Source organism: Lissotriton vulgaris, chromosome 11, assembly GCF_964263255.1.
Source record: "Lissotriton vulgaris chromosome 11, aLisVul1.2, whole genome shotgun sequence".
Lineage (NCBI taxonomy): Eukaryota > Metazoa > Chordata > Amphibia > Caudata > Salamandridae > Lissotriton > Lissotriton vulgaris.
The window spans coordinates 527,495,244-527,639,422 of NC_141699.1; positions in this window are offsets into that span (position 1 = coordinate 527,495,244).

Here is a 144,179-nt window from a genome sequence, read left to right on the forward strand (position 1 = left end):
TGCGGGCCCCGGGACCAGGCCATGACAGTCAGATCAATTTTACCTAGTAGGTGGAGTCCTGGTGCAGAGTGGTTCTGGGTGTCCTTTGTGCTTGTTTTTCGTAACATTCACAATTTTACCAGTTCTAGAACATCTAACTTAAATTTTCACTTATTCAAATGATTTCCCAAACATTTGCTTGAATTTCAACAGTCAGTTTTAACGTCGTTAATCGGAATGTTTGTGTAAGTGGAGATGTGATACTTTTGCCTAATGCAAGTCACTGCTACGCTGGTTGACTTTTCTCATTGATGACCAAACAGAGACTGTTTGAAAGTGGCGCACTATACACAAGCCCCCGTGGGGTGCTACGTAAACCACACTTAAATGTGACACCACATTTCAATATTGGAAAAGTAAATCAAAGTTTAAACAACCATTTCTGAGATATTGTCCATGCCCCTTCGTATTGGGGTCAAAAATCAAAACAATTCAATAGGAAAACTTTGTAGTTTAATGCCAGTTTTCTTCTTTGTATTCTGTCTTCATCAAAATACATTACATCATGTACTTGTTCCTTTTAACATCATTTGCTTGTCAGTCCCAATGCATTTCGGTATGGGATACCTTCATCAGGGGATTACTAAAAATAAAGCCAACACAATAACGATAATCAAAATTTAAACTGCGGGAGCCTAGATCTCCACCTCGTGTACATGCAAAACCTAGTGCCCGTTTGTCATAACGAGTCCCATTGTTATCTTTACCATGGTGTCTATATATGTTAATCTACTAAACCATAAAGTGACCATATACACATAAGCTAAAAATACTTCAAGTCAGCCTACCTGACTGCTAGCAAATATGATTGACAACTCAAAAGGATGAGCTTATCACCTTCCTGAAAAAATAAATGAGAATCTCATGACTCTCTGTGAACCACACTCGTTAATTTCTATCAAAAACTGTGTAGTTGAAATGTCGCCTACCTCTCTTGTCTGGCGTGTATCCAATATGAATGGATTCCCTATAATGGAGCTCGATGTTGAAATCGTCACCCGTGTTCTGAACTGCACAAAAAGTAATATTATTACAATCTCTCCCTTGCGTTTGGAAAAACCTTTACTACCCTTGCCCCAGAACAGCATCGCCTACCTCTATAGCTTCGGTGGGTCCCTTGCAGTTTGGTTGCCCTTGGAGATGCTCCGTATAAATTCTCCGCTGATTTGTATTCTATGGAGAATTGCAAAACGTTACAACCCGCTTACTCGTGTGCCTCCCCTATCTCGCCCCTGAACTTCCGCTTACCTAACGCGGTTTGGTGTAGCCCTTCTCTCGTCGTCTTGCGCGGTCGCCAGAGGTGGTATGGAATCTTATGAGCTACCGCCTCCTGACTACTAGATATCGAAAACGGACTCACTATGTAGAAACGGGCACCATCTTAGAATGGTGTTTAAAGGCGATTAACGCAATATGTGACAATCAATACTAATATAGTGCCTACTGAGAAAAATATGATGCCTAATGAAAAAAACTGTAAGAATATGGTGCCTTATGAGAGATGAGTGTAAAGGTGGATGTAAACAGTGTGATAGATAACATTAGTCATTTTTGGATCCTTGTTATGACAAAGTGGCATTACATGCTATGTGAAATTTGTTACATAATGACAGTGATAATAAATATACATTACAGAAAACACGTAAATTCAATTTTATCATTGAGCCCACAAGGTTCAAGCCTGTTCAAGCTACGGATCCAGTGTGTTTCTCTCTGTGACAATAGGCGATTGGTGTCAGCATGTGACTGTTCATCTATGCTTTCTAACACTGTGAATCGCAGTTGAGGGATAGTGTGCTGTCTGTCTTTCCAGTGCATGGCTAAATTAGACTTCAAGTTACTGGTTCTAATCATGCTTTTATGTTCCGTAATGTGGACTTTTACTCTTCTGGTGGTTTTCCCCACATATACCAGCCCGCAAGGGCATTTGATAGCATACACTACCATGCTGGTGTTGCAGTCTGATGTGTGCCTTAGCTGTATGTGTCTCCCTGTATGTGGGTGTTGGAAAGTGTCCCCCACCATAACATTGCCGCAGTGGCCACAATTGTGGCATTTCACCATACCTCTGTGTCTGACATTTCCTGTTCTGACCTGTGTCTGTTTCAAGATTTCTTTTATGTTTTTTGATCTAGTGTGGGCAAACAGTGTTTTGCCCACAAAGACCGTCTTAAAGTCTGTCTCTTGTTCAATCACCTCCCATCTGTTTAGGATACTTTTCTTGATGGACCTGCACATTGTTGAATATATAATGACAAACACCTCCCTCTGGAGTGACGACTTGACAGTTTTGTCTAGTAGTTCCTGTCTGTTTTTAAGACTAGCTTTAGATTTAGCCTGTTGCAACACCTCTTCCGGGTACCCTCTTTCTTTATATGCCTGAGCCATAATCTCCATTTCTTGGAGGCCCTGTGCTTCTTGTGAACAGATTCTACGGGCCCTTAGAAACTGCAAGAATAGTAAATGATTTTTTAAAGATGAGGTATGGAAACTACTGTAATGTAATGCGCTGTTGCGGTCAGTGGACTTCTTGTAAAGCCTTGTGTGTAATTCAACTCCCTTCTTCTCTATGAGTATGTCCAGATAGTTAATTGTTTCAGCATCTAATGAGTGTGTTATCTTAATTTGATCATGACAACTGTTCAACTCAATCAACATATTTTCTAGAATTTCTGGTGTACCTTCCCACACCATCAAAATATCGTCGATGTACCTGACGTAAAGCTGAAGGTGTTGTGTCCATTGTGGGTTTTGTAGAATGTTTTCATCTTCGTACTTTGCCATAAATATATTTGCTAAAGTCGGTGCCCCTGTAAAACCCATGCTGGTTCCAGTTCTTTGAAGATAAAAACAATCTTGCCATTTGAAATATCCATTATATAAACAAAAATGTAACAGTTCTAGAAGAAACACATTAATACCTTCGTCATAATCATGTCGTAACAACATCCATTAAACTGCCTCTATTCCCTCCTGATGGGGGATAGAGGTGTACAAGGCCGTTATATCAACAGTACATAACAGAATGTTTTCTTCTGGTGTTATTGTAACCTCACTTATCCTCTTCAAACAGTCAGTGGTGTCCTGTATGTACGTGTTCCATTGTTGTACTAAAGGTTGCAAGTAGTGATCTAGAAACTTGCCTAGAGGTTCATGCAGTGACCCACACCCCGCCACAATTGGCCTGAATGGTGGGTCCACTGCATTTTTGTGCATTTTGGGCACCATATATATGTGAGGTCTCTTCGGGTGTTGGACAGTTAGGAATTTACTTGTTTGTTCGTCTATCCACCCCATTTCTAGTGCTTTGTCAAGAATGGTTTTCAAAGTAGTTTGGAAACGGACCGTGGGGTCCGTGTCTAGTTTAATGTAAACTTTTCTCATTATCATCATCTATCCAAAGGACACAGGAGGTTAAGGGGACATGGAATGGCGTAGAAAAATGTGGATGTGGGGGAAAGAGAGAAGTCAAGTTGCATGCTGTCATGTGAGATCACTTCCATGGTCGGGGATCATTGAAAGAACAACGGAAACAAAAATATTAAGTGGGTAGAATTTTGAGCCAAAAATATCGAGGACCAAATTATCAAAAGGTAAAGTCAAATTGGTAAGTATAGATTTTCTATTCCTAACACCACATCTATGTACCTTGGTGAGATCAAGGTCCAAGGTGGGACCGAAACGCGTCGTGACGCTTGAGCAGCGAAAATAAAACTTAAGCACTGAACTGAGAACCGTGTCCGCATCCTTCTTACCACTGGGATTGTGGTTTTGTGTCTTTTGATACGGAAACTGCGCAATATATATATATATATATATATATATATATATATATATATATATATATGTACACAGATACCCCCGAAGCAACCTCCAATTCCTACGATCGGCGAGGCATAGAAAGGAGATGAAGCACAGGATCTGGCCTCAGTTGTTCTTTAATGGCACAGGTAAAACAGCAGCAGCAAGAGGCGTTTCGGGCTCGTGGGTCCTTGAAGGCAAGTTGTTACTTAATTTACAATTATTATATATGCTGTGAGTACAAAAGACACACCCCTATGAGTAAAATGGCATCAGAAATCACATTTCATAGACATAGTAAAGAAACTGGTAGTTCTTTATAATTTGCCATATATAAAGTGCATAAATGCAAAAACAGTAGAGGAAATAAAGGTGGCAAGATAAACAATTCAAGATTTTAAATTGTGTAAGCTTTCACATAACGGCTTAAATGCTTACTGCTGAGTATATATCAACAGCAAACTGGTAAGCCCAGAAACTTCCAGGATAAATCCTTTGCGTGCTCACCCATCTATGGTTAACAATAAACTTTAACCATCGTCTTTATTTCAAAAAACCAAATTTAGTGATTCAGGGGAAATGTAATAAAGTGCAAAAAAACATTTTTTTAGTTTATAAAAATATGCAATCTAATGTAAACATCACATACATTTTTTTATATATATAGTTAGAAGTAACCCCATAACCAATTTTGCAAAAATAGCTGTGCAAATACGAAAGTGCAAAAAAGTTTCAGTATAAAGTGCCACATATAGGATGATGGGATATAGAAACTGTGTTAAAAATGTTGATAACAATTTAAAATCCAGGATAAAACCTAAATTTATTGTTAAAATCTCATATAAAATCACAATTCTAAAAACACCCTATTACATCCAATATATAAAAAGTGTGAACACCATATAAAATCAGGAAGAGAGAGCAGAATTTCATTATATTTAAAACAAGATGATGAAGCTATTTAGTGGGGCAACAGGGAACCTGACTTCCCCACAGCATTTTTTTAATCAGTAACTAGAATATCAAGTGCACCAAGGCCGGAATTTCAGATAGTACCATATTTGGTGCCAGGGAACCTAAACACCAGTAATATTCCGCCTGGGCCAAACTCAGAAAGCAGGGCATACAGTATCCAGACACCACTTAGTAGCCACAAGAACAGAACAGCATGCACAAAACACAGATAGACTCCTAAAGGAAAGTATACATGTCCTCAGCATTATTCAAACCATTTGGCCATTTACTATCAAATTCTAATATATATAAATATATATACATATATATTCACTGACAAAACCTTAGGTTTCACACCAGTTATAGTTAGGAATTAGCATTTAAAAAACCTATTAAATTCACTGAAAAAACCATAGGTTTCATACCAGTTATAGTTACCTGGAAATTTTACTGACATAAAACCATTGAAATTCCCACGTTATAGTTAGTTGGACTCACTATAACTTGCGCGTGCAATGCACTGCTGATGACGTCACATATTACATCGCTCATGACATGGTCAGTGACATCACTCAGGAAGTGTTGACCGCCATTTTGTCACTACGAGTAAATATATTGTTAAAAATAATTGTTATAAATTAATCCGTATTGATAAACATTGTCTGCGCCATCTTGCCTTTTTTCCAATGCCACACTTTTGTCGTGCACTGCAGCTATTTTAGATGCCTTGACCAGACCCACTCTCTGCACGCCGCCGATCCTCAGCATGGCTCCCCACCCTCGCAAGCATCTCCCCCACGCACTGGTCACCCCCGCTCTCTCTCTCATGCATGGGCCATAAACCTCCCCCCATCTGCGCTGCTCTTCCCTGAGAATCACACCCTGTGCCCGCCCGACACCTCCCTTTCACCCTATTCACTACCGCACCCTCTGACACTCCTCTTCCTCTGTGTCTGATTGTCCAGGCTGGTGCCAGGCTATCACCTAGCCCTGTGGATGTCGTTTATGGCCCCAACTGTAAAGAATCACCCCTCTTCAAAGGAGTTGCAGTAGATCAAGGCCCCCACCCCATGAGATCCGTCACACCACACGCGTTCCTACTATCTGATAACGATCCTGTATTGTGATTGAGGAGGGGATTCTCACTGTAAGGGTGTGTGGGACCGAGCCTGAAGCGGAAGATTCCAGGGATGCCTTTTTGTACATCAAAGTCTTCACAATTATGTGTCACATTAAAAATATATAGCACTCCAACAAAGTAGTAGGATTATAACACTTTAATAACTTATAAATATATACAACGCTCCAACAAAGTAAACACGTTAAAAAAACATTTTAAACAACGATTTACATGGCAGCCTGCTACAACATCCATCTCAAAGCAACAATGGGCTGCTTTGGTCTGTCTTTTAGTCAGCAAAATCCGTCGGCCTGTGAGGTGGCGTCAGTAGCGGTCCGTTGTGCGAATAGGCTGAAGGCAGCACAACGCGCCGAGATCCGGACGGCACCGAGGTGGTGTCCAGTAAGTTGCCGCACTGGTCTGGCCATCCTACAATGCTGCGCCGAAAAACGGCGTGGGGCGCCCCGGGGGGGGGGGGGGGGGAGGCGGCGCGAACGGGCCTCCCCCGCCTCCCCAAGTGGAGGCTCCTCTGCTGCAATGGGGCGCCCTTTAGCGTTTCACTCGCCGTCAAGCTGAGTTCCGCCCGCTTTTGCGGCACTGTGCCTCATCCGCCATTCAGCTGAGTTGCGCCCAGTCTTGCGGTGCAGCGATAGGCGGCTGCCACAAGACTCTCAAAATGGCGGCCGGCTCTTCGGATTTGGGCCTGGTCCACTAAAATGGCCCTGGGACACATTTGAACTCTTACATTTTCCTGCTAGGGCTTGGGCCCCATTCTCGAAAGCGTCCCCTCAGCCTTGAAGATTCTACAAAAGTCATCGGGGGCCCCGACTCTCGCAGGCTTCCGGTGGGGAGCGGCTGCCATGATTGCTTGCGGAATGGCCACGACGGAACTACGAGATGGTGGTGCTCTCATGCTGACGCCAGCTTCAGTCTGAAACATCCAGAAACACTGTAGACTATCAATTCGATTACTTCCGGTGGAGCCCCAACGTGACCCGGTAGGGAAGAACTTGCCCTCCCTTCTTTTGACTGATGGTTCTTGTTGCCTGTCCCGATGATGCAGTATCTTTAACCAGTTCTAATACAAGGAAAACCAGTGGAGAAGGAAAAAAGAAGACAATCACATGTGTGATCAGAGAATTGCAATAAAACTGCATTGTAGAAGTAAATAAATGGTGGAAGACGGCCACATTGGAGAAGTTTATTGCATTCAAGAGAGTACCAAGAGGACTACGAAAACGAATAATGCCTACTGTGAACGGCTTGGATGTGGACCTAATAAAAAAATTTCAATCTGACACTAATGAATGCTCCTTTAAACTGATAAGAACCCTAATCATACATGCAGAAAGGAAACTGGAGAAAATAACTGCTTAAATTAAAGAATTGAAGGAAGAATTGGAAAAATACTCCAATACTGAGGAAAACAAAAAATCTATTGAAACAATGGAAAAGAGAGTAAAGAAACATGAAGCAGATGTTGAAAAAAGGAAAGCTCATAAATTCAACAGAGATAGACTAGACAATGCAAGTTGGCAGATATACACTTTTGCTAGGAAGTATGACATGTACAGGAACAGAGCAGTGATGGACAAATGTGCAGGCTACGAGACAACAGGAACTGTGAACCGTTCTGATATAAGTTCAGCAGTTGAGGAACCAAATGCAACAAATCTGGATTTTTTCGGGGAAATGCGATTAGTCCAGATGATAGCGCAACAAATAGGAAGAGAAAGAAGAACAACATGGGGAAGAGGACAGACCAAAGTACAACCGGAAAAAGCAGGAAATAAAGTTAAAAAAAAATAAGGAAGAGGAAACAAAAAGCAAAGTTAAGGAAACACCTAAACACGGACTTAGTGATTAACATCCCCAATACAATTCTGAGCCCAGATCAAACATAACTTCAGAATAAAGGACTCACCTTTTGCCCCAACAAAGACATTGACATTCAAAATTATCTACGGAGGTCCCCGTCGTAGTATCTAGAAGAGGGGGAGACCAATGGAATGGGTTCAATTGTCTGTCCCAATAACAAGCCTGATGCCTGATGCCAAACAACACACTCCTCACTCCTACCTTCTGTTCTTTTCTTTCCTTCGAATTCAGTGATAGCTATCACCCTTTATTCATGGACGACCCCGTGGGTCCCGTGTATCTGCCCAGGGAGAGAATGGTAGGTAACTGTACCTCATTTTCTCAGTTCATATCTAATCATATGGCCCGTGAAGCTTAAAAGGTACCTGTGCTTCGAGCTTGGTAGCTTAAGTTCTCGGCTGGGGCGGGGTCCGCTTGTTATTTATTTACGCGGTCCGCTTCAGTGGCGTTGGTTCTCGTAGTTTAAGGCGGGGGTCCGCTGGGTGTTTGCGAGACTACATATCCCAGAATTCCAAGAAGCCTGTGATACACCGAAACCCATTCCATTGGTCTCCCCCTCTTCTAGATACTATGACGGGGACCTCCGTAGATAATTTTGAACCCCACCCACCGGTGGCGATTTTTGTAAGGTATGCATTCACCAAGTTAGTGCAGACATTAGAGCTACGTAATGAGGCTATCTAACACCAAAAAAAAGGAACTGACGTTACTCTTCCTTTTTATTCATATTTTGCACACCCTCTGCAGGAAAAAGTCATAAAGCCCTGACGAGAACACGCAAAGTAAAATAGCGAGTTCGAAACGCGTCGGCCAAATGGAGACAAGTATCTGACGACAGCTAGCAATGAGTTGCTCCTTGTTTGACTGAGATTGAGATTTAGTCCTTCAGTCTTTCTTGTATTGCTTTGAACATTTACCGTTCTCTCCATCTGATTTCTTCTTTATTTGAGTGCTAACACACTTCTTTTTCAAGGAAGATAGTGTAAATATTGAATATTTATGGTGATGCACAAATATTTGTGCAAATGTATATATGAAATGTTCAGATTGATGTTCTGTTGTTTACATTCAATGTCTTTTTGTATATGTTTTTTTGAATAAGTGTATGTTAAATGTATATGGTATGTCTTTTTCGGACAAATGAATTTCTAAATTTAAAAAACAAAAAGTAAAAGGGTATAAAATAAATAATACCAGACAAATTCTGAAATTGTCTCTATTTGTCACTCCAAAGAAAGAGATCACTTTTTTGTATGGTCAGCACTTGCTTTTTTCAAAATTATTTTAGCAATTGGCACTGAGAACCCACATGGTCATGGGGCCGGATGTATGACTGAAACTTTTAGTGAGTTGCAGTGCAAAACTGTGACTCGCAAATTCCGTCTCGCTAAATTGAATGTACCTACACATCATACATGTAAATAGCGACTTGCAAGTGACTCCCATGGCGACCTTTGACCCTGTCCTCAGGTAGGTCACTCCCCGGCCGCCACGCGGTCCTCCTGTGATGCCTGCCCCCGCTGACTGTGCCGCCTCGCTCTCGCCGCTGCCTGGGACTTGTGCGTGAGTCCTTTGCCCCTCTGATTTCTTCCTGACCGCACCTGTTTACCCGATTCTTGTGTACTGTTTACCCCACTGTTGTGCCCTCTGTGACCCCCGCCCCAGTTTCGCTTTCCGTGTCCCTTACCGTTGCACTTGTTTGCCTATTTCTTTTGTACTGTTTACCCCCACTGTTGTGCCCTCTGTGCCCCCCTGCCCCCGTTTTGCTTTCTCTGTCCCTTCCCGCTGCTGCAATCATGCGGCGCGTCTTCCGCTGTCCCATTCGCCCGCCCCGCTCCAGCCTCCCAGCTGCTCCTCCCTCCCACAGCCCCTCATATGGAGGCCGCGAGTAGCGGCCATGCCACTGGCGTGCCGAAGGTCCGCCAAAGGCAAGCCTGTCTGCGCCCGTCTGCGCCCGTCCGCTCCTGGTCCAAGGCCAGCACCAGAAACCCTGGCCCCCGCCGAAACCAGGACATCGAACTGAGATACGACACCGCCGCCCTCAACGCACTCAACACCGGACGACCACCAGCCTGCTACCGAGCCACCCCAAAGTGAACCCACGGACCGTTCACCTGCCAAGCCTGCAAATTTACCTGCCTCCCAACCTACACCCCGCCCATCAAACCCAGCAACAACAACAACAACCTCAAATGCATCCTCCTCAATACCCGCTCCATCCACAAGCACGCCATCGAAATCTGGGACCTCCTCGACACAACAGCACCGGATGTCGCCTTCTTCATGGAAACCTGGATGAACGCCTCCTCGGCCCCCGACATCGCCACAGCCATCCCGGACGGCTACAAGATCACCCGGAAGTACTGTGTCAACCAAACCATAGGAGGAATCGCCATTGTCTACAGGAACACCATCAGCGTCACAACCAACGCCGAACACACACTCTCCACCGCTGAACGCCTACACTTCCAGATCCGCACCGACCCCAAAACCACACTCAGAGGGACCCTCATCTACAGACCCCCGGGCCCGCGCACACAATTCAGCGAAACCATCGCCGACTTCGTCAGCCCGCACGCATTAACCTCACCAGAATACATCCTCCTAGAGGACCTGAACTTCCACTTGGAGAACAACAACGACAGCAACACTACCACCCTGCTCGACAACCTCGCCAACCTGGGACTCAAGCAACTGGTGAACACCCCCACCCACGACGCCGGCCACACGCTGGACCCCATCTTCTCCACCAGCAACCACGTCTCCTTCAGCCACTCCACCGGACTATACTGGACCGACCACAGCTGCATCCATTTCACCTACAAGAAGACTACAAACCACCACCGCATGCTACAGATCCCCTACAGATGCTGGAGCAAAGTCCCCACAGACCAACTTAACACATCTCCGAGCAGAACCCACCAGCCGACACCTCAGACACCAATGACGCATCTCACAATCTCGCACAGTGGATCACCCACTGCGCCGACAACCTCGCTCCGCTGAAGAACCCTCCAGACAAGACCAGCAACAGAAAAACTACATGGTTCACCGACGCCCTCAGACTCAAAGAAATCATGCTGCACGCTCGAAAAAACCTGGCTCCACGAACGGACGACGAAAACACCACAGCCCTCAAGAACGCCACTCGCGAACACCACCAGCTGATCCGCACCACCAAAAGGACATCGTTCCAAGAGCGACTGGACAACAACACCCACAACAGCAAGGAGCTCTTCAGCATTGTGAAAGAGCTCTCCAACACCAGCAACAACGACATCACACCATCACAAGACCGCTGCAACTCCCTCGCCACGTTCTTCTACCGCAAGATCGCAGAAATACACAACAGCTTTGACGCCCATACGCCACCTCCAGTCACCAAACCAATGACCCCCACCACCACCTTAAGCGACTGGACCCCCATCAGCACAGAAGACACACCCATGTCATGAACACCATCCACTCCGGCTCTCCCTCTGACCCATGCCCCACCACATCTACAACAAAGCAGACGCCATCATCGCACCCCACCTCCGGATCGTCATAAACAACTCCTTCGCTTCAGCCACCTTCCCAGAGAGCTGGAAGCACGCAGAGATCAACGCCCTTCTGAAAAAACCCACAGCAGACCCTAAAGACTTCAAGAACTTCCGCCCCATCTCTTCTTCCCTTCCCGGCTAATGTCATCGAGAAGACCGTTAATAAACAGTTGAATGCATTCCTCGAGGCAAACAACTCGCTCGACCCATCCCAATCGGGATTTCCAGCCAACCACAGAACCAAGACAGCCCTCATCGCAGCCACCGATGACATCTGGACCCTGATGGACAATGGGGAAACAACCGCCCTCATCCTCCTAGACCTCTCAGCTGCCTTTGATACCGTCTGCCACTACACCCTAATAACCCGCCTCTACAACACTGGGATCCAAGGAAAAGCACTGGACTGGATCACCTCGTTCCTTTCCAACAGAACCCAGAGAGTCCGCCTCCGGCCGTTCCGCTCCACGGCCAACAAGATCATCTGCGGCGTACCCCAAGGCTCCTCGCTCAGCCCAACCCTCTTCAATATCTACATGAGCCCCCTCACCGCCATCGCACGCAATAACAACCTCAACATCATCTCCTACGCCAACGACACCCAGCTGATACTCTCCCTCACCAAAGACCCAACCACCGCCAAAACCAACCTCCAGGAAGGAATGAAGGACGTCGCGGAATGGATGAAGCTCAGTCGTCTGAAACTGAACTAAGACAAAACGGAGGTCCTCATCCTCGGACAATCCCCATCCGCCTGGGATGACTCCTGGTGGCCCACAGCGCTGGGCACTGCACGTCACCCACGGACCACGCAAGCAACCTGGGATTCATCCTGGACTCCTCGTTCAAGATGCCCAAGCAAGTCAACGTCATCTCATCCTCCTGCTTCAAACACCCTGCGCATGCTCCGAAAGATCTTCCGGTGGATCCCCACAGAAACCAGAAAGACGGTCATGCAGGCCCTCGTCACCAGCCGACTGGACTACGGGAACACCCTTTACGCAGGAACCACAGCCAAACTTCAGAAACGACTTCAGCACATACAGAAAGCCTCCGCACGACTCTTCCTCAACATCCCTCGCCACAGCCACATATCGGCCCACCTGAGAAACCTGCATTGGCTCCCTGTCAGCAAGAGGATCACGTTCAGGCTCCTCATCCACGCACACAAAGCACTCCACGACATGGGCCCCGAATACCTCAACAACCGCCTTTCGTTCTACTCTCCTACCCGCCAGCTCCGCTCCGCCATCCTCGCCCTCGCAACCGTCCCACAGATCCGCAGAGCCACCACCAGAGGAAGGCCATTCTCCTACCTGGCCGCCAAGACATGGAACTCCCTCCCCGCACACCTACAACTAGACCCAGGACCACCTCACCTTCAGGAAACACCTTAAGGCCTGGCTATTCGAGCAGTAGCGGCCCCCCCTCTTCTCTTCAACGCCTTGAGACACTCGCGGGTGAGTAGCGTACTCTATAAATGTTTATGATTGATTGATTGAATGCAAAATTGCCATTCGCAAATTGCGATACGCTAAACATGCACAATTAGCCTACACGGTAGAAAGCTTGCATTTTGCGTGCGCAAATAGCGACTTTTAATATAAATAGAGAAAAAAATACCCTTCCTAGTTAATCTGAAGGGCCCCAAGCCAGGAAGGAGTGTCCATGGAGATTCCTGAAAAGAATTACCAGCACATGGCAAGGTGCAGCAGCTCAGTTGAACACTGCAAAACAGAGATAACAGCACAGCAAGATGGTCAGCCAGACATCTGAGAAAGATGGCAAGAAGAAGATACGCAAACTTAAATTTTTTGAAAAAGAAATAGATTTCATCATCAAGGAGTGCTGCAACAAACAAGAGCAGCTGATCGGTCAGACTTCACACACAGTGCCAGAGTCTGACAAGTGTGAGATATGGCAGGACATGCAGCTGCCTGTGAATGCCCTTGGTGCAGTGGGCAGGTCTATAGATTACATCAAACAGAGGTGGTATTTCCTCCATTCCAGGGCAAAGGAGAGGGTGTCAGAACAGCTGTGTGCTGCACAACAAACAGGAGGTAGACCATCCAGCCTCCCAAGAGCCTTCACATTTGGAGGCAATGGTGAAAGCCACCCTAGAGCCAGAGTTAGTCATGGGAATAGGAGGCTTCGACACATCCCAACCTCCACCACCCACAGGTAAGTGTGAATTGAAAGCCATTGTATGTCACACTCATGCCAGACCCCACATGCATGCACCACACACAGGACAAACTGCATCTACATACTCTGTCTACACAATCACAAAGTCACAGTTGGTGCATCATGAGAAATGTAGTACGTGACACAAACATTGCTCTTAGGGACTGACATGAGTTGTGAACCTAGTACGACCACAGAGATAGTGACTCAAAACATTTCCTTTATTTCTCCTTTTCCAACATAGATACATCCTTGGGAGAAGAAGAAAGGGAGGAAGACACTGACTCAGAGCAGGAGCATGGGTAGATGGACCAAAGGCAGGATGGCCCCAGTACTGCATTCTCATTGGGGAGTACACAAGGGCTTGATACAACAGACCCACAGCAGCAGCCAACCACACATCACACTCTGCGCACAAGGGGCAGGGTACCCTTTCTGATCAGGCAATCCTGGAGGCTGCTCAGAAGCCATAGGCATGCTCCTGCCAACACCATGGCAGTAAATGCATCTACATCTGCTGGCCTGGAGGAATCCATGCTCAAAATTCAGCACCTGCAACAAAAGCAAATGAGGCTAATTAACATTAAGTTGAGCAGGGGGTTTGACAGAATCACCAAATAAATACCTGATAATCAGGGCCGTATGGTGTGCAAAATGGATGCCATGACTGATGAGATTGTGCAGCTGTGCACAGAGCACAGGGCAAGTAACAGTAGGATTGAGCGCAGCAGGTCAAATGACATGCGCTCCATGGCAAGGGCAACTGTTCGTCTGGCAAATGAGACAAGCCTGCACAGCAGACGCAACCTAGCACTGCAGGTAGAAATGGGCCACTCCAGTGGTGATGTGGCAAGAGTACTACAACAGATCACAGCTGCTGTGGAACCAAAGCAAACTAGCCTGGTAGCTACAGGAGGAGGCACATACACTACTGACAGTGAAGGGTCCAGCTCCAGCAGTGTTTCCACTGCTGATGCCCCAACCCAGCAGCGAAGTAGCAGTAGGCCCTCCATGAACCAAAGTGCAAGATCAAAATATGCAGGACAGAGGGGCAAAAGATAATTAACTGCTTTAAATGTTGTCTTTTCACTTTTTGCTGTGGTGAAGTAACCACTTTACATATCTAACATGTGCAGTAACAGTTATCTGAGATAGACACATTCTCCCATTGACTCAGTCACTCTGGCCTTGAAGTAAAGGCATATTGCAAAACACAGTTAGACTCTCTCTTGAGTAGTTGCTTGTGCATATTTGTTAATGATTATGACATACCTTGAAAGATAATGTCTGGCTATGTGGTCCCTGCACCTTCTCCCCTCTGCTGTTGCGCCTCCCTCACTTGGTCGGTGGGTTGATGGTCAAGGCTCTTTGTCATCCCAGTATGTATCTGACAACTTTATGGGCAGGCCATGCCTGCATGCAATGTTGTGGAGCATTGCACAGCTTACAGCAATTTAGCAGGCTGTCTCAGGGATGTACTGCAAGGCAAGGCCGCTCTTGTGGAGACACCTGAATCTTGATTTTAATATGCCAAAAGTGTGCTTGATGACTGACCTGGTGTGTCTCTATGCCCTGTTAAATAGCCTTTCATGTGCGTTGGAAGGAGACTGGTACAGTGTGAGGATCCAGGGTCGCAGGGCATACGCATTATCAGCTGCAAGGGAATGTAAGAATTAGACAGACATTTATGAGTAAATACATCTCACTGTGGGTGTGGGGATTCATTACCTAGTAGGTATTCTTCATAAAAATCCTCTCGTTCCAATCTCTGGTATATGCCACTGTATGCTTCCTGGAAATTTAGCAACAATGTCTGTGATTATATTGTTTGCGTCACTGACAACATGGATGTTCAATGAATGTGTGCTTTTCCTATTGCGGAACATGTATTCGATGCGTGATGGTGGACATATGGGCACATGTGTCCCATCTATGCCACCTATGACCTGTGGGAATCTTGCTATTCTATAGAATTGCATCTTGGTATTGTCATGTTCCTGATCATTCCTTGGCAGATAGATCTGTTCATGTATGTTGTGTAGCAAGGCATCTAGGAATTTGCAGAAGAAACACGAAAGCACACTCTGTGACACACCTCCAGCCACTGCAATTAGATCCTGAAAGCTACCAGTGGCCAATAGGTGGAGGGAGCACAACACCTGCACATATGTTGGGATTGCATTGCTGCTCTGGGTTTTGCTTTTCTAATGTGCCTTCAGGGTGTTTAGAGGGCTAGGATGAGTCTGATACTCAGCCTGCACTGTTCATATATCTCTTCCTTAGTCTTCTCAAACGGTACACAGTCAAAATATCGAGTAGGAAATATCGACCTACCATAATATCGAGTGTGAAATATCGAAGGAGCATAATATCGAAGGCAAGAATATTGTAGGACAGAATATCGACCCAAGGTAAGTAATATCGAAATACTTAATATCGATGTAAGTAATATCGAAGTTAGTAATATCGATAGCATATATATCGATGTTACTAATTTCGATGACACTAATATCGATATTTGTATTATTTTATAGTATTTTATTATGTATGTGTTATATGTTTAATTTAAGTATTTAAAATAATTACTATTATATGTGTATAAATTTTATATAATAATATATAAATGTATAAGTAAATTTTATGTTTTAGTACCGGAGCGGGTTGTGGGTTTATAGGGGAATAGGGTGGGAAGTAATTTAATTATGGTAAGTTTATTAATAATTAGTAGAATTAATTAATTAATTATAATTATTTGCTAATTAATAATCATTAATTGGGAAAAAAACTTAATTGATTAATTGATATATATTTTCTGTAGCGGGATGTGGGTCTATAGGGGAATAGGATGGGTAGTAATTTAATAATAATTAATTAATTAATATATGTTTTTAAATATTTATAATTAATTAATTGGCAAATAATTAATATTAATTCGTTAATTAATTAATATAAATTTGTACATATTTTAAATTAGTAATTAATTGGTAATTAAATAATATTAATTAGTTAATTACATTAATTAGAGTGATTTATTTATATATATAATTTTTAGTTACTGTTAATTAATTAATTGGGGAAAAATGATATTAATTATTACATTATATTAATTACAGCTAATGTGCTAATATATTTACTTTATTGTTATTGTTAATTAATAATTAATTGCTAATTAAATAATAATAATTAAGTTTGGGTAAAGGAGTATTTTTAGGGTTCAGGGTCAGTTTTGGGTTTTTGGGTAAAGGGTTATTTTTAGTGTTCAGGGTCAGTTTGGGGTTTTTGGGTAAAGGGTTTTTTTTAGGGTTCAGGGTCAGTTTTCAGTTTTTGGGTAAAGGGGTATTTTTAGGGTTCAGGGTCAGTTTTCAGTTTTTGGGTAAAGGGGTATTTTTAGGGTTCAGGGTCAGTTTTCAGTTCATGGGTAAAGGTTTTTTTTAGGGTTCAGGGTCAGTTTTCAGTTCATGGGTAAAGTGGTATTTTTAGGGTTCAGGGTCAGTTTTCAGTTTTTGGGTAAAGGGGTATTTTTAGGGTTCAGGGTCAGTTTTCAGTTTTTGGGTAAAGGGGTATTTTTAGGGTTCAGGGTCAGTTTTCAGTTCATGGGTAAAGGGTTTTTTTTAGGGTTCAGGGTCAGTTTTCAGTTTTTGGGTAAAGGGGTATTTTTAGAGTTCAGGGTCAGTTTTCAGTTTATGGGTAAAGGGGTATTTTTTGGGTTCAGGGTCAGTTTTCAGTTTTTGGGTAAAGGGGTATTTTTAGGGTTCAGGGTCAGTTTTCAGTTTTTGGGTAAAGGGGTATTTTTAGGGTTCAGGGTCAGTTTTCAGTTTTTGGGTAAAGGGGTATTTTTAGGGTTCAGGGTCAGTTTTCAGTTTTTGGGTAAAGGGGTATTTTTAGGGTTCAGGGTCAGTTTTCAGTTTTTGGGTAAAGGGGTATTTTTTGGGTTCAGGGTCAGTTTTCAGTTTTTGGGTAAAGGGGTGTTTTTTGGGTTCAGGGTCAGTTTTCCCTACTGTTCCACTCTCTGGAGTAGGAATAGTAATTTTTACCCTTACGCTATCCAATGTTTTATATAATTAATTGTTAAAATATCAAATGTTTATTTTATTTTTTATATTACTTACATTTTATTTATGTTATTGTTTTATGTTTGTAAATGTATTAGTAAATTAGAATATATTTCATTAAGTTACAAATTAGTAAAATAATTATTAATACTTATTGTTCAGTACATATATATTATATATTTACTGTATATATTTAATTAATGTTTTATTAATATATATGTATTATTTATTAATTTTAAACATTATTAGATACTTTTAAATATGTATATTTTATTTATTAGTGTTATATACTTAATTTTACATTTATATATTAAAAGAAAAAAAATCGATATTTTTAACATCAATATTTTTTACATCTATATTATTTTTTCGATATTTTTGTACTTACCATGTTGTAGATAGGATGTCGATATTTTTGCCCTCGATATTGTTGACTCGATATTCTTGTAGGTCGATATTTCTGAGGTCGAAATTCTGTCAGTGATCCTTCTCAAACAATGTCAGCCTGACTCTGAAAATCCTCTTCTATCTCCGCCTCCTCTGTAGAGCTGCTCGTATACGCGTCCTCCTCGCTATCATGTACAGGACAGACATTTTAGAAGGCTTATAGTGCATTCTGGGCCTGTTTTTAGTTTGGGACTGGTTACCTCCTGTTTCAGGTTAGTGGTAAATTGCATGCGCAAATGGCCTGTTTTGCACATAACAATAAATAAATAAATAAATACAATTAAATAAATAAATCAAATCAACAGGAGAGAAAGGGAATATTTTATGGAGCCAATCTTCTTCCCCTAGTAACATATAAATTAACAATCAACAAAAGAGTGATTCCCAACTAAGAGCGTTGGCACACGGAGTCACGTCTGTTTTTAAGAAGATCCCTCACTCACCAACCTAGCTGGTGGCATGCTTCATCATAGGGATCCCACCCGAGGGGCCCGATGCCTCTCGGGTGTGCTAAAGAGCATGAGCAGGTTTTTTCGTTGTGTAGTCAGTGAAAGTGGAAGTTTAAAATTGTCTTTACTTATTCCAACTGAACTTTATTGGTGGAGAAGTAAGGCAAGGTTAAAAAGTAGTGAATAATTCAGTTGGGGTAAGTAAAGGCAAACCTGCTCCGCTGTAATCTGGTGTTGTAGCACACCTGAGAGGCATTTGGCCCCTTGAGGGGGAGCCACTTTACCAACTTGCAATTTCTCCAGCACTTTTAAGTTCAGAAATTAATTAAGCAACATTGTGGTATACACGATGTATCATGTGGAACAACGTTATTCTCAACATGTGAATACACATTTCACACTTTGTGGGGAACACAGGTATAATGATGAAACATACATTCATTGGATCCAAATAAAAATGTACTTTACATTGATTGGAATTATATCTCTTCTCCAAAGTATATGTTGGACTAGTCACTTTATTCAACTGTGAGTCTCCATAATGCTTTATGTGTAGACATGTTGTAGAGAACAGAATGTCTTGTTGGAATTAAAGCAGCATTGAGGGGACTATGCATGCTATACTTCATGAGAGAGACCTTGAAGAGAATAATGATCCCATTGCAAGAATTTGTATGAATTAATTCTGGTTTGAATAAGAAAAATTATGCACTTGCACTTTTTGTCTTTAAAAAGTAAAAAACTTTACTTTACAATTGAAATGTTAAAATGGCGGATGAAAATTATAACTGTTTACATATGAGGATCAGCAGTCTAGTCATTGAATAGCAGTAAAAAGTAATGATGGATTTAGTACTTGAGCACTTTAAGAGATGTTCTAGACAAGAGGGCACTATGGTCCATTAGAAGGCTGGGAGCCGAAACAAGTCGAACATCTTCTATTATTAGAACTTGCACAATGGTGTGGCAAATAAATACTTTTTATAGAGTACCTTCTGTTGTTGTGCCATGAACTCTCTCACTGTGGAAAGGAGCAAAAGAATTTTGGACTTATATATATCGCAATCCGCAAAATCCACGAATTTGTGCGACTTTGCGGATTTTGGTTTTTTTGCGTGTTCGCGGGTTTTTTTGCGTGTTCGTGGGTTTTTTTGCGTGTTTGCGGGGCTTTTTGCGTGTTCGCGGGCCGCTTGCATGGCGAAGTTACCCATGCGGTTGTGTATGGTCACAGCACTCTCTAGTTCACCACTGCCACCCTCTGGTTCACCCCTGCCACCCTCTGGTTCACCACTGCCACCCTCTGATACAGCACTTTCACCCTCTGGTTCACCACTGCCACACTCTGGTTCACGACTGCCACCCTCAGGTTCATCACAGCACCTCTGGTTCACCCCTGCCACCCTCTGGTACAGCACTGTCACCCTCTGGTTCACCACTGCCACCCTCTAGTTCACGACTGCCACTCTCTGGTTCATCACAGCACATCTGGTTCACCACTGCCACCCTCTGGTTAAACACTGTAACCTCCCCTTACAGCCAGACGGACGCTGGAAGTATCGACGGACAGAGCGGTGCTTCAATTACCTGAGCTGTGAGCCAGGTGAGGTGAGGCAGTACTCTCCTGCACAATATGCTGGGAGAATGATCCTTCATTAATACCCAGGTGAAAGATTTCCTTTTCTTACTAATTTTATAATACACTACTAGCAGTAGCGATACAGGTCCTGATGAATGCAGTTGATACCTATGTGATCTAAAGTCTGCTGAAACATGTCATGTCGACCAACCTGTTGGTAGCTATTAGGTGAAACTACCAATTTCGCACGTTTTAAAATCTTAGAAACACTGAGGTCTCTAATAAATAATTTTTCCTCAGGGTTATCTAATTTTAATGTCACTACCCTGCACTTTTTTGCACGTCAAAACACACACACCCCCCCGCACTGCTTTTCAGAAGCTCCCTGTGACCCGGTTATATCATCACTGGTTCTCATGCTGTTCCAATTGACCATACCAAAATACTATCCTTCTTGGTTGGAAGGAACCCATATGATGAAAAGGGCGCCAAGGATGAGCTACTGATGGGTATTTTTTCAATAACCATGAATGATGTACCCAGATCAGTGGACTATTGCCACTGATGTATCCAGATTAGTGGACTATTGCCACTGACTCTTACACATAGTCGTCTGTTCAGAGAAAATCCAAATCTTGACCCTCCACTATTATTTGTATTTTGCTTAGTTACTTTCGGGGAATATAGTGCTGAGTGGTCATAAAAAATTATCCCTGTGACCCTAACAACCTCTGTTCGATTAAACACTGTAACCCTCTGGTTCAGTACTGCCACCCTCTGGTTCACCACTGCCACCCTCTGGTTCACCCCTGCCACCCTCTGGTTCACCTCTGCCACCCTCTGGTTCACCACTGCCACCCTCTGGTTCATCATAGCACCCTCTGGTTCACCCCTGCCACCCTCTGGTACAGCACTGTCACCCTCCGGTTCACCACTGCCACCCTCTGGTTCACAACTGCCACCCTCTGGTTCATCACAGCACCTCTGGTTCACCACTGCCACCCTCTGGTTAACTACTGTCACCCTCTGGTTCAGCACTGCCACCCTCTGGTTCACCACTGTGACTCTCTGGTTCACCACTGCCACCCTCTGGTTCACCCATGCCACCCTCTGGTGCACCACTGCCACCCTCTGGTTCACCCCTGCCACCATCTGGTTCATCACTGCCACCCTCTGGTTCACTTCTGCCACCCTCTGGTTCAGCACTGCCACCCTCTGGTTCAGCACTGTCCCCCTCTGGTTCACCCCTGCCACCCTCTGGTTCATCACTGTCACCCTCTGGTTCACCACTCCTACCCTCTACCGAGACCTTTTGTGACGTAGCAGCAGCAAAAAAGATGCACCATGGTGCTGGGTATTAACAAGGTGATGCATCTGAGAGATGCGTCACGTTGTAAAGCTCTGCGCCATCAGGAGGCGTTCTGGCACAGGGGAGGGCGTTCATGCGCAGGAACACCTCCTAAAAGTGATTGAGTGAAACCTACAAGAATTCACTCAGTCACTTTTAGGCCAATGCTGCGTCACAACCCTGCGCCTGCTTGAAGCAGGCGCAAGGCTTGATGCAGCATTGGGGAGATAGGGCCCCCCAGAGCATTGCAGGAGCTGCGTCACAAGCTTGACGCAGCAGCAGCAATGCGCTGCTTTTACGGCATAGATGCGTGACGCATCTGTCCAGTTTTTGCCACATGGTGCGCCGCATTGTAAATGCGGCGCACCTTGGGTGGCGGAGCTGCGGCGCACAATAACTGGCGCATCCCTGGGGATGCCCCAGTTATTGTAAATCTGCCCCTATATATTTATCCAACGAGGGAGCACTTACTGATTAGACAGTAGAAAGTACTCCAGTTGAGTAGAGGTATTGCACAACAAGTTGGCATCTTCATGGACAAACACGCAGGGTGGGATTCATTCTGCCCCCTGTTAGACTCTTTTTTGTGCCCTTCTGCCTTCTGTTAGACTCGTTTTCTGCCCTTCTGCCCTCTGTTAGACTTGTTTTTCCCTTGTTTTTCTGCCCTTCTGCCCCCTGTTAGACTCGTTTTCTGTGCCCTTCTGCCCTCTGTTAGACTCATTTTTCCCTTGTTTTTCTGCCCTTCTACCCTCTGTTAGACTCGTTTTTTGTGCCCTTCTGCCCTCTGTTATTCCCTTGTTTTTGTGCCCTTCTGCCCTCTGTTAGACTCATTTTTTGTACCCTGCTGCCCTCTGTTAGACTCGTTTTTGTGCCTTTCTGCCCCGTTAGACTAGTTTTGTGTGCCCTTCTTCCCTCTGTTAGACTAATTTTTCCCTTGTTTTTCTGCCCTTCTGCCCCCTGTTACACTCGTTTTTTGTGCCCTTCTGCCCTCTGTTAGACTCATTGTTCCCTTGTTTTTCTGCACTTCTGCCCTCTGTTAGACTCGTTTGTTGTGCCCTTCTGCCCTCTGGTATTCCTTTGTTTTTTGTGCCCTTCTGCCCTCTGTTATTCCCTTGTTTTTGTGCCCTTATGCCCTCTGTTAGACTCATTTTTTGTACCCTGCTGCCCTCTGTTAGACTCGTTTTTGTGCCTTTCTGCCCCGTTAGACTAGTTTTTTGTGCCCTTCTTCCCTCTGTTAGACTAATTTTTCCCTTGTTTTTTCTGCCCTTCTGCCCCCTGTTACACTCGTATTTTGTGCCCTTCTGCCCTCTGTTAGACTCATTGTTCCTTTGTTTTTCTGCACTTCTGCCCTCTGTTAGACTCGTTTTTTGTGCCCTTCTGCCCTCTGTTATTCCTTTGTTTTTTTGCCCTTCTGCCCTCTGTTAGACTCATTTTTTGTGCCCTTCTGCCCTCTGTTAGACTCATTTTTGTGCCTTTCTGCCCCGTTAGACTAGTTTTTTGTGCCCTTCTGCCCTCTGTTAGACTCGTTTTTCCCTTGTTTTTCTGTCCTTCTGTCCTCTGTTAGACTGTTTTTTGTGCCCTTCTGCCCTCTGTTAGACTCATTTTGTCCCTTGTTTTTCTGCCCTTCTGCCCTTTGTTAGACTGCTTTTTGTGCCTTTCTGCCCTCTGCATCACCACATCATCACTCAGCGCTACCACAGCATCACTCAGCACCACCACATTATCACTCAGCACCACCACAGCACCACTCAGCGCCACCACAGCATCACTCAGCGCCACCACAGCATCACTCAGTGCCACCACATTATAACTCAGCACCACCACAGCACCACTCAGCACCACCACAGCATCACTCAGCACCACCACCACATCAATCAGCACCACAACAGCACTACTCAGAGCCACCACAGCATCACTCAGCACCACCACAGCATCACTCAGCACCACCACATTATCACTCAGCACCACCACAGCACCACTCAGCACCACCACAGCATCACTCCGCACCACTCAGCACCACCACAGCACCACTCAGCACCACCCCAGCATCAATCAGAACCATTCCAGTATCACTCAGCACCACCACAGCACCACTCAGCACCGCCAAAGCACCACTCAGCGCCACCCCATCATCAATCTGCGCAACCATTTAACAACAACTGGTTGAAATATGTTCTCTCAATGTTTCAAACTTTATTACAAATGTCACAAAAAGATGTTAATATTTCACTTCTGTTCTTGGATTTTCATCACAATAAAATACACTGAACATAATCTTCACAAAAGGTATTTACAAAAGTTTAAGCTATTGCCATTATAAATTAAAATCACTTTTATTTAAGTATTAATTATTTAAAAAAGCCATTGTAATTTGTAATATCAATACATCTAAGTCACATAAATACAAACTATGTTGCATTACAAATGCTATAGGTGTCACATTTGCGAAAGTTATAACTATTGGCATTGTAAATGACAAAGCTATTAATTTTTAGCTATTTTCAAAACCAACACATAAACAAAAAAATTGTCATTTACAAGACCAATAGCTCAAACTTTCCTAATGCAAGACCTATTGTATTGCAAATGCTTGTTTTTATATCTGTCAGTGCTTCCTGTTGAGGTTTAATTTTCGTGACAGGCGCCTCATTTCCTACTTGTAACTATTCTCTGACCCTGCTTCAAGGGTCAGAGCAGGGTCAGAAAATAGTTGCAAGTAGGAAACGAGGCTCCAGGAAGCACTTACAGGCTTACAGCAGCAGGTGCCCAAGTTTAAGTTAATTTCTTTGTAACCCTTTTGTAAAAGGTTGCAAAAAATTTGCTTCAACTTTTGCACCTGCTGCTGCAACCCTGTAAGTGCTTGGCTGAAAATTCGTCCCGCTGATTCGCGGATTTTACGAGATTCGCGGATCGCGAAATCGCAGAAAATCCGCAAATTCCGCAAGCAGAACAGATTTTCAGCCCATGCTTAATATATATTTACATATATATATATATATATATATATATATATATATATATATATATATATATATTCACAGAAAAAACCATAGGTTATACTCCATATATAGTTAGGAATTTGCATTTACAAAACCTTGAAAATTCAATGAAAAAACCACTGGTTTTAGGCCATATATAGTTAGGGATTTGCATTTAGAAAACCTTATTTTACTCGCATAAAACCATTGAAATTCCATATATAGTTATAAGCGCTAACTATATATCGCGCACCCGCAATCCACTGCTGATGATGTCACATATTACATCATTCATGACATGGTTAGTGACATCACTGATGACATCACTGATGACATCTCAAATGACATCACTGATGACATCACTGATGACAACATCCAGTGACTGTATGTTTCTGTAAAGTTAAAACATGTTTTACATATTGAAGAATGAGTGCATGTATAAGTGTCTGGATGAAGGATTTACTAGGTGCATGACTGACTGATTGAGTGAGTGATTAAATGTGTCTCACTGAGTGCATGGGTTAGTGACTAAACTGTTTTAATGTGTGCATCATTATATCTGTTGTTCTACAAACTGCTGCATATGTTGATCAGTAGCTATATGAGTAACTGTATGGGTTATTGATTGGTTGTCCAAGTATTTGTATGGGAAACTGAGTGTGTGTGTATGGGTGGCTGGGAGGTGTGTGACTCTGTACATAGATGTGTGAGTAGTTGATTCACTATAGGTATAGATTCAAAACTGCATGTGGAAACAGCTGTATGGGCGGTTGACTGTGCATGAGTGTATTAGTGAGTGAATGGATAGCTCAGTGCTACATGTCAAATTAAGTACATATGTAAAACACAGTACATGTGAGAGTTGACATCTATAAATAACTGTGCATAAGAGCTAGTGAATGTGTGAGTGGCTGTATGGATCATTGTGAACATGTATCAGAGATTGTATAAGAGAGTAAAGTAAATATGTGTTAGTATATGTTTGAATAAGTAAGGTGTGTATAACTGTATAGTTGAGAAAATGGAGGTGTGATTGATTTTTGGCATAACTGACTAGGTGTGTGAGTAACTCCATGGATGAGTGACTGTCTGTTTACACTGATTGTATCTAAGGTTATATTAGAGTCTGAAGAGGTTCATGGTATTATCACATGAATGATATCATCAGTGATGTGATCAGTCATGTCAAATGAGATGTTATCAGTGATGTCATCAGTGATGTCATTTGAGATGTCATCAGTGATGTCATCAGTGATGTCACTAACCATGTCATGAATGATGTAATATGTGACATCATCAGCAGTGGATTGCGGGTGCGCGATATATAGTTAGCGCTTATAACTATATATGGAATTTCAATGGTTTTATGCGAGTAAAATAAGGTTTTCTAAATGCAAATCCCTAACTATATATGGCCTAAAACCAATGGTTTTTTCATTGAATTTTCAAGGTTTTGTAAATGCAAATTCCTAACTATATATGGAGTATAACCTATGGTTTTTTCTGTGAATTTCAATGGTTTTTTAATAGCAAATATCAAAAGCTGTCAAATGTCAAGTACGTGATAGGTAAAAACGTTTTCGTGTTTATGCACGCTGATGTGCTTTGAACGCTGCCCCCCCCACTCCCCTCTTTTCTCTTAGTAGTACTCTCTCTTTGCAGATAATGAACGGTAGTTAACTCAGACCTTTACCCCTGTTGTAATCCGTCGTACCTGCTTGTCTCTCCATTTGATTAATTATTATCCAAGCATTTACTGTTTTACAATTGGTTCTCTTTGGATCATTCTCTATTTACAAACAAGCACAAAGTCGCAATACTCTGTTTAGTCTTTGCAGATAGTGAAAAATCGTGTAAAAAAATAAAAGTAATCGAGCAAAATCAGTAGACCACTAATTCGATCTCTTTTTAACCTCGGTAAAATACAAACATTAGGAATAACCCTTCATGAGAAATACGAAAATAGTGAAATGAACTGAGCTCCACACCATGAGGGCTGCAAAACAGCTCGACTCCGCCACCCACACCGCCCAAAATAACGGCAAACCCTATGCAAATATTATAAATATACACAACACACCACCAAAGAAACAGAGTAAAACATTTTATTAAATAACTATTTACATAACTATTTTATACTTTTTATTGCCCGATCCGGCTAGCTCAATCGATCGAGCATGAAAGTCATGCACTGATAACAAGCGTTGAGAGTTTGTAGAATGATGGCTTCAGATTTTCCACATACGGTGTAGTGGCGCGAACTGGCAGGGGGCGTTTGGATTCTACCCCTTCTCCAAATAAGATTTTCATACGTGAATGTTCGTTCATGCTTTTTGTCCCTGAGTTGCTTCCATGTCACTGCCTTACATAAATGGCATAAGTCCTGGTTGTTGAGTGCCATACTTCAGAGTTATAAGCAGCTCTTGTAACACTGTTTAAACCTTATTTGCACCTGCTGCAGCTTCACTATTCAAAGTAAGTGGGGTCCATTTGTGGACCTGACTGCATTGGAAAACAATGTGATACGGTGCCTCCCTAAACCGCTTGACGGAGGCCCCCGAGGGGCGGTGAGATGGCGCGGACTGAGAGGGGGCGCTTGGCTCCTGCCCCCTCCCCAAGTCGTGTTGCCCTGGTGAGGCCTGAGATCGCCCCCGGCATAGGCGGCCGGCTCCCGGGGTCCGGCGGAATTTTTTCCCTTGTGAAGAATCTTTCATTCTGGACCTTGTCCCACAATCCGTTTCACCTGAAGACACGCTGTCGTAGGGCGCCCCTTTACCGTTTTAGTTGCCATTCCGCCCGCTTTTGGTACTCTGTGCCTCTTCCGCCATTCAGCTGTTTACCGCTCGCTCTTGCGACTACAACGTCTCGCTCACCATGTAGTTGAGTTGCTCCCGCTCTTAAGATTTGACCGAACTTTTTGGACTGCTGAAAGCGGTGGAATTCCGACCGCTGGTTGGTGGAGACATTTTGACTATATTCTGCACCTGCATTGTCGCGTAATGCGTCATATGACGCGACGCGTTAGCGCACCCGGAAGTGCTCCGGTGCGCAAGGCGCAGCTTCCCGGAAACGATCCAGAGCGTGCCGCGCAGCGCGTAACGTAAGCATAACAGGTCATGTGACTTGTTAATAAAACTTTTCATTGGTTCATTTTACTTTTCTTTTCCTAATTATGTAAGACTAGGTCATGTGACCTAAAAATAACACTTTTCATTGGATTAAAACATTTTTTTTCCCCAAACGATGAAAGCCCCACCTTGTTTCTGGATGTTTCAGACTGAAGCTGGCGTCACCATGAGAGCACCACCATCTCGTAGCTCCGTCGTGGCCACTCCGCAAGCAATCATGGCAGCTGCTCCCCACCGGAAGCCTGCGGGAGTCGAGGGCCCCCAAGACTTTTGTACAATCTTCAAGGCTGAGGGGACGCTTTCGAGAATGGAACCCAAGCCCTGGCAGACAAGCGTCCGAGTTCCAAGGTGTCCCAGGGCCATTTTACTGGACCAGGCCCAAATCCGAAGAGCCGGCCGCCATTTTAAGAGTCCTGTGGCAGCCGCCTATCGCTGCACCGCAAGAGTGGGAGCAACTCAACTACATGGTGAGCAAGACGCTGTAGCCGTAAGAGCGGGCGCTAAACAGCTGAATGGCGGAAAAGGCACAGTGTAGCAAAAGCGGGCGGAATGGCGACTGAAACGATAAAGGGGCGCCCCACTACAGCAGACAAGCCTCCGCCATGTGCTTCAAAACTGCATATGTATCTCGTGATATCAAGGTTGGGCAACCAGTACAGAACAAGCAGTTACGAGTCCCATTTACACCGGCGCCATTTTGGGCGCGGCCGGGCAGGTCCAGGATCTACTGAAACATAAAAAATGAGGCTGACGTCTCTGAAGCAGTTGACGAACAGCAGGACATAGCAAATAAACATGAACTCTCTAAAGCTGTTAACTCACTGCAGGACAAAACAAGTGAACCTGAAACCTCTGGAATAATTGTCGCTCAAAAGAACAACACACAAAACTCTGTAGAGCCTGAAGAAAAAAAAACAGAAGGGCACTGTAGTTTCAGACACACTTAACACTAATGACTAAACAAAGATATCGTCTGTTTATAAAGCAGTTATCATCTTGACAGAATTGACAAAGAAGTGTACAGACACCAATGCATCAGCATTCTCGGAGATAACATCTTAAGGAACAAAGAAAGACCTGTTCACTCTTGACACCCCAGGTGCTGTGTATATTGCACTATAGTGCTGCATCGAGAAAACGGGCAACCCTATTGATGTGGATTTTTCATTATTGATTATTGTAAAGAAATGGCGACTCCCCCCTTTAGCAGATTAGCTAAATGTTTGCGTAATTTAGGCATAAAAGTTATATTATTGTTGTTGTTGTTGTTATCGTTATAGTTCTGGTTAATTTCAAAAAATGGTTAAATATATTTACAGTTTTTGTTGCGTTCGTTATATTTAAATATTAATAAAGTTTTAAAATGTAACTGTCTTGGAGTACTATATTTTTTTAAAAAATCGGGTGAATGGGGCCTTGAATCGGGTTATTGTCATGTGTGGGCTTTGCAAGTGTACTGCTACAAGATCGGACATTTCAAACTCAAATGCACGTTCTTTTTCTTACCTTTCCGAAGCATGGAGCGCAATAGCAAGCAGAGAAAGGGTGATGCACGTGTTGAACACTGCCTGGCCTGCAAATTGCTGGCAGTGCCCCCCCGCCCGCTCCTGAAAGAGGGCACACACACACCGCCGCCCCGAGTACTTCACAAATCTTTAAAAGACCATGCGCTTGTTCAATGGGAAGTGGATAACATGGCTAAGAGCATTTGCTGACTAATGCATGAATATCGCTGACTTTTCAACGATATTCATGCATTGCGGCCGTTTTTTATCGCATTTGCGATAAACCTTGCTAATAGCAAGGTTTATGTGCGATAAAATTCGCCGAAGTGCGGCGATAATTATTGTCTCTAAACAAGTTAGAGACAAAAATTACCGCTAGTTGTTGGTAATATTGCAGGAATCGGGAAGCGAAAGATTAGCACTGAAATCAGTAGTCTCACACCTGAATCGGGAGGGTTGGCATGTCTGGAAACTCTACAGCTGGGGCCATAAACTACATCCGCAGGGCTAGGTGATAGCCTAGGTCCGGCCTGGACAATCGGACACAGAGGAAGAGGAGTGTCAGAGGGTGCGGTAGTGAATAGGGTAGGGTGAAAGGGAGGTGTCGAGCGGGCACAGGGTGTGATTCTCAGAGAAGAGCAGCGCAGATGGGAGAAGTATATGGCCCATGCATGAGAGAGAGAGCGGGGGTGACCATTGCGTGGGGGAGATGCGTGCGAGGGTGGGGAGCCATGCTGAGAATCGGCGGCGTGCAGAGAGTGGCCCTGGTCAAGGCATCTAAAATGGCTGCCGTGCACGACAAAATTGTGGCATTGGACAAAAACGCAAGATGGCGCAGACAATGTTTATCAATAAGGATTCATTTATAACAAAATATTTACTCGCAGTGACAAAATGGTGTTCAACACTTCCTGATTTCCATCGAATCGAACGTTAACAAACGTCACGCAGCAAAAAAAAAAAAAAAAAAAAAGCTCACGCACAGAGCAGTTTTTAGCCATGTTATCCAATGGAAGGTGGATTTCATGGCTAAGAGCATTTGCTGGATAATGCATGAATATCGCTGACTTTTCAACGATATTCATGCATTGTGGCCGATGTGCGGCGATAATTTTTGTCTCTAAACAATTAAAACGAAGCACAAAATGGCGAATTCCCGTTTCGCTACCAGTTTGCGGCCCAGTTCGCGGCCCGGGAAACGCTTCTACCGTGAAAAATATTTTTTTTTTATTTTCCCCACGGGACCCTTTAATAACCCCAACAACAATCCTAGGGGGTCAAGAGGGGTATACCTTGCACCCTTTCAATAAATTCCCCCTTCGTTTTTCACCTCTTCTCTCTCGATCCTACCGAGAGATAAGATGGCGGCCGCTCCGGACTGTTTAGAATGTTGACAGACACCGGATAGCCAATCAGCTTTCTGCGCGCAAAGTTCCGTTTCGCGAAAAGTAAGCGGACCGGATCGCTGCCCGGAGCGCTGTTTCAGATATATATCTTGTTTTGAACGTTAATTTCTCAGAAACTACTGGAGCACATATATTGAGACCTAGCAAAGGCATATCGGGCTAACAGTCCCTACAATTTTGCCAAGTTTCGTGCAAATCCATTCAGCCGTTCGAGCTAAAAGTGAGTCCAACCGCCCTATGGAAAAATGAATGGGAAAAACGCGTTTTGGGACCCCCCTTTTTTCTCAGCCCCCCCTTGACGAAACTCCACCAAATTTTCAGGGGCTGCTCAGAAACAAAATGTGCCATTTTCCTGAAAATTTCAGCCGATTCCGTCCTCAAACGCCAAAGTTATTAGACATAGAATTTTCAAAAATCCCATAGGGAATTAATCCTAACTATATATACCTACTGGCGATAGCCAGTAGGTAATATATATATACATATATTCAACTGACTTCTTCCGTAGACAGTTGAAAACCCTCCATTTCCAGTCAGCATTCGAGTAATCCCCTCTCCATGACCTCTGCTATTTGTCAAGAGCGCCAAGAAACCGTTGGTGTATGTGCGCGGTACAAATATTTTTAATGTTAATAATGATATATATATATATATATATATATATATTACCTACTGGCGGTCGCCAGTAGGTAGTTATAGTTAGGATTGTTTTCCATAGGAAATCCTCAACATTCTATTTGGAATAACTTTGGCCCTGGTGGATGAGTCTTTTCGAATTTCTCAAAGAAGATGGCTAGGTTCGCTGCACTCCTTCCCTGAAAGTTTGGGGGGGATTGGTCAAGTGGGGGCTGAGATATAAGGGGGGTCCCAAAACGTGTTTTCTCCATGTTATTTTCCATAGGACCTTTAGACTCGGCTACAGTTCGAACGGGTGAATGAATTTTTAAGAAATTTACCAAAACTGTAGAGTCTTGTTCGCAGATTACGTTTTTTTTGGAATGGTGTAAATCCGTTCAGTAGTTGTTGAGAAAATTAAAGTTAAAGTCAATTATATATCTATAGGCGCGCACACGTGCGCGCACCCAAGCGGCTGCGCGTGAGCGGTATTTTTTTTGGCTGCGTGACGTCTGTTAACGTACGATTCGAAGGAAATCAGGAAGTTTTGTCCGCCATTTTGTCACTGCGAGTAAATATATTGTTAATTTCAAAGCGTTGAAACATGGAAAGGGGAGAAGGTAGAGATTGTCTTCCTGCGTAGGTTTTCTCAGGGTGTGCAGTAAGGCCCTTAAACGCGAAAAGATATAATTTTTCTCCGAAAAAAATACGGGGTGCGCGCACCCGGTCGCGCAGACCTATTTACAAGAGTGTGAAAATGGAGATAAATCAGAAGTTTGAGTGCTTAGATATAAGGTGGCTCTGAAAAGAGCCCTTGTGTTAATTGAGTGTTTTCTGCATTTATAAGTAAGTACCGATGCAGAGCCTGATGTTGCAGAGGAAGATTCTGTTTCCCTCATGCGTGAAATGAACACCGTCTCTCCTATAGACGTCTTGCATGTGGTAGCGCAAGTTGTTGTGGTAAATAGAACCCATGCTATAATCTCTGAGGAACGCAGAAACAGATTTATTTACATGTCTCCTTGCTTTCTCAAATTGTGCACAATGGTGATTGGACCAATTCCATTTCTGTCTTTGGCATATATTGGAATATACCAAGGCAGATCGAGGAAAAAGTGTCATCAATTGTCGAAAGGTGTCTTTTAGAAGCATTTCCAGACCTACCCCAGTGATTGTGCCTAGATCGTTCCCACCACAGTGCACAATTATAAGGTCTGGTTCTGGGAGATGCATAAAAGTTTTCACCAATGGAATTAATTGGTGACATTTCAATCCTCTTTTGGAAATCCATGTTATGTGTACATTTGGTAAACTGAGGTTGCAAATTCATCTGCTTACTGCATATTTTTCACTCCAGTGAATATAACTGTGTCCTATTAGCCAGACCTTCATTTTCAAGGGATTTGTAGTCGTCCTCCGATCGGTTCTGGAAGTGGAATGGTAGTTAGAAGTTGAAATTTTAAATAAAGAAAAAGGAAGAGGCTGGGTGTGGTTAAAAAAATAAAAATGATTGGTTGATTGTAACAAGTGGAGAGTGAACAGGTCAATGTTTATGTTAAACGAAAAGTACTATTGGGTGTGAAAAAAAAGACATGTAACAGAGCTGTGGATTGGCAGGTATTTCTGGAGGGAAAACAGTCTTCTTAGTTTGCTGTAGAACGTTGAGACATGAACTTTTGACCTGTGCCTTCAGCAAGGTGCAGAATGAGCTGTAACCATGGAAACAGCCAGAGATGGCAGTTGGTGATGGGTTCACTCTTTGGTGCCTCTGCATCTGAGTCTGTTCTCTGGTGGCTGGCGGACAACTGTTTGTTATTGTGGAGATGAAAGGGTGATAAGGAGAGAAATATGACATAGCGTCTGGCCTGTAGAAGCGTGGGAGCAGTGATTAACTCTGAGTGAAGCGGAACTGTGTCGGTGCTTAGTAACAGTAAAAAAAAAATGTTAACAGTGGTATAACTGTCTTTACGGTGCGCGACCTACTAAGAAAGAGTTCACGGGCCATAATTGGCTTGCAGGTTCTAGTATCAGTAAGTGAGGTCGAGAAAAGAAAACATTCAGGACTTTATTTATGAAGGCCTTGCGCCACCGGTGCGTTACTTTTTCCCATTTTAAAAAATGAGGCACTGGCGGCGGAAGGTCTTCATAAATAAGGTCCTCAGTGACTACAGTTAAGGTTATGTGGAACCCATGAATAGTTTTTCAATATGAAATCATTTCAGTTGAGATTATGGATTAAAAGAGAAACCATGAATATTTGAAATGTTTATTTAGAAATGTACTGTTTTAAAGGCAAATCATTATGTAATATGAGTACAGAAATTGCAAAAAACACAGTAATTGGTATTGTCAGTAGTTCATGGAATACAAACGCTATAGTTGAAGAAAAATGAATATAGTTGGAAAAAAACATTGTACACTCTTATAAGGAAGTATATTATATTTTAATAAATGGAAGAAGGTCTCTGGCCTTTCAGTTTAGGAACGATATATGAAAATGCAAGTGGTTATACATCATTACTTTATGAATCAGCTGTCAAACAACACGAAATCATAATGTCCATTGTTAGTAAAGCAAATAGGTTTTTTCTTCAAAAGAAAATATGGAAAAGAACGTGAACGTATAGAAAACCAAAAGGAAATGAGGACGTCAATGGCTTGTTTGAGAGTTATTGAAGCATTGTTTAGGCAAAATAGGTAGCTTCTGCTTGTAACAGGAAATCAGTTTTATCATTTGAAAGTATGTCAGCTATCCAATGGAAAAGAGTAAAGCAGTACTGATGATCTGTTATAATCGGAGCCTCTTTTACCATCAGAGGGCAGCTCGGTGGGTTTTCGATGTAGCTCGCTGTTAGGAAAGAGTTAACCGTCCATTGTGTAGGCAAAGTATGCAGCAAGTGCCTCTAACATGAAATCACTGTTATCATCTGAGAACATGTCAGCCATCCAATTGAGAAGATGAAAGGAGCATTCATGATCTGTCATTATTGGAGCGTCTTTTACCATCATAGGGCAGCTCGGTGGGTTTTCGATGTAGCTCTCTGTTAGGAAATCTTGCGCCGCTGCGAATATATTCCAATGACCCAGAACTCCTTGTATCGCTGCAAAGGCCATAAACCCTCCGTTGTAACAAAGCTGTTCATGATCAAGTAACTGATTCATGAGGTGATTGTAATTCGGTTCAGGAGGTACCAAATTGCAGAGACATAAATCCAGGGCCCACGTGAAATCACAGCTCAGGCAATGAAATACAGGCTGCACACAGGTGAAATACGAATATCAAAATGATAATCGATATGATGCATTCAAAGTCGAGAGTGGTAAGATGCTGTAGTAGTCAAGCATCCTCTGGCGAAATAGTTCTAAGTGGCCCGGCTCATTTGCGAAGGCAGGAGGGACATCCATTTTGAATTTCCCAAGATGGTACAGGAAACGGCGCAGCACCGCTGGTTGTATAGCAACTCCACAGAATTAGGTCGCCGGCTATGCAGTGAAGAGGAGCAGAATGACTTGATACATTTTCTAGGAGTCTAGTCACTTATATATTGCTTAGTGGTTATTAAAAAAGTAGCTTTATTTGAACTGGAGGATGCGTTAAAAAATAAGGGAGTGATTTGAGGGAGTTATAAAGCAAGGTCAATTTTTTTTACATCAATGCTGTTTTCTGTGAATGTTAGCTTAGTGAAAGATATGTGTGTGAGCAGATGCAACGTTCAGTTTTAAATGTGACAATGGCGGTCTTGTTCATGTCTTCCGATTCAAGGTCGGTATTCGCTGCCAAATACAAAGATTAAGAAACGCATGCGTGGGGTACATAGTGTGCATTCTTAAGGGAAAGTAAATGAAGGGTTATTTTTACCGCGTTAGCATTGTCGTTTAAAAAGTTATAGTGATTTCTATTATATGTGAAGAAAGTGTCACTAATGAAGACTGAAAATAAATCCTTATAAATGATACGGACTGGTGTATTTTAGAAAAGGTTTGTAACATTACATGAATTGTGGAAAAAAAATAATGTAATTGAAAGTGTATGGTTTGAAAATGAAAAGTAGAGGTTTATAGTTCATGTTTTGAAAGCAGTTCTAGAGGGTCAGAAGAAAGTGTATGGTTTGAAAATGAAAAGTAGAGGTTTATAGTTCACGTTTTGAAAGCAGTTCTAGAGGGTCAGATGCATGATAGATTTATTAAAAATAGAACATGTTTTTAAATAGTATTTTGGAAAAAATATGTGCCTTTATGTACTATTTACATTATGTGCCTGTTGCGTATTCTTTGAGTTTTAGTAATCCTGTGTCTTATAAGTTTTCTAGGGGCGGTTTGAGGTTCATGGTGGGTTTGGGCAGGGAGGGTAGGCTGGGGGTTTGTAATAGGGGGTTCGGCTGGGGTGGAGTGCGGAGTTTAGTGAAAAGTGAGGGGGGCGGGGAGTTACGGTGTTTGGTAATGGAGCAGAGTCAGAGGACGCCACATTTGTGTTATGGGCTGCCACGGAAATATGTATTTATTCTCAGAGGTTTATTATATTAAGGATATATATTAGCATGGTGGCTCTTGTCGTTTTGTTGTTCTGTGTATGTTTATAATGCTGGCTCTGTAGTTTTTGTTTATGGACCTTATTGCGACACACAGGGGATCTACGTTGCACAGTTGGAGATCAGAGACTTAGGAAATAAAACGTTATAATTGTAAGGGCTGTAAGCGATAGAAATCGCCCGTTCTCGGTGTAAAAAATATCACCGCTATTGGTGGTATTTTCTACGGTGTTAGTACTCGAAGGAGACTAGTAACATATATGTGAAATAAAATTATGTAATAGGCTCAGCATTTTACATTATCTTGGATAACAAAAGTTGATTTTACATAGCAATAAGTCTCTTATAATTAAGGGACGGAGTGTATATAGTGCTATTTAGTACTCTGCTATGTGATTGATGTCGAATATTTCATAAGATGAGGCTTTAAAAGATTTACGATAAACTCGTTTTCTAGGGAAGTGGGTGGAGTGTTCCGTGTAAATTGCAGAATAGAAACTAGTAAGAACCAATTGGAAGTGTTGTTTTAAAGTCACATGACTGCACATGCGTGTCTCAACGCGATAGTTGGGTGCGCGCACCCGGTCGCGCACTATAAGAAAGCGGCGAGAAAAAATCAGCTAATATGCTCTTCAAGCTTGTTTTGGTACAAAGAGTTAGTTCTGAAAAGAACTTTTTTTTGTTTTTTTTTTGGGAAACAAGTGTTATGATGCTTTTGATTTCTTAAAGTTGCGACGACATTTTTCAGTATGTCATACTATCCAAATAAAGTGAAGAAATTTAACTTTTCTTGGAGCATTTATGACTCTCAAATATTTGTTTAATTAGAGTAAAGCTTTGCTTTCCGTATACAAGAAGTTCTCCACAGTTCGTGCATTTCATGTGCACGTTCGCCAGATATGGTCTCAAGTCCATCTCAGCACTCGATGGAGATACAGGTCGTCCACCGGAAGATGTGTTGATTACTTCTGATGGTAATAGCGTGGCCTCCGTTTTTCTTGTCAAAGGTGGTCGCTCATTTTCATCAGATTCGGAAGATGAATGCGAAACGGTAGCCATTGTACCGAAGTCTTCGGGAAGATGTTCGACGTTGTTGTCTCTTGAGAGTAGAAAAGAAAGTGACTGTAGTGGGTGGAGTGCTGCGTGTAAATTGCAGAATAGAAACTACCAAGAACCAATTAGAAGTGTTGTTTAGAAGTCACATGACTTCACATGGGAGTGTCAGGTCCTGTACGCGATAGGAGGGTGCGCGCACCCGGTCTCGCACTAAAATAAAGCGGCGAAAAAATATCTCATAATATGCTCTTGGAGCCCGTTTTGGTAGAAAGAGTTAGTTCTGAAAAGAACTTTTTTTTTTTTTTGGGGGGGGGGAAGAAGTGTTATAATGCTTTCGATTTCTTAAAGTTGCTACTACATTTTTCAGTATGTAATAGTTTGAAAATGAAGTGAAGAAATTTATCTTTTCTTGGGGCATTTGTGACTGTCAATTTTGAGTTTAATAAGAACGAGGCTCTGCTCTCCATACAAAAGAATTTCTCCACACTTGTTGCATTTCATATGCACCTTCGCAAGATATGGTCTCAAGTCCATCTCAGCACTCGATGGAGATACAGGTCGTACACCAGAAGATGTGCTGGCCACCTCTGATGGTAATAGCGTGGCCAGGGCTCTTGTCGATGCTTTTGCATAATGCTCAGGATGCCTTTGTTTAACATGCCGCTGCATGGTGTGTGCAGAAAAGGAATATTTTTTATTTGGATTTCCCCTTGAGAGCTCCAAATTGCATATCGTGCAGGTTACTTTTGGCGCATTCACTTTCTTTTGATCTTCAGGATAAGTGAAAAATTGCCAAATGAAAGATTCCTTTTTTCTTCTTAACTGTGGTCGCTCATTTCCTTCAGATTTGGAAGATGAATCTGGTAGGGAAGCCATTTCAGCAAAGTCTTCCGGAAGATGCTCGACGTTGTTGTCTATTTTCCAATATGTGTTTTAAGGGTTACATTACACTTAAAGGAGGTCTGTCATCAGTGATGTCATGAGTGATGTCACTGACCATGTCATGAGTGATGTAATATGTAATGTCATCAGCAGTGCATTACACGCGCAAGTTATTGTGAGTCCAACTAACTATAACGTGGAATTTCATTGGTTTTATGTCAGTAAAATTTCCAGCTAACTATAACTGGTGTCAAACCTATGGTTTTTTCAGTGAATTTCATAGGTTTTTCAAATGCTACTTCCTAACTATAACGTGTGTAAAACCTATGTTTTTTTCAGTGAATATATATATATATATATATATATATATATAATATATATATATATATTCACAGAAAAAACCATAGGTTATAGTCGATATATAGTTAGGAATTTGCATTTACAAAACCTTGAAAATTCAATGAAAAAACCATTGGTTTTAGGCCATATATAGTTAGGGATTTGCATTTAGAAAACCTTATTTTACTCGCATAAAACCATTGAAATTCCATATATAGTTAGATGCGCTAACTATATATCGCGCACCCGCAATCCACTGCTGATGATGTCACATATTACATCATTCATGACATGGTTAGTGACATCACTGATGACATCACTGATGACAACATCCAGTGACTGTATGTTTCTGTAAAGTTAAAATATGTCTTACATATTGAAGAATGAGTGGATGTATAAGTGTCTGGATGAAGGATTTAGTAGGTGCATGACTGACTGTATGAGTGAGTGATTAAATGTGTCTCACTGAGTGCATGGGTTAGTGACTAAACTGTTTTAATTTGTGCATCATTATATCTGTTGTTCTACAAACTGCTGCATATGTTGATCAGTAGCTATATGAGTAACTGTATGGGTTATTCATTGGTTGTCCAAGTATTTGTATGGGAAACTGAGTGTGTGTGTATGGGTGGCTGGGAGGTGTGTGACTCTGTACATAGATGTGTGAGTAGTTGATTCACTATATGTATGGGTTCAAAAGTGCATGTGGAAACAGCTGTATGGGCGGTTGACTGTGCATGAGTGTATTAGTGAGTGAATGGATATCTCAGTGCTACATGTCAAAGTAAGTACATATGTAAAACACAGTACATGTGAGAGTTGACATATATAAATAACTGTGCATAAGAGCCAGTGAATGTGTGAGTGGCTGTATGGATCATTGTGAACATGTATCAGGGATTGTATAAGAAAGTAAAGTAAATATGTGTTAGTATATGTTTGAATAAGTAAGGTGTGTATAACTGTATAGTTGAGAAAATGGAGGTGTGATTGATTTTTTGCATAACTGACTAGGTGTGTGAGTAACTCCATGGATGAGTGACAGTCTGTGACTGTCTGTTTACACTGATTGTATCTAAGGTTATATTAGAGTCTGAAGAGGTTCATGGTATTATCACATGAATGATATCATCAGTGATGTGATCAGTCATGTCAAATGAGATGTTATCAGTGATTTTATCAGTGATGTCATTTGAGATGTCATCAGTGATGTCATCAGTGATGTCACTAACCATGTCATGAATGATGTAATATGTGACATCATCAGCAGTGGATTGCGGGTGCGTGATATATAGTTAGCGCATCTAACTATATATGGAATTTCAATGGTTTTATGCGAGTAAAATAAGGTTTTCTAAATGCAAATCCCTAACTATATATGGCCTAAAACCAATGGTTTTTTCATTGAATTTTCAAGGTTTTGTAAATGCAAATTCCTAACTATATATCGACTATAACCTACGTTTTTTTCTGTGAATTTCAATGGTTTTTTAATAGCAAATATCAAAAGCTGTCAAATGTCAAGTACGTGATAGGTAAAAACGTTTCGTATTTATGCACGCTAATGTGCTTTGAACGCTGCCCCCCCCCCACTCCCCTCTTTTCTCTTAGTAGTACTCTCTCTTTGCAGATAGTGAACGGTAGTTAACGCAGACCTTTACCCCTGTTGTAATGCGTTGTACCTGCTTGTCTCTCCATTTGATTGATTATTATCCAAGCATTTACTGTTTTACAATTGGTTCTCTTTGGATCATTCTCTATTTACAAACAAGCACAAAGTCGCAATACTCTGTTTAGTCTTTGCAGATAGTGAAAAATTGTGTAAAAAAATAAAAGTAATCGAGCAAAATCAGTAGACCACTAATTCGATCTCTTTTTGACCTCGGTAAAATACAAACATTAGGAACAACCCTTCATGAGAAATACGAAAATAGTGAAATGAACTGAGCTCCACACCATGAGGGCTGCAAGACAGCTCGACTCCGCCACCCACACCGCCCAAAATAACGACAAACCCTATGCAAATATTACAAATATACACAACACACCAGCAAAGAAACAGAGTAAAACATTTTATTAAATAACTATTTACATAACTATTTTATACTTTTTATTGCCCGATCCGGCTAGCTCAATCGATCGAGCATGAAACTCATGCACTGATAGCAAGCGTTGAGAGTTTGTAGAACGATGGCTTCAGATTTTCCACATACGGTGTAGTGGCGCAAACTGGCAGGGGGCGTTTGGATTCTACCCCTTCCCCAAATAAGATTTTCATACGTGAATGTTCGTTCATGCTTTTTGTCCCTGAGTTGCTTCCATGTCACTGCCTTACACAAATGGCATAAGTCCTGGTTGTTGAGTGCCATACTTCAGAGTTCTAAGCAGCTCTTGTAACACTGTTTAAACCTTATTTGCACCTGCTGCAGCTTCACTATTCAAAGTAAGTGGGGTCCATTTGTGGACCTGACTGCATTGGAAAACAATGTGATACGGTGCCTCCCTAAACCGCTTGACGGAGGCCCCCGAGGGGCGGTGAGATGGCGCGGACTCAGAGGGGGGGCTTGGCTCCTGCCCCCTCCCCAAGTCGTGTTGCCCTGGTGAGGCCTGAGATCGCCCCCGGCATAGGCGGCCGGCTCCCGGGGTCCGGCGGAATTTTTTCCCTTTTGAAGAATCTTCCATTCTGGACCTTGTCCCACAATCCGTTTGACCTGAAGACACGCTGTCGTGGGGCGCCCCTTTACCGTTTTAGTTGCCATTCCGCCCGCTTTTGGTACTCTGTGCCTCTTCCGCCATTCAGCTGTTTACCGCCCGCTCTTGCGACTACAACGTCTCGCTCACCATGTAGTTGAGTTGCTCCCGCTCTTAAGATTTAACCGAACTTTTTGGACTGCTGAAAGCGGTTGTATTCCGACCGCTGGTTGGTGGAGACATTTTGACTATATTCTGGACCTGCATTGTCGCGTAATGCGTCATATGACGCGACGCGTTAGCGCACCCGGAAGTGCTCCGGTGCGCAAGGCGCAGCTTCCCGGAAACGATCCAGAGCGCGCCGCGCAGCGCGTAACGTAAGCATAACAGGTCATGTGACTTGTTAATAAAACTTTTCATTGGTTCATTTTACTTTTCTTTTCCTAATGATGTAAGACTAGGTCATGTGACCTAAAAATAACACTTTTCATTGGATTAAAACATTTTTTTTCCCAAACGATGAAAGCCCCACCTTGTTTCTGGATGTTTCAGACTGAAGCTGGCGTCACCATGAGAGCACCACCATCTCGTAGCTCCGTCGTGGCCATTCCGCAAGCAATCATGGCAGCCGCTCCCCACCGGAAGCCTGCGGGAGTCGACGGCCCCCAAGACTTTTGTACAATCTTCAAGGCTGAGGGGACGCTTTCGAGAATGGAACCCAAGCCCTGGCAGACAAGCGTCCGTGTTCCAAGGTGTCCCAGGGCCATTTTACTGGACCAGGCCCAAATCCGAAGAGCCGGCCGCCATTTTAAGAGTCCTGTGGAAGCCGCCTATCGCTGCACCGCAAGAGTGGGAGCAACTCAACTACATGGTGAGCATGACGCTGTAGCCGTAAGAGCGGGCGCTAAACAACTGAATGGCGGAAAAGGCACAGTGTAGCAAAAGCGGGCGGAATGGCGACTGAAACGATAAAGGGGCGCCCCACTACAGCAGACAAGCCTCCGCCATGTGCTTCAAAACTGCATATGTATCTCGTGATATCAAGGTTGGACAACCAGTACACAACAAGCAGTTACGAGTCCCATTTACACCGGCGCCATTTTGGGCGCAGCCGGGCAGGTCCAGGATCTACTGAAACATAACAAATGAGGCTGACGTCTCTGAAGCAGTTGACGAACAGCAGGACATAGCAAATAAACATGAACTCTCTAAAGCTGTTAACTCACTGCAGGACAAAACAAGTAAACCTGAAACCTCTGGAATAATTGTCGCTCAAAAGAACAACACACAAAACTCTGTAGAGCCTGAAGAAAAAAAAACAGAAGGGCACGGTAGTTTCAGACACACTTAACACTAATGACTAAACAAAGATATCGTCTGTTTATGAAGCAGTTATCATCTTCACAGAATTGACAAAGAAGTGTACAGACACCAATGCTATTAAGAAACACAAGGAAATCCTAACGCATCAGCATTCTCGGAAGAGGTTGACACAGATAACATCTTAAGGAACAAAGAAAGACCTGTTCACTCTTGACACCCCAGGTGCTGTGTATGTTGCACTATAGTGCTGCATCGAGAAAACGGACAACCCTATTGATGTGGATTTTTCATTATTGATTATTGTAAAGAAATGGCGACTCCCCCCTTTAGCAGATTAGCTAAATGTTTGCGTAATTTAGGCATAAAAGTTATATTATTGTTGTTGTTGTTGTTATCGTTATAGTTCTGGTTAATTTAAAAAAAATGGTTAAATATATTTACAGTTTTTGTTGCGTTCCTTATATTTAAAAGTCAATAAAGTTTTAAAATCTAACTTTGTTGGAGTGCTATATATGTTTAAAAAATCGGGTGAATGGGGCCTTGAATCGGGTTATTGTCATGTGTGGGCTTTGCAAGTGTACTGCTACAAGATCGGACATTTCAAACTCAAATGCACGTTCTTTTTCTTACCTTTCCGAAGCATGGAGCGCAATAGCAGGCAGAGAAAGGGTGATGCACGTGTTGAACACTGCCTGGCCTGGCAAGTTGCTGGCAGTGCCCCCCCGCCCGCTCCTGAAAGAGGGCACACACACACCGCCGCCCCGAGTACTTCACAAATCTTTAAAAGACCATGCACTTGTTCATGAGGCTTAAATGGTTTATCACCCCTTCTAGAACCCCTGCATCGACCCTCTGACGTTTCCTGGAAGAATTAGCACGTAACACAATACCAAGCCCTGTCAGCTGAAACCCCCGAGAAATCATGGGGCATATTATCAAGGGGGTTTATTTCCGCTTTTTTGGCTTTAAAAGCCAAAAAAAAAAGAGATAAAATTATCTCCCTATTACCAAGCTGTCGCTAACACCAGTTAGTGACAGCTAAAAGGAGATAGCGACCATCTTGGGCCCCGCTTTGCATATCAGTGATATTTATCACTAATGACATGCAAAGTGGGCGTGCCAAGATTTTAGCGACTGGAAACAGTCCCTAACCATCGCAATCTCCTATTACCAACTTTTGGAGATATTCGCGCTAAGCGCGAATATCTCCAAAACCTAACACCTGCCCTGAGCAGTTTTAGCCATGTTATCCAATGGGAAGTGGATAACATGGCTAAGAGCATTTGCTGGATAATGCATGAATATCGCTGACTTTTCAACGATATTCATGCATTGCGGCCGTTTTTTATCGCATTTGCGATAAACCTTGCTAATAGCAAGGTTTATGTGCGATAAAATTCGCCGATGTGCGGCGATAATTTTTGTCTGTAAACAAGTTAGAGACAAAAATTATCGCTAGTTGTTGGTAATATGCCCCCGGGTTTTTCCTTGCAGGAATCGGGAAGCGAAAGACTAGCACTGAAATCAGTAGTCTCACGCCTGAATCGGGAGGGTTGGCATGTCTGGATACTCTACAGCTGGGGCCATAAACTACATCCGCAGGGCTAGGTGATAGCCGAGGTCCGGCCTGGACAATCGGACACAGAGGAAGAGGAGTGTCAGAGGGTGCGGTAGTGAATAGGGTGAAAGGGAGGTGTCGGGCGGGCACAGGGTGTGATTCTCGGAGAAGAGCAGCGCAGATGGGGGGAAGTATATGGCCCATGCATGAGAGAGAGAGCGGGGGGGAGATGCTTGCGAGGGTGGGGAGCCATGCTGAGGATCGGCGGCGTGCAGAGACTGGCCCTGTTCAAGGCATCTAAAATGGCTGCCGTGCACGACAAAATTGTGGCATTGGACAAAAACGCAAGATGGCGCAGACAATGTTTATCAATAAGGATTCATTTATAACAAAATATTTACTCGCAGTGACAAAATGGTGGTCAACACTTCCTGATTTCCATCGAATCGAACGTTAACAAACGTCACGCAGCAAAAAAAAAAAAAAAAGCTCACGCACAGAGCAGTTTTTAGCCATGTTATCCAATGGAAGGTGGATAACATGGCTAAGAGCATTTGCTGGATAATGCATGAATATCGCTGACTTTTCAGCGATATTCATGCATTGTGGCCGATGTGCGGTGATAATTTTTGTCTCTAAACAATTAAAACGAAGCACAAAATGGCGAATTCCCGTTTCGCTACGGCTGGGGCCATAAACTACATCCGCAGGGCTAGGTGATAGCCGAGGTCCGGCCTGGACAATCGGACACAGAGGAAGAGGAGTGTCAGAGGGTGCGGTAGTGAATAGGGTGAAAGGGAGGTGTCGGGCAGGCACAGGGTGTGATTCTCAGAGAAGAGCAGCGCAGATGGGGGGAAGTATATGGCCCATGCATGAGAGAGAGAGCGGGGGTGACCAGTGCGTGGGGGAGATGCTTGCGAGGGTGGGGAGCCATGCTGAGGATCGGCGGCGTGCAGAGAGTGTCCCTGGTCAAGGCATCTAAAATGGCTGCCGTGCACGACAAAATTGTGGCATTGGACAAAAACGCAAGATGGCGCAGACAATGTTTATCAATAAGGATTCATTTATAACAAAATATTTACTCGCAGTGACAAAATGGTGGTCAACACTTCCTGATTTCCATCGAATCGAACGTTAACAAACGTCACGCAGCAAAAAAAAAAAAAAAAGCTCACGCACAGAGCAGTTTTTAGCCATGTTATCCAATGGAAGGTGGATAACATGGCTAAGAGCATTTGCTGGATAATGCATGAATATCGCTGACTTTTCAGCGATATTCATGCATTGTGGCCGATGTGCGGCGATAATTTTTGTCTCTAAACAATTAAAACGAAGCACAAAATGGCGAATTCCCGTTTCGCTACCAGTTTGCGGCCCAGTTCGCGGCCCGTGAAGCGCTTCTACCGTGAAAAATCATTTTTTTTTTATTTTCCCCACGGGACCCTTTAATAACCCCAACAACATTCCTAGGGGCTCAAGAGGGGTATACCTTGCCCCCTTTCAATAAATTCCCCCTTCGTTTTTCACCTCTTCTTCTCTCTCGATCCTACCGAGAGATAAGATGGCGGCCGCTACGGACTGTTTAGAATGTTGACAGACACCGGAGAGCCAATCAGCTTTCTGCGCGCAAAGTTCCGTTTCGCGAAAAGTAAGCGGACCGGAGCGCAGCCCGGAGCGCTGTTACAGATATATATCTTGTTTTGCACGTTAATTTCTCAAAAACTACTGGAGCACATATATTGAGACCTAGCAAAGGCACATCGGGCTAACAGTCCCTACAATTTTGCCAAGTTTCGTGCAAATCCATTCAGCCGTTCGAGCTAAAAGTGAGTCCAACCGCCCTATGGAAAAATGAATGGGAAAAACGCGTTTTGGGACCCCCCTTTTTTCTCAGCCCCCCCTTGACGAAACCCCACCAAATTTTCAGGGGCTGCTCAGAAACAAAATGTGCCATTTTCCTGAAAATTTCAGCTGATTCCGTCCACAAACGCCAAAGTTATTAGACATAGCATTTTCAAAAATCCCATAGGGAATTAATCCTAACTATATATACCTACTGGCGATAGCCAGTAGGTAATATATATATATATATATATATATGTATATATATATATATATATACATATATATATATTCACACACACATATATATATATATATATATATATATATATATATATATATATATATATATATATATATATATATATATTACCTACTGGCGGTTGCCAGTAGGTATATATAGTTAGGATTTTTTCCCTATGGGATTTCTGAAAATTCTATGTCTAATAACTTTGGCGTTTGTGGACGGAATCGGCTGAAATTTTCAGGAAAATGGCACATTTTGTTTCTGAGCAGCTCCTGGAAATTTGGGGGGGGGTTCGTCAAGGGGGGGCCGAGAAAAAAGGGGGGTCCCAAAACGCGTTTTTCCCATGTTAATTTCCATAGGGCGGTTGGACTCACTTTTAGCCCGAACGGCTGAATGGATTTCCACGAAACTTGGCAAAATTGTAGGGACTGTTAGCCCGATGTGCCTTTGCTAGGTCTCAATATATGTGCTTTAGTGGATTTTGAGAAATTAACGTTTAAATCAAGATATATATCTGTAACAGCGCTCCGGGCAGCGATCCGGTTAGCGAACTTTTCGCGTATCGGAACTTTGCGAAGCGAAGCTGATTGGCTCTCCGGTGTCTGTCAACATTCTAAACAGTCCGGAGCGGCCGCCATCTTGTCTCTCGGTAGGATCGAGAGACAAGAGGAGACCAAAACAAAGGAGGAAATGAAGGAAAGGGGGCAAGGTAGACCCCTTCTGACCCCCTAGGATTGATGAGGGGGATATTATAGAGCCACGCGGGGCCCCCCCCCAAAAAAAAAAAATCCAAATTTTTTCGCCGTAGAGACGTGTCTTGGTAAGCGAACCGGGCAGCTAACCGGGAAGCTAACCGGCAGTGTAACGGGAGTCTGAGGAGTAGCTGATTGGCTGTCAACATTGTAAACAGTCCGGAGCGGCCGCCATCTTGTCTCTCGGTAGGATCGAGAGACAAGAGGAGACCAAAACAAAGGGGGAAATGAAGGAAAGAGGGCAAGGTAGACCCCTTCTGACCCCATAGGATTGATGAGGGGGATATTATAAAGCCACGCGGGGCCAAAAAACAACAAAATCCGATTTTTTCGCCGTAGAGACGCGTCTTGGTACGCGAACCGGGCAGCTAACCGGACAGCTAACCGGGAAGCTAACCGGCAGTGTAACGGGAGTCTGAGGAGTAGCTGATTGGCTGTCAACATTGTAAACAGTCCGGAGCGGCCGCCATCTTGTCTCTCGGTAGGATCGAGAGACAAGAGGTGGAAAAAAAAAGGTGTAAATGAATGAAAGGGGTAAGGCAGACCCCTCCTGAACCCCTAGGATTGATGAGGGGCTATTAAAGTTCCCTGCGGGGCAAAAGAAAAAAAAAATTGTGATTTTTCGCGGTAAAGGTGCTTCCTGGTACGTTAACCGGGCAGCTAACCGGCAGCGTAACGGGAGTCCGACATATTGTGTTTTTTGAACGTTTGTGATATGTGCACGTGTGGATTTTGTCTAATTAAGGTTAAAAAAATATATATATATCTTTAAGAGTGTTCTGGCGCGCTTACGTTTTGGGTTTGGTTTGCGCTGCAGAGACGATACGTCACGGTTATGCGATGCATCATGAGGCGTCTCACGGGCTACGTGATACGTCACTTAATAAAGAATATATTTTACAGCTATAGATATTAGCTTTTAAAAAAGCAATGAAATTCACAGAAAAAACCATAGGTTATAGACCATATATAGTTAGGAATTTGCATTTACAAAACCTTGAAAATTCACTGAAAAAACCATAGGTTATAGACCATATATAGTTAGGGATTAGCATTTAAAAAACCTTATTTTATTTGCACAAAACCATTGAAATTCCATATATAGTTAGTTGCACTAACTATATATCGCAGACCCGCAATCCACTGCTAATGATGTCACATATTACATCATTCATGACATGGTCAGTGACATCACTGATGACATCACTGATGACATCTCAAATGACATCACTGATGACATCACTGATGACATCACTGATGACATCTCAAATGACATCACTGATGACATCACTGACATCTCATTTGACATTACTGATTACATCACTGATGATATCATTTATGTGATAATACATCTTCAGACTCTAATATAACCTTAGGTACACTCAGTGTAAACAGGCACTCACAGACTGTCACACATCCATGGAGTTACTCACACACCTAGTCAGTCATGCAAAGAATCAATCACATCTCCATTTCCTCAACTATACAGTTATACACACCTTACTTATTCAAACATATAGTAAAACATATTTACTCTCTTATACAATCCTTGATACAAGTTCACAATGATTCATACAGCCACTCACACATTCACTGGCTCTTATGTTCAGTTATTTATATATGTCAACTCTCACATGGAGTGTGTTTTACATATGTACTTACTTTGACATGTAGCACTGAGATATCCATTCACTCACCAATATACTCATGCACACAGTCAACTGTCCATACAGCTGTTTCTACATGCACTTTTGAACCCATACACCTAGGGAATCAACTGCTCACACATCTATGCACAGAGTTATACACCTCCCAGCCACCCACACACATACTCAGTCTCCCATGCAAATACATGGGCAACCATTCAATAACCCATATAGTTACTGATATAGCTACTGATTTAAACATGCAGCAGTTTACAGAACAACATAAATAATGATTGCCAAATTAAGACACATTAATCACTAACCCATACACTCAGTGAGACACATTTAATCATTCTCTCATACAGTCAGTCATGCACCTACTAAATCCTTCATCCAGACACTTATACATCCACTCATTCTTCAATATGTAAGACATATTTTAACTTTACAGAAACATACAGTCACTGGGTGTTGTCATCAGTGATGTCATCAGTGATGTCATCAGTGATGTCATTTGAGATGTCATCAGTGATGTCATCAGTGATGTCACTGACCATGTCATGAATGATGTAATATGTGACATCATTAGCAGTGGATTGCGGGTCCGCGATATATAGTTAGTGCAACTAACTATATATGGAATTTCAATGGTTTTGTGCAAATAAAATAAGGTTTTTTAAATGCTAATCCCTAACTATATATGGTCTATAACCAATGGTTTTTTCAGTGAATTTTCAAGGTTTTGTAAATGCAAATTCCTAACTATATATGGTCTATAACCTATGGTTTTTTCTGTGAATATATATATATATATATATATATACCAGTTATAGTTAGCTATATCAGCAGTACATTGCAGGCGCGCAAGTTATAGTGAGTCCAACTAACTATAACGTGGGAATTTCAATAGTTTTATGTCTGTAAAATTTCCAGCTAACTATAACTGGTGTCAAACCTATCGTTTTTTCAGTGAATTTCATAGGTTTTTTAAATGCTAATTCCTAACCATGTATAGTGCCTCCAATCTCTGAAATGTAATATTTTTTATAATGAATCCTATATTATATATTTATATATATATATATATTTTTTGCCCTGGAGCGCTCCCGGTGCGCGCCCCGGTGTGCGCACCTGAAAGCGTAGTTTTTCGTCGCGCCCCGGGGTGCGCACCGGTGAGCGTCCCGTTCGCGCTATTGCCGCGAACGAAAACATCATTGTGACGTATCGCGTAGCCGGGTCCACCTGATACGCACAGCGTAAGCGCACCCGGAAGCACTCGAGCGAATACGATCGCGGAACGTAAACATCCGACGCGCTTACGCGACCCGGGGCGCGTCGCCTAAGCGCGTCGGATCATGTGACCTAAAAATAACACTTTTTATTGGTTCAGGATAGTTTTGGTTTCCGAATGATGAAAGCCTGTGTCATGTGACCTCAAAATAACACTTTTCATTGGTTCAGGACAGTTTTTTTTCCAAATGATGAAAGACCCCACCTTTTTTCCTTATTCTGACTTTGTCCTTTGACTGAGGAAGACCTGTTTGAACAACTTAGAGGAATATTTTGTACTTTAAAATGGCTACAGTAGCAGCAGCAGCTGGAGCATCTGCACCACCACCACCACCACCACCACCACCACCACCAAGAGGACCACTACAACATTACATTGGTGGTCAAGAAGAGGAGGAGTAGGAAGAGGAAGAGGAGGAGGGGAGAAGATGGCTGCAAGAAGACAATACCCAATACAAGCCAAGGGCACACATGGTATGGGAGTTTTTTTCTATCCCAGTGGGCAAGAAGAAAGTCAATGCGGCCAAGGTGACTTGCCTAATCTGTGACATGGAACTTTCAAGGGAGAACCCTAACAAAAAATATTCTTTTGGTAATAATACCATGATTAGACACATGCAGCAGAAGCATCCAAACAACTATTCTGCTGCAGAGATGAGGGAACTGGCCAGTAACCCTTCCCAATCTTCAAACACCACCTCCAAAAGAAAGCAACCTACTCCATCGGGAACAGAGACAAGGGAGACGATCCCTTGCATTCAACCACGGTTTGGGGATTTCCGAATTACTTGTATTTATTGTGGTAAGACCATCTCCTATGGTGAACAGAGCATAAAGCTCATCGTCCTTGCTGGTAACACCCACAAGTGCCCCAAAAAACCCTAATTTTTTCCTTTTTTTTTGCTCCAGTTGAGCCATTTTCAATTCCCTGTTTTTTGTTTCTCCCCATAAAAATTGCAAAAAATAATATAAAATAGTTCATAAAAGCTAAAAAAAGTACAAAATGTTCAAAAAACACATAAAAAATATAAAACAACAAAAAGAAGAAAAAAACAGTTCTTTTTAGAACTACCTCCAATTTATAAAAAAAGGCTACATTTTTTTAAAACTCTGTCATTCTTTCTTCCCCATGGTACGCTCCCCGGTCCGCTCCCAGGTGCGCGTACCGGGCACTCCCCCCGCGCAAATAAAAAAAAATAAAAAAAAATGTGCACCGCTTGTCCCTTTTATAGCCCCCACATCAAACCTAGGGGATCAGGGGGGGTCTACCGTGCCCCCTTATGGTCATTTCCCCCTTTGTTTTTGCCACCTTTTGTGTCTCAATCCTACCGAGACACAAGATGGCGGCCGGCCCAGACTGTTTCGAATGTTTACAGACACCCAAGAGCCAATCAGCTTTCCGTGCGCAAGTCGCGTGGCGCGCCCGTTGCACTCCCCGGTGCGCGTACCGGGGCGCGGCCATAGATATATACATTTTTTTGATCCTAAATCACTCAAAATTCACTGGAGCACATATCTTGAAACATAGCAAAGGCACATCGGGCTACCAGTCCCTACAATTTTGCCAAGTTTGGTGGAAATCCGTTCAGCCGTTCGGGCTAAAAGTGAGGTCGACCGCCCTATGGAAATTAACATAGGGAAAATACGTTTTGGGACCCCCCTTTTATCTCGGCCCCCACTTCATGAATCCCCGCCAAACTTTAAAGGAAGGACTGGAGTGCCGCTAGGCAAATGTGGGGAAATTTTCAGGCAGATTCCTCAACCGGCGGCAAAGTTATTCACAATAGAATGTTGAGATTTTGCATTAAAAATAATCCTAACTATAACTACCTACTGGCGACCGCCAGTAGGTAATATATATATATATATATATATAAAACAAAACATAGGTTTTAGGCCTAATATAGTTAGGAATTAGCATTTAAAAACCTTTAAAATTCACTAAAAAAACTATAAGTTTTAGGGGTGTTATAGTTAGCTGGACATTTCAATCATACAAAACCATTGAAATTGCTCCTATATAGTTAGTTGTACTAACAATATTTTGCACACCCGCAATCCACTGCTGATGATGTTGCATATTATATCATTCATGACATGGTCAGTGACATCACTGATGACATCTCAAATGACATCACTGCTGACATCACTGATGACATCATCCATGTGACAATTATTATTATTATTATTATTATTGCATTTATTGAGCGCACAGCTACCGGGAGGTTTCCCGGCGCTTGCCTTGGGAACCCATCCTGGCTTTTCCCTGTGAGATAGCCCCTACAGGGCATCCCCAAGGTGAAAGCCAGGCATCCCGCCGCAGGGGGGCCATTGTGGAGATTAAGCAAGCTTAATGCCCAGAGTTGCAGAGTGAGAACCCATGATTAGAGCAGGCACCGAAGCGAGAATTATCGAGTCCGTGGACATTTGAGCTCAAGACCCTGCCGCGTCGGGAATTGAACCCTGGTCCCGGGTCTGACTTCAGCTTCCGGGTCTGCCTGCTCTACACCGTGAGCCACACTTCTCCACTAATCACATGCACCTTTTCATACACTAGTAAAATCTTTCATCACTCTTTGTAAAATACAGAGTATCATATTTGAATCCATTGTCACAGCAATACAAGTGTCTAAAAACCCACTCAGTAATTCATAGATGTATACACACATCTAATCACTTACCTGTAGATTCACTCATACATGCTGTCAATGAACAATAGAACACTATCAAAAATACTTATACACCTATATCGACATTACACACCAGCACACATCCTATTCACATATGAAGTCATCCTACTCACTTATGCAAACAATGGATCACCTTACATATTTACTTAGCTACACACTTATACAAACACAACTTCATCTATTCATTTAGATAGTAAGTCATACTAGCCGCCTGATTCATGAAAAACGGGATTTGCGATTCTCAAATAGCGAAAAATTGCGATTCGCTATTGAGAAATCGCAAATCTGAATTCATGAAGATTAGCGATAAAAAAATGCGATTCGCACGCGGGCGCAAATTCCGTTTGCGATTACCGATAATCGCAGAAAAATCGCTATTTACGGCTACCCGTGTCGGGATTGCGAACTCGCAAATAGCGATATCGCTATTTGCAATATCGCTATTTGCGATATCGCAAAATCGCGAGATCGGGAAAATGGGAAGTCGCATTTCGAGCACAGTGATGACATCACAACCAGGAAGCAGCCAGTTCCCACCCCCATTCACCACAGTGAGGCAGACCTCGAGGGAGCAAGTGGGAGAGCTGCTGCTATTCTGGTGATTTGTACTCTGCAACTACATTGCTGCCATGTCAGAGGAACCTGTTCCTGGCCCCAGCAACACCACAGGGCGGAAGAGGAAGCTCAAATTTTCAGAGCAGGAGCTCGAACATTTGATTGAAGGGGTGGTGGCCAACCACGACAAACTCTTTGGTAAAGACTCCAGGAGGGTCCCGGAGCAAGAAAAAAGGAGGATCTGGCAGGGAATTGCCTCCACCGTCAACTCCGTGGGTGTGGCCGATAGGTCACTAGAGGAACTGAAAAAAAGATGGTACGACCTCCGAGGTCGTGCCAAAGAGAAGGTGGCGGAGCGCCTTGGAGAGTCGTCGGGCACTGGAGGTGGCGGACCTACAGTCCCTCCTAACACACCCTCCGAGGACCAGGTGGAAGACACCCTTGAGAGGGAGGCGTGCATTGGCTTCACACGTCTGGACTCATCCCGCACCACCCAAGGAACCCAAGGTAAGTGGCATGCGACTGCGACCCTGTCCCCTATGAATGTCCATGACCAAATAGGCTCCCATAATGTCCCATAGTCATGCCATTGTTGCACATCAGGGAATGCCCTGAAGCATTGTGGGAGATGTAGTGTGGCCACAATGTAGTAGTACCACAATGCAGCCAGACAGGTTCCAAAGTACGCAAAGCCACAGCCATTCAGGGAATGTCACCCAGCATGCATGTAGCAACTGCACGTCTGACAGATACATGCAACTAATGATCGTCCACTTACCCTCACAGGTGGCGCTGAAAGCAGCGACAGTGAAAGGCTGCAAATTGATGAGGAGGCCCAGGAGGAGGAGGTGCCACCACAAACACAGGCACCAGCCCCTGCCGCTGCAACAACACCAGCAGCCAGGTCAACCAGCAGTGTTCCACCTGCGTCTGGCGCACCACCTACAGCCACAGCCAGGCCAGTGACTATTGTGCCCCCTGCTTCTGGCGCACCACCCACATCCACAACCAGGCCAGCGACTATTGTGCCCCCTGCATCTGGCGCACCACCCACAGCCACAGCCAGGCCTGCGATTATTGTGCCCCCTGCATCTGGCGCACCACCTAGAGCCGCAGCCAGGCCCGCGACTAGTGTGCCTCCAGTCCCTGCCGCACCAGCAACGCCTGCTGTGACACCACCAGCAGCTGGTGCTACAACATCTGGGCCCGTGACAGTTGCAACACAGCGGCCAGCCACAGTGTCAGGCCAGGAGAGCAGGCGTGGCAGGTCTCGCCAGCACACCACTGCAGCAGGCAGCAGGAGGGGCAATGGACAGGGGCTGGCGCGTATGAGTGTCGAAAGACGCATGTTGAGAATACATCAGCGCCAGGCACGGCAGCAAGTTGCCATTCAGCTCCAGCTCCACAAGATTGGGCGCAATGTGGCCGGAGTCGCTGACCGCATGGACCGCATGACGGCGGCCATGGCAGGTATGGGGGACCGCATGGACAACATGACTGCAGCCATGGCAGGTGTGGGGGAGGGAATGGCCCGCATGACTGCAGCCATGGAGGCCAACACTGCAGCGATGACTACTCAGCGCAGTGCAGCACGCCGGTGCCACCATCAGCTCATGAGCCCGCTGGCCTCCTACAGCAGGTCCAATTATGTTGCAGCCAATGCAACTTCACAGTTGTCGCGGCGGTCACTAGCACAGCAGCACCAACTCATCCAGTGCTGTGAGGACATGACCAGGGTCCTGGAGCACCTGACCACGGCGGTTACGGCACTACACCCTCCTGCTCTACCTGCCACTGTTGGGGGTGATGATGTTAGTGAGGGGGCATCCAGCATCAGCAGCCACTCTGCCTCACAAGTCCCGCCACTCAGGCGCAGCACCAGGCCCACGCCAGGTCCAGATGCCCCGGAAGAGGATGCGCCTCAGAGGCGCTTGGGCGGAACGCGCAGGAGGCGCACTTGAGTACATTTGACAATAACAGGCACAGGCTGACTATAAGCCTGCCCTGTCCTTTGACACTGCAGTATGCAGTAATACTGTTAGTGGAAGATAGTTGAACTGGTACTTTTTTTGTGATTGAAACAAATAAATTTATTTTGCAGCACACATTAGCGTTGTGTCATTATTACATTTTGCATGCATTAGTGATTTGTGGGGTGAGGGAAGAGGGTGCACTAGAAACTGTTCACTGTGATGTGGTTGCGACGTCTGTGGCCTTCAGCTGGGTTCTCCCCGCGTGCATGGCGCGCATGTGCAGGTGGCCGGTTGTCCCCTTCAGATTCACTGCCAGAGATATCGACAGGTATCCGGGGCTTGGTTGCAATGTTATGTAGTATTGCGCAGACAGCCACAATGCGGCAGCACACTGCAGGACTGTAATACATGGCCCCACCTGTCTTGTGCAGTATGCGGAACCTGCTCTTGAGCAGGCAAAATGTCCTTTCTATGCAATTCCTTGTCCGTATGTGTGCAATATTGTAGCGCCGTTGCTGTGGTGTAGCAGGGTTGAGGTATAGGGTCAGGAGGTATTCACGGAGGGCGTAGCCACTGTCACCTGAATGAGAGGAGCAGATGGTGATTGCCTGTGCTGCGCTGTTACTTCATAGCAATGTGACATTGTCGACAAAGTGTACTTACCAAGTAGGTGTCCTTCCCCAAACTCTCCCCTGACCAGTCGTGTGTGGAGGCCGCTGTGCCGGAATATGAAGGAGTTATGGCTACTCCCTGGGTACTGTGCGACAATGTCAGTGATGTATGTCCTAGCATTGCAGACCATCTGGATGTTGAGGGAGTGGTAGGACTTTCTATTGCGGAACATATACACCGTGGCAGCTGGTGGGCAGATGGCGACGTGGGTACAGTCTATGCATCTGAGTACATGTGGAAAATGGTCTACATTGTAGAATTGTAGCTTGGTCAAGTCCAATTCCTGTTGGCTGGTGGGAAATTTGATGTGACAGTGTAGCTGGGTGAGCATGGCATCAACAAAAGTGTGGAGGCAGCGTGACATGGTGGGCTGGCATATCCCCCTAGCAGCCGCTACTATCCCCTGGAAACTCCCGGAGGCCAGGAGGTGCAGGCTACACAATACCTGCACATGTGTAGGCACCGCATTGGTACGGCTTGTTGGGTGCTGCATCAGGGGGTCCAGGTCCTGTATTAGCTGAATTATCATTTCCCCATTCAGCCTGTATTTTGCATATATCTGCTCTCTGGTTTGGCCCAGCAAGGTGACCCGCTGGTGGAAAATCCTGTCCTGGATCCTGCGTCTCCTCCGTGCTAATCGCTGTAGCCTTCGACGCCTCACCACCATGTACATTCCTGGCATTGTGGAACTCCTAATGCTGCTGCTGCTGATTGTCCTTATGTGTGATTGGTCAGGCCTAAACCTGTTGGTGATTGGCCAACGGTTTTTTAAATGTAATTTTTGCATGGCTTTTATGGTTACCACCTGCTTTGAGTTGTCCTTAATTTGCGCGGCGCAAACTGCGAGTTTTGGGTTTTTCGCTATTTGCGATTTTTCATGAATACCGATTGCGATTGTATAGCGAATTCGCTATTTATTTTGCAGAATCCGTGGTTTGTCGCTTTTTCTGATTCGCTAATGCTCTCCTACCGGGATTCTGCGAATATAATAGCGAATTCGCTATTATGTGTTTGCGAGTTTGCAATTTTGATGTTGAATGCCGATTACGGAAATTGCGCCCGCAATTGCATTTTCGCTGCGATTGCGGGCGCAATTTTACTTCATGAATCAGGCTGTTAGTGAATTATAAAATCATTATTACAAGTATACAGTTATCCATACAGTCACTCACACAATCATTGAGTCTTATGTATACTTATTTATATACAACAACTGACACATACACTGCCTTTTATTTTTCTAGTTTGTTGGACATGTACCATTGAGAAATATATTTGCTCATCACCACACCCATAAAGATATTCACTCTCCCAAACAACTGTTAGAACATGTAGTTTTAACTTCATATATTTAGTGAATCAAGTATTCACACTTCTTTGGGCAGTCACACCCCCCCCCACCGAACCACACACACATTCACTCTTCCATACAAATACTCAGTTAACTAATCAATAATTAATATAGAATTTCACATAGCTAGTTGCCAAATGGAGAACCAGTTTACACAACAACTGACAAAGTGATACAGATATTCACACAGTTTAGTCACTATCCACTATATTTAGTGAGACACTATAAATTGGTCAAGTAAACAGTCAAGTACACTGCTACTAAATCCTCCATCCAAATATTTATTTTTATATATCCACTCATTCTTCAGTGCAAATTTGCTATATATATAATGCATATTTAAATAACGAAGCAAACCACATTCACTGGATGATGTATTCAAGTAGATATAACTATATATATATATATATTATAGTTAGCTGGACATTTTACTCATACAAAACCATTGAACTTCCCCCGTTATAGTTAGTTGTACTCACTATAACTTGCTCGCCCGCAATCCACTGCTGATGATGTCACATATTACATTATTCATGACATGGTCAGTGACATCACTGATGACATCACTGATGACATCATCCAGTGAATGTGGTTTGCTTTGAAATTTAAATATGTATTATAAATACACTACTTTGCATTGAAGAATGAGTGGATATATAAATATAAATGTGTGGATGGTGGATTTAGTAACAGTGTCATTGATTGTTTTCTTGACTAATTTTTAGAGTCTCACTATATATAATGTGTAGTTACTAAACTGTGTGGAAGTCTTTATTGCTTTGTCTTAATTGCTATGTTAAAGACTATGTTTGTTATTGGTTTCCTAACTGGGTATTTATATGGGTAAATGAATGTCTATGTGGTTGGTGGGGGTGTGTGATTGCCAGAAAATGTGTGAATAGTTCATTCAGTAGGTATATGAGGTTAAGACTACATGTTATAACAGTTGTTTCAGTGAGTGTATATGTTTATGGGTGTGGTGGTGATGAAATATTTCTCTCAATGGTACATCTCCATTAAACTTGAAAAAAAGGCAGTGTAAGTGACAGTTATATCTAATTAAATGTGCCTAAGACTTAGTGATTATATGAGTCACTATATGGATAAATGTATACTTGTAATAGTGATTTTATAACACTCTAAGTGTGAGTTACTATCTATATAAATAGATGAAGTGGTGTTTGTATAAGTGTGTAGGTGAGTAAATGTAAGTATAATCAATTGTTTGCATGAGTCAGAAGGATGTCTTTATAAGTGAATACAATGTGCGCTGGTGTGTAATGTTGAAATAGGCATATAAGTATTATGTTGATTATTCACTGCATATAACACTGAATTTATAGGTAAGTGATTAGATATGTGTATAGTTCTGTGAATAACTGAGGGGTGTCTATTGGTGTGTCAATGGTTTCAAATATGGCACTTTCTATTTTACAGTGAGTGATGAAAGATTATACTAGTGTGTGATGAGGTGTATTTGATTGTCACATGGATGATGTCATTAGTGATGTCATTTGAGATATCATAAGTGATGCCATCAGTGATGTAATTTGAGATGTCATCAGTGATGCCATCAGTGATGTCACTGACCATGTCATGAATGATGCACTTTCTGTGACGTTCCGGTGGCACAGAAGACTGAGTGATATTTATCAGGCAGGACTAAGCCTCTTTTTGTGGCGTAATCGTGCCTGATAAATATCAGTCCCTTTAACACAGTGTCCTGCGTTAAAGGGGTGTGCAATGGGTGTTGCTGGGGGCGTTCCCAGCAGCATCCATGGACTTGAGTAATTTATAGCATCCTCAAAGTCAGTCTTTCAAAAATTCCAAAGTATAGGACATGATAATCCAAATCCAAATGTTTCTCTAGAAAAGTCATAAACCGTGTCCGTGGGTCATATCTGCCCAAACGCCGATATTCCGAACGACTGAAAATGACTTTTCTTGAGAAACATTTGGATTTGGATAATCAACAAACCCTGTGTACCATTAAAATCCCCATTATGTTGGAAGAAAAGGATACAAATTTGGCGTGGATACCTTATGTGGTCAAAATGTTACAGGGGTCTAAGTGCGACTACACCTAATAGCCAAGAAAAGGCTTAGCACGGGGGGGAGGCCTAGTAGCGAAGGGGTTAATTCAATACACATTGAAATCAACTAACCCCTGCCACCAAAGTCATTCGTATTGTTTTAGAGGCCTCAAATAGTCTGTAGAGTCACACTTGTTGCAGTGTGATGGCTCAAAGTTATGCAGGTACATTCCTTGGCAGCGCTGGCATGGCCAATCGGTAGTGCAAGCTGCAATGGCCTCCCGGCGAGGGCCCTGTGACTTACTTTTCTAGAAATTAGGCACTGGCCCACCCATCAGAACATGCTAGTGGTGTGCATGTCTGCACCATGTTAAATTAGAATTGCCCTTATGGCACCTCAGACACTTGATTCTAGTTGATAAATAAAAATGTATTTGGCTATTAAAAACAGCCATAAATCTACACAAAGACTAAAACATATATTAAATACATTAAAACATCTCAATATCAGATTCAATTACATGAATTCATTATATACCATACAAAAAACATGATATAATTCAAAGGCTCACTAATATATAAGACTTTTCCTCACATTAATGGCTGTCAAGATAAAAAGGGCAACATTAAAGCGATCAAATATTTCATAGCAGCTTTATGTAATCTAATATTCTGTACAATCAGCCAGGGTTTAAGGTAAAAACACCTAAGATTTTGGTAACATTTACACAACAATAAAAAGTGAAATGTGCTTTGCTTACTTTGATCATGGACAAAAGGTAATATCTGAAGTACATGACTTCATATTTGGGAGAGCCACTAGGTGATGCACAATGCCACATCTCAATCTTACCTGTACAAAACAATGCTGCATATTTGTCACATGTAATACATTTCTATTTCCATCCTCATCAAAATCAAGTGTCTTATAAAAAGTGACTGATGATTTTGTTTTATCAACTGCAATATGCTGATCTAATCTATACTGTAAAAAGATATCTTTAATTATCCTCTCAGTTAATGATATTACCTGAGTAGGGTCTGACCAGCTAGATAAGTTAAACAGTCTACCAAGAGAAGAATTAATGTATGATAGTCAAGGGATATTTAAAATTTTGTTCAGTATGAGACAATCTGAGATAATTGATCTGTTGAAACCGGGCTCCTCTTTAGCCCATATGGAGAACCATAATAAGAGAGGTCTCCCCAGGAGAATATCTTCTAAGAACTGTAGCCCAACCTCCTGATGCATAATTGTAATAGAAGCAGAAGAAGGTAGTCATAAAGTCAAGTGTAAAAAATGATTTTCTTCTATTTACAAAGCATTACAGGAGGCATAACCGCAGAGGCCAGCCTCATTTTGCAGTAGTCCCCCGTTTCGTCTTATATATTTCAACCACTTCCTTGATAGGTCAAATACTTAGGGGTCGATTAGGATGGCGGACGGAAGGACGACCGCCAGCCTGGAGTAGGCGGAAAATGCCTCATTACAGTCCACCAGCCGCGGGCAGTCCGTCCGCCATATTAGGATGAAAAGCACTGTCAAATTTCAGTACGCCGCGGAAGAACATGCACAGCCGCGGAAATACACCCGACCCTGTGGCGGACATAACCAATCCAGAGACACCACCGTACGGAATAAAGTCTCCGACCGTCCTCCAAATCACGACGGCGGAAAAGACACAGCAAATCGCAGCGGAAAAACCACCAGCCGGAACAAGGCGGATACACCACAGCGGAGGGGCAAAACATTCCAGAGATACCCCCCACAGGCAGATCGCCATCATGGAACCAGCTCTACACGCATTTCCGCTCCTCTTCGTGCTCCATCACCAGCAAGTCATGGACCGTAGCCGATGACGACGCAGGTACGCAAACACACCAATCGCTGTCGGAAGGGGAGTACCTGCCATGGCTGTGACGTGGGTAGGGGGAGGTGCATGTTGAGGAAACAGCATTTACGATAGCACCAATATATCAACAATGCAAGGAGACAACCAGGAATGACACTGATAAACCACTACACACGAATACCTTGCTTTATTGCACATATTAGTGAATTACTCTTAGAGTAGGCAGTAGCATTGGCACTGGATAGAACAGAACAGGTACATCTGAGGTAGCACATGAGAGGGCACAATGCAGTATCATAACAGCAACAGGGCAGTGTTCATAACATAGCAGGTACCTCTGAGGCAGCACATGAGAGGGTACAATGCAGTATCATAACAGCAACAGGGCAGTGTTCCTAACAGAACAGGTACATTTGAGGCAGCACATGAGAGGGGCACAGAGCATCAACAGTCCATGGCACAGAGCAGGTACATCAGAGGCAGCACATGAGAGGGGCTGAGTGCATCAACAGTCCATGGCAAGGCACAGAGCAGGTACATCTGAGGCAGCACATGAGAGGGGCTAAGTGCATCAACAGTCCATGGCACAGAGCAGGTACATCTGAGGCAGCACATGAGAGGGACACAGAGCATCAACAGTCCATGACACAGAGCAATGTACATCTGAGGCAGCACATGAGAGGGGCTAAGTGCATCAACAGTCCATGGCAAGGCACAGAGCAGGTACATCTGAGGCAGCACATGAGAGGGGCTAAGTGCATCAACAGTCCATGGCTACGAGCAGGTACATCTGAGGCAGCACATGAGAGGGACACAGAGCTTCAACAGTCCATGGCACAGAGCAGGTACATCTGAGGCAGCACATGAGAGGGGCTAAGTGCAACAACAGTCCATGGCACAGAGCAGGTACATCTGAGGCAGCACATGAGAGGGGCTAAGTGCATCAACAGTCCACAGCAAGGCACAGAGCAGGTACATCTGAGGCAGCACATGAGAGGGGCTAAGTGCATCAACAGTCCATGGCACAGAGCAGGTACATCTGAGGCAGCACATGAGAGGGCACAATGCAGCATCCTAACAGCAACAGGGCAGTGTTCCTAACAGAACAGGTACATCTGAGGCAGCATGTGAGAGGGACACAGAGCATCAACAGTCCATGGCACAGAGCAGGTACATCTGAGGCAGCACATGAGAGGGGCTAAGTGCATCAACAGTCCATGGCACAGAGCAGGTACATCTGAGGCAGCACATTGGAGGGGCTCAGTGCATCAACAGTCTATCGCACAGAGCAGGTACAACCGAGGCAGCACATGAGAGGGCACAATGCAGCATCCTAACAGCAACAGGGCTGTGTTCCTAACAGAACAGGTACATCTGAGGCAGCACATGAGAGGGACACAGAGCATCAATAGTCCATGGCACAGACCAGGTACATCTGAGGCAGCACATGGAAGGGGCTAAGTGCATCAACAGTCCATGGCACAGAGCAGGTACATCTGAGGTAGCACATTGGAGGAGCTCAGTGCATCAACAGTCCATGGCAAGGCACAGAACAGGTACATCTGAGGCAGCACATGAGAGGGGCTAAGTGCATCAACAGTCCATGGCACAGAGCAGGTACATCTGAGGCAGCACATGAGAGGGCACAATGCAGCATCCTAACAGCAACAGGGCAGTGTTCCTAACAGAACAGGTACATCTGAGGCAGCACGTGAGAGGGACACAGAGCATCAACAGTCCATGGCACAGAGCAGGTACATCTGAGGCAGCACATGAGAGGGGCTAAGTGCATCAACAGTCCATGGCACAGAGCAGGTACATCTGAGGCAGCACATTGGAGGGGCTCAGTACATCAACAGTCCATCGCACAGAGCAGGTACATCTGGGGCAGCACATGAGTAGGGTTAAGTGCATCAACAGTCCATGGCACAGAGCAGGTACATCTGAGGCAGCACATGATAGGGGCTAAGTGCATCAACAGTCCATTGCAAGGCACAGAGCAGATACATCTGAGGCAGCACATGAGAGGGGCTAAGTGCATCAGCAGTCTATGGCAAGGCACAGAGCAGGTACATCTGAGGCAGCACATGAGAGGGGCTAAGTGCATCAACAGTCCATGGCACAGAGCAGGTACATCTGAGGCAGCACATGAGAGGGCACAATGCAGCATCCTAACAGCAACAGGGCAGTGTTCCTAACAGAACAGGTACATCTGAGGCAGCACATCAGAGGGACACAGGGCATCAACAGTCCATGGCAGAGAGCAGGTACATCTGAGGCAGCACATGAGAGGGGCTAAGTGCATCAACAGACCATGGCAAGGTACAGAGCAGGTACATCTGAGGCAGCACATGAGAGGGGTTAAGTGCATCAACAGTCCATGGCACAGAGCAGGTATATCTGAGGCAGCACATGAGAGGGACTAAGTGCATCAACAGTCCATGGCACAGACCAGGTGCATCTGAGGCAGCACATGAGAGGGGCTAAGTGCATCAACAGTCCATGGCACAGAGCAGGTACATCTGAGGCAGCACATGAGAGGGGCTAAGTGCATCAACAGTCGATGGCACAAAGCAGGTACATCTGAGGCAGCACATGAGAGGGGTTAAGTGCATCAACAGTCCATGGCACAGAGCAGGTACATCTGAGGCAGCACACGAGAGGGGCTAAGTGTATCAACAGTCCACGGCAAGGCACAGAGCAGGTACATCTGAGGCAGCACATGAGAATGGGTTAAGTGCATCAACAGTCCAAGGCACAGAGCAGGAACATCTGAGGCAGCACATGTGAGGGCACAATGCAGTAACAGCAACAGGGCAGAACAGGTACATCTGAGGCAGCACAAGGACGTGTGTCAAGTGCCCCGTCCCATTGCCATTAATAATGCAAGGGTGGTTACAATGGACTATCTACACACCAAGTACAATGTCATGTGAATGATGGAAACCACACCTCACAGCACAAAATCTGGTGGACTGCTTGACCTAGTAGCCTCGGACACAGTGGCAGGATCTGATACAGGATTGGGAGATACAGCCATAGCTCTAGTGACTGACACATGAGCCATATACCCAGACACACTGCCATCACCAGAAACAGGAGTGTGAGACACAGCCACAGCTCTAGTGACTGACACATGAGCCATAGTCCCAGTCACACTGCCAGCACCAGAAACGGGAGTGTGAGACACAGCCACAGCTCTAGTGACTGACACATGAGTCATAGACCCAGACACACTGCCAGCACCAGAAACAGGAGTGTGAGATACAGACACAGTTCTCGTGACTGACTCATGAGCCATAGACCCAAACACACTGCCAGCACCAGAAACAGGAGTGTGAGACACAGCCACAGCTCTAGTGACTGACACATGAGCCATAGACCCAGACACACTGCCAGCACCAGAAACATCAGTGTGAGGCACAGCCACAGATGTAGTGACTGACACATGAGCCATAAACCCAGACACAATGCCAGCACCAGATACAGGAGTGTGAGATACAGCAACAGCTCTAGTGACTGACACATGAGCCATAGACCCACATACAGGAGTGTGAGACACAGCCACAGCTCTAGTGACTGACACATGAGCCATAGACCCAGACACACTGCCAGGACATATCCCTGTACAGTGACCAACAAATACCATGCCAGCATCTGAGACATGAGAGTGGCGGACATACACAGTGGCAGTACCTGAAACAGGAGAGGGCACAACTGACACTGTGCTACTACATGAGGCATGACAGCGAATAACAGACACAGTGCCACTATCTGACACATGAGAGTGAACTGCAGCTGACCCACTAGGACCACTGAAATGATGAGCCACAGGGCTGTATGGGCCAGGAGGCAGGGTGGCTCTGGGAGCTTGGGACAGCTGTACTGGAGCGACATTGGGGTGGTCAGGTGTCACCGGTTTGTGTCTCAGTTTCTTTGGGATATGTAAGGGCACACTGGACATGACTGGACTGGTAAGTGGTGTGGCCTCATCAGAAACATCACCCATCAAAGGTAAGGTGGATCATGTGCTGGTGGGGGTCTGCTCTCTGGGGACGTGCTGGACCCTGCTTGATGTTTGCTGTGGCCCTGCCTTCTGCCCTCTGCATCATGTGTAATATGGGATGCAACAACAGTGTACTCCTTCCTCTGCTTCAGCTGGGTAAGGATGGGAGTAGAGGTATGGGGGGACTCCACCGCTGACACTTGTGTTTTATGTTCCTTCACCAACATCAGCCTCAGGGACGCAGGGGTGATGTATGCCTGTCCTTGGTGGAGCTTGTGTCCATGGGAGAACCCTTGGCCCTGGGAGGTGCCTTGGCCGTAAAAGGTGTCCTGTCTCTGGAATGTGCCTGATCCGTGGGTGGTGCCCTGTCCCTGGGTGTTGGCTTGTCCTTTGTAGTGTCCCTGTCCATTGTAGTGTCCCTTCCCTTTGTAGTGTCCTTGTCCTTGGTAGTGTCCCTGGCCTTGGGAGGTACCCTTTCCTTTGTAGTGTCCTTGTCCTTGGGAGTGTGCCTGGCCTTGGGAGGTGCCCTTTCCTTTGTAGTGTCCTTGTCCTTGGGAGTGTCCCTGGCCATGGGAGGTGCCCTTTCCTCTGTAGTGTCCTTGTCCTTGGGAGTGTCCCTGGCCTTGTGAGGTGCACTTTCCTTTGTAGTGTCCTTGTCCTTGTGAGTGTCCCTGGCCTTGTGAGGTGCCCTTTCCTTTGTAGTATCCTTGTCCTTGGGAGTGTCCCTGTCCTTGGGAGGTGCCCTTGCCTTGGGAGTACGTTTTGAGGGGGATGCCTGTGTTACATGTGAATCCCAGTCCCCCAACACCCCTTGATGATCCTGTGTGTCAACTCCAGGGTAGCTGATGTCGTGTTCTGTGAAAGATTTCCCTGTCCTAGGGAATGGTGTCTGTGCCCGCCGTGCCCTGTCTTGCTGCCTGTGGCTGCTTCTAGTGCAATACCCAGAAAATGAGGCCTGGTCAGAAATGTCACTCTCCACTGAGACATCAAGTGGTGTGGATGGGGGAACTGAAGTAGAACCTTGTCCATGCGACTGTTGTATGTCTGCAGACACTGTGTTGGATAATGACTCAACTGTTCTGTGGAGACCAGCAACATCGCCATGCATCCCCTCCATGAATGCTACCACCTGCCCCAACTTCCTATCGTGGTCTAGGAATGCATTGATCATGTTGGTCTGCCCTACACACAGCTGTAGCAGCAGACAAACCACCTCAGCACAAAGGGCACTTTGTGTCACAGGGGCAGTAGCAGTGGTGCCTGCACCGAAGGCCACTCTGCTCCCCCTACTCTGGCGAGCACAAGCAGTACTTGTTGCAGTTGGTGGCAGTGTGGGCCCTGTGTGCTGTGTACCGACTGAAGGAGTAGATTGCCCACTCCCTGTGTCTACCAACAGTGCTGACTCGCCACCACTGTCTGAAGATGAGGACAATGGTGTCTCCACATGTGAGTCCTCAGGGACAGTTCTGTCCCCCTCTCCGGGGCTTCTCTCTTCAGTTTCAGTCTGCGTGTATGTGATCTCGGATCCGGATGCATTGCCACCACTGAGCTCCATCATTTGTGGGTCAGTGCCCTCGGCCAAAGCTGAAAGAGAGAGAAAAGAGGTATACCAAAGTGCCACACTCACGTACTGTAAGTTACAAAGTCAAAACTTCCTTGACTGCTGACCAACATGTAGCACCCATCCTGCACACGAACCACCCCTACCAGACATCCTCATGTCAAAGAACCAGGGGTGCCTGTGAAGCATGTACATCAAACAAACAGGGCAAGTGCATGCAGGCCACCACTCATGTGATGCCACAGACCTCAACGGCATGTCCTGGGACCCTGCACTACAATGCAACTGGTATACCCACCTTGCTGACATGGATGCTAACGCTCACTCCGCTAATGGCACCAACATGCAGTTGCAGCACAACATACACACCACGGATGTCACTTCTGTGTCTGAGCAGCAATACAGGCATGCACTCACAAGTCACAAACACATTCAGTGTGCTTACCGCTAGTTTGCTGCTGCTCCCCTCTCAACCGGGCGGACAGGTCAGGATGCGTCACAGCAATGATACGGAGCATTAGAGGGGTCATGGTGCGTCGTGCAAGCCGGGATGATCTTGGAATCAGCCCCAGTGTCATCTCCTCCACATTCTTGCTGAGCCTGGAGATGTCGTCCCAGCGCTTGTGGCAGTGTGTGTGTGTCGTCTATTGCACACCCCCACTGCCCGTACATCATGTGCTATGGTCCTCCACACGGCCTTGCGAAGGTGGAGCTTGACCTACCATGATGGGAGACAAGAGGGGGAAGTCAGTGGACATTTGGCCATTCACACAGATAGGTGCAACACGTATCTTTCAGCAGCCATGCACAGTACAGCACATGTGAAGGTCCCACAGCACACCGCCAAGATTGCAGAAGCCAGGAGTCAGTGACCACCTCATGCACATCAACATGTCGCCCACTGCACTTACCACCTGTCCGGGGGCACCGTAGAGCCGTTCATAGTGGCGGGGCACACCGTCCACAAGGACATCCAGCTCCGCTGCGGTGAAGGGACGAGACCGGATCTCTCGCACTCTCGGCATGGCAAGGTCCCGGACTGTGGCACAACAGCAGCAGTTGGTGGATTGCTCAGCAGCAGCAGGTAGAGGTGATGGGTGCAGGCAGCAGTTGGTGGATTGTTCAGCAGCATTAGGTAGAGGTGATGGGTGCAGGCAGCAGTTGGTGGATTGCTCAGCAGCAGCAGGTAGAGGTGATGGTAAGCATGGGCGAATTTTGCGAATCTCGCGTTCCTGAATTTTGCGGATTTGCGAACTCGCAATCCGCAAAATCCGCGAATTCCCGCGAATTTGCGTATTTTTTTTTTTTGTGTTCGCGCGTGTTTCTGCCAGTTCGCGAGGGTTTTCACAATTTCGCAATTTGCGAACTTACCTGTCGGGTCGCAAGTTTTGCGAACTTGTTGTTTCTACGTGTCCAGCCTGTTTGGGACACTCTTCTTCATCACTGCCACTCTCTGTCACCACTGCCACTCTCTGACTACTCATGCCACCCTCTGGCCCACCCATGCCACCCTCTGTTTCATCACCACACCCTCTGGTTGTCCAGTGTACATTATTTTCGGCAAAGCAAAGCACACCTTCCCTGCCTCAAGTGACCTGAATTAATTTGGGGCTGATTAATGTGTCACAGAATATTTTTTTAGCTGGCACCTGCTTCCTTAGTGCTTCCTGATTAGTGATCTTTTGCACTTGCTAAGTGCTTTCATTGTTGCAAAATTAGTTACAACACCTGCCCTGCCCCAACTGACAATAATGAATTAGGGGCTGATTAATGGATTTTAACTTCCAGCCTGGCTCCTGCTTGTCTCCCTTAGCTGTAATTCAGGACCTTTGTGGCATATGTGTAACTATTCTGAGGTTCAGAGCAGGGTCACATAATAGTTGCAACTGGCAACTGAACTCTGGAGGGGCCCCTCAGGAAGCACTACAGGAAATGGCTACTTAATGATGAGCCTGAACTTTTGAACCTGGTAAGTAGTTTCAGTTTTGCTAAGATCGTATTTCTGCAATTTAGCACTTACTCGCGGGGTGCGAAGTTGTACTGGCAAGCCGCGAACTCACGCGAACAGTGCGAGCAAGCCATAAAATCCGCTGCTCGCGGATTTGCGGATTTTGCGGGAGATTCGCGGATCTCGCGGATTGCGAATTTACCGAAAATCCGCAAAATCCGCGAGCGAAACGGATTTTCCGCCCATGCTTAGGTGATGGGTGCAGGCAGCAGTGGCTGGAAGCAGTGGATGTGTGCTGCAGAATTTCACACATTTATAGGGCCCTGAGCTGATATCATTGGCACACGTCTGCAGCAATTGGTTTTCCCGGGCTGCTTGATTCAAAATGAGCCAATGACTGGCCCTGCTGTGGCGGTGCACGGCTTCCGCTATTTTTGAAATTGCTTACGCGCCCCACGTTACCTGTTTCCATTGGCTACATGTGCAAGGACCGTCACTGTCACACACCGGCAACCACATGTGCGTGCTACCGCGATGGTGCAACATTTGAAATTCATCACTCACAGGTGTCGCAATGGCGGAGAACGCATTCCGCGGGGGCGGGCAGGCTAACACATACATTTGAATGTGCAAGTGGGAATGACAGTTGGTACCCCCCTTTCAGTCACATTGTAGCACCCACCGCAGACCGCCGGTGCGGGCGGTGGGTGACCGCCCTGTGTATTGATGTTACCCTGGCATGAATGGCCATGGCCGGTCACCCACCGCTGGACCTAGCCGGTCACCCACCACTGGGTGCGAGTGGTCAGTGACCGCCGGGTACGGGCAGTGGGTGACGGCCCTGTGTATTGATGTTACCCTGCCATGGATGGCCCTGGCTGGTCACCCACCGCCGGGCCTGGCCGGTCACCCACCGCTGGGTGCGGGCGGTGGGTGACCACCCTGTGTATTGATGTTACCCTGGCATGGATGGCCATGGCCGGTCACCCACCGCCGGGCCTGGCTGGTCAACCATCGCTGGGTGCGGGCGGTCAGCCACCGCCGGGTGCGGCCGGTGGGTGACTGCCCTGTGTATTGATGTTACCCTGGCATGAATGGCCATGGCCGGCCACCCACCACTGGGCCTGGCCAGTCACCCACCACCGGGCCTGGCCGGTCACCCACCGCTGGGTGCGGGCGGTCAGCCACCACCGGGTGCGTGTGGTGGGTGACCCCTCTGTGTATTGATTTTACCCTGGCATGGATAGTCCCTGGCCAGTCACCCACCGCCGGGCCGGTCACCCACTGCTGGGTGCGGGTGGTGGGTGACCGCCGGATGCAGGCGGTGGGTGACCGCCCTGTGTATTGATGTTACCCTGGCATGGATGGCCCTGGACGGTCACCCAACGCCGGGCCTGGCAGTGGGTAACCGGCCAGGGCAATCCATGCCAGGGTAACATCTATACACAGGGTGGTCACCCACCGCCCGCACCCAGAGGTGGGTGACCGGCCAGGCCCGGCGGCGGGTGACCACCCAGGGCCATCCATGCCAGGGTAACATCAATACACAGGGCGGTCACCCACCGCCCGCACCCGGCGGTGGCTGACTGCCCGCACCCAGCGATGGGTGACTGGCCAGGCCCGGCGGTGGGTGACCAGCCAGGCCCGGCAGTGGGTGACCGGCCATGGCCATCCATGCCAGGGTAATATCAATACACAGGTCGGTCACCCACCGCCCACACCTGGCGGTGGCTGACCGCCCGCACCCAGCAGTGGGTGACCGGCCAGACCCGGCGATGGGTAACCGGCCAGGCCAGGCGGTGGGTGACCCGCCAGGCCCGGCGGTGGGTGAGCGGCCATGGCCATGCATGCCAGGGTAACATCAAGACACAGGGTGGTCACCCACCGCCCGCACCCGGCTGTGGCTGACCGCCCACACCCGGCGGTCTGCGGTGGGTGCTGCTATGTGACTGAAAGGGGGGATACCAACTGGCATTTCAACTTGCACATTCAAATGTATGTGTTAGCCTGCCCCACCCACGCGGAATGCGTGCTTTGCCATTGCGATGCCAGTGAGTCATGATTTTCAAAAGATGCACCGTCGCGGTAGTGCGCACATGCGGTTTGTGGGGTGTGACCGTAATGGTCCTTGACCATGCAGCAAATGTTATGCACAATTGCAGTATCAAGGATCATCTTCTGTGTTGGGGGAAGGCGTACCCGGATGGCGTGTGTACACACACTGCATGTCTCCGCACACATGTAATGTTCATAGTTGTACATGTGTGTCAGGACATGTCCAGAATGCGTCAAGAATCATTATGTCATGTCAATGGCCAGTGTACACATGTCTCATTTATGTCCATTACTTACATGTGTGGTCATACTATTGACCTTGCCAGTCGTTAACAGAGGCCAGTGATGTGAGCCCAAGTGCGTCAGATGTGCATGGCTATGTGTTGAGGTCTTGGTTTTGAGGTCACACGTTTCTATTGGTACACATCTACACAGTAGATCAAGGCTGCATACCCACATTCTGAAGCTGTCCTGAGTGTGTGGTTTGTGTGTGCAAGTAGCATTGATGGGGGTATACATGCATATTGTGTATGCGTATGTGTCGTCTGTTGTATGCCCATGCCTGTCATGTGAGGATGCAGAGCATTGTAGGTGGGGTCATGGGTGCATGAAGACAAGGAGGGTGTGGCCCATGTTTGTGTTGTGTGTGCACGTCCATGAGTGTCTGTGGGGACGCTTGTCCACACTTGGGCCCTCAGTCATGTGATGTTGGCTGTTCTTTCAACATGTGTGCACGTAATATTGGACATGTTTGCACACAGGATGTTGTTTGTGGGTGAACATTGTGTGTGTAGTCAGCTGTAGTGCCTTATATTTCGGTCACATCACACATACAATCAGTGTCTGCAACATGTCTTATTTGTATTGTATTGGTCAAGATGTGATAGTGTGGCACAGCTGTGTGTTGTTGGTCAATTGACATCTGCTCCCATCTACTCCCACACAGGAGTGCTCCAAATGTGCATCGACCATACACTGTGCTGGAGGACATGGTTGAAGAGGAGGTAGTGCGCAAATTCCGGCTTGACCGACGGAGATTGCAGGACCTTGTAGCCCAATTATAACCTCATCTGCAGCCATGCAGGCCATATCCAGGAGCAATTACACCCACAGCAAAGGTGGAGGCGGCACTTCACTTCTTCGCAGCAGGCACTTTCCAGTACACAGTTGGTCATGCTGGGAGAATGTCCCAATCCATGTTCAGCATGGTACTGCGGGATGTACTGGATGCCATGATGCGTTACAAGGATGATTACATCAATTTTCCTCGTCCTGCAGAGCTGGCAGCAGTGAAAGGTGACTTCTATGCCCTGGGCCAGATCCCACATGTAGTGGGTTCCATTGATGGCACACATGTTGGTCTGATTCCACCCCAGGCACGTGAACCCGTCTATCGCAATCGGAAGCACTACCATTCTATCAATGTGCAAGTGGTGTGCCTGGCTGACAACATCATCTCCCATGTGTGTGCCAGATTTCCTTGGTCCGCACATGACTCCCACATCCTGCAGAGCAGTATTGTCCCCCAACTGATGGCTAATCTGCATCAAGAACGTGTGTGGCTTGTAGGTGAGTGTGCTGTGATGACCACTGTGTTGTATGTGAGCCATGCTGTTCCCACCAATCCTGGTAATGATGTATGTGTCCGTCATGCCCCCACCTAGGCGACTCTGCGCACCCAAACCGACCGTGGCTCCTGAGCCCCCTACAGAATCCTACTACCCCAGGTGAAAAGCGCTAAAATGAGGCCCATGGGAGGACACGTTGGGTGGTGGAACGTACATTTGGTCTGCTGAAGTCTAGGTTTCGCTGTCTGGATAAAACCAGAGGGGCCCTGCCATACTCACCCGGCAAAGTATGCAAAATCGTGATTGCCTGCTGCATACTCCACAACCTGGCCTTACGCAATAATATTGAACTGATAATAATGGACCCTGCAGACCAACAGGTTGCTCCGCCTCCCATACCACCCATGTCCAGTGATGAGTAGAGTGGGGAGGAAGAAGGTATGGACCAGGTCTTGCGGCGGTTGGGCCTGTTTCCGCGGTGAATCCGTCCGGCTTGCTTGCACATATTGCAGCAGCCACGCGGGAAAAAGACAGTTTTTGGACTAAGCCACAACTCTTGTTTTTGCGAGCTGGTCGTGTACAGCTTGGACATAAGCTTTCTGTTATCGTTTTACATCTCCTGTATACTACACTGGGTTTGTCCTTAACTCCATGGCTGCTAAGGCTTTTCCCCCCCTGTGCTGATTTATTGACTTTCCCATTATTCATGACGAGCTGGGCTCGTCATCAGTGTACGAGGAGGCTACACCATGACGAGCCCAGCTCGTCATGAGTGTGGAAGGGGTTAATCAGATTTCCAACTCCTGGAACACCTCGTAAAAGATGCTAGGAGGAGTTAATAGGAAATTAGTATCCTAAAGGGACTTGGCACCAGTGTAATATGCCTGGTCATAACACAATGCTTTGCTAACTATACTAATTTAAACTTATCATATTCAGGGACAATAATAGGTTGTGCATTTTGGCAATATGTCAGTGTAATACGTGGGTGTTGGACCCGGCCCTTTTGGCAGGTTCACCCCAAGACTTTTTGCTGTTTCCTAGCCTGTTTCTGTGACCTGGTGTTGGTGATCTTAGGCCTCTGCGCACTTTTTCACTGTGGTACAGTGTAAAGTGCTTGAGCTCTCTGTGTATGTGTGGTGAGTGACCTGCCCTCCCATAGGAATGAATGGGGAATATGTATGCCCATGGTAGTTCCTGATGTGTGGGGAGTGCAGGGTCGAGTTTGGTATGTGCAAACTCGTGAGATTGAATGCTGCGTTTATGATGTATGCAGCATGATTGTGTCTAGTGTAGAAGTGCCACTTTTAGAAGTTGGCATATTTGTGTCTTTTGTGTCTGGCATGTGATTGGCTGAGGCTGGCTGGTGAGCCTGGCTCCAAGAGTCTGGGAGGGTCTGCCCCGGTGGTAAATAGAGTGTTTAGCATGCTGATGTGAGGGGAGGAGTGAGCCTGGGCCTGCTTGTGGATTGACCATCTGGTTTGAGGGTCCTGAATGAGCTGGGTTTTCCCCACACAATGCTGGCTCCACCCCCTGGGGTGAGTCTGATGTCCCTAGCCTGGCCAGTGAAAGGAATTCCCTATAACCAGTTCTAGCTGGTTCTCACACTGCCTGCACCCTTTAGACAAAGGATTTGGGGTATAAAAAGGGTGTTATGACACTCTAAAAATGTTCTTGTTTCTGACTTGAAACCTGCCAGGGGAGTGCTGCTGCTTGGGCTCAGGGGAAAGCATGCCTCCCTGAGCCCTGCCCAGCCCCTGGTTACCTGGTGGATGGCTGGAGGACTCTGCCTTGGTCCTGGGACCCTTTTGCCTTTCTTTGCAGCCCCCCCAGGACCTGTTGTAGTTGGAGGCGCTGTATTGTAATTATAGCACTGGGGAACACTGTATCTGGCCATTAGCGCTTGGGAGCGCTGATTTATGGCCCTTCTAGCGCTTTGGAGCGCTTTATTTCCCCCTAGCGCTGAGGAGCGCTTTAATTGTGGTATCTCTGCCTAAGTGCCGGGAAGCGCTTCATTTGACACTTACAGCGCTTAGGAGCGCTTTTGTTTGTGGCCCGATCGAATGCCCACCTTGATTTTATTATTTTAAAGAGCCGGTGCCCACCCGGCATTTGCCTCCAATTCACTGCTGCAGCCCGGGGGAAAACGCAGGAAGGAGTTGTCCGGGCCACTGCCTGGTTGTGGGCGGGCCGGGAGGACGTTGTTTTCCGCTTCCCCCTGCCTGGGGGAAGCCATGCTGTGCCTTCCGGTCTCCCGTGAGAAGAGGGAGACGGGAGATGCTGCGGCCGAGGGAGAAGTGAGGCCAGGAGCAAGCCGGTGAAGTCTGCGGGGCTTCCGTGCTACGGCAGAGCCCCGCCTGCTGCAAAGTCCCGCCTGCGGCCATGAGGAGAAGGTGATGCGTGGCACCCCAGGTCCAGGACGCCGGTGAGTGAAAGCCGGCTGGGGTGGGAGGTGCAAGGTCGCATACCTTGCTGGTGCCTTGATCCGAGCAGCCCGCTCTGCCGAGGGCTGCTCCTACGATTGCTGTTGAGGAGCCCGAGAGGCCCGTAGGGCCTTACCTTAATTTTGAGTTCACGACCAGGCAAAGCTTTGTTTAAAGCCCAGAGAGGCTCCTGGCGGCATAGTTGTTTTGCGGGCCCAGAGAGGCTCGTGGGGGCATTTTCTTTGAATTCAGAGCCCCGAGAGGCTCAAGCCGCCCTTTTTCGTCAGAGCCCCTTGGCTCCCACGATGGTCATTAGTTGTTGAGTCCCCCGTGGGGAGCTCCATCGTCGTGAGGGGGCATACGTGATGTAGAGCCTGTGAGGCTCAGAGGGCCTCATTATTTGAGAGCCTGTGAGGCTCCGACTGTCCCTATGTGTTTAAAAAGGCCCAGGGGTGTCCCGAAGGCCAGAGGGGCCCGTATTCTCGCCCCGGAGGTCCCCAGTTCTAGGGGGCATACTTGTTTCAGGAGGCAGTGGACTCCTAGGGTGGTAATTGTATTGTAGAGCCTGTGTGGCTCCAACATGTGGCACAGTTTTATCCCCAGAGGGTCAGTGAGTGCCCTTGCCACAGTTTACAGACTCCCAGCTGCCCAGCAATTAGTGGGCAGCTGCACCGTTTAGGCACAATTTTGGAGAGAGAGTCCCTGTGTGGGATAGAGGTGGCACACTGGTGCCAGGCCTGCTACAGCTGCGCAGCACTTAGTGCCAGCTGCAACGTTTAGGCGCCCTTGGGATTGTTCCCAGGTGCCCAGCAAGTAGTGGGCACCTGCAACGTTTAGGTTTTGCACCGGTGGCGCACCCCTGACTGGCGCTGCATCGGCAGCGCGCCCTGACATTCTGGACACAGGGCTCTTTAGTCCCTTTATTAGATGGGGGTTGGTATGTGATTTTATTTAGGTGCAATGTGACTATTTATGTGATGGTAATTGCCTAATGTGAGTTTTGCGCAATGTGATGTGGTGCTAGGAAATGTAATGCATTTAATATGATTACGCACCTTGATCTTACACCTCTGAATGTTTTTAGGCATCATGTGTTTTTGCGCTATTGAGTTATGTTCTGGCACCTCTGAATGTTATGATGCATCATGTGTCTTCCTGAATTTTACACCTCTGAATGTGTTGATTTATGCATCATGTGTTTTTCCTTTCCTTACACCTCTGAGTGTGTTGGTTTATGCATCATGTGTTTTTCCTTTCCTTACACCTCTGAATGTGCTTTTATGCATCATGTGTTTTCCTTCCTTACACTGCTGAATGTTGTGATGCATCATGTGTAATGTGTTCTTGCTTACCCCTAATTGTATTGTGATACTTAGGTGGTTGTTCTTTCTAGTACAGGTGGTCCTAGTGAGGTCCTGGTTCCCTGTTTGACATTCTCCTACGGTGTTTAGGGTTGCATAGGTGGTACTTACCTGTTCCCAGTAGTTACTGGATGTGATCTATAGCTGTTATTTTGTGCTATACTTATTCTAAGTTCTAGAAGTGCTATTTTTAAAAGTGTTGATTCTGACAGTGGCCCATGTGGCCCTGTCCTGGTGTAAATAATCTCTTGTGAATATTGCCCGTGCCAGTGTGACTTCTATCTGATGTGTTTTTACAATACAAAAGTTATTTTTATATAACCTTGTGTGGAGTTCCTTTTGTGGTGTGCCTAGGATGTTGTTGCTGTTGTGTGCTGGCGCAAATGCTTTACACATTGCCTCCGGGATAAGCCTGTCTGCTCGTGCCAAGCTACCAAGTGGGTGAGCAGGGGTAATCTTGGCATGTGACTCCCTTGCCCTGACTAGAATGGTGGTTTCTGCCTGGCTTTGGCGTCAGCCTTAGCCAACCAGAAATAGCCAGTTCTAACAGTGGGTGTTACATTGAATTAAATAAAATAAACGCTCATTATACATGTAACGGGGTGGGTGCGGAAACCCCGTTGGACTGGTGGACGCCTGACTTTGTTTCCCCTCCTTCCCTCCAGTCGGACTGGGACAGCCGTCCCCTGCATACACTCGACGAGGGACAGGAACGACACGGCGCCTTTAACTGGGATTCCCTGAAGAACGAGGCCACACCCCCGCATGCCGTCAGCGGTGTCCGTATGGACAAAGGAGCGGAAGCCCTGTACTACGGTGGTGTCGTCATCCAGGAAGGAGGAACCAAGGACGCGGAGGAGAGACGAGAGACGGACAGCGTGGACGAAGACGGAAGCAGATCTTACGAGGACGGAGCGGGAGTGCCAGGAGGCCAACGACCCGGTGAATCGCCGTGCCACACTCCCGAGGGAGGAGTGTGGCTGGACAAGGTACGGCGGCGTTGGGCGGCTTGGGTTGGGCGTAAGGGGCACAGCGAGTGACAGGGTGTGTAGCTCCTCTTCCGTTCTACCCTTATACTTATCCGACCCTACCCCCCCCCCTGTTTACCCTACCTTCTATCCCGCACTATCGAGTGACACTGAGCACTAGAGTGTAACGTCTACACAGGTGACCCTTCACAACCCCTGGGTTCCCCGGTGAATGTAAAAGTATCAGAGCCTTATTCTGACGGCTTCCCTCTTGCCTTTTCTTCTCCCGAGCTGGCTGTACCCAAAGAGGCTCTGGACGTCGCCGCCTGAAGAGGATTAGCTGAACCAAACCAACCCTCCCCTAAAGTCAAGACGGACCGAGCAGAGTTTGCCCGTGAACGTTTAACCCTACGCACAAGAAAGACATTTATAAAAATAAAACCTTCACTGCGTAGACATAGTGTCCAGCCTGTTCTTGAGGAAACTGATAGTAGTATTGAGTATACCCCCACCCCCACGCTACAATACACTATATATATTTTTCAGAAAGTCGCCAATGCTCCAATCAGCACATGACAGAATAATTCCTGCTTCTTGTAAAATTGAGCAAAGTGGTTCGTCTGGGATATATATGGAAAAGCATACCTTAAGTAAGACAGGATACTAAGATTTGAAAGTGTTAAGAGGAGTTTGACACGTTTTTAATATTTATAAGGATATTAATTACAACAATGCTATTTTCTAATATATTCGGTTGTAGAAAATTGAATTCTATGTGCAGAAGGCTTTGGTGACCCTTACATGACAAGACATTTCTTTGAAAACAGAAGGGAATATCTTGTGGGATTTTACAAACGGAGGTCCCATTTCCGAATGTGAGAGGAAAAAAAATAAAAAGGTAGATGCTTCTCCCCTCCGTTCTTCCGTCCAAGTAGCAATTGTGGTCCAGCTATGTCGCAGTCTAGATGTATATATCACATGCTTAATATTCTTTGTCTCTCCTCCTTCTTTCTTGCCTGTTATAACTCTTTCCTTGGATTTAAACAAACGTATAATCAGTGAATAGAGTGATTTCGAATTACCTCTGTCTCCCAACATTTACAGAATTTGAACTTTGTTGTTGTATAAAATGCACTGAGCTCAGGATCTGTAATAATTGTCATGTGAGGGATTTCATATGATTTGGTAAACAGTATGTAGCCTGTGAGTTAAAAGCACATTTAGTGGTTGGAAAATCGTAGGAAACAATTTTGGTTTCTTCTAATCTCTCGTTTTTAAATCAATTATTCTATGTATGTAATTTATATGTTTGTATTAGTCTTTTAAGAAGGTTTATCTTCATACTCGTAATTAGATGTCAGAAATATGTACAGCGCGTATAAATTATTGGTATATGTGTTTTTATTGTGTACTATTATTTACAGCCCTGATGAAGCCTGTGTTGGGCAAAACGCGTTGGCTGTGGATGCACTTAAATGAAATAAAACATTTATGATCTTCAAAATCTGCGTGAACGTCCATAACTCCTGTCTTCTCTACTTTTAAATTGTATGGCATTTTGAGCCAGAAATTGTGATTTGAACGTTGCCTCTCCAAATGTGTGTTAAAAACCTGCAATTGGCCTCCAAAAGCAATTTATAATGCTGAAGGCCCAGTTTCTAGTATATTACACAAGGCTCAGGGCTGCACCTACAAGGTCTCTGAAAGAAATGATATAGTTAGCTATTTACCGAAAATCCGCAAAATCCGCGAGCGTAACGGATTTTCCGCCCATGCTTAGCGGTGATCTATTAAATATTGGCCAAGGCCATTAATGTATAAAGTTAAAAAAAAGGAGAAAGTACACAGCCTTGCCTCACTCCTTTTCTTATTGGGAATTTAACTAAACATTCACCGAGTTTCCTGAACCGAACCCTTGCCCCTGCATCTCTGTTTAATTCTCCCATAAAAAGTATTAGTGGGGGATCAACTCCCATCCCCTCCAATGTACTCCATAGCATTTCATGCTTCACACAATCAAATGCAGAACTAAGGTCTACGAATGACAGGGAGAGCTTTCCCTCCTTTGCCTGCATATATGTGCTTATTATCAAGCTTAAATGTAATCCCTGCTCAATGGCCCCAAGACCTGATCGAAACCCCTTTTGCAGGTTTGAGAGGACCCTAGTCTCATCTACCCATATCTGCAGCATGTTTAAAATAACCCGCCCTCCCACTTTGAGGAGGGATTAATGGATTTTAACTTCCAGCCTGGCTCCTGCTTGTCTCCCTTAGCTGTAATTCAGGACCTTTGTGGCATATGTGTAACTATTCTGAGGTTCAGAGCAGGGTCACATAATAGTTGCAACTGGCAACTGAACTCTGGAGGGGCCCCTCAGGAAGCACTACAGGAAATGGCTACTTAATGATGAGCCTGAACTTTTGAACCTGGTAAGTAGTTTCAGTTTTGCTAAGATCGTATTTCTGCAATTTAGCACTTACTCGCGGGGTGCGAAGTTGTACTGGCAAGCCGCGAACTCACGCGAACAGTGCGAGCAAGCCATAAAATCCGCTGCTCGCGGATTTGCGGATTTTGCGGGAGATTCGCGGATCTCGCGGATTGCGAATTTACCGAAAATCCGCAAAATCCGCGAGCGAAACGGATTTTCCGCCCATGCTTAGGTGATGGGTGCAGGCAGCAGTGGCTGGAAGCAGTGGATGTGTGCTGCAGAATTTCACACATTTATAGGGCCCTGAGCTGATATCATTGGCACACGTCTGCAGCAATTGGTTTTCCCGGGCTGCTTGATTCAAAATGAGCCAATGACTGGCCCTGCTGTGGCGGTGCACGGCTTCCGCTATTTTTGAAATTGCTTACGCGCCCCACGTTACCTGTTTCCATTGGCTACATGTGCAAGGACCGTCACTGTCACACACCGGCAACCACATGTGCGTGCTACCGCGATGGTGCAACATTTGAAATTCATCACTCACAGGTGTCGCAATGGCGGAGAACGCATTCCGCGGGGGCGGGCAGGCTAACACATACATTTGAATGTGCAAGTGGGAATGACAGTTGGTACCCCCCTTTCAGTCACATTGTAGCACCCACCGCAGACCGCCGGTGCGGGCGGTGGGTGACCGCCCTGTGTATTGATGTTACCCTGGCATGAATGGCCATGGCCGGTCACCCACCGCTGGACCTAGCCGGTCACCCACCACTGGGTGCGAGTGGTCAGTGACCGCCGGGTACGGGCAGTGGGTGACGGCCCTGTGTATTGATGTTACCCTGCCATGGATGGCCCTGGCTGGTCACCCACCGCCGGGCCTGGCCGGTCACCCACCGCTGGGTGCGGGCGGTGGGTGACCACCCTGTGTATTGATGTTACCCTGGCATGGATGGCCATGGCCGGTCACCCACCGCCGGGCCTGGCTGGTCAACCATCGCTGGGTGCGGGCGGTCAGCCACCGCCGGGTGCGGCCGGTGGGTGACTGCCCTGTGTATTGATGTTACCCTGGCATGAATGGCCATGGCCGGCCACCCACCACTGGGCCTGGCCAGTCACCCACCACCGGGCCTGGCCGGTCACCCACCGCTGGGTGCGGGCGGTCAGCCACCACCGGGTGCGTGTGGTGGGTGACCCCTCTGTGTATTGATTTTACCCTGGCATGGATAGTCCCTGGCCAGTCACCCACCGCCGGGCCGGTCACCCACTGCTGGGTGCGGGTGGTGGGTGACCGCCGGATGCAGGCGGTGGGTGACCGCCCTGTGTATTGATGTTACCCTGGCATGGATGGCCCTGGACGGTCACCCAACGCCGGGCCTGGCAGTGGGTAACCGGCCAGGGCAATCCATGCCAGGGTAACATCTATACACAGGGTGGTCACCCACCGCCCGCACCCAGAGGTGGGTGACCGGCCAGGCCCGGCGGCGGGTGACCACCCAGGGCCATCCATGCCAGGGTAACATCAATACACAGGGCGGTCACCCACCGCCCGCACCCGGCGGTGGCTGACTGCCCGCACCCAGCGATGGGTGACTGGCCAGGCCCGGCGGTGGGTGACCAGCCAGGCCCGGCAGTGGGTGACCGGCCATGGCCATCCATGCCAGGGTAATATCAATACACAGGGCGGTCACCCACCGCCCACACCTGGCGGTGGCTGACCGCCCGCACCCAGCAGTGGGTGACCGGCCAGACCCGGCGATGGGTAACCGGCCAGGCCAGGCGGTGGGTGACCCGCCAGGCCCGGCGGTGGGTGAGCGGCCATGGCCATGCATGCCAGGGTAACATCAAGACACAGGGTGGTCACCCACCGCCCGCACCCGGCTGTGGCTGACCGCCCACACCCGGCGGTCTGCGGTGGGTGCTGCTATGTGACTGAAAGGGGGGATACCAACTGGCATTTCAACTTGCACATTCAAATGTATGTGTTAGCCTGCCCCACCCACGCGGAATGCGTGCTTTGCCATTGCGATGCCAGTGAGTCATGATTTTCAAAAGATGCACCGTCGCGGTAGTGCGCACATGCGGTTTGTGGGGTGTGACCGTAATGGTCCTTGACCATGCAGCAAATGTTATGCACAATTGCAGTATCAAGGATCATCTTCTGTGTTGGGGGAAGGCGTACCCGGATGGCGTGTGTACACACACTGCATGTCTCCGCACACATGTAATGTTCATAGTTGTACATGTGTGTCAGGACATGTCCAGAATGCGTCAAGAATCATTATGTCATGTCAATGGCCAGTGTACACATGTCTCATTTATGTCCATTACTTACATGTGTGGTCATACTATTGACCTTGCCAGTCGTTAACAGAGGCCAGTGATGTGAGCCCAAGTGCGTCAGATGTGCATGGCTATGTGTTGAGGTCTTGGTTTTGAGGTCACACGTTTCTATTGGTACACATCTACACAGTAGATCAAGGCTGCATACCCACATTCTGAAGCTGTCCTGAGTGTGTGGTTTGTGTGTGCAAGTAGCATTGATGGGGGTATACATGCATATTGTGTATGCGTATGTGTCGCCTGTTGTATGCCCATGCCTGTCATGTGAGGATGCAGAGCATTGTAGGTGGGGTCATGGGTGCATGAAGACAAGGAGGGTGTGGCCCATGTTTGTGTTGTGTGTGCACGTCCATGAGTGTCTGTGGGGACGCTTGTCCACACTTGGGCCCTCAGTCATGTGATGTTGGCTGTTCTTTCAACATGTGTGCACGTAATATTGGACATGTTTGCACACAGGATGTTGTTTGTGGGTGAACATTGTGTGTGTAGTCAGCTGTAGTGCCTTATATTTCGGTCACATCACACATACAATCAGTGTCTGCAACATGTCTTATTTGTATTGTATTGGTCAAGATGTGATAGTGTGGCACAGCTGTGTGTTGTTGGTCAATTGACATCTGCTCCCATCTACTCCCACACAGGAGTGCTCCAAATGTGCATCGACCATACACTGTGCTGGAGGACATGGTTGAAGAGGAGGTAGTGCGCAAATTCCGGCTTGACCGACGGAGATTGCAGGACCTTGTAGCCCAATTATAACCTCATCTGCAGCCATGCAGGCCATATCCAGGAGCAATTACACCCACAGCAAAGGTGGAGGCGGCACTTCACTTCTTCGCAGCAGGCACTTTCCAGTACACAGTTGGTCATGCTGGGAGAATGTCCCAATCCATGTTCAGCATGGTACTGCGGGATGTACTGGATGCCATGATGCGTTACAAGGATGATTACATCAATTTTCCTCGTCCTGCAGAGCTGGCAGCAGTGAAAGGTGACTTCTATGCCCTGGGCCAGATCCCACATGTAGTGGGTTCCATTGATGGCACACATGTTGGTCTGATTCCACCCCAGGCACGTGAACCCGTCTATCGCAATCGGAAGCACTACCATTCTATCAATGTGCAAGTGGTGTGCCTGGCTGACAACATCATCTCCCATGTGTGTGCCAGATTTCCTTGGTCCGCACATGACTCCCACATCCTGCAGAGCAGTATTGTCCCCCAACTGATGGCTAATCTGCATCAAGAACGTGTGTGGCTTGTAGGTGAGTGTGCTGTGATGACCACTGTGTTGTATGTGAGCCATGCTGTTCCCACCAATCCTGGTAATGATGTATGTGTCCGTCATGCCCCCACCTAGGCGACTCTGCGCACCCAAACCGACCGTGGCTCCTGAGCCCCCTACAGAATCCTACTACCCCAGGTGAAAAGCGCTAAAATGAGGCCCATGGGAGGACACGTTGGGTGGTGGAACGTACATTTGGTCTGCTGAAGTCTAGGTTTCGCTGTCTGGATAAAACCGGAGGGGCCCTGCCATACTCACCCGGCAAAGTATGCAAAATCGTGATTGCCTGCTGCATACTCCACAACCTGGCCTTACGCAATAATATTGAACTGATAATAATGGACCCTGCAGACCAACAGGTTGCTCCGCCTCCCATACCACCCATGTCCAGTGATGAGTAGAGTGGGGAGGAAGAAGGTATGGACCAGGTCTTGCGGCGGTTGGGCCTGTTTCCGCGGTGAATCCGTCCGGCTTGCTTGCACATATTGCAGCAGCCACGCGGGAAAAAGACAGTTTTTGGACTAAGCCACAACTCTTGTTTTTGCGAGCTGGTCGTGTACAGCTTGGACATAAGCTTTCTGTTATCGTTTTACATCTCCTGTATACTACACTGGGTTTGTCCTTAACTCCATGGCTGCTAAGGCTTTTCCCCCCCTGTGCTGATTTATTGACTTTCCCATTATTCATGACGAGCTGGGCTCGTCATCAGTGTACGAGGAGGCTACACCATGACGAGCCCAGCTCGTCATGAGTGTGGAAGGGGTTAATCAGATTTCCAACTCCTGGAACACCTCGTAAAAGATGCTAGGAGGAGTTAATAGGAAATTAGTATCCTAAAGGGACTTGGCACCAGTGTAATATGCCTGGTCATAACACAATGCTTTGCTAACTATACTAATTTAAACTTATCATATTCAGGGACAATAATAGGTTGTGCATTTTGGCAATATGTCAGTGTAATACGTGGGTGTTGGACCCGGCCCTTTTGGCAGGTTCACCCCAAGACTTTTTGCTGTTTCCTAGCCTGTTTCTGTGACCTGGTGTTGGTGATCTTAGGCCTCTGCGCACTTTTTCACTGTGGTACAGTGTAAAGTGCTTGAGCTCTCTGTGTATGTGTGGTGAGTGACCTGCCCTCCCATAGGAATGAATGGGGAATATGTATGCCCATGGTAGTTCCTGATGTGTGGGGAGTGCAGGGTCGAGTTTGGTATGTGCAAACTCGTGAGATTGAATGCTGCGTTTATGATGTATGCAGCATGATTGTGTCTAGTGTAGAAGTGCCACTTTTAGAAGTTGGCATATTTGTGTCTTTTGTGTCTGGCGTGTGATTGGCTGAGGCTGGCTGGTGAGCCTGGCTCCAAGAGTCTGGGAGGGTCTGCCCCGGTGGTAAATAGAGTGTTTAGCATGCTGATGTGAGGGGAGGAGTGAGCCTGGGCCTGCTTGTGGATTGACCATCTGGTTTGAGGGTCCTGAATGAGCTGGGTTTTCCCCACACAATGCTGGCTCCACCCCCTGGGGTGAGTCTGATGTCCCTAGCCTGGCCAGTGAAAGGAATTCCCTATAACCAGTTCTAGCTGGTTCTCACACTGCCTGCACCCTTTAGACAAAGGATTTGGGGTATAAAAAGGGTGTTATGACACTCTAAAAATGTTCTTGTTTCTGACTTGAAACCTGCCAGGGGAGTGCTGCTGCTTGGGCTCAGGGGAAAGCATGCCTCCCTGAGCCCTGCCCAGCCCCTGGTTACCTGGTGGATGGCTGGAGGACTCTGCCTTGGTCCTGGGACCCTTTTGCCTTTCTTTGCAGCCCCCCCAGGACCTGTTGTAGTTGGAGGCGCTGTATTGTAATTATAGCACTGGGGAACACTGTATCTGGCCATTAGCGCTTGGGAGCGCTGATTTATGGCCCTTCTAGCGCTTTGGAGCGCTTTATTTCCCCCTAGCGCTGAGGAGCGCTTTAATTGTGGTATCTCTGCCTAAGTGCCGGGAAGCGCTTCATTTGACACTTACAGCGCTTAGGAGCGCTTTTGTTTGTGGCCCGATCGAATGCCCACCTTGATTTTATTATTTTAAAGAGCCGGTGCCCACCCGGCATTTGCCTCCAATTCACTGCTGCAGCCCGGGGGAAAACGCAGGAAGGAGTTGTCCGGGCCACTGCCTGGTTGTGGGCGGGCCGGGAGGACGTTGTTTTCCGCTTCCCCCTGCCTGGGGGAAGCCATGCTGTGCCTTCCGGTCTCCCGTGAGAAGAGGGAGACGGGAGATGCTGCGGCCGAGGGAGAAGTGAGGCCAGGAGCAAGCCGGTGAAGTCTGCGGGGCTTCCGTGCTACGGTAGAGCCCCGCCTGCTGCAAAGTCCCGCCTGCGGCCATGAGGAGAAGGTGATGCGTGGCACCCCAGGTCCAGGACGCCGGTGAGTGAAAGCCGGCTGGGGTGGGAGGTGCAAGGTCGCATACCTTGCTGGTGCCTTGATCCGAGCAGCCCGCTCTGCCGAGGGCTGCTCCTACGATTGCTGTTGAGGAGCCCGAGAGGCCCGTAGGGCCTTACCTTAATTTTGAGTTCACGACCAGGCAAAGCTTTGTTTAAAGCCCAGAGAGGCTCCTGGCGGCATAGTTGTTTTGCGGGCCCAGAGAGGCTCGTGGGGGCATTTTCTTTGAATTCAGAGCCCCGAGAGGCTCAAGCCGCCCTTTTTCGTCAGAGCCCCTTGGCTCCCACGATGGTCATTAGTTGTTGAGTCCCCCGTGGGGAGCTCCATCGTCGTGAGGGGGCATACGTGATGTAGAGCCTGTGAGGCTCAGAGGGCCTCATTATTTGAGAGCCTGTGAGGCTCCGACTGTCCCTATGTGTTTAAAAAGGCCCAGGGGTGTCCCGAAGGCCAGAGGGGCCCGTATTCTCGCCCCGGAGGTCCCCAGTTCTAGGGGGCATACTTGTTTCAGGAGGCAGTGGACTCCTAGGGTGGTAATTGTATTGTAGAGCCTGTGTGGCTCCAACATGTGGCACAGTTTTATCCCCAGAGGGTCAGTGAGTGCCCTTGCCACAGTTTACAGACTCCCAGCTGCCCAGCAATTAGTGGGCAGCTGCACCGTTTAGGCACAATTTTGGAGAGAGAGTCCCTGTGTGGGATAGAGGTGGCACACTGGTGCCAGGCCTGCTACAGCTGCGCAGCACTTAGTGCCAGCTGCAACGTTTAGGCGCCCTTGGGATTGTTCCCAGGTGCCCAGCAAGTAGTGGGCACCTGCAACGTTTAGGTTTTGCACCGGTGGCGCACCCCTGACTGGCGCTGCATCGGCAGCGCGCCCTGACATTCTGGACACAGGGCTCTTTAGTCCCTTTATTAGATGGGGGTTGGTATGTGATTTTATTTAGGTGCAATGTGACTATTTATGTGATGGTAATTGCCTAATGTGAGTTTTGCGCAATGTGATGTGGTGCTAGGAAATGTAATGCATTTAATATGATTACGCACCTTGATCTTACACCTCTGAATGTTTTTAGGCATCATGTGTTTTTGCGCTATTGAGTTATGTTCTGGCACCTCTGAATGTTATGATGCATCATGTGTCTTCCTGAATTTTACACCTCTGAATGTGTTGATTTATGCATCATGTGTTTTTCCTTTCCTTACACTGCTGAATGTTGTGATGCATCATGTGTAATGTGTTCTTGCTTACCCCTAATTGTATTGTGATACTTAGGTGGTTGTTCTTTCTAGTACAGGTGGTCCTAGTGAGGTCCTGGTTCCCTGTTTGACATTCTCCTACGGTGTTTAGGGTTGCATAGGTGGTACTTACCTGTTCCCAGTAGTTACTGGATGTGATCTATAGCTGTTATTTTGTGCTATACTTATTCTAAGTTCTAGAAGTGCTATTTTTAAAAGTGTTGATTCTGACAGTGGCCCATGTGGCCCTGTCCTGGTGTAAATAATCTCTTGTGAATATTGCCCGTGCCAGTGTGACTTCTATCTGATGTGTTTTTACAATACAAAAGTTATTTTTATATAACCTTGTGTGGAGTTCCTTTTGTGGTGTGCCTAGGATGTTGTTGCTGTTGTGTGCTGGCGCAAATGCTTTACACATTGCCTCCGGGATAAGCCTGTCTGCTCGTGCCAAGCTACCAAGTGGGTGAGCAGGGGTAATCTTGGCATGTGACTCCCTTGCCCTGACTAGAATGGTGGTTTCTGCCTGGCTTTGGCGTCAGCCTTAGCCAACCAGAAATAGCCAGTTCTAACAGTGGGTGTTACATTGAATTAAATAAAATAAACGCTCATTATACATGTAACGGGGTGGGTGCGGAAACCCCGTTGGACTGGTGGACGCCTGACTTTGTTTCCCCTCCTTCCCTCCAGTCGGACTGGGACAGCCGTCCCCTGCATACACTCGACGAGGGACAGGAACGACACGGCGCCTTTAACTGGGATTCCCTGAAGAACGAGGCCACACCCCTGCATGCCGTCAGCGGTGTCCGTATGGACAAAGGAGCGGAAGCCCTGTACTACGGTGGTGTCGTCATCCAGGAAGGAGGAACCAAGGACGCGGAGGAGAGACGAGAGACGGACAGCGTGGACGAAGACGGAAGCAGATCTTACGAGGACGGAGCGGGAGTGCCAGGAGGCCAACGACCCGGTGAATCGCCGTGCCACACTCCCGAGGGAGGAGTGTGGCTGGACAAGGTACGGCGGCGTTGGGCGGCTTGGGTTGGGCGTAAGGGGCACAGCGAGTGACAGGGTGTGTAGCTCCTCTTCCGTTCTACCCTTATACTTATCCGACCCTACCCCCCCCCCTGTTTACCCTACCTTCTATCCCGCACTATCGAGTGACACTGAGCACTAGAGTGTAACGTCTACACAGGTGACCCTTCACAACCCCTGGGTTCCCCGGTGAATGTAAAAGTATCAGAGCCTTATTCTGACGGCTTCCCTCTTGCCTTTTCTTCTCCCGAGCTGGCTGTACCCAAAGAGGCTCTGGACGTCGCCGCCTGAAGAGGATTAGCTGAACCAAACCAACCCTCCCCTAAAGTCAAGACGGACCGAGCAGAGTTTGCCCGTGAACGTTTAACCCTACGCACAAGAAAGACATTTATAAAAATAAAACCTTCACTGCGTAGACATAGTGTCCAGCCTGTTCTTGAGGAAACTGATAGTAGTATTGAGTATACCCCCACCCCCACGCTACAATACACTATATATATTTTTCAGAAAGTCGCCAATGCTCCAATCAGCACATGACAGAATAATTCCTGCTTCTTGTAAAATTGAGCAAAGTGGTTCGTCTGGGATATATATGGAAAAGCATACCTTAAGTAAGACAGGATACTAAGATTTGAAAGTGTTAAGAGGAGTTTGACACGTTTTTAATATTTATAAGGATATTAATTACAACAATGCTATTTTCTAATATATTCGGTTGTAGAAAATTGAATTCTATGTGCAGAAGGCTTTGGTGACCCTTACATGACAAGACATTTCTTTGAAAACAGAAGGGAATATCTTGTGGGATTTTACAAACGGAGGTCCCATTTCCGAATGTGAGAGGAAAAAAAATAAAAAGGTAGATGCTTCTCCCCTCCGTTCTTCCGTCCAAGTAGCAATTGTGGTCCAGCTATGTCGCAGTCTAGATGTATATATCACATGCTTAATATTCTTTGTCTCTCCTCCTTCTTTCTTGCCTGTTATAACTCTTTCCTTGGATTTAAACAAACGTATAATCAGTGAATAGAGTGATTTCGAATTACCTCTGTCTCCCAACATTTACAGAATTTGAACTTTGTTGTTGTATAAAATGCACTGAGCTCAGGATCTGTAATAATTGTCATGTGAGGGATTTCATATGATTTGGTAAACAGTATGTAGCCTGTGAGTTAAAAGCACATTTAGTGGTTGGAAAATCGTAGGAAACAATTTTGGTTTCTTCTAATCTCTCGTTTTTAAATCAATTATTCTATGTATGTAATTTATATGTTTGTATTAGTCTTTTAAGAAGGTTTATCTTCATACTCGTAATTAGATGTCAGAAATATGTACAGCGCGTATAAATTATTGGTATATGTGTTTTTATTGTGTACTATTATTTACAGCCCTGATGTTGGGCAAAACGCGTTGGCTGTGGATGCACTTAAATGAAATAAAACATTTATGATCTTCAAAATCTGCGTGAACGTCCATAACTCCTGTCTTCTCTACTTTTAAATTGTATGGCATTTTGAGCCAGAAATTGTGATTTGAACGTTGCCTCTCCAAATGTGTGTTAAAAACCTGCAATTGGCCTCCAAAAGCAATTTATAATGCTGAAGGCCCAGTTTCTAGTATATTACACAAGGCTCAGGGCTGCACCTACAAGGTCTCTGAAAGAAATGATATAGTTAGCTATTCAAGATATCTTATGTGGGAACCCTACATGAGGTATGCAATGGAAGCCCGTGATGTGCCAAATATCTTGGAACACAATTTATCTCCCTAGAAGTTCATGCAAAACTGTTGGTAAAAAGGGTGAAAATTTTGTCCAGAATTGACGGCAAGTAGGAGCAGCTGCAAATAAGCTCACACCAGTGTATGTGAATTTCGTATCAGGAGATGGGGAAAGCAGAATATTTGTCTAGACCCACAATGTTGACCTTAAAAGAAGAACTGCTGAGGCACAGATACTGTTTACTTCCTCTATTAATTTGGGTGTTTTAATGGGTCAAAGAACTCAAGTGTGGCTTATGCAATTACAAGAAGGAAAGTCTCTCCCATGTAATATGCATATGGCCAGTCTTGAAACATTCAAGATGGCACTGTCTGAAACCTCTGTTCCGGAAACTTAGCATAAGACAATGCAACACGGCCACCACCGCATGCCTGAGTGGTTGGGTTAGCTGCGAGAAATTTCTCAGAGAATAAATTAAGTTATTGAATGTACTGTTGAAGAGTGGCTATTTTATCAGTTAGAGTTATTTGTCACCAATTTAGCTGATCCTTGTTTTGCTCCCTGACTTTTGATCTCTAAAAACATGGATGCAGGGCATAGCCAAAATGAACTTTGTGTATGAAGTTGCATCTGCACCCAATTTTATCTAAATCATAAACTTTTATTGCAGTTTTAGATTGACTGCAGCGTTACCTGCTTGATTTCATTGTACCTGTCAGTCAACAAAGTTTTTTAGACTAGAAGTGGTGTCTGTTCGCCCTGCACCACAAAAAGAAATTGATCTGCAGACCACAGCTACAATGACTTTGCTTTTAGTCCCTGGACAAGCCTTAGAAATGCTTACTGTCTGCACTGCACTTTGCACTTTACCAACAAAAATTCATTTATTGGTCATTTGCTCTTTACAGAACTCTTGGAAGTCTAACAAATCTTTTCCTGTAAAGACTGAGTTAACCTCTTCTTATTTAACAGGACCTCTTAACCCCATGTGGAGAGCATTGCACGTTGCACTTTAGTGGATCAGACTCGTAAGTGAGTTTTTTGCTGCCAAATGTATGATTTGGATACGCTATAAGAAGTTTTGCTGATTCATCAGTTCTAACCAGATTGTTGTTCGTATATTGTGATGGTTTTAAATAACTTGATACAGTAAAAAAAAGTATCTATCTATCTATCTATCTATCTATCTATCTATCTATCTATCTATCTATCTATCTATCTATCTATCTCTCTATCTATCTATCTATCTATCTATCTATCTATCTATCTATCTATCTATCTATCTATCTATCTATCTATCTATCTATCTATCTCAACTCAATTCAATTCAAAGATAGCTTTATTAGATTTATAAATAAATCATAAAAGCACAGCTAAAATATACACATTCAAATATGTTAATTAGCAAGCATAAAAAAGCAATTTTCCGGATACACATGGTTGTCCAGCATACAGTAAAAACATATCTTTAAAAAGAATAATGCAACAAACTTGATGACATTACATTACATAAAGTTGGTATGTCATAGCTCTGTCCACCTAGGTCGATTTCACCTTGAATTGCTAAATCTAATGACACTTTTAAAAATAAGGCAATGGGCTCCATAATCATTTCATTATCCAGAGTTTGTAACTTCAAATATGCTATACACATTGTCTTAAGCCTAATATATTTAAGATAGGGATTATGAACCTTTTCCTTGGAATGGAATAAAATATACAAAATAAGACATTGTGCAGAGTTGATTGGCTTGAAATATCATCACATGGCCAAGGCACCACATTTCTTGACCAATCATTAGTAGCTGGGTGGCTAATAAGTCTTTGCCGAATCCCCAAGCGAATGCGAGTCAAAAGCATTCGTTCAAAGCTTCCCTGGACAAATATGGCTGAATACCTGAACATGTTAGCATCAATTGATTATCCATAATAGGTATTTTTTCGCTTTCTTTGGACCATCTCTTATCTTGTAAATGGAACAAACAATCTGCTTTCAATACCTTTCTTCGGATAAGAGCCATGCTCTCAGGTTTCTCATAATATTCAGGATGGCCAATTTAACTTGCTAGATGTTTAATATAGCGGAGCCAGGGAATAGAGGAAACCCTATCAAGTTTTAAACAACCCTTAATAATATCGCAATTAAGGCTGGTCTCAATTGACACCCAGACCTTCTGCCATGGCAAAATAGGATTAATTCTAATCACATCCAAGATGAAGGGCAAACCAAGCTCAGAATCACAAACAAAATTAGCAGTTGAGCTTGGAACAGCCAACAAGTATGGTGTAAATGCGTTCTTGCTCAATTGTAGTGGCTGCACAACCGTAAACCCCCATATACCTGCTCCATACAGAGCTGTCGATAAACACTTTGATTTATAGATTTTTAATAATTCAGGGACTGGCCTGCAACCCAATTTTCTAGGAAAATTGATCACTGCACCTATGGCTCTGGAGAACATCAATTTCTTTGCCAGAACAGCAGCAGACCACGTCTCCGTGCAATCAAAGTTAATCCGCAAGTACGAGAACTTATTTGTACATTCAATTTTATTTGTTTTAATAACAATAATACAACATTTATTGGTCTTCTTTCCGCATTTTATCAAATATGTCTTACTAGTGTTCACACTTAAACCCCTATCTTGCATAAAAGTAGCAAAATTAGTTACTGTTTTTTGTAGTCCTAGCCGAGTCTGTGCCATTAAAACTGCATCATCTTCATAAAGTAAAACTGAAACTGGGCTACTGTTAATAATTGGATAATCCTGGCGGTGATTAGGCATGGGCGAATTTTGCGAATCTCGCGTTCGCGAATTTTGCGGATTTGCGAACTCGCAATCCGCAATATCCGCGAATTCTCACGAATTTGCGGATTTTTTTTTTTTTTGGTGTGTTTGCGCGGGTTTCTGCCAGTTCGCGAGGGTTTTGTACAATTTTGCAAACGCGAACTTACCTGTCGGGTCGCAAGTTTTGCGAACTTGTTGTTTCTACGTGTCCAGCCTGTTTGGGACACTCTTCTTCATCACTGCCACTCTCTGTCACCACTGCCACTCTCTGACTACTCATGCCACCCTCTGGCCCACCCATGCCACCCTCTGTTTCATCACCGCACCCTCTGGTTGTCCAGTGTACATTATTTTCGGCAAAGCAAAGCACACCTTCCCTGCCTCAAGTGACCTGAATTAATTTGGGGCTGATTAATGTGTCACAGAATATTTTTTTAGCTGGCACCTGCTTCCTTAGTGCTTCCTGATTAGTGATCTTTTGCACTTGCTAAGTGCTTTCATTGTTGCAAAATTAGTTACAACACCTGCCCTGCCCCAACTGACAATAATGAATTAGGGGCTGATTAATGTGTCACTGGATTTGAACTTCCAGCCTGGCTCCTGCTTGTCTGTCTTAGCTGTAATTCAGGACCTTTGTGTAACTATTCTGAGGGTCAGAGCAGGGTCACATAATAGTTGCAAGTAGGCAACTGAACTCTGGAGGGGCCCCTCAGGAAGCACTACAGGAAATGGCTACTAATGATGAGCTTGAACTTTTGAACCTGGTAAGTAGTTTCAGTTTTGCTAAGATCGTATTTCTGCAATTTAGCGCTTATTCGCGGGGCGCGAAGTTGAACTGGGAAGCCGTGAACTCACGCGAACAGTGCGAGCAAGCCATAAAATCCGCTGCTCGCGGATTTGCGGATTTTGCGGGAAATTCGCCAATCTCGCGGATTGCGAATTTACCGAAAATCCGCAAAATCCGCGAGCGTAACGGATTTTCCGCCCATGCTTAGCGGTGATCTATTAAATATTGGCCAAGGCCATTAATGTATAAAGTTAAAAAAAAGGAGAAAGTACACAGCCTTGCCTCACTCCTTTTCTTATTGGGAATTTAACTAAACATTCACCGAGTTTCCTGAACCGAACCCTTGCCCCTGCATCTCTGTTTAATTCTCCCATAAAAAGTATTAGTGGGGGATCAACTCCCATCCCCTCCAATGTACTCCATAGCATTTCATGCTTCACACAATCAAATGCAGAACTAAGGTCTACGAATGACAGGGAGAGCTTTCCCTCCTTTGCCTGCATATATGTGCTTATTATCAAGCTTAAATGTAATCCCTGCTCAATGGCCCCAAGACCTGATCGAAACCCCTTTTGCAGGTTTGAGAGGACCCTAGTCTCATCTACCCATATCTGCAGCATGTTTAAAATAACCCGCCCTCCCACTTTGAGGAGGGAATCTAGCAGGAAGATTGGGCGATAACACATAGATTCTTTTCTGTCCCCTTTTTAGAAATCGGGATCACTATTTCATCAGACCATGAAGAAATAAAACCTTGAAGGCAACATCTATCTAAGGCATTAGTTAATAATGGACCCCAGAGCTTTGTATTGGTTTTATACACATCCACATGAACTCCATCCGGCCCAGGGCTTTGCCAGCTGCACTCTCATTAATAGCACAGGTTACTTCCTCAACAGAGAAACATATGTCTAACGGAAATGCTGTATGCTGTGCTATCATGGGTGAACCTCGGGGTTTTAAATCTTGCTCAGTTTGGGTCGATTTATCATTGTTATAGAGCATAGTAAAATGTTGAACCCATTTATCCTCGCTTATCGCAATTTCTGCAGATGGAATTTCGCTAGAGGCAAGAAAGGGTGCGTTTACTGCTTTCCAGAACCTAATATTATCTCTCTAGAGGCACGCATCAGGCAGAGCGTGCCACGCCTCTGCCCCTAGTTGATCCTTCCCAGCTTTTAACGCACTCCTTTAAAGAGTTCTGGCCTGTCTTATTTCCTCACTGTTTTTATTTTTTATGTGTAGTGCTTTCTTCAGATATGTATGCGCCCTCCTGTATTCCTGGTCAAACCAAACCTGCGCCTTTTGTTTTCTCTGTTTTTGTTTCGCTGTTATTAAATTCTGAGTCTCCCTAGTATTTTTATTAAAAGCATTCAAGACAACTTCATTCCCCTCAACCTCGCTAAGGCATGCATCAAAATTCTCTCTACACGTCTTTACTAGTTGCTCAGTAAAATTATTTGGATCTACTTTGGACCAACTTAGAGAGTACCCATTGATGTCAGCAAGATCAATTTTACAATTGTATTGAGTTCCTGAAGCCTTCTTATCAAATCAAAATCAATGCTTACAGGATAGTGGTCACTCATGGCAATAGAGTGAGTTTCAAATCTACGCACCATGCTGGAATGTCTATTAGAAACTTAGATAAAATCAGTGATAGAGTTGCAACCTCTACCATTAAAAGTAGGCTTATGTGGTACAGATGGTATACACAAATCATTGGCATAATCCTGATCAAATTGAAAAACAATTGTATTCAACAGGTCCCCCGTCTGTTTATGTGAAAAATGGGCCTGTTCTTTGTCTCTGTCTTGACCTAGGCCACAGATACCCTTTCTACTATTCTGGCACAAAAAAATTTTAAAATCCCATCCCCATATTATACACATATCACTAGGCAGGTCATGCTGCAATTTGTTCAGATCCTTTTGCAAATTCATCAGTGTACTGATTATCTGCCCTTAAGGGATATTATTAAAACAGTTTAATAGTGCAACACAATACTTTTTTTCCACGTACAGTACTAAAATCTGGTAGTAAGCTGTCTCAAATTTGAGATTTAACTTATGTACCCCCACAGTATTGGATACAAAATACATAGGCCGCCCGTGTTGCGTCCATGACCCGTACTAACAGCTGGTATGTGGATTTCCTTCACCATCCAGGTTTCTTGTAGGCATAGTATAGAGTATCCTTAAACAAAGGTTAGCCACAGGGGGTCAAATACTTTCAGGGACAGCCCTGCAACATTCCAAAAGAGTATATGACATGCAGATATTTCATATAGTCCGACTTTTCGTATAACCCCATCAGTATCACTATTTATTTCTTTAGTTAGGGTGCCCGGTCCCATTGAATCTGCTGTTATTATTATAGGTCTCAGAGGAGCCACCCCATCAGTATTGTTATTTGATTTATTGATACATACATCCTCCTCTATTGGATCTAAATGTATTTCTGGTCCCCTGGAATAAACTAAAGGGGACGCCCAACCTTACTGGCATCCTGTGTACTTGATTTGCCTAGTACACGCGGTCAATCTATGTCCTCGAGTGTAGGCAAGATGTCAAAGTGGTTGTGAACCAGGACATTATAAAGGCTCATAACATTTACGTATGGGCCCCCAGCCTGGATTCTGTGCTGTTTAACAGTTTGTGGCTGGTAGATATATCCTAACGGTAAGTCAATGATTCCAGTATGTACAATAGAAAATTGCCTGACCTTGAAAAAATAGCATGTACTAAGTGTGGGTCACTAAAGGTCAATACGACACAATCTCCTCGTAAGGTTTTATGGTCTCTTTCTACCCAAGTGGCCCGTCTGACCATTTTTTATTTGGCAAAAAGTGCATCTGTTGGGCCAGTTTTTCTGCCCAGCCAAAACATAGATTTATTGCGCAGGGCCTCCCAGGTTTCATATGCTGTTGTAAGCAGAAATGGGACATTGGCCAGAATTACTGTGTAGGTAGATACGGCAGGAGGTAATTTGAGATAGCTATTACCCACATTTGCTGTTGATTCCATTGGCCAGGCCGAAAGACCCCCAACCCTGTAACCTTTCAATCCCTTATCTCTTAGATGTCCGTTATCTTTGTGCTTTGCCTGTAACGTAGTGGAAGATGGGGCAGCTATATATGTATCAGGGGGAGCCAAGTTAGCCATACAGTTTAGAACTGGGATTTCTTGGGGGGTCAGTATAGTGGGGAGGGTTACCCTCATGTGGTTTTGATTCTGCTGTGAGACAGGGCCTAGTGTTAGATTGTATGCTTATATTACCATACGTAGCCCTGGTACCACCTCTCACACAACTTTCAATAACCCCCACTCTCTCTGTTAGTTTGGTCAAAACATCAATAACATAGTTATGCAGATCTTCTATTTTCCTAATTATTTACCTATTTCAGTTGACTGGCCCTCGATTAGCACATTCGTTGAAGATACCCCAGAGGATGCAGACCTCCTGCCTTCAACCATCTTACCCTGTTTGCCTACATTCCTCCTTTTCTTACTTGTGTTCATTGCATGAAATAAATCTTGGGTTCCCTCCCGAGCCTCAGGGTTAGGTGGCGGTTGTGGCTCACATTCTAGATCACTATCATATATATGCCCTGATGACTCATGGACGCACCCATTCTGGGACGCCTGAACTACTATTCCCTCTCGTACACCATTAAGGGGGGCATTAGATGGATTACCTGTACAGTTGGTTATAGCCAGTATGCCCACCCTCCCTTGATTCAGTGACTCCTCCATTGAATTAATTTGTTCCTCAATTGCCCCATAGCCCATGTAAGATAATTCATCAGGGATTTCTGCCCTCCCACACCTAAAATAATCCTGGGTGTACTACTGCCTTCCTTTTACTCATCTCAAACATTTATCCTCAGATAAAATACAGATAACCTAATAATAGTAATAATGTATTTAAATGACCTCACAGTGCTTTTCAGGGGGTGGCCCTGCCCGGCCTAGTTCGGTCTAGGATGTGTAAGATGGGCCCGTCTTGGCCCAGTCGTCGCCCGGGCCGAGTCCAGGCTACCCCGGCGTGCGTCCCACGCTGCGGGGGACGTTGGTGTCCTTTATAGCGCTCTGGCGCTCGCTCACAGGTGCTGGCCTCAGCAAGCCCTCCCTCGCAGGTCAGGTCCAGGGAACAACGGTAAAAAGCAGTGTGCAGATACTGGATGGGCAAGGGCAAATGGGTAAAGTGCAACTAGTTAAAAAAATCAAAGTTAATCAATAGTGCGTCCGCGCTCCGGGAGACGTTGGTGCCCTTTATAGCGCTCCGGCGCTCGCTCCCAGGTGCTGACCACAGCAGCCCCTCCCTCGCAGGTCAGGTCCAGGGAGCAACAGTAAAGTGCAGCGTTCAGGTACGGAAAAGGCAAAGGGATAAAGTGCGACTAGTTCAAAAAATCAAAGTTAATCAATAACGCGTCTATCTGTCATCCAGGCCTCCATTCTTGACAATATTTTCTGTCAAATTTGCACTAGGGACTCTTTCCTTCCAAAATTGGTAACTCATTTTATGTGGGACCACTTTCACCTTATCCACACTCTATGCTCCTCCACACCCTTCTGAGGAAGAGGAGTGACACCACCATCTGGATCCAAAAAGACTTGTCATTCTGCCTTGACTGCACAAAAGAGTTCCCGGTGAATGACCAACTGTTCATGTGGTATGTTGGTCCAAAGAAAGGTTGAGCAGTGCAGAAACAGACCATTTCACAAGGAGTCATTCTCTGCATCATGATTTGCTATACTCTGGCAAAGCAGCAGCCTCCTGAAGGCTTAAGGGCTCATTCCACCAAAGCTAAGGCTATTACCCTTGTGCAAGCCTGTAGAGTCCCAACCCTGGACACCTGTCAAGCAGCAATGTGGGCATCCCTGCACACGTTTACTAAGTATTGCTGTCTGGACAGTCAGGTCCACAGGGAAGGCTGTTTTGGCCATTCGGTCCTTCAGGGCTTTTTATTTTGAAATGTATCCACATTGCCTCCTCCGGGGATGGTATTGCTCTATTTAAAGGTAAGGAATCTACAGCTAGATGTTTCTATCAGGTGAACAAGTACCTTACCTACAGTAATGCCTTAAATGGTAGAGATATAATCTGCAGACATGTTGGTAGAGTCAGGGACCTAGTTTTTAAACACACCAATGCCAGTACACTTCATGGCTCCGCGCTCCTGTTGTGGACAATTGTGAAAAAGAAACTGACAGCACACCAAGGGGTGCTTATATAGGTGACGTGGACGTCACTTGTGGCGCATACAATGTGGATGACACCATGCGGAGCTGACCAACTCCACCTACTGGAGCGCAGGAGTGTTGCTCAACAAAAAATCTTCAGGATCCAGTCTGATGCCTTGGGAATTCAAAGGTAAGGCATCTGCGGCTAGATTATGTCTCTACCAGATATGGCGTTACCGAAGGTGAGTAACTTGTTCTTCGCGGCATAGCCCAGAACTTGATTGTGCAGAAAAAGAGAAGGGAGGCAGCAGAGCTTGAGGAGCCAGATCCTGCAGCTTCATGGGTCATCAGGATCAGAGACTGATTTCCTTATCCTTAGACAGATCGCAACTCTGCAAGGGGAGTATAGGGTTCTGGCACAATAAAGGGCCAAAAACAGATTATGGTCACACTACATCATCTATGCGAGACAGGGGACAAAACTGGTAGAGTTCCGGCATGGCTAAGAACGTGGGAACAGTAAGCTTGTTGGGTGCATGATATTCTCACTGAAACAGGCGTTAATTGCGACACTGATGCCTTAATTGTTTGTGATTTTGATTGTTATTATGAGCAGTTCTGCAGGGCCAGACTGCTTCATGATTCAGATACCATAGTACACTACTTTGCCACACACAGATGCTAATGTTGAGTAGGATACAGGCTGGTATAGCCAAGCTGAGACCAGGGAAATCTACTGATGAGTTTTATAAGTGTTTTATGAACTTACTTGTACCCCACCTGCTGAAATTGGGCTGAGAGGTTGCAGCAGTCAGAGGAACTTCCCCCAGGTCTTCAGGGGCCACCATTATGCTACTCCCCAAAGAATACAAACCAAGGGATAGGTGTGAGTCTTATCTCCCGTCATTACTGAATGTTGAGAGAAAACTACAGGCCACTGTCATTATTTATTATTTATTTATTCATTTATACAATTTCTAAAGCGCGCTACCACCTAACAGGCATCTTGACGCTAGCAACTCAGAGACCATATCAACACAGGAGGGGGTTAATGCACAGGCCTAGTTCTTAGGGACTAGCCAGGTTTTAAGGTTCTTTCTGACCAAAAGAAGATCCTTGTTTTGCCGCAGTTCAAGAGGTAAAGTGTTCCACAGCCTGGCTGCAGCCACCCCAAATGTTCTGCCCCCTGCTCTAACTTTGTTAAAGTGTGGTACTTTTATTGACATTCCTCTCGAAGAACGGAGCTCTCTGCCCGGAACGTACCACTCAAACATTTGTTGAAAAGAGGTTGGTCCTTTTCCATGCAAGGCCTTGAATACTAGACACAGAGATTTAAATTTAACTCTCTGTGTCACGGGCAGCCAGTACAGCTCCGTCAGTGCTCCAGAGGCAGAGGTCCACCTTGACCAGCCTAATACCAATTTAGCAGTGGCAGATTGTACCCGCTGTAATCTGTCTAGCAGAAATTTAGGGGACCCGAGGAGCAGAGCGTTACAACAGTCTACCTGACTAAGTATCGTGCTTCGTGCTATCAGGGTGCGGGCTTGATGGGGTAAAAGAGGAAAAATCTTCCTCAGAGAGCGAATAATCCCCAGACAGCAGCTCACCACTTTCCCCACATGCACCTCCAGGGAGAGGTTACAGTCAAATGTGACCCCTAGGTTACGGACTATTTTTACCGGCTGGCTGGGGTTGGGGAACTCTGGGGGCCACAGATTCATGGGCGGCCCTTCCCTGTTCCTATGCGTTTCGAAGTGCATCAGTTCAGTTTTAGCAATGTTAAACTGTAAGGATGGAATTCTCCTTCAGCCATTGTGACATCTCTCCTACACATCTATGAAACCCTTCTGCTGAGATGGTCTGCTCTCCCTCCAGGGAGAGAATAAGTTGCGTATCATCGGCGTAATTGATGACTTTGATGTTATGGCGCTTGATGATCGTCAGCAGGAGTCTCAGATAGACATTAAAAAGAATGGGGCTAATGGCCGAGCTCTGAGGGACCCCATGTGAGACAGGAGTAAAGGCAGATTGGTAAGGAGGAAGGGATACTGCTTGCTGTCTCCCTGAGAGAAAGGAGTGAAACCATCTAAGGGCCACCCCGTAACTCCCACCTCACTCAACCGTCTCAACAAGATGTTATGGTTGACCGTATCGAAGGCAGCAGACAGGTCCAGCAGAATCAACACTGCTGCCTTGCCCCTTTCTGCCCGCCTCCGAAGCTCATCCATTACGGTCACCAGTGCTGTCTCCGTACCATGGGCCGGTCTAAAACCGAACTGCTCCTCCTCCAGATGTTTGGCCCGTTCCAGGTGCGCGGACAGTGTGCCACTCACTACCCGTTCCACTACATTGGCTGGGAAGGGGAGAAGAGATATAGGTCTAAAATTCTTCAGACATTCAGGATCAAGGGAGGCTTTTGTTAGCAGTGGCATTACAAGCGCCTGATTCCACTGACTGGGAACTGCCCTTTCTGCAAGAGACTGGTTACAGATCTTACACAGCAGTGGGAAAAAGTTCTGCCCCGAATTCCTTCCAGTTTTTGCAAGGCATTGGATCCAGGGGGGAGCCTGACACAATACTATCCGTTAACCTGCGGAAGTCCTCAATCTGGAGAGGGGGAAACTCAGAGAGAGCTTCCAAGGCAGCCTCCTTCGAGCTGTCATTCCCTGTCAGTTCACCCCTATCCTCAATAAGGGCCAGCTGTTCAATTGTTACCATCGGAGGCTCTGATGTCTTTCCCAGCTCCTCAATAATAGAGGCAACTTTATCGTGGAAAAAGTTGGCAAGATTATCACAGAGCCTCTGAGATGGCAGAATGTCATTTATACAGCACTCAGGGTTTGTCAGAGTATTAAGAATTTTAAAAATACAGCGGAACTATTTGAGGCCCTGAGAATCGCTGAGGCAAAGAAATCAGCCTTCGTTCTTTTTATGACCTTCCTGTAGTTCAATATTTTTGCTCTCTAGGCCTTTTTGTCCTCGATTAAATATTTCTGCCTCCAGGTTCTCTCAGCCCGATTACAGTCAAGCTTCAGTTTTTTCATTTCCTCCCCGAACCAGGGGGCAGAAGGCCTTCCTTTACTCTGACAGGATTTTCGAGGCACTAGTGAGTCTAGGATCAGAGTGACCTTTATACAGAGGGTGAGGTAATTTTCATCGACCTGAGCCTCCGGCGAAAAGCAATCTTCCACCGGAAACACCTCACCATAATTTTTCCTCTGTGTCAAGGCCCTCCAATCCCTCCCCGGAAAATGTATCCTCCGCTTACCTTCCATTTTATCCCAATTGGCCATATTCAAATAAAACTTGACCAGAAAATGATCAGTCCAATCCACTGGGAGAACCTCACCCATTTATAGCTGCTCATCTGAGGCGAAAACAAGATCCAACATATGACCCCCCGAATGAGTAGCTACCGAGACTTGTTGACGCAGTCCAAGCCCCTCACAGGATTGGAGTATATTGGCCAGGCCCGTGTTAAGGGATCCATTGGGCAAGAGATTAAAAGCGCCCAAAATTAAAACTCTCCAATGTGTTGCCGCCATGTTGGTAAACAAATCCAAAAGAAGTTGCTGCTGCAGCATACTAAAGAACCCTGGTGGTCGATAGCAAATAATTTATGTCAGGGATTGGCCCGTTTCACTCTTGATAGTGAACCCCAGGAGTTCAACCCCTACAACCAGATCAATATCAATGTTCTTCAAGCTCAGGGAGTCTCTGTAAATTAGCCCCACCCCTCCCTCCTTTCCCTCCAGCCTAGGCACATGCAATAGTTTGAACCCTGGCGGGCAGGCTAATCCAAAGTCAACCCTACAGTCCAGAGCGCGTCCATGTCTCAGTCATACATAGTATCTCCAAACCATGCGCCTCTACCAGTAGCTGAATTTCTGTCCTATGCTTAGGTAAGAATCGGACATTCAGCAGTCCACAAGGGAGAAGGTCCCTGGTCAAGAAGTCGGATAGCGGAGCTGCAGATTCTACCAGGCTCAGACTACCCTTACTCCAAGTACCTCTGTTAAGGGCATACAACTCTGCCGCCGAGTACCTTAAAGCATCGCCATGGCCGTGGGCCCCAGTTACCAAGAGAGAGGCAGCATGGCTGGCGCTGAGCGCTTCCTTAGCGCCGACGGGCGCAGACGGCCTCCCCTTTGGCAACCCTTCGGCGCGCAGTCGGCGCGCCCGCTGCGCTCATCCGCTGCGCGCTCGCGTCTCCATGCACCTATATCCTGTGCCCCCTCCAACTAGAACGCTAGCTACCAGAGGGGCAGGACCAAATCACTCAGACGGTCCCAACCAATAGAAGCTGCTTCAGGATTCCCAGCGGGAAGATGCGAAACCTCCACCAGCCCTCCCGTAGCCGTGCTCCTCCCCACAGTATACCAACTGCACTAAAGCAGATGAGGCAGGAAGAAGCAGCGCCGCCCGTGTTGAGCTAATTAAAAGGTACAGGCACTGCACCAAACAAAAAACGAAAGATACAAATTATACAACAACTTTTAAAAAGAGTGTCCTCTCACGACACCCCACCGCCGTGCAAGCGGCAATAACAATAAAAACTCGCTATGACAGCAGATGAACTCCCAGCAGCGTAATGGCCTCAGGGTTACTTACAATGTACTACTCATCGACAGTTGCAGGTTATTAGTACACTGATACATCAAGATCAGTCAGGATTTATGTCAGGCAAGCCAACAATCCTGAACCTGAGATGCACATATAATTGGCTGACTACAGTGTAGACTCGTCCAACGCCACAAGTCTTCCTCTCCCTAGATGCTGAAAAGGCATTTGACACTATCCACTGGCCTTTTTTTTAACAGACGCTACTAAAATTTGGCTTTGGCCCTCAATTCAGAAAGTGGGTGGCAGTGTTTTACCAGAATCCAGTTGCATCTGTTAAATTAAATGAAAAGATGTAAGACGAATTCCCGATAGGCATAGAAATCAGGCAAGGATGTCCCCTGTCCTCGCTTGTGTTCGCCCTCAAAGTAAAATCTCTGGCATGCGCAGTGAGGTTGCACCCAGGGTGGTGGGGGGTTCCAAACGTCAGCAGCTGATGAGATAGAGGAAAAAATATCATTATATGCCACAATATACTTCTATACATTACAGACCTGTTGAATGCTCTTTCAGCTACTAGGGAATACAGGGCTCACATGGGTTACAGGAATAATTGGGATAAATACGTGCTCTATACTCTGCAAAGTATACAAGAACTATTGCCGCTACCACAAGGGCTTTGGGTGGCTGAAGACAGCTTTAAATATCTGGGAATATTAGTAACACCACAAAATAAACTTTGCTCCTGCCACAATGTAGGAAGGGTGCTGTCAGACTTTCAGGCTGACATTGAAAGGTGAAGGGGCTTATCTCTCTCATTGATGGACCTGACAGCCCTATTTAAAATGATTACACTTGCCAATTTACTATATTTGCTCCAGAAAACATGCTATCAAGTTTCCCACATGGTATTCACCAAAATTGATGGTGACTTGAGGACCCTGCTATGGGATTGAGGCACCTTAGAATATCGTTCAAAACACTAATGCATGCCCAATTAATTAGTGGGCTTGCGCTCCTGGATATCGAAGGGGACTATTGGTAGCCCACCTGATAAATATTAATAACTGGATTTATGCCCCACAGGTCCATTCAACATTTAGGTATGAGCATGCTCTGCTAGAGTAAAGGTCACACCTACACTATCTATATGGGGGAGGAATCCCAGAAACTTCCGCCGACAACACAGATCGCACTGACAGTTTGGGGCAAGAACACATAGGTACTTTGTTAGCCCTAAAAAAATCGCCAGGGGCACCCCTCTTTGGAAAGGGGCATGGATGTGAGAGATAGCGAAACTGAGGATATTCGGGGTGTGGGATACCATAGGTATCTCTGCAGTGGGAGATATTCTCAAGAATGGGGTTATTATGCCCTTCTCCTTGGCAGAGAGGGAACACCACCTACACCTGACCCAATTTTTTAAGTAAGCAAAGCTACAAAATGCCTGGTGGGCTTAAGGGCTGGAGAGGGTAGAGATACCTGACTACGCCACCCTCAAGGGGTGAATATTAATGGAAGAACTGGGAAGGGGTGCAGTCTACACGACATATGGAACAATCAATAACAATATGCTAGTTAACATTCTAGATAACGTGGGCCAGTTAAGAGAGAGGTGGCAGTAAGATGTGGGCTATTTAGAAGACCTAGATTGTGAAGTGGCGTTGATGCACCCACATGAGGTTCCCACTGAATCATGCCTATGTCTGATATAATTCAATATACTCTATAGGGTCTACTGTGACCACTGCAGATTACATAATATTGGGAGATCATCTACACTGAATTGCTTGTGATATGTTGAGGACATATGACCCTTTATGTATACACTTTGGGAGTGTCCTCCTTTACAAACCTATAGGAAAGCAATCGATTGTCCAGGAACTCTCAGACATGCTTGAGGTTTCACTCCTGATTGGACCGCAGTATGTTTTGTTGGGAATCCCAAACAATGTTAATGTTCCACACTTTAAACTGGTCTTAGTGGCGGCCAAAAGAGACATGGCAAAGTACTGGGGTGTGTAAAAGATACCTTCCGTACATTAATGGAGACCGGGTATAGACCTCTATATGGCAGCAGAGAAGGTGACTTACGATATCAGAGGCTGTCCCCATAAGTGTTAAAAGATCTGGGGGTGGTGGAGAGCCTTCTATAAGCTGGGGTCCATTGAAGGTAGCATTGGTAGAAAATCTGGCGCGGGTGGCAAAAGACTCAATCTTTAGAAGGAATGCATTGCCATGCTTGTTGTGTACTATGCTTTATGTACTATGTATCTGTGTGACTGTATTGTATATATTGTATATATTATATATTATATATAAATTCCTGTACATTTACATTGTTGCCTTTGGTTTATGCAAACGAATTATGTATATATATATATATATACATATATATATATATATATATATATATATAAAAATATATATTTTAAATGAAGAATCAGAGTAATGAAGATAAAAATATTAACCCCTGCCAAAAAAAAACATTATTCAAGGTTCAGTTTTAATACAATGCTCTTTGAAAAATGCGTCTTGTGCCTCCAACTAATCGCTGCCATCATATTATATTTTATTTAAATAGCAGCATAAAGTGTGGCAAGCTTTATTGCATTGGTGGATCCGACACATCTTCCTTATATGGCATAACATTTCGTTACAAAACTTGCAAAACTGTACTACCTGAGTCGGCTTATATAGAAGGTTTTGCGATGTCACAAAATGGAGCAAAATGTGGAAGCAATTTGGTAAGTTAATAATTCAGGCTATGAAACAATGTGTGTTTTTTTCAAACAAATAAACAACTGTTAGTCCTGACACGTTATCTTAAGAATTTTCCAATTTTTTTGCATTATACCTAATTTTAAACGTGTTTCCCTTTTGCTGCTTGCAGGGGTGACCGTAGTGATTCCTCTGTCCTAGCTGAAAATACAAAGCACGCTCCACCAACTACATCTTTCCCAGGAGCTGCTCACACTGATGCATACAACACAAATAAACAAATTCAATAACGTGTGCACCTTTTTCAAATCGCATGCATTGTTAAATAAGCAGGAAGCTATCTTTGTTAGCATATTTACATTTGTACTTTTCACTACCCCATTGCATATAAAATGAACTGGTGGTATCTTTTTAAAGATACATATGTTAGACTGTCTAGAAAATTAACCTGTAATCTTCGTTACTCAGATTCTCCCCTCCTCATCACAGTAGTCTATGAGGAGAGACCTGTCTCCTTGACCGACACCCCATACAAAAGCTCTCTTTTTAGACATAATCACTTGAAAAGGGAGTTTACCCGCTTTCCCTTAATGTGCTTTACGTGGTCCCTGGAAAGGATTGATTTCAACAAACCCTTCCTATTAACACTAAGTCAAAAATCTCAAGATCGCAAATGAAGCCTCACATGAGAGGACATCTGGTTATAAGAACTTGAACAAGAAAGGAAGAATTGGAGTAATGAAGATTACTGGTAAGTTATCTAAACATTTAAACATGACCTCCTCATCTCCTCCCTTGTTCCATGCCTTACTTTATGAGAATGCTTTTGTTTCTATTGATCAACCTGCCGATTATAAATCCCAGAATCCAGACAAATGCTGCATTATATTTGTACTACAGCATTAAATGATGAAGGACATTCCAGTGAAACAGCACCCTACTAGCATCATTAGTGACAGTGGATCTCCTATAGCTACAAGTCACATCAAAAGCAAAGTGGAAAATGAACATGAAGGCAGCACCAACATGTTTATGATGTCGCTAATGTGGCTCTGAATTTGATCAACAGAAAGAAATAATCTGACCAAACCGATGACAGGAACCACTCAGTGGCATAGAACGCAAACTAAATCTGGGACCACTTCAAGAAACCCATGATTTTAACAATAAGTTTCAGTGACCTAAAAAACCATAGTGATCACATTAGCATGAACTGAACTAATGTATACTAAATGTCTGTAATATATAAGGCAAAAGCACTAGCCACAGGACCAATTTCCAAAAGAAATGCTCAAGCGACCTCCAAAATTGGCCACTGAAAATAGAAACTACTACCATAGAACACACCCTTTAAAGAAATGGAACATCAGTTCTGACACCCAGTAGAAAGGCCAAAACACACAGAACTCATCATTCATGAGAAGTATTCAATGATGTAGCATAAGCTTGCATTCCAGTTACTCAATTTATTTGGGTTCCTCTTGACTGGTGCTTGCTTACTTCAACCGCAGACCATAGGAAATGTTTGCTCTTACAGGGCTGAAGACAAAGAAAAACAGATGACAGAAATCTGGGTTGGAGGGTAGTTTTGTGCTCTCAGTTACCACAAAGATTGCATCTTCTATGTCAATGAGAAGGTCTTCCCTTGATCCTGGGTAAATAGGGTAAATAAAACTACAAGTAAGATAATGGTATCCAACCACAGGACTCCCTAAGAGGAAACTTGGACAAGTGATGTAACTCATAGAAATATTCCCAGAAACTATTGTCAAATACTCAGGAAAACAAACATCCCCTTCAAGAAGGAAGAAACCATTGCGATACCGAATGGCCCGGATTTGATCATCCTTCAAAATGAGAAGTACAAAAAGGGAATAGACTCTTCTTATGGTCCTTAAGAAACTGTTGAATAAATACCAGATTTGAAATGTAGTAGTTCATTTGGAAGTACATCAGTTTAATCTTCCACATATTATTTGCACAGAACCAATGTTCAACCTTCGACATCCTTAGCAAAAACTATGTGGACTTTATGAAAGAAGATGAAAACCACAAAGTTGAATGAACAAATAATTTAGTGGAGTAGAAAGACTGCAGAAACACAAAAATATTTATGAAAATCCATTGAATCTAGCACCATCCGAGATCACACTAAAGCAAAGGAAGGAGAGAATTTGAATACGCTTTCATAGGAGGTCCTATTGAAGAATTCACTTGTAAAAAGATGCTTTAAATTTGGATCACAGTGCCACCCAATATGGAAGCCCACTCAGGTCCCCGGATACAAAACCCTCCAAGGCCCTCATTAATAGGGATTTGGCAAAGGGCAGCGCAACAGGTCACCTTGCTGCGCTGCCCTATGCCAAAGTAAAAGTGCAGGAATGCACCATATTTATCCAATAGGGTGCCTGTGTTGTCTGCATGATTGTTGTTGTGCAGGAAAGGGCACCTTCCTGCACAAAAACAATCCTGAGAGGCACTTTCCTCTTTATATGTGTGCTGAAGAAGGCAGCATACATAGAAAGAGGAAAAATTACGAGACATATTGTTATTTCTCCTTGTTATGCCTAACCTCGAAAGGGGTAAGGTTCGGCACATCCCCAAGTTTACACAGTTTTCTAAACCTGGGGAAGTGTCAAAGTCCATGGTTGTTGCGTGGCAACACCCACCTCAGCGCCACGGGAATGCCTCCAGAGCGCAGAGTAGGGCAACGTGCTCCATATCTATGAGGTTATTCAGAGCCTTGACAAGTGGCTTTGCATGGCCTCATAGATATCATTTTGTAGTTTGCACCACCACAACTTCACAAAGAGTGAAACTCTGATGGCGCCCCCATGTGGTAGGGTGGTAGAAAAGCTTTATTCGATTTTAGCAAAATTTAAAATCATAAAAGCAGCAACACAAAAAAATCAATACATATTGTGCATAGAAAGACAGAGCTAGTCACATAAATATCATTACATTTGAGAATTAACTGTAGGTACAGCAATTTTAAGAACACATTAAACTTTTCCTTTTTTTGAATACACTCTTTAGAAAACCGACCATAGTGGCCACACACAGTTCATCGTGTAACAACTGGAGATACAGTAAGGCTGGGCGGCACTGGTACCATGTTCCGCTGTTTTTCAGAAAAGGTTTAATCCATCGGGCTCTCTCATTACAGTAAAATCCACAAAAGCAAATCACATGAAGGGTTGATTGTTCGGCCACCCCATCACATGGGCACCTACAAAGCATTTTGGTCCAATCCTTAATTTTTGGAAATGAAAGAAGGCGAAAGAAGATATTGAATCTAAACCTTGTGAGTAAAAACCTATCCAATCCCTTGGTACACCAATTCAAGAAGGGTTGCATGTTACCAGATACTAGCGACATTTGGTGCCGCACGACCGAGCCCTTATTGAGCTTAACCCCAAGCCGCAGGGATTCCAGAAGGAACCAGCAATTGTTCTTTAGGTCTTTCCTCGTTATCTTACAAAACCCTCAGGTGCAGTAAAGAACTCAGGTTTCCCCATATCTTGGCAAAACATTTGAATATAGGTTAGCCATGCTATTTTATTTGATTTATCCAGGGCCATAAATCACGGATAATCTCTCTGTTCAGCTCCAGGTCAACTGCAGTCCAAACCCTGTGCCAAAATAACAGTGGTTGCATCGCTATCAAATCACTGATATGACGAACACCCAGCTCAGCGTGACAATTATACACAGATAAACTAAAGGTACAGCTAAAATAAACCTTAGAAAAGCATTTTCTACAGTTTGTATTTCCCTGGTGTCTTGGATGCCCCAAACACCAGCACCGTATGTGGCCGTGCTAACACATTTGGCCGTATATATTTTAAGTAAAATTTCAGGGGGTCTTTTTCCCATCTTTCGTGAAAAAGCCATAAGTGCTGCAGTTGCTTTTTTAAAGGACAAGGTCCTACTCCTAATGGCCGGACCCCAATGCCCCCCACCCTCGCAAACTACTCCTAAGTATGAAAAGGATTTAGTTGCCTGCACTTTCTCCCTACGTGCAAACAACTTACAGGTTTTGGATTTACCCCTGGCGCACGTCATCACAAACGTTTTTTTTACATTCAGTTTCAGACCCCTAGAGTCCATGAAATTAATATAGGCATCTAGGGCTGTCTGCAGACCTCTCTCTGTCCTGGCCATGATGACGGCATCATCCGCATATAATAGGGACACCACTTGTTTAGAATTAATTCTAGGTGAGTCAATAACTTTAGACACCAAAACATCCTCTAAGTCATTAGTGTATAAGTTAAAAAGAAGAGGCGCGAGAGTGCACCCTTGCCTCACTCCACGCTTCACGTGGAACGGCTTGATACACTCTCCTCCGGTTCCAAATCTCACCCTGGCCCTTGCCCCAGCATAAAGTTGCCTTAAAAAAGAAATAATGGCCTCCTCCACTTTAAGTTCTTCCAACACCTTCCACAGGCGATCGTGCTTAACGCAGTCGAAAGCAGAACTCAGGTCAACGAATGCTGCGTAAAGTTTGCCCGCCTTAGCCTGAACGTATTTCCCTTGAAGAAGTGTAAAGTTCAGGACCTGTTCGACGGTGCCCATCCCCTCACGAAAGCCGTACTGAACCGGAGACAACACTCCTGCTTCTTCTACCCAAGTAAGTAACCGGTTCAGGACAACCCTCCCTGTGATCTTCATAAAAGAATCAAGAAGAGAGATAAGGCAATAACAAGAGGGACTCCCCCTATCTCCCTTCTTGAAAATGGGAATAATAATAGAATCAGACCAGGTCTTGGGAAACACCCGCTCACAGCTTGCGTCCAGGACTCTCTTCAAAAGTCAACTGAGTATTTAAAAATATCAATAGGAACCCCATCTAAACCTGGGGCTTTGCCTCCCCTACTCTGATCAATAGCAGCGGACATTTCACCAATTGAGATACCCAAATTAACTTGGCGAAAGGTCCGGGATGCCTCCTTTCCATATCCTCTACATCTGCTAACTTTAAAATCCCATCCGGATTATAGACTTCTGAAAAAAAGACAATCCAGGAGTTTTCGCTGATAGCAACCTCTACCCTTGCATTATTGACTTTATTAAAAAATGGTGCATTATCTGCGCAACAAAATAGGGCACTGTCCTTGGATTGTGCGGCGTTAGCCAGATTATTCCAAGCCTCTGATTTGATGTTATTCTTACAATTATTCCGAGCTAGGCGATAAACTTTCCTACAAGTAGCCACCTCTACCGGGTCCCTTACCTTATTGTGTAATGCGGCTATGAGGCAAGAATGCGCCCTAGAACAGGCAGCATTGAACCAGGAATTAGTAGTCGACCTAGAAGTATGACCTCTCCCCGGCCGGGACAAACTATCACGAATGGTCCGGGTAATAACCTTAAAGGCTGACAAGTATCCTCATGAGAGGTCTCTACATCTAGACACCTTTCAATTGAGGCAAGGGATTCCCTGACTATCTTGGCATGCGTTACCTCCGGGTCATTCTGACTCCATTTAAAAGCGTAGCCGTTTTGTCTGGGCATATCACAAATTTTTAACCAAGACAATCTTTCAATTAGTCAACTATACTTAACCTGTGGTAAAATAATGGCAAAGGAGAGGGGAAGATGATCACTAAATCCTACAGAATGAGTGGTATAATCCGCAAACCAAGTGGCATGACTTTCAGAAGCAACAATAAAATCAATAATGGTGCCAAGCCCTCTCCCCACAAAAGTTGCGCTAAACTCTACACAAGGGGTGCACAACCTGTTAACAAAATCTAGATTAAAAGATGCCAGCATATCATTCAAAGATTCACCCCCGTCCAGATGGGAAAAGTGTGGGGACCTGACTTCCGCACCCGCCCCTATGAATCCACAACCCCCCCGATCTTGACCGCACAGATTATGGTTAAAATCCCCCCCACAAACAATAATGCAATCCCTCCCTTTCGGGGTTATAATCCTGTGAATTTCATTAATCATGGAAGAGACCAGATCTGAAACAAAGCGTTAATGCAAATTATTTTAAATGTTAATCAAAATGATGTCAACCTTGGAGACCATCCGATTTAGTAGGATCTGATAGCAAATTCCCATCTTAACTACCTTAATATCCTCAACACCTATCAGATTCGAAATATAAATGCAAAGTCCACCCATATTCCTCCCAAGTTTGGAGTGTAAAGCTGCAGCATGAAAGGTTCTGTACCCATTTAGGTGAACAGGCTCAACGGACCAGGTTTCTTGGAGACACAAGAAGCCAAAGGGAATTACAAACTCCAGCCAAGAAGGATCTAAAACCCAAAATAAAAACTCAATCTTCCCATGGGTCCTATGTTTGACAGCTGGTACATTGTTACTGAATCCGTCAGGAAGATCACAGATCTGCCTTGCACTACTAGGTTCAGGGACTTCGAGATAATCAGAGCCTAAACTACAGATAGTAACTGGCCTAGGATCGGTAACTGGGCCACTGACATTGCATACAGTAGGAGTAAAATCTGTCCAAAGAACTGGTGCAACAGATTTAAAGCTCAGTCAGTCCACGCCCTCTAGATCTCTTAAGCCTTCAAAACGATTATGAAGGGGGATTTGAAACCGGGTAGATGGCTACAGGACAGCTGGAGCACGAGGATTGTTTAGATGCTGAGTCCAAGTACGAGGATAAGACGGATAGACAGGGTGTGCAAAATTTTCCAACTGTGAAGCAAATGGAGGTCTGAAGACACGATAATGGCCCTCAGGATGATTACGCTGGGTCCTCAGACAATTGACCTGCGAATGCAGGAGTGGCCTGATTGAGCTTTCCAAGGCAGGTGCCCACGGCCCAGGATTTGCCACTGGACTTAACATACTTCTGGGGTAAAAGTAAGGCAGTTCTCAAGGTGTAATTGAGCTACTGCTTTTTGGGAAGGACCAATTTAAGATATGACTAACCTCCCTTTTATCTTTGAAGCTAATTATAACAATATCCCCCAAAATACTTTTTGAAGTAGGCCCCAGCCACGCAAGTTGCCGGACCATTAGTATTTCCCCATTTAGGTAGAGGGGTAAAGGCCGGTTCTGTCATAGCCAATAAATAGCCTTCTTTTTGAGCTGAAATGGTCTTCCCTCTTACCCGCCTCCAAGGCTGGAACTCCGGTAAGGATTACCACAAAAGGGGCCGCTTCAGGGGACAAATTAACCATTTGGCTTTTGGGAATATGAGGTCTTACAATAGCATCTGCAACAATAGGTTTAGGCAATGGGCAGTTGGATGTCACACACCCCGTAGCAACCTTGTCCGGCCGATTGATATCTTGCCTTGAATCTACAGTAGACGTGGTACTTTTAGATTGTTTTTTGGATTTATCCAGGATCCGAGGTGCAGGAACCAGAGGTACGGTAGTAGATGTAGGAACTGGGGGTGACCCGACTAAGCCCTTATGACTCACATAAGAAGCCCTAAAAGCCTTCTCTAAATCTCCCAGCTGGGCAGTTATCCTCTTGAGTCTCTCAACCAGTGGCAAGGTGAATGAGCTAATCAGTTTTTCAATACTCCCCAGTAAATCTGGTCCCTGCTGAACTAAAGAATGGGAGGATTGGGTGGAAGTAACAACCGGAGAGGTTAATCCTATAAGTAAATGGTCAATCTTCTTAATACGAGGGGAGGGCATAACCTTATTTCTGGATGTACCAAGCCCCTTTCTTCTCTTTTTCTTAGGGGGAGGGCCGTGACATCGGTGTACCTCCACAGCTGCAGCCTGTGTGTTGGGCTTAGAAGCTGGCTCAGCCGTTACTAACAGGGTATCTGTCATTAATTCCACCTCGTCAATGATACTGCCCAGCGAGGCGGAAAGATTGATGACAGAATTAGAAGCAGCCAAAAGTTCAGGGGGAGTAGCTCTATCCTGAAGTAATAATGAGATACTAGAATCAAGCGGAGGTTCTGGGCTCTTTGGACCCTCTGAACTGTCGTTTAACAAAGGCATACCTGGAAAAGTGGGGCCTAACGAAGACCTTTTACTCTTGATATGCTCAATAGAGCGGCGCCTTTTCGTGCGTCGCTCCGCTAGGGCTAAATCCCTATCAACCGTAGAGACCGCCCTAATAACAAAACTATCCAAAGACCCCCGCTTACCACCCCCCTCTGCTAAAGATTTAGGGATGGGTGAAGTCATCCTGCGAAAAGAATAAGTATTAAGCAATGACGTGCTCACAGTAAAGAATGGTATAATCCCTATAAACAACTATAAATAGGTAAAAACAATATAATGATTAGATACACAAGATTAGAAGGTGGCGCCAAGCTAATACATTCCTTTCTGGGGTGGCCTACAGGGACACACAGCAAGGGGAATTGCCCAGCCCTGCCTCAGAGGGCCTCAGAGGGCCCGCCCTTTGCCCGGGTTTGGCCCCGTGCTGAGTCCCGCGCGCGTTCCGCGATGCGCGTTGAAAGCGTCAGTTAAGTACGCAAAGGAAGCGGGGCACGCCCGGGAAGAGGCACCAGCTGTAGGTTATCACAGGAATGCTGGTCCTCGCAGTCCTGGGCTCCCGCTGTGGGTCCTCGTTATCAGGGTCCTCCACTATCGATCGCCTCCAGAACAGCCTCAGCAAGGGAAGCGGCAAAGGGGCCAATGAACTCCAGGGGAAAAAACAAAACTCCAAAATCTTGCTGCGAGCGGCACCCCAAGTCTGCAAGGAAACATAAATATACTTAACAGAAAGATATACATGTGATTGGTAAATAGAGGGGAACTCGTACAAAAACCAAACTTCTCCATGCTCAACTGCACCCCGAACCAAATGCTGAATTAGGTGTAAGCCTGTGACAAGACAAGCTAATCAGGCTTGCATGGGAGAGGAAAACATAATTCTCCTGAAAATATACTTCCTATATAAACCAGCTTCTAGCAGGGATAGAAATGGCATATGTGGGGATCCATCAGAAAGCTGTGAGGCTGAATTGCCTAAAAGGTCCAAACAAAGGGCCAGATGTAGGTAGCCCTTTACCGGTCGGAAACGGCCGAAAATACCGATTTTCTGCCGTTTCCGACCGGTAAAGGGCTATGGAGATGTAGGGGCCAAAAAAACGTACATTTTCGGTAATTTTACCGAATCGGTAATTTTACCGAATCGGTAAAATTCCAGAATCTGTAAATTTACCGATTCTGTAAATTTACCGATTCTGTACATTTTACCGATTCAGTAAATTTACCATTCGGTAAAAATACCGAAAATGTATTTTGTGATGTAGGTAGCACTTCTAACAGTGCTACAGGGCCTTTAAAATTCGGTATTTACCATGCAATACAATTGCATGGTAAATTACGAATTCTTGTGTACATGCACATCTGTGCATGTACACCTGTGCCATGTGGCACACAGACATGCCCTAAGGGCATGTCTGTGTGCCACATGGCGCAAAAGCCAGTTACAGGGGTGCAACAGGGTGTCAAAGTGACACCCTGTCCCCCTTAGCAATTCAGTATTTTTACCGATTCGGTAAATACTGAATCGGTATTTACTATTGAATCCTATGGGCTTCAAGGGCCATAGGATTCAATAGCAAATACCGATTCAGTATTTACCGAATCGGTAAATACCGAATCTTACTGATTCGGTAAAAAATATCGAATTTCTACCCACATTTCATTTACAGATTCATAAATACCGAATCTGTAAAATTCGGTATTTATGAATCGGTAAATGAGATTTACCTATATCTGGCCCAAAATCTCAGGGATCTTAGAGTACAGTATTGATTTAATGCAAAAATGACTTATTCCTACTTAAAAGGATCCAATGTGGGATCAGCAAAATGTTTGGCCAATAGAAGAGACAATCCAAAGTCTCTGGGAACTGAAAAAATAACCAAGTCTGTACATTCAGTCCCTCTGTATTAAATCGGGAGACTGCATGATAAAGTTTATGAGGTATTGTCATGGGGATGAGCCTTGCATTTACACTGTGTTAAGTTGGCATGAGCTTATTTGAAGTTTAAACACCAGTTTTCCTTTCTACTGCCTTTGGACACGGCATACATTATTATAAATGTTTAGAGTCTAGCAGAGTGTTTAGTTTCACACAAGAATATGTTTTTCTATACTAGCAGCCTTGCTTGGTACGCTTTGTCTGAACAGTGAGTGCCGAGGCCTTCAAGGTTATTTCAACACAGTGGTTGTTGTTCGGACTGATCAGCTCACGTTCTAGACATAACATATATGTAGCTGCGGCCACCTCTGATTTTGCCGCTTTTAATAATGCACTGCATAGGCAGGATCAAACACATTTGGAGAACATTCGCATGCAGAGAGCTGGTTCAGAAACTGATGTGATCATTTCTGCTAGGACCAGAGGCATGGGGCCGCCCTTGTAATCCCAATAGACCTGCTGTAGATATAAAATAACCTACTAGCAAGGGAGGGTGAGATATAGGTGTATTCTAACCCGTTTTCCATTTAGGATTTTAACATGCTTTCTCCCTTTGTATTTTATGGAATGTCTGCTTGTATTAGCTAAGATACTGCGCCTGAGAACACTGCATTAGAAATAAATATTTCACACTTGCACGTGTCTGTATTTACTCCCCGTTTTGGACTCGTATGAGAGTATAACAAAAGAGTGTTCAAGTGTTCCAAATTGCCTGAGGTATTCTAAGTTTCATGTTCTGGGTTGTCTAATCATTGGGGTCATGGAAGAACCAACGAGACACTGATTGCTAGTCTGGTAGGGGATTTTGGCTACTAAGGTGAGTTTTGACACACCCTAATTCACTGAGGTTCCAAGTCTCTATGCACAGTTCTGTGTAGAAGTAGAATCCCTGCTACAAGGCGCCCAATGCTGGTTGTCTTATTACATGACACTTGAGTAGTACTTTCAAACAGTCTTTACCCCTTCACTATTGTTTCCGGATAATAGTAGTGTCAGACAAACCTACCTATAGTTACATAGGTCTTTTAAAGCTTGAATCTTTCAAAACGGATTCCTTTTGAATTACTACCCAGTTGTGCTACTTTGTTTTGCATTGTACCTTTTCTTCTCTGTGTCACTATGGCTAACATTGTTATACCGCAACATAGTCGCATTGCGGTTCACAATCATTTGCAAGCTAAATAATGTTGGTTTGGAGGGCAGGGCAGTGATTTTGGTAGTGAGTGCTGGGGTTGCTTACCTGTTTGAGATATTCTTCTCATGGGTGACGTTTCCGGCAGCAGATGCGGCTACTCAGGTGTTTCACACTTACACTCACTCAGCTGTGCCCGTGGAATATGTTCCTTATAGGACACAGGAGAGTCTGATTTCTGTATGGTAGCACCGTGTTTGGTTTGATGGCGCCCTTCCCCACACTGTCACAGCGGCTAGATAAGGTCCTTTATCCATTGCAGAGTACACAGTGTTGTTCCTGGGCTATGAGCTCAACAATGAAGGTCGGGGATTGGCTCCTCACTTCTTGGAGAAGTGCGCACAACTGCACGCTCCTACAACACTGAAAAAACTAAAGTCTTTGCTGGGATTTTTGAATTTCGGGCGTACTTGCATTCCTGAATATGCCCAGCGTGTCAAGCCTTTGTATGCTTTGATACAACCTACTTTCACCAAATCGTGCTGGCTGCCTGAACATTCAGCCATTTTGCAATCTTTGCAGGCTGATCTTCTAAAATATAAATTCTTACTGGCTCGTGATAACCACACCAACCTGGAGATAAAAATCATTCCTGGGGCGGTGAGTTTCACTTACCTTACTTTTAACGAAGGTGACACAGTATCTATCGCTTACAAGTCACACTTGTACACTTCGTCTGAAATGTGGTTTTCCACTGTGGAAAAAGTTTTGACAGCAGTGCAAATGGCGATTCTTAAAAGAACATGCACTGTCGCAGGGAAAACGCATATTGGTTGGTACCCCGTATCCTGCACTAGAGGCAGTGACGAAAGCCAGTTTACCAAATTCTAAAGCTTTGCACCCATGGTGGATACAATTGGCAGCATCATTGACGTCTCCGGGTGTCACGTTTATTTTTGATGCCTCCTTACAGTCACAAGAGTATTTGCAGTGTGAATTTGTTCATCCTGCGCCATTGACTATGCAACCTTTGGAGGATTTCCACTGATGGTTCAGCGCAAGTTGCGCATGGGTCTAAGCACGCATACGTTTCAGCTTGCGCCATTGTGGTAGGTACCATGGTAAATGATCAATTCAAGTCCAAAGTTGTGCACACGCAGACTTACGGGGACTGTACCGCACAATTGGCAGAGCTCCAAGCTCTGATGCTTGATTGGAGTACGCTGATCCTAGTGTGACGAGTCTTATTGTGAGTGATTCTTACTACTGTGTCCAGTCTTACAATGAGAACCTGTTCTTTTGGATTCAGAATGATTTTTGTGATTCCAAGGGTTGCACAATAAAACATAAAATGATCTGGATTCGAGTAGCTGACCTTAAAGAGCAGTTGCCACTCGCGTATGTAATTCACACTCTCGGTCAATAGCGCGTGGGAGTTCACGCTGTTGGCAATTCTTTGGGCGAGGAGGCCGCAAAATCAACAGTATCCATATATTTGGTTGCAGCAGTTACACGTTCCAAAAGTAAGATTGATGTTGATATCTTGGCTCCTGTTGCCGCGACTGAGAAGGGAAGTAAATATCCTCAGGGCTTCCCTTCAAAGTATTCATATCACTTTAGTCCTGATAAAGTTCTGTATGTAAAAATAATGGACGTTGGTGAAAGGTTGATTCCCAACGCGGACCGCAGGTCCACACTGATTACAGCTGCCCATGAAGGTGTTGCATCTGCTAATGCAGGCGTTTTGGCTACTGTATCTCAGTTACAACATTGTTTCTGGTGGCGGGGACTGTGCATACAGTGATTATGTCCTTCAATGTGACATTTGCCAGCAGATCAAGCCTTCGACTGCTACGCGTCCCCCCAGACACAGTTGTACATTTCTAATAAACCACTTGGTTGTGTTTACTTAGATCACTGCGGTCCTTTTTCCTCTGATACTGTGTATAATTACATCTTAGTTGCAGTTGATTCATGCACACGCTTTGTGTGGGTGTGGCACACCGCAATGCTGATTCGCGAACTGTCATAAGAGACTTGGGTATCTTTGCAGGGATTTTTTTCCTGTGGCACCTTCCATTCAGATCAGGGTCCTGCTTTCGCATCTAAACCGTACAAGGATGTAATGACTTCGTTGTGGCTCCAAGTCAAGTTTTCGTCTCCATACAGACCTGAGGGTAATATTGTTGTGGAATGAATGAACCAAGATGTTAAGCAGTCTTTGACAGCTAGGGTTATAGGCTCTGGCAGGAACTGGCTGGCCCACCTCAATAGCGTGCAGCGTGCCCTTAATAATCTCCCTAGAAGGTCTCTGGGTGGGCAGACCCCATACAAAATGCTCTTTGGTATCAAGATGTTCGTCCCGCACCTTGACGGTCTAGACCAGGCGGCGGTTGCTGCCTCCTTTGACGTAGATGAACATTGTAATGTTTTACAGGATCTAAAAAAAAGGCAAGAGACAGTCTTGCAAAGGAACATTTGCCCTCCACACCTGATGCTGCATTGCAGATTCCGGTAGTTGGCTGGCTACCCCAAGTTGGAGAACTGGTTCGAGAGAAGATCGAAAACAAGAAAGAATTTGCTCCCTCTTATCGAGTTCCGGTTCTAGTACTTGGAGTGAAGGGCACAAGAACAATCATTTGACCACCACTTCCAGGTCGTAAAGAAAAGAGGTACATCTCCATTGACAATGTCAAAGAACACAGAGTGGCCGATTCTTCTTAGTATGACTCCGGCAGTCTCATGTCCATCAATTTTGAGAAATTCTGTTTTGGCCCCGGCTCAAAGTTGCCCTCGAGATGCCTGCAGTTTCAAGTCCTTTATAGAGTTCACTACCTGGTGCTCACCTTGATGAGACTGACTATACTTACCCCACTGACTTATCGATGCCTGATTTGCAAACTTGTTTGGCTACCGAATACAGATTTTCATTTGACACTGACTCACACACATCGAAGACCCCTTCAAAAATGTCTGTCTTTGCAACACTGTTTAAAAAAACATTTTTTGATTTCTCCTTGGACCTACATTTGGTTGGTGCTCTTTTCGATTTACCTGTTTATGTCAATTGGATTTGTGGTGTATTTTTTCCGCCTTGTCAACGGACACTATGTTGAAGAAAGAGCATGCATTCGACATATCAATGGAACATTGGCTCCCCATTCCTCATCACACAGATTAAAGAGGGACCTGGATTTTGTTAACATTACTGCTTGGCCTGTCTTAGATGGGATTGTGTGGGATGCTATTAGGTTTCAAATCCACGGACCCACAGAGGTTATAAATGTCCCGAATGTCCTAAGGGTTTCTATGGGGGATGTGATTAAACAAAATATACGTTCTGATGATTGGGATGTTCAGGCCTAAGAGGCTTTGTTTTCTGATTTGAAATATTATGCAGCCTTTGATGCTGAAAATTTGTATCTAGATTCCGCAAATTATGGTGATTTGTTTTGTTATCAACATTTTGGCAATCACTACCTGCATAAAGCAAATACCAGGAGGAATACTGTTAATTATACACTGTGGGAACATTGTCCCGCTCATGTACAAGGCAGTTCAAATTCTCTTTTAAAGCAGTTCACTTATTTTACTGATTTTAATCAGTCAAATCCCAATGCATCTTATTTTTTTAAATGACTGAAACGTCCACTTTCAAGGTTAGACTTACCCACACAAAATTATTGTATTCGAAGTCTTTTTTAGACCAATTGGCTGTTGGGGGGCTATGAGCTGTGGAAAGATACTATTGATCTTAAATCTGTTTGGGGTTCTAAAAGTTGGCAAGTGCAAGGCACCGGGGCTTTGCATTGTGCATGCCTCATCCCGAACCATATGTTGTTTTTGAATTCTGCAATTTCGCAACAACTTGCTTTGGGTTGGCTACTACTAAAAAAATAAATGCTCCTTTTCCTGAATTAAAAGAATATTCCAGTTGGAATAATAATACCAAGTTTTCCATGAGAGAATTACAGACTCTTTTACTGAATTCTTCTGTTAACATATCCAGTTTGGATCCTAAGGGTTGGTTGCTGTGGCACAAAAGTGCTGATTCTTGCCAGCATCATTTTCTGGGTTTAGCTCCAGGCTACACACAGGTCAGGGTGGATCCCCGTTTTGAAAGTGGCCATTCTGTGACTACCTTTTCTGTAGGCAAATTATTTCAGGGTTGGCTCAAACATTCTACTTTGGTGTCTGTTAAGCTGCATTTATCTTAAATTGACTGACGATGTTGATCTGAAGTATTGTGTGAAAGGCCTGGCTTCCGGCAGATCTAAAAGATGGAATTATGCTATATACAACGAAGTCTGGAAACTGTCCCAGAGTGAGGCGGCTTCCCGCATTAGAGCTATAGATCAAGCAAATTTAGAAAAGGTGCTAGCAGTTGTAGATAACTGCATTAACATGCTTTCTTCCCGCATTTACACATTAGATAATATTGTTTCATCTGTTGTTGATATTGTGCAGGATGATGTGTCTGTTTTGTACCATGGTTAAAATCAATTGCGTTCTGTTATGCAGTTTGCATGGACTTTGCAAACCTTAAAAGCTGGAAAAGTGGCATGGCACTACATGAATACGTCATCATTATTTGCCCCATTTATTCGACTGAAAAGCAACGTTTTATGTCAACGAAAGATGCAACTTTTTCTATGTTACACATTGAAAAGTTAGAACCGTTACCATTCTCAGTGACTGAGACAAATTCGGCAACGTTGCCTATCCACCGATTGATTAGTTTACCTTTTCTACTTTTCAAGTTCGAGGCCTGTATGAAATACTATGCAATAGGCAGGTATGAACCACTGGGCACTGCGTACCTACATGAAGCTTGCTCACTACCACTTACCTATAGGTGCCTTAGGGAGGGAAAAGAGGTTTACTTGAATGGTGAGGATTGCACTACAACACCAGATCACTCATTAATGTGTAGGAATATCCAATTACATGGCTTTTGTAACCAGAACGAGATGAATTTAGCCTGTGTTTTGAAAGGTACACCCGGACCTGCTATCATACCCACATTCACATTACTGGCAAACAGGAGTCATTTACTTTTATATGATGAAGATTGTTATGGGACAGTAGGTGGAATCCCTCACGTGGTTACCGTTAGTGAGCGTGTGAAGGGAAAACATACCCTATGCACACACTTGACAGGTACAAAAATGGATACAATGTCCAAACGCAAATGTTCAATATAATGCAGAGAAACAACAATAATATGCAAATTGTTATGAATAAATGAATAGGTGTCAATAAAGAAGTCTTGGTCTCCTTGTTTTAATCAAACACAGCTTGTGAACAACCAGCCGACACGTGTTTCATCGCATCTCGCGAATCTTCAGGGCTCCATTGGTTGTGTTTGGACTATGCGGTCGCTCTTCCGGTGATACTTCCGACCCGGAAGGGCCCAAGACCATCCAATCTCTATTAAGAAGTAAAGTGCAATGGCTTGCAAGCGTAATTCGCTTGTTGTGGGTCGCCCGGGGGAAGGTATAGATGTCAGTCACTTTGTATCTGTAATTCTGATATGTCTCGATCGATAGGGATTGCTCCGTAGCCTCGTCCGGACTTGGTGTCTTGTGGACGTCTTGTTTCTTTCCTGTTCTCCCGGGTCTCCGTGTTCGCACTTCGAAGATACAAAGTGACTGACATCTATACCTTCCCCCGGGTAGAGCGACCGCATAGTCCAAACACAACCAATGGAGCCCTGAAGATTCGTGAGATGCGATGAAAGACTTCTTTATTGACACCTATTCATTTATTCATAACAATTTGCATATTATTGTTGTTTCTCTGCATTATATTGAACATTTGCGTTTGGACATTGTATCCATTTTTGTACCTGTCAAGTGTGTGCATAGGGTATGTTTTCTCTTGTCACGTTGGATTAGTACAGCTTGCTGGCTTCTCCTTTGAGTGGTTATATGGTTGTCCACTCACCCAGTTGCACCACACTCCACTTGGTCCTATAGTGCTTCCATACTGGCAGTGCGCCCTTTCTCTGACATCCAAAAACCATCCTTCCTTCAAGTTAGTGAGCGTGTGGTTTGTTGTAAAAAAGTAATGTTCTCTCCTCCACATTAGAAGCTTGATAATTCCATCTGGCCGATGATTCCGACCTTGAAAGCAGAGTTCAACAAGTTGAGTCGCATAAGAGCTCTATTGCCCCAGAAAGAAGTTGCCCTCACATCTGTTTGAGAAACATTTGTCCTTCACGTGGCAAACACCCGCACAGAAGTGCATGCTTTATTAAATACGGATTTGCCCTTGCACTTCGGTGAGTTAATTCATACTATCTTTAATGCATCCTCCACCACAGGGCTGGCTCACTTTTCTAAAGTTATTAGCAGTGGCCTTGTGACTTCTTTTCAAACTATATTTGGTGTGTTCCCGGCATTTTTTCTTTCAATTTTTTCCAGCCTGTTTGGTGGATTTCCCTTAATGCTGGCTCCGGTTGCAGGCGTACTTCTGCTGTTTTGTTTATTTCAAAATGGATGCATGTCCTGTAATGTGAGAAGTTCTGTCACAACTGTTGCTGTTCCGCAACCGAATGCTTGAGTATTATGGAGCGCTGCCTCTTGCTACATTGAGTGCAGTTTATGGATTATCGTTTCGATTTTCCTTCTTTACATGCGTCCAGCCTGTCTTTCATTGCCTGAGCTGCGATTCCGAATGGGCCCTGGATTTGGGTCTCTGCAATACGGTGTCACCCAATGGGGATTAGGATCAGTTTATGAGCCCCTTAGTTGCTCATGAATTGCTTTGTTCTGGCGGAGGGATTATGGCCTGTGCAGCAATGCATGGAGTCCTGGGGAGTTGGAATGTTTTCGCAGTGGTGCAAGATTTCTTGGCACGCAGCTTCATTGAAGAAACACCAAGTTGTCCTCTGATGGTGCTAGAGGCTACGGTAATTGAAGAACATGTATATTCTTTCCCTTTGCTGAATTGGATGGCTGACATGTTTTCAGATGAGAACAGTGACTTCCTGTTGGAGGTTGTTGCTACATATTTTGCATATGCATTGTTGGATTGAGATGTGTCATCGGTTCTTCCTCTCTTTCATGACTGAGGTCACAAGTTGGACATCGGATATTGTTTTCTCTTTTTTTCTCATCTTCATTTTTTTCTGCCCAGACCTATAGATTTCGCTATGTCCATGGCTAGAATTGCTTGATTTGAAGTACGTTCAATATATGGAGTTTTGCTCCTTTTTTTTCCCTGTGGCAATTTGAACTTGGTTCTGACTGTCGTTCTTGAACTCTGCTTTCCAATTTTGCCCTTTGTTTATCCGTGCTCGGATCAAGGGAGGGTGTAATGGGGATGAGCCATGCATTTACACTGTGTTAAGTTGGTATGAGCCTATTAGAAGTATAAACACCATTTTTCCTTTCTGATGCCTTTGCACACGGCACACCATATTATAAATGTTTAGAGTCTAGCAGAGTGTTTTGCTTCATATGAGAATAATATGTTTTTCTATACTAAAAGCCTTGCATGGTACACTTTGTCTGAACAGTGAGTATCAAGGCCTTTAAGGTTATTTCAACACAGTGGTTTTTTGTTCGGACTGATCAGCGCATGTTCTAGACATAACATATATGCAGCTGTGGCCACCTCTGATTTTGGCGCGTTTAATATTGCACTGCGTAGGCATGATCAAACACAGTTGGAGTTATGTGTGCAAAATGTCCTAGGCCGTCTAGTTAATAGGCAAACAATTAATCTGACCCAATAGCAAAAGGAACATTCAAGAGATAAAATTATACAAAAAACATGTTTTTAATTAACATAGTAAAAATCATATAGAACCTGAACAAAAATCAGACTATATGATGAGATCAGACAAGGATCATGGTATATACATATAATAATCAAAACATCTACATTTAATACATAAGAATTTAAAATATACGAGAATTATACACAATTCAATAAAAAGACACCCTAAATCATAGGTGGTGCCTAAAGTGCAGGAATGAATAAGAACTCGACGCGCGTTTCGGCAGAAAACACCTTCCTCAAGAGTCACAGTTGGTTATCTGGAAATATATGTATCAACAAAGAGAGAGGTAGGGAGATTTCAAAGACACTCTCTTAGTCCCCGGTTAAATGTCAAACAACAAAAAAAGAGAGAGGTCTGAACTGGTCAAGCCCACGGCTACCAGAAACGTGGAGCAAAAAGATAAGCGAGATATTATTGATCACAGTCACTCTAGTTGAGTGGGATCACAGTCACTCTATTTGAGTAGGAAAGCCCTCACACACCGACCTAGTCAGTGTCATGCTTCATCATCGGGCCCCACCGAAGAGACCGAGTGTCTCTTCGGTGTGCTGCGACGCCAGAAAGACTGCGGAGCTGGTTGTGTGGGGAGGATGTGTTGTGAAGATTCTCAAATTAAAAGTGACTAACAGGGTATCAAAAAAACTTTAATAAGTGATCCCTAAGACACGTGTAAGTGGTATATGTGTCTGAATTTAATAGCCAAGGTTATTAGGATCTAGTTTAAATTCAGCTAAATACCACAAATTTATTAAAATCAGTCAACATGTTTCTGCCTTCAATGTGGTATATATTCACCATGGCATTCTTCAGGACTATAACCCCGGCGGTATGGACACTCTAATAGTCCACCCTGACCTGGGGGCGTGAAAGTGAAAAGGAAAAGTGAAAAAAGTGCTTAAAAATGGGAGAGCAGTTTGCTCAATCCAAAAAACCCCAAAATTAGGGGTGTATCAGCACCTGTAGGAAAAGATATACAAACAAACACATAAAGACATACATACAATTAGTATATGCCAGCGTAGACTTATCGTAGTGCTCCTAAGATGGTGGCAAACCTTTGTGTGCACACAATAATAGATAACTTATGCACCATCCAAGTAGCCCTTTGGGAATAATCGTATTTGCTAGGAGGTGAAGTGCTAGAGGTGGTTTAAAAACTACTATTGTAGTGAAGGAGATAAAAACGCGATGTGAACTCTCCATGAGAAGGGATCAATTTGACCAAATGGTCAGTGACCCCCACAAGATGGTGAAATATGGAGAACATCTCACTTTAAAAATGGGCGCTACTTGCACCATGGGTCTCGGGAGGGGGGTTGGAGCGCGATTGGCACATCCTAAGAAAAAGTACAGAGTCGAAATGTCAGCATAACCCATACAACACACAGGCACTTAGCTTTGTTAGTCGTAGTAATCGTTCCGCTGTGGATGTAGACTCACGCCCTCAGCGCTCACAGCCCGCTTTTAAACCTGTTGCGACCTTCTAGACCGGACCCCGACGATAGAAAGCGGGGCCGGTGAATGCGTATAAGAGCGCTTTGTTTACGCGCTCGATTCCGGGTTTGGGCGTGCCTCGCTGTTCTCGCGATGGGCGTGTCTCAGTGAAAGCGAGGCTTGGGGTGCACACGCCCACTAAGGCGGATGCGCGTTACTGATCGGACCGAGGCTTGAATTAAGGAGCCTATCCCTACGCTAAGCCTCAGGGGGGTGTGTACACGCTGATAGTTGTTATGACGACCAAGGGAAAACATTGTCTCTCGGAAAAGGGAGCGAGGGATTAGCTATTTCGGTGGCAAGATTTACTTTGCAATCAGGAACTTGGAACTGCTATAAACCAGTGGGTTTATAAATAAGGAAGGACAGTGTGAGAGAGCACATATTGGCAAAAAAAGGATTGTGATTTTGTACACATAGATTGAACTGTGGACTGGGATGTTAAAGCACACAGAGTTTTTATGAAAAATAAATCGACTATTGCATGTTTTTAAACAGATCAGTTCTGTGTAGTATTTGACAGCCAGCTGGAGTTAAAGAGTTCATGTTAGGACTGTGTTCCAGGGGATATCGTCGTTGAGCCCATTGACATTTGTCCCCAGACGGTATACCCAACGCTGTTCCTTTTCGAACAGTCTATTTTGTATATTCCTTGCACCATCAATTGCTTCAATGACAGTCCACGTCATGTCATTAGTGGTATGATTCTTTTCTAGGAAATGGCGGCTCAGCTTAGTGGTTACTTTCTTGCACCTTATGTTACTTCGGTGTTCGCAGATCCTTTGTTTCACTTTTCTAGTGGTCATGCCAGCGTACCGAAGGTTACAGGAACATGTGATCAGATAGACCACATTGCATGAGTTGCAGTTAGTATGAACACGTTGCGTCCACACTTTCCCTTCTTCCAATGTCAAGGTTTTTGTAGGTTGTGTTAAATGGCAAACACTACAATCCGAGCATGGATAATGCCCGGTGATTTTAGGGAGTCCCCACGATGTTGTTACTGATGGTGTGATATTCAGTGGATTCTCTTTTGGGCGTGTGTGGACCAGCGTATCTTTTAGACTGCGTCCCTTTTTAAAGGAAAAAAGGGGTTTTTCCCAATCCTTTTTAAAGGTTCTTACAATACTCCAGTGTTTATTTATACTCTTTTTCATGGTGTTGGAGAGGCTGCTGTATGTCGTGACACAGGTAAGTGGAATCTGATCTGAATTATTAGTTCTTTCTTCAAGGAGTGCTTCCCTTGGCTGATTTTTAGCTCTTTTAAATCCCTTGTTTAGTGTGGAGTTAGGATAGCCTCTATTTCTCAATTTTTCGGTCAGATCAGCTGATTGACTTTTAAAGTCTGTGGTTGTGCTACAATTCCTCCGCAGCCTGAGGAATTGCCCGTAAGGTAGATTTTCTTTTAACGGGCGCGGGTGAAAGCTGTTAAATTGCAGTAGATTGTTTTTTGCAGTAGGTTTATTGTAGGTTTTTGTAGCCAGTGTCGTTCCGCTGATTGAAATAACCACATCTAAGAATACGATTTCTTTTCTGCTTGTGGTGTTGGTGAATCTTAGGTTAGGGTCTAAGGTATTGATCCATGAGAGGAAATCTTTCAAGTCATTATCACTACCATTCCAAATGAGTAGGATGTCGTCAATGTAGCGTTTCCACAAAAGCATTGACGAAGAAAAGTTAGCAGTTGGTGGTAGGATATGTTTAGCCTCAAAATCTGCCACATACAGCCCCGCCACGCTCGGCGCGAAGGTGCTGCCCATGGATGTCCCAGAGCATTGTAGGTACAGTTTGTTTTTAAATGAGAAAAAGTTTTCTTTTAGTGCTATAGTGGCACAATCGATGATGAATTTTTTTGGGGTCTGGAATTCCCAGTCGGTTGAGTCTAGGGCCTTTTTAAGGACCTCGATTGTGTCATCCTGCGGAATGCTAGTATCGAGGCTTTCCACGTCTAGTGTTACAAGGGTAATAGAGTTTTCAGGAAAGTTTATTTCTGTCAGAAGTCGTAACAGGCTCTTGGTGTCCTTCAGGTAAGTCGGTGTAGACTGGACTAATGGTTTTAAAAAATAATCACAAAATTGTGATAGCGGTTCCAGAAGTGACCCTATGCCAGAGACGATTGGGCGTCCAGGTGGAGGGAGTTTGTTTTTATGCATTTTCGGCAGAGTGTAGAAGTAGGGTATTATACTACTTGTATTATTCAAAAATGCAGCTTCATTCTTGGAAATCTGGTCTTGGTCCTCTGCTTGTTTTACCATAGAGCTAATTCTTTTAGCAAGATCTGGGGTTGGATCCAATGCCAGTGGCGTGTAGTTTCTAACGTCACTGAGTAGATTTTTGCAGGTGGTCTCATACGCAGTTGTGTCTTGGATGACGATCCCTCCGCCCTTGTCCGCGGGTTTTATGGTTATGGAGGTGTCGTTTTTTAATTGTTGCAATGCCTCAAATTCAGCAGTACTGAAATTCCCGAATGTTTTCGGGTTCTGGCAATGTTCTAGGTCCTTAAATACCGCTTGCTCAAAAGCAGTTATGGCTGCCGGTATTGTGTGTGAGGGTGGGATGAAGGTGGAGTTAGGTCTTAAACCTGTGTCACCTTTCCTGATTGATTCTAGTGGGTCTATTTTTCCATCAAAAAAGGCTTTCAGTTTCAATTTGCGAAAGAACCCTGCTAATTCGCAGTGCATTTTGAATTTATCGGGTTTGGCTGTGGGGACAAAACCCAGCCCCTTCTCCAAAACTTTGATCTCCACAGGAGTAAGTACTCTAGTGGATAGGTTTGTCACTAGACTTAGACTCCGCTCGGGCCCGGCTGCTGGTTGCTCCGGGTGTGGTTCGCTACTGAGTCTTCTTCCTGCCAGGTTACTCTGGTGTTCCCTCTCCTCTTGCCTCGGCCTCTCCGGCCGCTCTCTAAAAAAGGCTGTCTATACTGTTGTTGGTAATTGGCCGGGGGCATGAAGCCTGGGTTCCAGCCCATAAAAGGAAAAGGTGGCTGTTGGAAAGCATATGGGTGGGCACCCATCCCCATTTGTGGGGGGTACCAATGTTGGTGATTGCCTTGATTTCCATGTCCACTTCTGTTCGTTCTATTACCACGATTACCCCTTCTTTTAGTTTGTTTGAAGGAGTTGTTACTAGAACCGCTGCTATTCGATGAGTCATCATCTGAGTAGTCTGGGTTGTTGGCACCTTTTCCTTTTATGGGCTGGAACCCAGGCTTCATGCCCCCGGCCAATTACCAACAACAGTATAGACAGCCTTTTTTAGAGAGCGGCCGGAGAGGCCGAGGCAAGAGGAGAGGGAACACCAGAGTAACCTGGCAGGAAGAAGACTCAGTAGCGAACCACACCCGGAGCAACCAGCAGCCGGGCCCGAGCGGAGTCTAAGTCTAGTGACAAACCTATCCACTAGAGTACTTACTCCTGTGGAGATCAAAGTTTTGGAGAAGGGGCTGGGTTTTGTCCCCACAGCCAAACCCGATAAATTCAAAATGCACTGCGAATTAGCAGGGTTCTTTCGCAAATTGAAACTGAAAGCCTTTTTTGATGGAAAAATAGACCCACTAGAATCAATCAGGAAAGGTGACACAGGTTTAAGACCTAACTCCACCTTCATCCCACCCTCACACACAATACCGGCAGCCATAACTGCTTTTGAGCAAGCGGTATTTAAGGACCTAGAACATTGCCAGAACCCGAAAACATTCGGGAATTTCAGTACTGCTGAATTTGAGGCATTGCAACAATTAAAAAACGACACCTCCATAACCATAAAACCCGCGGACAAGGGCGGAGGGATCGTCATCCAAGACACAACTGCGTATGAGACCACCTGCAAAAATCTACTCAGTGACGTTAGAAACTACACGCCACTGGCATTGGATCCAACCCCAGATCTTGCTAAAAGAATTAGCTCTATGGTAAAACAAGCAGAGGACCAAGACCAGATTTCCAAGAATGAAGCTGCATTTTTGAATAATACAAGTAGTATAATACCCTACTTCTACACTCTGCCGAAAATGCATAAAAACAAACTCCCTCCACCTGGACGCCCAATCGTCTCTGGCATAGGGTCACTTCTTGAACCGCTATCACAATTTTGTGATTATTTTTTAAAACCATTAGTCCAGTCTACACCGACTTACCTGAAGGACACCAAGAGCCTGTTACGACTTCTGACAGAAATAAACTTTCCTGAAAACTCTATTACCCTTGTAACACTAGACGTGGAAAGCCTCTATACTAGCATTCCGCAGGATGACACAATCGAGGTCCTTAAAAAGGCCCTAGACTCAACCGACTGGGAATTCCAGACCCCAAAAAAATTCATCATCGATTGTGCCACTATAGCACTAAAAGAAAACTTTTTCTCATTTAAAAACAAACTGTACCTACAATGCTCTGGGACATCCATGGGCAGCACCTTCGCGCCGAGCATGGCGGGGCTGTATGTGGCAGATTTTGAGGCTAAACATATCCTACCACCAACTGCTAACTTTTCTTCGTCAATGCTTTTGTGGAAACGCTACATTGACGACATCCTACTCATTTGGAATGGTAGTGATAATGACTTGAAAGATTTCCTCTCATGGATCAATACCTTAGACCCTAACCTAAGATTCACCAACACCACAAGCAGAAAAGAAATCGTATTCTTAGATGTGGTTATTTCAATCAGCGGAACGACACTGGCTACAAAAACCTACAATAAACCTACTGCAAAAAACAATCTACTGCAATTTAACAGCTTTCACCCGCGCCCGTTAAAAGAAAATCTACCTTACGGGCAATTCCTCAGGCTGCGGAGGAATTGTAGCACAACCACAGACTTTAAAAGTCAATCAGCTGATCTGACCAAAAAATTGAGAAATAGAGGCTATCCTAACTCCACACTAAACAAGGGATTTAAAAGAGCTAAAAATCAGCCAAGGGAAGCACTCCTTGAAGAAAGAACTAATAATTCAGATCAGATTCCACTTACCTGTGTCACGACATACAGCAGCCTCTCCAACACCATGAAAAAGAGTATAAATAAACACTGGAGTATTGTAAGAACCTTTAAAAAGGATTGGGAAAAACCCCTTTTTTCCTTTAAAAAGGGACGCAGTCTAAAAGATACGCTGGTCCACACACGCCCAAAAGAGAATCCACTGAATATCACACCATCAGTAACAACATCGTGGGGACTCCCTAACATCACCGGGCATTATCCCTGCTCGGATTGTAGTGTTTGCCATTTAACACAACCTAAAAAAACCTTGACATTGGAAGAAGGGAAAGTGTGGACGCAACGTGTTCATACTAACTGCAACTCATGCAATGTGGTCTATCTGATCACATGTTCCTGTAACCTTCGGTACGTTGGCATGACCACTAGAAAAGTGAAACAAAGGATCTGCGAACACCGAAGTAACATAAGGTGCAAGAAAGTAACCACTAAGCTGAGCCGCCATTTCCTAGAAAAGAATCATACCACTAATGACATGACGTGGACTGTCATTGAAGCAATTGATGGTGCAAGGAATATACAAAATAGACTGTTCGAAAAGGAACAGCGTTGGGTATACCGTCTGGGGACAAATGTCAATGGGCTCAACGACGATATCCCCTGGAACACAGTCCTAACATGAACTCTTTAACTCCAGCTGGCTGTCAAATACTACACAGAACTGATCTGTTTAAAAACATGCAATAGTCGATTTATTTTTCATAAAAACTCTGTGTGCTTTAACATCCCAGTCCACAGTTCAATCTATGTGTACAAAATCACAATCCTTTTTTTGCCAATATGTGCTCTCTCACACTGTCCTTCCTTATTTATAAACCCACTGGTTTATAGCAGTTCCAAGTTCCTGATTGCAAAGTAAATCTTGCCACCGAAATAGCTAATCCCTCGCTCCCTTTTCCGAGAGACAATGTTTTCCCTTGGTCGTCATAACAACTATCAGCGTGTACACACCCCCCTGAGGCTTAGCGTAGGGATAGGCTCCTTAATTCAAGCCTCGGTCCGATCAGTAACGCGCATCCGCCTTAGTGGGCGTGTGCGCCCCAAGCCTCGCTTTCACTGAGACACGCCCATCGCGAGAACAGCGAGGCACGCCCAAACCCGGAATCGAGCGCGTAAACAAAGCGCTCTTATACGCATTCACCGGCCCCGCTTTCTATCGTCGGGGTCCGGTCTAGAGGGTCGCAACAGGTTTAAAAGCGGGCTGTGAGCGCTGAGGGCGTGAGTCTACATCCACAGCGGAACGATTACTACGACTAACAAAGCTAAGTGCCTGTGTGTTGTATGGGTTATGCTGACATTTCGACTCTGTACTTTTTCTTAGGATGTGCCAATCGCGCTCCAACCCCCCTCCCGAGACCCATGGTGCAAGTAGCGCCCATTTTTAAAGTGAGATGTTCTCCATATTTCACCATCTTGTGGGGGTCACTGACCATTTGGTCAAATTGATCCCTTCTCATGGAGAGTTCACATCACGTTTTTATCTCCTTCACTACAATAGTAGTTTTTAAACCACCTCTAGCACTTCACCTCCTAGCAAATACGATTATTCCCAAAGGGCTACTTGGATGGTGCATAAGTTATCTATTATTGTGTGCACACAAAGGTTTGCCACCATCTTAGGAGCACTACGATAAGTCTACGCTGGCATATACTAATTGTATGTATGTCTTTATGTGTTTGTTTGTATATCTTTTCCTACAGGTGCTGATACACCCCTAATTTTGGGGTTTTTTGGATTGAGCAAACTGCTCTCCCATTTTTAAGCACTTTTTTCACTTTTCCTTTTCACTTTCACGCCCCCAGGTCAGGGTGGACTATTAGAGTGTCCATACCGCCGGGGTTATAGTCCTGAAGAATGCCATGGTGAATATATACCACATTGAAGGCAGAAACATGTTGACTGATTTTAATAAATTTGTGGTATTTAGCTGAATTTAAACTAGATCCTAATAACCTTGGCTATTAAATTCAGACACATATACCACTTACACGTGTCTTAGGGATCACTTATTAAAGTTTTTTTGATACCCTGTTAGTCACTTTTAATTTGAGAATCTTCACAACACATCCTCCCCACACAACCAGCTCCGCAGTCTTTCTGGCGTCGCAGCACACCGAAGAGACACTCGGTCTCTTCGGTGGGGCCCGATGATGAAGCATGACACTGACTAGGTCGGTGTGTGAGGGCTTTCCTACTCAAATAGAGTGACTGTGATCCCACTCAACTAGAGTGACTGTGATCAATAATATCTCGCTTATCTTTTTGCTCCACGTTTCTGGTAGCCGTGGGCTTGACCAGTTCAGACCTCTCTCTTTTTTTGTTGTTTGACATTTAACCGGGGACTAAGAGAGTGTCTTTGAAATCTCCCTACCTCTCTCTTTGTTGATACATATTATAGCAGCGCACAGCTGTGAGAGCTTTCTTTTACTGTGAGCAAGACAACAAGAGCTTCCTTTGTTGCTTGTTCTTTTAACCTACATCTCACTATGGCGAACCTGGGTCTGACATACTCTGAGGCAGAAATCGAGGAGTTGATGTCAGATGCTGCAGTCTTTGCAGACCCTCACATATCACAGGCGATAGCCAACACTGCTGAATGGGACAGCCTGTCAGAAAAAAAGAAAGAGCACATTCGTACCGTCCTTCATGGTACAATCATGAAGGGCTATTTAACAACCAACACAGCACCGAAAGGACTTTTGGTGACTAATGCCCCACGCATCTTTCTGAATGATGCTGCCTTCAGGAAGGACTGGGCCGCAATCGCATGGCACTGCACACGCGATTGGATGGTCCTGATAATCAAAACAGCCTTAAGACTCTCGGAATCCATCATGATAGAAATCAGGGAAACCGAGACTCACTTTAAAGCCACTATCACCGGCTATAAAAAACGACTAGACGAACTTAACAAGGAGATGAGTGAATACAAAGACAACCTAATGCAATCAAAGGTGACAAAACTTCAAAAAGACCAAAAGAAATTTGAGTTTGAGAAAGTGTATCCCTACTCTGCGGCCTCATTCACTCCACCAGCACGTAATGCCAACAACCCAGACTACTCAGATGATGACTCATCGAATAGCAGCGGTTCTAGTAACAACTCCTTCAAACAAACTAAAAGAAGGGGTAATCGTGGTAATAGAACGAACAGAAGTGGACATGGAAATCAAGGCAATCACCAACATTGGTACCCCCCACAAATGGGGATGGGTGCCCACCCATATGCTTTCCAACAGCCACCTTTTCCTTTTATGGGCTGGAACCCAGGCTTCATGCCCCCGGCCAATTACCAACAACAGTATAGACAGCCTTTTTTAGAGAGCGGCCGGAGAGGCCGAGGCAAGAGGAGAGGGAACACCAGAGTAACCTGGCAGGAAGAAGACTCAGTAGCGAACCACACCCGGAGCAACCAGCAGCCGGGCCCGAGCGGAGTCTAAGTCTAGTGACAAACCTATCCACTAGAGTACTTACTCCTGTGGAGATCAAAGTTTTGGAGAAGGGGCTGGGTTTTGTCCCCACAGCCAAACCCGATAAATTCAAAATGCACTGCGAATTAGCAGGGTTCTTTCGCAAATTGAAACTGAAAGCCTTTTTTGATGGAAAAATAGACCCACTAGAATCAATCAGGAAAGGTGACACAGGTTTAAGACCTAACTCCACCTTCATCCCACCCTCACACACAATACCGGCAGCCATAACTGCTTTTGAGCAAGCGGTATTTAAGGACCTAGAACATTGCCAGAACCCGAAAACATTCGGGAATTTCAGTACTGCTGAATTTGAGGCATTGCAACAATTAAAAAACGACACCTCCATAACCATAAAACCCGCGGACAAGGGCGGAGGGATCGTCATCCAAGACACAACTGCGTATGAGACCACCTGCAAAAATCTACTCAGTGACGTTAGAAACTACACGCCACTGGCATTGGATCCAACCCCAGATCTTGCTAAAAGAATTAGCTCTATGGTAAAACAAGCAGAGGACCAAGACCAGATTTCCAAGAATGAAGCTGCATTTTTGAATAATACAAGTAGTATAATACCCTACTTCTACACTCTGCCGAAAATGCATAAAAACAAACTCCCTCCACCTGGACGCCCAATCGTCTCTGGCATAGGGTCACTTCTTGAACCGCTATCACAATTTTGTGATTATTTTTTAAAACCATTAGTCCAGTCTACACCGACTTACCTGAAGGACACCAAGAGCCTGTTACGACTTCTGACAGAAATAAACTTTCCTGAAAACTCTATTACCCTTGTAACACTAGACGTGGAAAGCCTCTATACTAGCATTCCGCAGGATGACACAATCGAGGTCCTTAAAAAGGCCCTAGACTCAACCGACTGGGAATTCCAGACCCCAAAAAAATTCATCATCGATTGTGCCACTATAGCACTAAAAGAAAACTTTTTCTCATTTAAAAACAAACTGTACCTACAATGCTCTGGGACATCCATGGGCAGCACCTTCGCGCCGAGCGTGGCGGGGCTGTATGTGGCAGATTTTGAGGCTAAACATATCCTACCACCAACTGCTAACTTTTCTTCGTCAATGCTTTTGTGGAAACGCTACATTGACGACATCCTACTCATTTGGAATGGTAGTGATAATGACTTGAAAGATTTCCTCTCATGGATCAATACCTTAGACCCTAACCTAAGATTCACCAACACCACAAGCAGAAAAGAAATCGTATTCTTAGATGTGGTTATTTCAATCAGCGGAACGACACTGGCTACAAAAACCTACAATAAACCTACTGCAAAAAACAATCTACTGCAATTTAACAGCTTTCACCCGCGCCCGTTAAAAGAAAATCTACCTTACGGGCAATTCCTCAGGCTGCGGAGGAATTGTAGCACAACCACAGACTTTAAAAGTCAATCAGCTGATCTGACCGAAAAATTGAGAAATAGAGGCTATCCTAACTCCACACTAAACAAGGGATTTAAAAGAGCTAAAAATCAGCCAAGGGAAGCACTCCTTGAAGAAAGAACTAATAATTCAGATCAGATTCCACTTACCTGTGTCACGACATACAGCAGCCTCTCCAACACCATGAAAAAGAGTATAAATAAACACTGGAGTATTGTAAGAACCTTTAAAAAGGATTGGGAAAAACCCCTTTTTTCCTTTAAAAAGGGACGCAGTCTAAAAGATACGCTGGTCCACACACGCCCAAAAGAGAATCCACTGAATATCACACCATCAGTAACAACATCGTGGGGACTCCCTAACATCACCGGGCATTATCCCTGCTCGGATTGTAGTGTTTGCCATTTAACACAACCTACAAAAACCTTGACATTGGAAGAAGGGAAAGTGTGGACGCAACGTGTTCATACTAACTGCAACTCATGCAATGTGGTCTATCTGATCACATGTTCCTGTAACCTTCGGTACGTTGGCATGACCACTAGAAAAGTGAAACAAAGGATCTGCGAACACCGAAGTAACATAAGGTGCAAGAAAGTAACCACTAAGCTGAGCCGCCATTTCCTAGAAAAGAATCATACCACTAATGACATGACGTGGACTGTCATTGAAGCAATTGATGGTGCAAGGAATATACAAAATAGACTGTTCGAAAAGGAACAGCGTTGGGTATACCGTCTGGGGACAAATGTCAATGGGCTCAACGACGATATCCCCTGGAACACAGTCCTAACATGAACTCTTTAACTCCAGCTGGCTGTCAAATACTACACAGAACTGATCTGTTTAAAAACATGCAATAGTCGATTTATTTTTCATAAAAACTCTGTGTGCTTTAACATCCCAGTCCACAGTTCAATCTATGTGTACAAAATCACAATCCTTTTTTTGCCAATATGTGCTCTCTCACACTGTCCTTCCTTATTTATAAACCCACTGGTTTATAGCAGTTCCAAGTTCCTGATTGCAAAGTAAATCTTGCCACCGAAATAGCTAATCCCTCGCTCCCTTTTCCGAGAGACAATGTTTTCCCTTGGTCGTCATAACAACTATCAGCGTGTACACACCCCCCTGAGGCTTAGCGTAGGGATAGGCTCCTTAATTCAAGCCTCGGTCCGATCAGTAACGCGCATCCGCCTTAGTGGGCGTGTGCGCCCCAAGCCTCGCTTTCACTGAGACACGCCCATCGCGAGAACAGCGAGGCACGCCCAAACCCGGAATCGAGCGCGTAAACAAAGCGCTCTTATACGCATTCACCGGCCCCGCTTTCTATCGTCGGGGTCCGGTCTAGAGGGTCGCAACAGGTTTAAAAGCGGGCTGTGAGCGCTGAGGGCGTGAGTCTACATCCACAGCGGAACGATTACTACGACTAACAAAGCTAAGTGCCTGTGTGTTGTATGGGTTATGCTGACATTTCGACTCTGTACTTTTTCTTAGGATGTGCCAATCGCGCTCCAACCCCCCTCCCGAGACCCATGGTGCAAGTAGCGCCCATTTTTAAAGTGAGATGTTCTCCATATTTCACCATCTTGTGGGGGTCACTGACCATTTGGTCAAATTGATCCCTTCTCATGGAGAGTTCACATCGCGTTTTTATCTCCTTCACTACAATAGTAGTTTTTAAACCACCTCTAGCACTTCACCTCCTAGCAAATACGATTATTCCCAAAGGGCTACTTGGATGGTGCATAAGTTATCTATTATTGTGTGCACACAAAGGTTTGCCACCATCTTAGGAGCACTACGATAAGTCTACGCTGGCATATACTAATTGTATGTATGTCTTTATGTGTTTGTTTGTATATCTTTTCCTACAGGTGCTGATACACCCCTAATTTTGGGGTTTTTTGGATTGAGCAAACTGCTCTCCCATTTTTAAGCACTTTTTTCACTTTTCCTTTTCACTTTCACGCCCCCAGGTCAGGGTGGACTATTAGAGTGTCCATACCGCCGGGGTTATAGTCCTGAAGAATGCCATGGTGAATATATACCACATTGAAGGCAGAAACATGTTGACTGATTTTAATAAATTTGTGGTATTTAGCTGAATTTAAACTAGATCCTAATAACCTTGGCTATTAAATTCAGACACATATACCACTTACACGTGTCTTAGGGATCACTTATTAAAGTTTTTTTGATACCCTGTTAGTCACTTTTAATTTGAGAATCTTCACAACACATCCTCCCCACACAACCAGCTCCGCAGTCTTTCTGGCGTCGCAGCACACCGAAGAGACACTCGGTCTCTTCGGTGGGGCCCGATGATGAAGCATGACACTGACTAGGTCGGTGTGTGAGGGCTTTCCTACTCAAATAGAGTGACTGTGATCCCACTCAACTAGAGTGACTGTGATCAATAATATCTCGCTTATCTTTTTGCTCCACGTTTCTGGTAGCCGTGGGCTTGACCAGTTCAGACCTCTCTCTTTTTTTGTTGTTTGATATCTGGAAATATATTTATAAGAATAGAACAACATATCAGATACATTTTTATATATTGTGAACATGCAGGTCAAAAGAAGTTTTGTTTCATTTTATCCTCCAGTACAACATAAATACAACAAAGTATAACATTGCATATCTCTAACAAGAATTTCCTAAACACTATGCGGTTCAGATCTACTAATTTGTTTCCTAAATGTCTAAAGATGGACAAATCTTTTTTTACGATTGTTTAGTACTCAATTGATAGTATGCAGTACAACCTATAACAATCTGATAGAGGTTGCTGTAAGGACAATACAATTATAGTTGCAACAGGAAACTGGTTAATACATCAAAATTAGCATTGATAGGTACATTGATGTAAACTTACATTCTAGACTAGATGACAAGGTAGATGATATCTTCATTTATGAATAAGCAACATCAACAGGTAAATGATGGTCCTGGTCAATAAAGAAACACAGATATATGTCATAATTATTCAAAGAAAATCCTATGAACATATGATGCCACACGACTACATGACATAATGGAAAAAACTGCCAGAAAAATAAGCAGTGTAGGAGACGCTATCTCATAACAGAGTCTCAAATACAAGAACAGATAAGTACATGAACAAGCACTTGATTACTGAGGCGATAATCTAGGCAGATGTGAGCTAGATGAATTTGTATACATATCACTGGAAGAGCGAATTTAAGACAATGTACCTGTAGAGAATAGGTCTGCAGGTATGTAGGATATTTTCAGTCGCTAGTCACGGTAGGTGATGAAGCAAATCTTTGGGACATCTAACAAAATATCTGGGGAAAGGTAAAAAGGATCAGATCCTAGATAGATCATTCGTCAGGGTGTATTTATCATGTCAAACATGGAACAATGTCATGCCTTTGCAAAACGAAAAAAGGCGAACTCACACATAGATGGTAAATAAAAGGCTAGAGAACGCCATTTTTCGTTTGAAGGGTTGCATGAACACAATGATGGTTATTGCACATACATGAGTCGATATATATTACAGGAATGATGAGGCAGATATAAGAATAAAGTATTCGAAGTGGTACGATAAAGACAAAGGAAATTAATTGGTATGATGAAAATATAATCGAAAACTAGAAAACTAAGGTGCTCATAATTTCTTCTCAAAGTATCAAAGCTATCTTCCTGTTCTATATATTTATATGAATCAATAATTACCTGAATATATACAAAAAAATTCCTCCCAGGATGATTAAAGCTGATAGCATGTGGAATAAATATTGCAGCCAGTTAACATGCCCCAGGACATCAACTGTCGTGTCTGCAGTTGCGTGTGAAGCTAAAAGCAAATGACATAAATCTATTACTAAGGATATTCTACGCAGTAATGTAAAATTCAAAAAGCCGTGTGGGGCTAAAATGGACAATTACCTCAATTTATCTATTTGCGATGTAAAAATAACCGGTAGTGAACGCTGAACGTCTGCGGTAGGAATAGACCCGTCAGAACGACATTTGCGTTGCTACAAAGGACTGGTGTTAGTCTGTAAAACAAGCATAAAACACAGACTAATTTATTAAGGGAATGACATCTGTATTATAAAAAGCAACTATGTGTCACGGGCAAAAAGATTATTCTCTATCATTCGCGAGCGGTCTAAACCGGCATAGTAGTCCTTACCTGATGGAAAAAATGTCTAGAAGCAGGATAATGCTCCCTCGGCATTAATGGCGCGGCGTCCCGTCCTCCAAAACAAAATCATCGAGGACGAAGGGACCCGCCCTATTTAAATCCCGGAATAGCGCTGGAAATCAGTTACTGATGCGGACAGGTAATAAACAGGGGCAAGGGACTAATAGGTGTTCTCTATCCCCGCAACCCAAACAAAGATGGCTCATGTCTGGTGAGTGCAAAAGAACGAAAAGATCAGACAGATGGCAATAACGTGCAGCATCGTTCGGTTCCATACATGAAGAGCGAACTTTGAAATGCCCGCATTTCAAACGAGTGCGAAAGTCAGATAAAAAACCACCAAAATAGTTTAATTGTCTGAAAATAGCGTGAAGTCTATTCGAAATTGTAGGCATTAAAAGAGAACGTTCAAAGACATGCAAAGTATACTAAATGCTGATGTTAAATAATTACGCAAAGAAATGATACATTATGGATTCAAACGAGCAACATTGTAGATATTTGTCACAGAACCAGTGTATCTATCTAAAATAAAAGATAGTCTAGGGGTGATACAAAAAGACCTGATAAAAATAATTTCACGATATCGCACATGTGAAAAAATTATCATCAGGTACAAAATGTACTATTTTATTGTTTTAATGTGCAATTTGAAATAAACAGGTTACAGCTAATTACAGCAAAGTAGACGTATGGAAAAGGATGAAATATGGCAGACGGGATGAAGGAAAATTAAACTGGCATTTTCCCACAGGATTTTGGCGTTGAGCCCTTTCTTGAAAGTCCCCAGGGAAAAAATCCAAAAGACTTCCTTTTTCTTTCTAACTCACCTTTACTGTCAAGAAGTCTTATTTTTTCTAGGATGCGCCATTTAAAGTCGTCTGGTGTGTGTTGTTTTTCATAAAAATGTTTAACTAGAGGTACCATACTCTTGTTAGTCCGAATAGCTGAACGGTGTTCCGTAAGTCTAACCTGGATAGGCCTGGACGTTTCGCCAACACATTTGGGGAACATTCGCATGCAGAGAGCTGGTTCAGAAACTGATGTGATTCATTTCTGCTAGGACCAGAGGTATGGTGCCGCCCTTGTAATCCCAAGAGACTTTCTGTAGACATAAAATAACCTACTAGCAAGGGAGGGTGCGATATAGGTGTATTCTAACCTGTTTTCCATTTAGCATTTTGACATGCTTTCTCCCTTTGTATTTTATGGAATAGTAACTATGCTGATAATATTGTTGCTTATAATATGTCTGCTTGTATTAGCTAAGATGCTGCGCCTGAGAACATGCAAACACAACAGGTGATGGACCGAATGTGGATCAATGTCACAAACTCAACCCAGTCCAAAGATCTGGGCCCAAATCCATCGTTTTTTGCACTCCACACCACCCTGGGTTAGACAATGGCGATATGCAAATCAGCTCTGACCCTGTGCCCCATGGGAACAGTCCAGTCTGAACTACAAAAGCCATGTCCTTCCCAGAACAGAATCAAGCATCCGAGGACCGGACCGGTTTCGAGGTAACACCTCTCATCAGCCCGGCTAGCTTGACTCCAGTGGTGTGGAGTGCCTGGGACCCATGTCTGGGCATCCCCAGAGCACTTAGTGCGGAATATGCAAACACAACAGGTGATGGACCGAATGTGGATCAATGTCACACACTCAACCCAGTCCAAAGATCTGGGCCCAAATCCATCGTTTTTTTGCACTCCACACCACCCGGGGTTAGACAATGACGATATGCAAATCAGCTCTGACCCTGTGCCCCATGGGAACAGTCCAGTCCGAACTACAAAAGCCATGTCCTTCCCAAAACGGAATCAAGCATCCGAGGACGGGACCGGTTTTGAGGTAACACCTCTCATCAGCCCGGCTAGCTTGACTCCAGTGGTGTGGAGTGCCTGGGACCCACGTCTGGGCATCCCGAGCGCACTTAGGGCGGAATATGCAAACACAACAGGTGATGGACCGAATGTGGATCAATGTCACACACTCAACCCAGTACAAAGATCTGGGCCCAAATCTATCATTTTTTTGCACGCCACACCACCCTGGGTTAGACAATGGCGATGTGCAAATCAGCTCTGACCCTGTGCCCCATGGGAACAGTCTAGTCCGAACTACAAAATCCATGTCCTTCCCAGAACGGAATCAATCATCCGAGGACCGGACCGGTTTCGAGGTAACACCTCTCATCAGCCCGGCTAGCTTGACTCCTGTGGTGTGGAGTGCCTGGGACCCACGTCTGGGCATCCCCAGCGCACTTAGGGCGGAATATGCAAACACAACAGGTGATGGACCGAATGTGGATCAATGTCACACACTCAACCCAGTCCAAAGATCTGGGCCCAAATCCATCGTTTTTTTGCACTCCACACCACCCTGGGTTAGACAATGGCGATATGCAAATCAGCTCTGACCCTGTGCCCCATGGGAACAGTCCAGTCCGAACTACAAAAGCCATGTCCTTCCCAGAACGGAATCAAGCATCCGAGGACCGGACCGGTTTCGAGGTAACACCTCTCATCAGCCCGGCTAGCTTGACTCCATTGGTGTGGAGTGCCTGGGACCCACGTCTGGGCATCCCCAGCGCACTTAGGGCGGAATTTGCAAACACAACAGGTGATGGACCGAATGTGGATCAATGTCACACACTCAACCCAGTCCAAAGATCTGGGCCCAAATCCATCGTTTTTTTGCACTCCACACCACCCTGGGTTAGACAATGGAGATATGCAAATCAGCTCTGACCCTGTGACCCATGGGAACAGTCCAGTCCGAACTACAAAAGCCATGTCCTTCCCAGAACGGAATCAAGCATCCGAGGACCGGACCGGTTTCGAGGTAACACCTCTCATCAGCCCGGCTAGCTTTACTCCAGTGGTGTGGAGTGCCTGGGACCCATGTCTGGGCATCCCCAGCGCACTTAGGGCGGAATATGCAAACACAACAGGTGATGGACCGAATGTGGATCAATGTCACACACTCAACCCAGTCCAAAGATCTGGGCCCAAATCCATCGTTTTTTTGCACTCCACACCACCCTGGGTTAGACAATGGCGATATGCAAATCAGCTCTGACCCTGTGCCCCATGGGAACAGTCCAGTCCGAACTACAAAAGCCATGTCCTTCCCAGAACGGAATCAAGCATCCGAGGACCGGACCGGTTTCGAGGTAACACCTCTCATCAGCCCGGCTAGCTTGACTCCAGTGGTGTGGAGTGCCTGGGACCCACGTCTGGGCATCCCCAGCGCACTTAGGGCGGAATATGCAAACACAACAGGTGATGGACCGAATGTGGATGAATGTCACACACTCAACCCAGTCCAAAGATCTGGGCCCAAATCCATCTTTTTTTGCACTCCACACCACCCTGGGTTAGACAATGGCGATATGCAAATCAGCTCTGACCGTGTGCCCCATGGGAACAGTCCAGTCCGAACTACAAAAGCCATGTCCTTCCCAGAACGGAATCAAGCATCCGAGGACCGGACCGGTTTCGAGGTAACACCTCTCATCAGCCCGGCTAGCTTGACTCCAGTAATTTGGAGTGCCTGGGACCCACATCTGGGCATCCCCAGTGCACTTAGGGCGGAATATGCAAACACATTCAGATCATTGTACTGGGGTGAATGTAAGACATTGATCTACATTCTGTCCATCAAATTGTTTTTTTAAATTTTCTCCCTGAGTGTACTGGGGTAGCTCAGACGTGGGTCCCAGAGCCTCCACACCACTGGAATCAAGCTAGCGGGGCTGATGAGAGGTGTTACCTCGAAACCGGTTCGGTCCTCGGATGCTTGATTCCGGTCTGGGAAAGATATGGCTGTGTAGTTCAGACTGGACTGTTCCCATGGGGCACAGGGTCAGAGCTGATTTGCATAAAGCCATTATCTAACCCAGGGTGGTGTGGAGTGCAAAAAACGATGGATTTAGGCCCAGATCATTGTACTGGGGTGAATGTAAGACATTCATCTACATTCTGTCCGTCAAATTGTTTTTTGTAATTTTCTCCCTGAATGTACTGGGGTAGCTCAGACGTGGGTCCCAGAGCCTCCACACCACTGGAGTCAAGCTAGCCGGCTGATGAGAGGTGTTACCTCGAAACCGGTCCGGTCCTCAGATGCATGATTCCGGTCTGGGAAAGATATGGCTGTGTAGTTCGGACTGGACTGTTCCCATGGGGCACAGGGTCAGAGCTGATTTGCATAAAGTCATTATCTAACCCAGGGTGGTGTGGAGTGCAAAAAACGATGGATTTAGGCCCAGATCATTGTACTGGGGTGAATGTAAGACATTGATCTACATTCTGTCCATCAAATTGTTTTTTGTAATTTTCTCCCTGAGTGTACTGGGGTAGCTCAGACGTGGGTCCCAGAGCCTCCACACCACTGGAGTCAAGCTAGCCGGGCTGATGAGAGGTGTTACCTCGAAACCGGTCCGGTCCTCGGATGCTTGATTCCGGTCTGGGAAAGATATGGCTGTGTAGTTCGGGCTGGACTGTTCCCATGGGGCACAGGGTCAGAGCTGATTTGCATAAAGCCATTAGCTAACCCAGGGTGGTGTGGAGTGCAAAAAACGATGGATTTAGGCCCAGATCATTGTACTGGGGTGAATGTAAGACATTGATCTACATTCTGTCCATCAAATTGTTTTTTGTAATTTTCTCCCTGAGTGTACTGGGGTAGCTCAGACGTGGGTCCCAGAGCCTCCACACCTCTGGTGTCAAGCTAGCTGGGCTGATGAGAGGTGTTACCTCGAAACCGGTTTGGTCCTCGGATGCTTGATTCCGGTCTGGGAAAGATATGGCTGTGTAGTTCGGACTGGACTGTTCCCATGGGGCACAGGGTCAGAGCTGATTTGCATAAAGCCATTATCTAACCCAGGGTAGTGTGGAGTGCAAACAACGATGGATTTAGGCCCAGATCATTGTACTGGGGTGAATGTAAGACATTGATCTACATTCTGTCCATCAAATTGTTTTTTGTAATTTTCTCCCTGAGTGTACTGGGGTAGCTCAGACGTGGGTCCCAGAGCCTCCACACCACTGGAGTCAAGCTAGCCGGGCTGATGAGAGGTGTTACCTCGAAACCGGTCCGGTCCTCGGATGCTTGATT